This window comes from Chamaea fasciata, unplaced genomic scaffold (assembly GCF_029207755.1).
Source record: "Chamaea fasciata isolate MVZ Bird 193981 ecotype frontalis unplaced genomic scaffold, bChaFas1.0.hap1 SCAF_3, whole genome shotgun sequence".
NCBI classification, from domain to species: Eukaryota; Metazoa; Chordata; class Aves; order Passeriformes; family Sylviidae; genus Chamaea; species Chamaea fasciata.
This window is the reverse complement of record NW_027094088.1, coordinates 42,199,509-42,343,687: the sequence shown is the minus strand read 5'-3', so window position 1 is coordinate 42,343,687 and position 144,179 is coordinate 42,199,509. Positions and strand designations below refer to the sequence as shown.

Sequence of the window (144,179 nt, the reverse complement as noted above, 5' to 3'; positions counted from 1 at the left end):
CTCCTCCTCTAAGGGCACTCCTATGCAAAGTGAGCCAAGGGTCCATGGTCAGCAAATTTCCTGACTTCCTCCATGGTTTTAATTTCTAATTTTAATGCTATGATAGAATAAAAGTTTCACATCTATTGTTGAAGTCTCTGGGTGACTTCTGATCCTACTGGATTAATTCCAACTTTCTTCCCCTTGATAGCTGATTTGGATGTAGTAAATTATGTTCTGTCCATTCTGTCAGCTGCTCAAGTTATCCAGTAATCCTAGATTGCTGCTAGTCATGTCCATCTCTCAAAGAACAAATTAAAACATAGCTCTCTCATACGTCAGTTAAGATGCCCCAGCCTTGATTAACAGGATTTCCCTCCTCCTTTGGTGTGCTCACAAAGCCTACTACGTTTGCAACTCAGTAAATCAAAGTCCTTTAACCTACAGATCAAGCACAGGAAAGAGATCCTGCCCATCCATCTCTTCCCTGGAGAGGGGCAATATATAAAATTAGAACTGGACATTTTCTGTGTCTTGTTTCATCTTCCGCTAAAACAAGATGAAGAACAAATCACTGGCTGTTTCAGGGTCTAAGTGTGACAGAATGAAAATCTGGTCTTAAAAAAATCCAACAAACCAGATTTCAGCAAATTCAGAGAGCAGTTAGGCAGAGTCTCAGGAAGAAATTCTAAGTGAAGAAGTGCAGAAAACTGATGGTTATATTACAAGCAAAGCAGTGCAGACAAGAAATAAAATCTACAGTAAATCCTACTATATAGCTGCATCAGGAGTGTGTCATTACTTGAAATAAAAAAAAAGGAGTCTCGCAAATAGTAAAAACAAGGCAAGAAAACAACAAAACGATTCTCCTAAATGTGTGAGAAGCAGGAGTGAGGCAAAGGGAGTTGTAGCTCCATTGCTTAATGGACACAGAGAACAAATAAAGCATGATGAAGCGGTGTTTAAAGTATTCACTGCTTTTTTTGGGTGAATCTTCATCAGAAAAGAAATTGCCATGAAGCCTCATTGAAGTGGTTGAAAAAATGTACTGACTGGTTTGCAATCGTCTTTTGTCAAAATGAGAAGGCATTTCAAGTTGGATTCTGCAGGGGAATTTTTTTTCCTTGGGACTATTTCTGTTCACTCTCTTCATTATCATGGTGGATGATGGAAGAGACTTCATGTGCAGCAGACACCCAGCTGGGAAGGAGCTATAACGAGATTGGAGGGCGTAATAAGAAAAAGACTGATCTCAATGAGCTGGAGGAACGATCTGCACCCAGTGAGATGGAATTATTTTGAAAAAAGTTGGAAGTATTACACATTGAAATCAAATGCATGAAAACAGATTGCACAATAAATGCTGAGAAAGCAGTACAGAAGAACCAGAGCTGGGGTTTTGGCTTACTGCAAACTGAGCAAGCCAATAATATGTTGATGTTTTGAGAAAGGTGAATATTTGGGTAGGAGGTGTTAGCAGGCAGAGAGTGTGAGAGCTTCTTATGCCACTTCACCCAGTGCTGCTGAGATCCCACCTGGTGCAATGTGGCCAGATTTGGATATCATGTCAGAGACAATCTGGGCAAAGCAGCAAAAAAGGGAAAAGTTTCAGAAGGCACAAGATAAGTGGGTTTGGTTTTGTCTAGAAAGTAGATAACTGAGTGGAATAACAAAGCTTTCAATAAACAGAGAGCTGTTTTTTTACTTTTGTGCTTGTCTCCTACAGACAGCATGAAAAATAATTGGCGTAATATATAGAAACATACCCTAAGATTAGGTGTAATCTCCTGTAATATCCTACAGCCTGTAGGAGAGCTGTAAACCCTGAGCATGGGGAGAAGAAGGATATGGCAGAATTGCCTTCACTGAAAGCCTTCCAGAGCAGGTAGGAGGGTGTATAGAAGGGAGTCAAGCATCTCTCAAGATTGCTCTGATCTTCTCAAACCAGGCTATGGAACTGAGGAGAGATTTTGGGAGATTATATAATCTATTCTGTAGTGCATTCCTCCTCCCCAAAGCACAGTTAACTGCAAAGCATTAATGTGTTTCAGGAAACAGGATAATGGTGCTTAACCCCACAAAATAGGAACTAATACCTTTAATTTCTGTTGTACCACAGCAGAGTCCCAAGCTTGCTCTGACCTGGCAGAGGTGTCAGTGCTGCAGTCCTGTGCTGGGGAGGGGTCTGCCCTCCAGTCTGGGTGGTGGTGTTGCACTTTATGTGCAATATGTTTTACAACTATTAGATGTTCTGTAGGTCATCCTTTTTTCCATATGAACCCACCCTTGAGGAGTTAGACCCGAAGGGCCGGCAGAGGAAGAATCACAATGGGATGAAACTACATCTGAGATGAAGCTGTTTGCAGGGACAAGATGGTGTCTTTCCTGGTGTCCCAGCCACCCTCCCCATAAGGCTGTACATATAGGCTCTGAGTTTGAAGCTGACCTTGGAAAAGAAGAGGATGCAAGTGGCCCATCTACCACAAGAGACAATCCCCCAGTCCAATTGTAACATCAGAGATGGTGATTTACACAGGAAAAGCCCTGGTGCGTTTTGTCAGAGAGGATGGCAAATGCAGAATGCCGGAGTTCACTGGCTGTGAGATGTTAAATGTTGGTTCTTTGGGCTAGGGATGGTTCCCCAATCCCTACAGGCCCTGGTGCATCCAGACCTCTGTGGCTGGAGCAGCCATGACATGGGCACAGGGAGGCTCACTGGGATGGTGTGAACACCTCTCCCCATGCAGAGGATGGGAAACTGGCCCCAGCCCTATGTCTCTGTTGCATCTTTTTCCTCACGGTCTGTGTTTAAAAGAAAAATAGACTTTTTCTGTGCTAAGTTACTGGGATGTTTGTCTCCCCAGAATCCAGTACTCACATAGAACTGGAGCTGCAGAGCTGCTCTCATTGTTTTTTGAGCTCTGTTGGAGAAATGAGTCCCAAGGAAACTTGAGTGTGTTTTTCAATCTTGAAAAAATGAGTTTCTCAGTCCCTCCCCACCTTGCTGGAGTAATTCCCATAAAATAATCATTGCTTTTGAAGCCAGTCCTACTTTTCTCTCATGCTTGAAAAGCTGATCCCTCCAGCTCTGTGTATAGGCACCAACTGGCTCCTCTCCAAGTAATACTCAGTGAAGAAACTCCTGCTCACGTACCTGCTGCAACTATTTACATTTCACTCTCTTTGGCAATAAATTAGTTCCACAGAGGTCTGAGCAACAGTTGTTTTGAGCAGAAAGGGAGTTTGGATTCTGCAACCTCATTTACACAGCAAGCCCTTATCTTCATGAATATAAGAGAGCAGGGAGCTTGTTGATGCAAACTAACACCAAGTGAACTGTGTTTGCCAGCAGAGCAACTTCCCATGTGAAAACCCTGATTTCCTTCTTCTTGATGAGGCCATGGCACAGCCAAGTCAAGGACAGAGCCTCTTTTTTTCCAAACCAACTGTTAATGGAATAAGTAATTCTACAGACCTGTCTTTCACATCTCTCTCACTTTATATGCAGTCTAATTAATTCTGTTGGGGAAAATAATTGGCTCAGATCAGGTCGATCCAACTGAAGTTCTAAATAACTTTGGTTGAGTGGTATTTATATTTCAGCAACTAGTCTTGGGTGAAGCGCTCGCACGCGCAGAATACTAAGGCTGTGCTAACTTGGCACAAAAATAGCGCTCTGGTCCGTCAAGTGGCATTAAGCCCCATCTATAAAAAGCCGTGCAGCTGCCTCTGAAGTGCGGCTATCTCAGCAGAGGGGGAGGGGAGCACTCCAGCCTGTGTCGCTGCTGGACAATGGGCAGCACGGACACACTGCCAGTGGTGGAGTGAAAAGCCTCCCAGCCACAGAGGAGCGACCGGAATGGCGCTGTGGGGACACAGGAGTTCTTGAGGAAAGGTTTCAAGGGTGCAGTCATGCCAGGAAGGTGCAGAGGCAAGGAGCAGTCAGTATTGGAGAGGGTTTAGGGTTTTGGACCAGGCTGGAAGATCTGGAGTATGGAAGGAGTCAGGAGTGGAGAAGATTGGGGCATCACAGGCAAAGAGAAGGCTGGTGTAGCTGTAAGCTGTGACTATCCTCACCTGAGGGATGGGCCCAGAGAAGGAGGATGGGCCTGAGAGCTGCCAGGGAGATGTTCTGACAGCTGGACTGCCATGGTCAGTAAGTGAATACCACCCTCTCACTGTAATGTAGGGTGGGGTGTTCTCATCTGTGTTTTTTTAAGGCACGAACATCTTGACTTAAGGACACAGATGGAAGGCAGGTGTTACTGTGCTGAAGGTCAGAACTACATTTAAAAGTACCTTTAGCTTTCTTCATCCTACAGTTTCTCTGTGAACATTTGGGCCAGCACATCTCTCCCCCTCCACCCAACAAATTTTAGATCTGCAGCCAGATCCTCACTCTCCAACTCAGCCTTCATCTCCGCTTGCAACAGCATCAGCCCACTCTCTTGGATCCTAGAAAAGGAAATTCGTCTTTCCATCTGGTCCTCTTCATCTCCTCGTTCAATAGGTAGCATTTGCCTGAGATAGCTCACCCTGTAGTGGAGAACATGTTTTGTGCTGCTCTGACTGCCACACAAGGTCTTCTTTCCTAAGCAAATTGTGTAAACTGGCTCTCCTACTTCAAGCCTCCTCTACTAGCCTGTGCTAGTTGCTGGTCTCTCTGGTGGAAGCTTGGGTAAATGAACAAGTGTGAACCACAGTGTTGCAGCCTTCTGCACTTCCTTTCTCCCCAGTGCTAAAAATAAGATCTCATTTGTAAATAAGATATCTCCTATTTTTATAGTGCTTTTGAGATGTGCTGGATTAACAAGTCAGCATCCTGACTCCCTCTCCAAACAGAGTTTGTGCCCAGCCTGGGCAGTATCTGTGCTTGCTGTGTCAAATCACAGCATGATGTTGATGTGTTTCCATCCTGCTCTGGTGGCTGCATCCTTGCGAAGGTGAGCGGTTTTCGTTCCAGTTGAGTCTCCAATTTCTCCCCCGGGATTACCAACATGACACACACACTGGCAGTTTCTGATCCTGTAATGAGGACACCGGTCTGTGAGACCTACCCAAGCTCGTTCACAGGTAGTAACTAAAAGGTGCAGAGCACTTAAGTATCACCATCATGCTCACTCCTCTGCTTCGTTTTTAGCCAAAAGCTGCCTGCTGACTGACAGGGTTTGCCAACACCTCAGGATAATTGCTCTTGTTAAAGAGTCTCATCTTCTTTCCCAGCCCTACGAAGGAGGTCACCAAAGTGAATGTTTCTTGCATCTAACTCTTGTGTTGACTCTGATGTTAAATCCCTGCAGAAGTCAATAACCCTGAAATGAACTGGCACACAAAAATATGGGAGTGTTGATGTGCTTACCATCTAGACACCAGACTGCCAGTCTCCAACCCTCCTTCCTGTGTCTGGATGAGGTTGAACTGTGGGACATCATGGAGAAAGACATCATGCTCAGAGCAGAAAATTTTTTCTTCTCATTGCTGACCTAAAAGAACAAAAGGGGTCAAGCTGCTCAGGCTACTGGGCTTCAGTTGCAACCATCACAAGCAGAATGGGTCTAGTCTTGATGCAGCTAATTTGTAAACCACTAGCAATAAAATCACGGCAGCTCAATGCCCAGGAGGCCATCTAAAACTGTGCCTGGAAACTCTGTAGTGCTTACTGCAGGCTGAACCACTGCTATTTCATCCCAAGTTGTATCTGAGCCACGCCTGTCAAACCTAGCCTGAAGGCATGTAAAGACACTGGTAGTTAGGCTGCCTTCAGCTGGGATGGGGTCTCTAATTTTAAGGAAGCAGCAAGGGATTGAAGTTTGTCCAGCTTCATCCCATGGGGTACTCCAAACAGGGCACTCTAAGTCTTCAGTTGGCTCCCAGAGCCTCCAAACCCAAAGAGGATTCTGGCTGTGCTGAATTCACTGCTGATGAACAAATCAAGTAAGAAACCTCTCGTGATGATGCAGAATGGATCCAAGCTGGTGGGGCAGTACAGAAATCTTGTAGCCTACTCCAGGATCCTTCTCATCCCACCATTCAGGACCAGCTGGATGAAATCCTATGACCTATGTTATGAATCAGATAGGCAACCTTCTGCCTATAAATCTGTGAGTCTGGAAAAATAACCCAGCATCAAAAATAATACTCTGCCATAGGAAATTTCTATGAGAGTGTTACCATTTCTCATTTTACCTTGAAGAATTTCCCCTATCCTTCCCTGCCCCCACTTAAAGATTTATTTGGTCTCCTCTCTCTCCAAGCTCAATCCAATTAAACAAAAAAATTACTTTATTCATGTGAGTGTTCGGTGAACTTTACTCAAGAAAAATGCTGAATATACCAAAAGTAAAGAACATTTTTTATGTGACTAGGTTTTTCCTGGGGTTTTTTTATCTTGCTCAGCAAAGCTCTTAAGTAAAGAAATGGCTGAAACCCCACACTTCAATATACAGACAAGTCAAACACCAATGAAATGACAAAAACATGGAATGCTATTTTATCTATTTTATTGGTCACTGAATTTCTTTTCCACATTGGGAGCATTTCCATACAAGAGATTAACAAAATAAGACCTTGATCCTCTGAATGTAAGAGGATTTTAAAACAGCAAAATTAAGCTCTTGGAATATAAGAATGGTTAGACTTAGGATTGTCTGGGCAATATTCATTTGATACCCATTTTCATATGTATTATGATACCATCTTTCATCTTGTACCTACATACTTGCATACTAATTTTTGCCTGGGAACCTCTCCTACATTCACCATCCAAAATAAATTGTGATCTCATGCCATTTCATACTTTTCATCATTTCTCTTCATTATTCAGAGTGCATCTCATGCCTTATTTACAATCCACGATTCAGACTGTGCTGTGGAGGAAATGGACAGCAATTTCCTGATTAACTTTCCTGCCTAACCTCTTGTGGTACTATCCAAGTGCTTTCCAAGTTTTTCTGAATTTGTCTAGACAGCTTCTGTGTGAGGTCTAATAGGCTGCCTGGAGGCAGGGGTGTTAGAAAAAGATCTGGAAAACGGGATCGATAAGAACAAGCATTTGCAAGACAGCCTAATAAGGAGAAGTGAGACACAGATTAGCCATGGTGCTGTGTGCAGAAGGACAACTAGGAGCCTGAGGAAGGGCAGAAGTGTCTGTGGGGGAGCAGGGACACTGGCTCTGGGTGTCCTATGAGGGGCTTGGCTGGCCATGGCAGCAGCTCTGTGAGTCTGTTGATGCCGTCACAGATCTCAGCCGCACCAGGCAGACCTCCTCCCACCTTTCCTATCTCTTCCCTTCTGCTGGAGGGGAACATTTTCAGTGAGTGATCTTCCTTCAAGTCAGACTGCTGCTAGGGGAGGATGTGCTGGACATGATAGGGAAGTTGTGCTGAAAGCCCCAGAGGTACACGCCAACTAATACAATCTGAAAACAGCCACAGCAAGGTTACTGATGGGACATTGCATCAAATTCATCACCAGCTCACCACGCTCCAGCTCACTGGCAGTCCAGGCCAGGAGGCAAGGTCTGTGTCCAACAGAAAAAAATGTTGTCTTCTCAGACATGGAGCATGAAAATGAGGGAGTTCTCACCAGGACTAATCACTGGGGGGAAAATAAAGAGGAGGAGTCACTTGCCAGTGATTCCCAATGAGTGGCTGAAAAGGACAAGTGGAGATTTTCCCCTTGTAGGAGAGCAAAGACATGGGTGCAGGCATCCTGCATCTCTTCTCCTGGAGTGTCCATCCTTTCTCCCTCTGAACCCATCCATTTTTTTCTGATATATTCATAACTGTCTACTCAAGGGCGCCTCAGCTGGGAGGTGCAAGTGTTGTTACACCAGTGTGCTCAAAAACCCAGGGATTAACAGGGATTAAGTAGATCCACATTTACACTACTCATACTGCTAGTGATTGTATTGCATGCTTTGAAATCTCCAGGGAATGTAACTCTGGGTTTGCCATTCCCCAGTGAGACTGTTTCTCAATTAAAAAGCAATCGCATTTTCTTAAGAGGAAGGAAAAATGGCTCTAAGAACTATTACTAGCAGAGCCACACAGGTGGATTATGGATATAAATTGAATGTAATTGAATGTTTTGTAAGGGAGGAAACTTTTGATGTGAATTTATGGGTTAGGAGGTTTTGTTTTCATACTGGGCAAAGGAGGTATGTATATAAATAAATATGTATGTATGTATTTTAGGTGTGGTACAGGTAGTTAATGCTTCGGACAATAACAGGATGGGATTATTCCTGCTTTTCTGATTTTCTGGCTTTATTACTTTACTGCCTTTCTGGACCTGAAGCCTGCAAATACGTTAAAGGCTGAATCTTAGCCAGGAAGCTGTCAAACAACTGTATTTCAGCAAAACTTAGTGTCATGCCTGGATGGCTCTGTCCCGAAGCTATGCTCCACACCACTGAAATAGAATGGCAGAAAATAGCATATTGAACCATGCAAAGGTATGGATCAATGAAATCATTAGCAAAGTGACCTTATGGGTAGGGGAGACAATGCAGAATGGAAGCACAAGAGCCCTCCTTAAGAGCAGGCTGTACAGTAATGACTGGTAATGCAGAGAGCGGCGACATATTAAGGAGGGCTTTTACAGCAACACTCCCCCTATAACTGAATTTCCAGGAACAAAAGAACTTCTCTCTCTCTTTCCTGGCAAGCTTTTTTGGATCTGTCACACTGGCAACCTTAAGAGCCTGGTTCAGCACCCTGTTGCTGTCACCGTGGGTGCTGGTCCCCTTTCATGAGCATGGTTGTCCCCTGCCTCCTGCTAAGCTCAGGGTGGGCACTGGGTAAGGCCCCCTTAGGGGACAGGCAGAAAAAGACAAACAGCAACTTTCCAGAGAGGACCTGGCACAATGGATCTGTGAGACTTTATGATTAAGCTGTAAACTGCCCCCTGTAGCATCCCTTGGCTGGCTAATATCTTGCATAATAAATGGAGTGAGCACAGAAAGATTTACCGATATGAGCATTTCTGTCCCTATTATGAATTCACCAAGTGGAGAGAAGTAGGCACCAAGACTCCACGAGGCAAAGTAAATAAAATAAAATGAAAATCTAATTTTCTCTAGATTCCTACAAGCCTTTAGGAGGACAAGAGAATTGCAATAGATATTTGTTTTCCTGTAGATTTCCACTCATTCTTTTGTTGCCTTGTATCACCTCTGCATACTCAGTGCCTGTTTATTTCTTCCCCATTCCATAAAAAGAGGAAAATAAATTGGGGGAGTCTAATTACTGAAATTTAATTAAAACAATTTAAAAATTACTTCATCAATTTTCTAACAAGAGATCTTTTTGGTAACAGCTGTAGGCAGGCAATTTATTAGTTACTGAAGCCAACCTTGTTTTTTAATATAAACAGACTAATTAATCAGTGGTTAACTCTCATAATGACCAGCTCTAGCATGTAATTATTGCTGCTGTCATGAAGCATAATAGCTTATTTCCCAGGGTTATTATGCAAATTGCCAACATTGACCACTCCGTGTGAAGTTTAAAGTGCTTTCCGTGATTATCTCTCATTTCCACATTCTCAGGACATTTTTGGAACACATGTTTTTCCTGGTGTGAAAAGTTTTATGCAGCTTTTCAGTTCAGTAGCACATATCTGGGCCTGCTGGAGAGAAACATCCCAGTTCTTCCAGGTTTTAATTGCTGGAGGGGAACAGAAGAAGAAAAAAATGTTTATTTCCCACATTAGAGACCTGCTCTATGCACAGCATTTTGTATGGGCCTGTGGAAAGAAAGAACCAAGCTCTCCAGCAGACTGAAGTTGGAGGTATTTATTTTAGCATTTACCTAATGTTGGAGTTGAAGTCCTGTACATCCACTGAGGTGAGGCAGACCCCTGTGGAGGAAAGCCAATAGTTCTCCACAGTTCAGTAGAAGGCAGAAGTCTAAATGTAGGCACACAGGAATAAAAGCTCAATGTAAGACTAGCAGGAGAAGGCACGGAACCTCATGGAGTACCCAGAGCTCACAGACGGTGGACTAAGAGCTGCTTGGGGTTAGAAGAAGGGGAAAAGAAATTATCACAGAGATGACCTAGTCCTGACCTTGGCATTCAAAGGCTTTGGGACAATGACCAAGACAAGGGTAATACAGGGAATAAGGGTAATACATGGAATACTTAAAAGGAGGCATGGGCATTGAGTAAGGCAAAAAAGTCGCTGAGGTGAATATGCATACCGAGAATATGTATTTGTAGACATGGCATGTATGCATGGACAGGTGGGTGGAGAGATGTGTGCCTACAGCCAGCCTGTAAATCACCTCCCAGCCCCTCCTTCTGCTCACCCCATGGTAATTGCCCCCCAGTGCTGAGCAGTGCATGCACAGGGACCCTGGGGCTGCCGCTTCTGCTTCCCCGTTGTTACCCAGCCCTGTGCACATTGCAGAGCTAAAGATTATTTTTAACAGATCTAATAAAGCTGAAATTTCCAGCAACAGATGCCAAATTTTATCATCTCACTGGAGTTGGCAATAAAGAGGTTCACACAAAGACAGCAGGAAGGAGAGCAGAGTGAGCAGAGGGGCTCTTAGAGAGGAGGCAAGTGTGAGACAGTTGCAGGCAGCAGTCAGTAGGGCAGTAAAAGCTAATAAAACCTTGATGTACAAACCACACTAATCAAAGAACAGGTATTGCATTCGTAGCTCCCATTTCCTCGGCCTTCACACAGCAGCTGGTGGGAATAGCGTGCTTGTTTTTGTAGATAAACAGATCCCAAGTGAGCTATATCTGAGCATCTCTGTCAGCCCACTGATGTGCAACAACCCTTCAAAATCCCTAAAATGAAGCCATGAACTTTCATGAATTTTCTTGCTGCCAGCTCTCCCTAGCCTTGTGGTGTAGAAAGGGCTCGGGACTGGCTTTGAAGGTCTGAGTCAGCACCAGGGAAGGAAAGGAAGGAGGAAGGGGGAAAGAGCAAGAGAGGGAGAGGTGGCCTTTTCCAGGGCCCATTTTTGGGCTGTTAGACCATCTGTGTTAACTTCAGGAACGTGAAGGGAGAACTGGAAGGAAGGAGTTGCTGCAGTGGACCTGGACTAGACATGGATCTAAATTTCTGCCTGCCATGGCCACCCCTGTCCAATTCTTTGGATGAAGGCACCCAGTCCCCTTTCCCCATGACAAAAATCCTTTGACATCTGCAGCCTGCTGTGGGGTTGGTTCACAACTGGGAAAAAATGAAACTGTTTCCTTAGAGGCAGCATTACATACCATTGTCTGGGTCATGTCTAGGATTGAACCAATTTTGGGAAATTTAGCACTGTTCCACCATTGGTGAAGGCAGAATAAGCCCTGGACATTATTCTTGTCAAAGAAATAGCTTCTCTGTGGCTCATCATGCAGAGCTGGGGTCAACCCAGCTGCCACTTAACTCAAACACCAAACCCAGAAGGAAGCAGAAGTGCAGATTTGCCTGCTGGGAGCACGCTATGGAGGCAGTTGTTTTTGTCTGGCTGCTCAGACTGAATTAAGTTAAAGTATGACCTGACAGCCTGTGCATTTACTGCCGGTACTGCAAGATTGCATGGGCTGTAAACAGGCTGCAAACGTGCCAGTAAGTGCTCTTCTTGCTAGGGAAGGACGAACAGACCTTCCTTTTGTCAGGGTCTGTGTCTGCCCTCGTGCTGCCACTGGAGACAACAGGAAGGATTTGGTTGGCAAAAAATCAGGAGGTAAAAGCAGCCTCCTTCTGCAAGGACAGACCCAGGTTCCAACAGTGATGGGTCAGACACCTGAATCTTGTATGTCCTAAGCACTAGGGAGTAGCTGAGATATGTGGCCTGTGTGCCACTGTGTCTGGAGAGATGAGAAGGCAGCCTGCCTGACTGCAAGGCAGGACAGCAGGAGGTGTGCTCAGCTGGCTGAACATTGCCCTGCATGTGTATTTTTCACTTATCTCAAAGGTTTTATGACTCAGAAGTTTGTTTTCATGGGTTGCAAAAAGGGAAATAATTGCATTATTTCTTGCTTGTGTATCACAGCGTGTGTCCAGGAGCACAGATGCTCTTCATACCAACAGAGCAGAGATTAGTTTGGTCCAAACCGTCACATTTTTACCAAGCATCAGGGAGTACCACCCCCCCCAGGAGCTGGCAGAAGTGAGCGGTTTGGTAACTGATGTTACATCTCACATCAGAAAGTGCATGGAATTAGGGCAGCCATATATTTCCTCCAATTTGGCATTGAACCGGAGGCATAGAACAAGCGTAATTTCCACATCAGGCTGGAGATGTAATGGGAAAGCCATCTAACAGGTGAAAAATGAAATGGCCCCTGACACGGGCAGTTACTCCCTCCTTGCCTGTCACAGCTTTCCCCACTGCTCCCTGAAGTCTCTGTGCAATATAAACTGTGCTCATTTCACAAGCTCACTGCAGGCTAAACAGCTGTTAATCGCCCTTGACTGCGCTGCTGTAATCATCTGCAGGCATTCGGCTCCTGCGAGGAATATCTCCACACTGCTGCTGGATGGCAGAAGGCAGCACTGAAGTACGTGTTGTACTACCCAGACTGCTGGTGGTCCAGGGTGAGCTGCAAACCCTGATTCTGCAGAAGCACAGACTTCACTGTGGGCTGTCAAAGCTTGCCAGCACACTGGGTACCCCCCTGTGCTTTCCTGGCCACGACCACTTCGGCTGTGTCTGTGCACGACACGGCTGCACCTCCTGCCAGCAGAGAGGGCAAACACTCGGCACTTGGAGGGGGACCAAATTTTTGATTCACATTTTGATGGTCCAGGTTGCTAGAAGGCCCTTGGAATTTGGTGAGGATGGAGCATCCCCCCCCACTGCCACGGCCTGGCCTCACTGCCTGGGAGCTGATGCGGTGGGGTCCTGGCTGCAGGATGAGCCCTGCAGCAGGGTGTGGGCAGGGTGGTGATGGGTGGTGTGTGTGCTGGATGGGGAGGCAGATGGGTGACAAGCGCAGGTTGCCAGAGCTTGGTAGTAAAAGCCTTGTTCAATAGGTGCAGTTTGTTGCATGTTCCCGAAAGAACAGCCACTTTGCTTTTCCAGTGTCTTCCCTTTGGGGTCCAGCATCACAGGCATGACTTGATGGTTCCCCAGTCCTTCCCCTCCTCTTTCTACATTGGACCACTCTCAGATGCACCTCAACAGCACCAGGGGTGTCTTTCCACAGTCCTAAAGTCATTTAAATGGGTTTCATTAGCAAAAGAGTATGTGCTTTGAAAGAGATGTTTTTCTTTAACAGATGTTCCTCTTTGTGGTTACCCTATCTTAACACCCCAGTCTTGGTTTTGTAGTAGGTAACTGAAATCCAAGTTGAGTTTCCCCTCATCTTGTTTTCTCTCCCTGTATGCTATATTTCCTCCCATGAATATCAGCCTGCATTAAGTGAATGCAGTCTCTTTTTTTTTTTTAATACCTGATATTTTCAGTATTTGCTGTTTTGATTACATTAGCCCCTAGCTCACTGTATACCTACTTTATAAGCAAGGGTCCAGGAACTTTGTTAATTTTCAAAACAAAACACATCTCTAGGCCTAGGCGTGTATGACTGATGAGCTACACAGTGTTGTGACTGTGGCTTGATTAGACCTTAACATTTAAAATAATTGAATCTGCTTTAAGTGATGCTTGCACATTTTTTTTCTGCTTACTCCTCAGTCACCATGAGGAGACATGGTGGAGCTTGATTAAAAGAAAAGGATTTCAAAATAATGGTCCTATACATGGGCACCCAAACTGAATTTGAAATGTTTAAATATGCATGCCTTCTTTGCCTTCATGCTAATCTATCACAGAGGTGACCTGGCCCATTTTCTGTTAGCTGACCAATTAGGCAACACAGCTTACGTGCTTTAAGTCAAATATTGGGCAAGATAGCTGTCTGTCACGTTTGAGAAATAGATTTAAGGGTTAATGGTCTGTCTCCAGAAATGTTAAGAGCAAAAAATTTGCCCAAATGTGTAGAATCAATTATTTACTGTGCACAATTCTCACGAGTTTTTCTCATTCAAAACACAAGGTAGTTAAACACATGCCATTATCTCCACTTTTCTAGATTCATAGATCTTAAGGCCAAGGGGTTAATTAAGATCATCTAGGTTGACCTGTAGCTTAATGCAGGCTAAAAACTCTGTTCTAATTATTTCTGCATGGAGACCATAATTTTTGCTTGAGCAACTGCACATCTTTTAAAAAGACAGCTAATTATGGTTTGAAAGCATCATGTGTTACAGAATCTAGTACATCCCTTTAAGCTGTTTGGATAATTACCCTGGTTGCTAACATTTTTTTCTTGTTTCTAGTCTTTTAGCTTTCAGCCATGGAATCTTATTATGCCTTTACATCACCAGATTACAGACCCATCTGCCACCAGAAATCCGTTTTAAAATGGTTTGTAAGTCAGGATCAAGTCACCTTTTGTCTTCCCTTGAATAAGCTAAAAGCTCTAAGCTTTGTTCATCTTTTACTATAAAGCCCGGTTGTCCCATCTTGGATTATTCTTGCAGCTTCCACCTGAGCCTTTTCTGGATTTAGTTTTTATTAGGCAGGCACAAAATTTCCCTAGAATTTCCAAACCCCATAGCTGGAAATTCCCTGTCTGGGGGACTGCATTCAGCCTCATACAGCTCTGAATTAGGCATTAACTCAGACAGAAGGGTGCATTGGGCAAAGAGCTGAAACTTGCTTTGTTCTGGAGTGCAGTGATGGTGGCTTGAGTGTCCCTGTTACATTCATAGTAGCTAAAATCCAAGTCAGTAACATAGAAAACTTCGTAGTTTAAAAAGCCAGTTTCCTAATGTCAAAAATATTTAAAAGCCAAATAATCCTATAGAAAGAACTTGAAATGCAAGACATCACAGTAGTTTTGTTTCCCTGCAGCTCAAAATGAGTAAAGAAGAGGTAGAAAAGTTCAGAGAAGAAGTAGAAAAGTTCAGAGCAGGACAAGAAGAATGATCACAGATATAGTGAAAATACTTTCATTCACAGAGTGATTAAATAGACTAGACTTTGTCAGCTTGGAAAAGAATTAATTGATTGAGGAAGGAAGGTGGCAGACTGCAACTGAAAATGAGGCAGAAAAGGTGAGCGGCAATGACTGAGTGCAATAATGAGGGAGGCATTGAATGAAAAGGCAGAGTGAACAAAAAAGAGACTCTTTATCTGTCCCGTCACACACTTGGATGTTTCCTGTCATAAGGCCTGTGTGGCTGGTAAAATTATCTATGTATATTCCAGAAACAACCAGGCAAAGGAAGAGAAAAAAGATCCGGTAAAGGCCTCCAATGGCAGCTTGGAAGGACATATAGGGCCAGGAGGAGTTGGAGGGGAGGTACAGGGAGGTGAGACCTGTGTTTGCGCTGCTCAGTTGCTTGTACTCCAGGCAAGCTTCTGGAGGCTCACTTTGGAGGGCCTTTGACTGCACTTTTTCCAGCTGTTCTCGTGGTCTTAAAATGGGAAGTGTAATTGGGAATTTTATACAGTTGCTTACTGCCTGCCCTAAAGCCATGCAGCTGCCCAAGAGAAAAAAAGTTGCATTGGTGAGAAGAACCAGACTGGCTGGAAATAGGCAAATGTAGCAGAATACAAATGCACACATACACAGAGGGAAAGGAGATAGTAAAGAGTATAAATTAGAAGGATCGAAAACCAGAAAAAGTCTTAATGAAATGACAGGACACCAAGAAAAAACCTAAGGCAAGAGGGCCACTGGCAATAAAAGAAAGGTTTGAGTGCGTCTGGCAATACCAAAAAATCCTAACAATGATTCTAGTCTATAAAAGCATGTTTTTAATGTAGAAATGTCAAATAGTTTTCAATATATCTTGTTGTTCCAAGTGGTTTTTGAAAAGTCTGCATGAAGAATTCACAGAGGGTGAAGATGAAATCTGTTCCCTTCCAACAGTAACTTGGCATTATGCAGAGCTAATAAGCCGGCTGTTTTTAACCAGTAGGTCTGAATGCAAGAACTTTAAAGAGCTGGATGAGGAGATGTGTGGGCTATTAAAGCTGGTAAATCATGGGAATGCTAGAAAGGCTTGCCTGGAAAAAAGAAGATTCAGATATTGATAATTATAGACATATCAGCCTGACATAGACAGTGAGCTGGAGCAAAATAGTGCAATCTTGTTAACAACAAGGCAAAAAAAGAGAACTGCTCTTAGCAGTGATCAGTTCAGGCTTAAGGGAAACAAATTGTTCAACACCATCATGGTACCACATCTATTTGTTTGGTGGCAGAGTTTTTCATATTTGTCTAAGGTATTTGATATTGTTATGTATTTTTTTAATTGACAAATATTCCAAATAACAAAACATATTAAAATATGGCAACATGCCATATGGTAACATGCCAGGTCTTAAACCTGCCGTTGAGTATAGGGCTATATTCAGTAGGAAATTCTTGGCTTTCTTGACCTGTGCTGTCTAACCCTTGGCTGTATGAATGTCTTTAAAGCAAATCTACAAATATTGAAGGCTGGGGATAGAGGATAATGAAGCCACACCATTGAGCCAAATTACTTCTTACAATGGGAGCCTGCAGATACTGTTTGCTCTAGTACAGCCAAAAGTGAAGTGGTTCTTGTAGGGAGAACATGAGTAGGCTGCACTTCCAGAAAGGAGGATGCTGCTTTGAGTAACAGCAACCCCAGAAGAGACTTGACCACAGCCTTCATTGCGACACCAAGAACAGAAATCTGATCCTGGAGGGCTCCTTATCCTACAAGATCCAACAGTTTGAGCTGCAGCTACAAAGGTCCATTTTGAGCTAAGATCCACTCTTCTGAACACCAGGACTTTCTAACCATCTAACTGCTTCCTAAGATTTCTTGCAGACTCTTTGTTGCCATAGAAGCATATAAAGCTCTTTTATACAGGAGGTCATTCCAGAAAAGCAATTTTCACTTTATTCCGTAAATGGACTTCTAAAAATTTCCATGTGCCCTCTCTTTTTGTGCTCTTTTACAGATCTTCCAGAATTAGCCCATGGACCTCAGGAGACCAACCTGGCCCATCAACCCCTCCTGCACACAAACACATTCCCATGAGACTCTGAAATGGGCATTAGTATTTCTGTGAGAGTTTCACTGGATTTATTCAAAGGATTCCTCTATCTCCTTGGTATTTTCTCATGTCCCCTGCATAACCATACTGTTGCATAGGATGTTAAGCTGCATGCTCAGGCTGATCATCCTCATCCTTTTCAGTGTCCCACTGTCCAGCTTTTATGCATCACTCTGTTCTTTCTTCCTACAGACACGATCTGGCTCCTACGTTATGAACTCCCTGGATTGTTATGTATAAATGAGTTGCCTCCTTCACTACTCCATACTCCCTTCATTTTAGCCTCAGCCAGAACATTATCATTGAGGATTTTAATAATTTATTTCAGATAACAGCATTAAATGCAGCTAGCTTGCAAACTGATGGTAAGCAGAGATCTTCATTGCCCAGCCTAATTCCTCACCACCTACAAAGACTCTTTGACTTTGAAGGGAGATGGATTCAGATTTGACCAAGCAAGTTATGTTAGGATTAGGATGGTAATTTTGTACTTAGCTTGTTTTTCCTGCTTGGATTGCTAGACAACATGTCTGTCTCAGTTATTTCTATAACAGCAATAAGGGACAAAGCCAGGATTCAATTGAATCAAAGAATGAAAGGCAGAAGAAATGTTCTTCAGTGGTGCAGGATTGTTTCTTTCTGCAGAAGCACACAAAGTGCCTGTTTGTTGTGTATGCAATTGCCAAGCTGAGAAGTTATAGACAATATTGATTTGGGCTCCCAGCTCTTTGGAAGCAGGCACTGGGTGGAAGCCAAGAAGGCTGAAGTCTAAATGCGAAGCTGTTTGGGCTCAATGAGCCATTCTTTGAGAGAGGGGACCCTTCTTTTCAGTGTTTGCACCTGTGTGTGTTGTGTGTGTGGGCATAAGGAGCTAACAGGAGGCAGCATTGTCCAGACACCACAGCAGGGAAACCAAGGGAAGGATACTCCCCACTAGTTCATGGTTCCAAACTCTCTTGCAGGGTTGGCAGGCAGTCTGTGTGAACTCTTTCCTAGCCTACATTTAAGTGCTCCGAAAAGGGGATATCATGATGCATAACATGTTGAGGATAGTTGGAGGGGTCTAAATGAAAGCAAAAAATAAACAAGTACTATGTTTCGTTATGAAATTTCACAAATCCTTTTCCTGAGTTTTGATGGATATTAGCTTCTCATATAGTTTCATGGCTGTGTAAACCACAAGCCTTCTTTCATCAGCCATGAGATGACTTAATCCAAATTAATATGGTTTTTATTTTTTCAGGTAAGCCTTACAAGATAACACAATAATTGTTTGATGGTGACTTCACAGAGGTAAGAAGAAATATAACTTTACCAGCCCTTCTGGGGAGAGTGTTTGGACTAGGTGTGGATGGTGAAGTGTCCTTAACTACAGTTTTCTCCCATTTGAAATGTTTCTGTCATGTCCTCTTTCTGATGTGGGCAGCTTGATGACAGAGAAGGCATTTCTCAATCACGAAACTGGTTAGAAAGTGTGAATTTGAATCGTCTTTTCTGCTTTTATAAACAATACCATTTATATGACAACATTTACATGGCTTATGACTCTATCTGGTTTTTATGGCCTGTAAATGTGGAAAACGTGTGCCAAAGGACAAAAGCATTCCCAGAGATCGATATAATACAAACAGCCCTGCACAGCCAGCCTGCAAGAAAAATGTGATGGTTGACAAATTCTTTGCTCCCCGCAGTACTGTGGGCTCTTGGCTAACCTCAAGCATACATCAGTTAAAGTCTATGTGGATGGCAGGATTCTGCTCACATCGGCATTGTCTGACCTCTCTATTTCTGCTGCGTATCTGTGTCACCTCCTGATTGCTCTCTCTGTAAAATAATCCCCCTTAAATTATTTAGATACATATTCTGCCTTCCCCTTGGCTGCTGTTCTAATTCTGGTGAGTGAAATGACCTCAATTAGAAATTCTTGCTAAAACGTACAACATCACTGAGAGGGTTGCAGCTTGTCTTGTCCCTTCTTGCTTTTCTTAAAGGCCCATTTTGTATGTGTTTGCTTGTCTGCAACTCATTAGCTCCTGTCATTACTTTCCCTTAAAACAAAACTAACTAGAAGATAATTATTCAGTTCGCAAAAAGGAATTAAAAAATGCCATAATTAAGGTTACAGTTTTCCTTTTACATCCTTGAGGGGATACTTTGTTCCCTAATTATATAATCATACAAACCCAAGCGCCATACACACATATGTGTATGTTTTATATCAGCGGGGGGTTTTTTATTATTTCATTAGAAATGCTTCCAATTTGTGGCAGCAAAAGCAAGACTGGTGTGATAGCTGTTAATTTGTAACTCGGAGCCTTTTATTGTTGCTCATGTTACTATACTAATTAAGACATACAGTATTGAATGTCTCTTAACAACTCTGTTTTAGTATCACTTCCAAAATGTTTTGCACATTATTCTTATGTCGAAATCAGTAATACCACGGTTCCAAACATAGCTGTTTTTTGACAGAGAGAAGACTTCAATTTATCAATTCTTGCAAAAAAAAAAAAAAATTGTGTTTCATCCCAGCATCCACTTACTTATGAATATTTTTTTTCTTGGAAATTATCTGGAACTTGCTCTGAAATTCAATTCTGTAGCCCACCAAAAATTTTATCACATTTTTACTTTTTAATTCATCCATCTGAAACTTCTGGTTCTTCTTCATTAATTCATTCTTCATTACCCATGAGAAAATCAGGTTTGACAACATTGAACTCTGACCTCTGCATGAGCCAGGGGTCTCCTTCAGGTCAGGCTTTCCAAAGTCAGCCCCTGGCTGTCATGTCCATGTGATTTGAAGTTTACTGATAATTCGCTTAATTTTTTTTTTCCCTCATCTTTCCAAAAGAAAGGTGCATTGTGGAGAAAACCCACATCTGTCTGACACGATTTGCCTTTCAAAAAACTCTCCTGACTCATGATTAATAAATAATTCTCTCAGAATGTACAGTTTATGGCCCAACTGTTTGATCCCTAATCTCCAATATTAGCTGTGGATTAACTCATACTTGCCTGGTAATTTTTATCTGTATCCTACATGAGAAGCTCTTTTGCAGTCTTTCATTAATCTCAGTACTCTCTGGCTTGGACTCAGTATCCACACGTCTCCACAGGCTTGTTGTTAACTAATTCAGAGACTAGGAAAACATTCAGCTGGCTTTTTTTTTTTTTTTTTTCCCCCCAATAGCTCTATTTATTTACCCCTTTTTCTTTTTTCCAGTTTTCATTCCTCCACTATGCTGATGACATTTCTTTTCTTTAATAATGACATTTCCTTTCTATAAATATTTATACACTTTCTTCCTGGTTGCATTTTCCCCCTTTTTCTTGCCATGTTGTAATGTTGCTCATGTTTCTTCCCATAAACTCTGAAAATTTCTGTGCTGGTTTTGGTTTTTTTTTTTTTGGTACCCACAGTTAGAACATAATTTCTTTACTGGAATTCCAGAAGTATGGCCAAATTCCACCCTGATAGCATTTGTTAGATTTGGCAGATGAAAACCAAACAAGCCACATCCGGCAATGGATTCATATGTAGATAGATTGCAAAATCAATCTTATATTTACTTCAAATATTTACTGACGTCAAAAGACACCTTTCCTCTTCCTCCTGTCTTTCCCCCCTCCTTTTACCCCTACATTTTTTCTACCATACATCACCATATGCTGCATCCTGGACAGTGTCATGGGGCAACATCTCCTGGCATCTGATTCCAGTCACTCTCTTGCTCCTAACACCAAGCACTTATGGCACTCATGTTGAAGGCTGCTGGATGAGCAAGAAGGACTTCTCTCTTCCCCTTGAGCCACTGGGTAGGAGCAGGAAAAAGAGAGTAGACTGAGCACAGTGCAATTCTTTTTCTGCATCATCTGGTATCTCAATCAAAATCTTACAATGTATAATTTAATGGGAAAAGAAGGTTGGTTAAAAAAAGTGAGGTAAAATCCAGGTAAATGAAAAGTATTTGAGGAAAAAGGAGAAGAGCTCCACTTCAGACTCAGTCAAGTGAACATGACCTTGCTCTATTTTGTAAAACACTATTTCTGATCTTTCTTAATTTCTATGCAAGGAAGGGTGCTGACAGGAGAAGAGATTTATCATGGCAAATTACAGTCTGTGGCCAAAGTAAGGGTAGCCTTTCTCACTCACTACAACCTTGGAAAGACTTTTGAGATGATATGAACCCAGCTGTCTGCAGCCTGTTGAATACAATAATTGGAGAGGTACCGGGTGGGTTTTTAAATTTGTGCGAATTTATTACGTAGGTAAGTGTAGAGACTCCACACCTGGCTGTATGCACCAGTATCCAGTATTTTGGTGTCCCTGCTGCCAGTTACTATGGCTTGTAAATCTTCTCACTAGCAGCAGCACTATCATTCAGTTTTGACCACCCATGTGAGAGCAGAAGAGGCAAAATAACCAGGCTACTTACACCTACTGCCACTTTTGGCTTATTTATCTTTTTATCACTCTGGTTAGCAATAGTGCTTTGATACTCTCACTGTGGACTGAAGCCCACTGTGCTACATGCTGTGCAAGGACAAAATGAAAAGGAAGTACTTGCCCTGAATGATTTACTTTTCCAAGATAAAAACCCACCCAGACAGCAGAATGAGGCAAAGGAACAATAGTCATCATAGCAATACTGACACACCAGGATTGTAGGTGAGGGATGTGGGTCTCTGCAGCATTATCCCTGCAGAAGGATAATGATTGCTTTAGCCAGGGAAATGTATATTACACCAACAGAGATATGAGATGATGAGGAACAGGGTAAGATTCTTGCTGGGCAATTGCATCATATTATGTAAAATAATGTAAAATACGTGATTCAGAAAGAAAAGACTATGGAACTAAGCGGAGAGCCTTGAAGCCCCAAAACATGAGGGAAGGGCAGAGAAGACTTCCCATCAGAAGGAATAGGAAAGAAATGCAGCAGTTATCTGCACTGAGAGTGATGGACCAGCCAAGATAAAGAATAAGGAGGAAGGTGGAGTCTTGCAGTCTGATTTAGAGCAGTCATTAAGACTTGCCTGTAAATCCCTTGCCAAATCGTGTCCCTAATGATATCTGAACAGCAAAAATATATCATTTCCGTGCCCTCGACTCCTATGTGTAAAGCAGAAAAGGCTATTCACAGGCAGGTAGAATAAGCAGATGTGCAGAGAAAGCAGCATCCCTGACTGAGAGCTGTGACTGCTGAGGAAAGAGGAAAAGGAGGGATTAGAAGCTGCTCACACCTCAGCTGCCCAATTCAGGAAGAAGGGAGCTGCAGGGAGCTCTTGTAGAAGCCAGGAGCAGTCACAGCAATTGAAAAAGGAAGCTTGGGGAGTCCAGGAATGATGCTGAGGTCACCAAAAGCACAAAGAAGAGGAAACATGGGGAAAACAATTGAAATGCCAACAATACAATTGGCAAGAGAGCCGATGATATCCACCAAGACATCAAGAGCACCAGGACAAGGAGGGAGAGGAAAACAAATAAATATCAAGATCATGCCAACATGTTCCTGTGCTGTGTCCGGCAATACTGCTTCACTGTCTTCTCCAAAGAGGCTGGACAGAGAAGATGGTGAACAAAGATGCTCTCCAGAAACCACGGGGCTGGTGTCCAGTGAAAGGATTGGTTCTGCTGTGATCTTCTTCCTCTGCACATCACGCACCTCTGCCCTAAAGCGCACACCTGAAACAAGCCATTTTCTAACCATCAGACTTTTTAAAACTCATCCTACATTTTCTGCTCATGGCTTGTGACACAGTCCTGTTTATGTTTATATTCACTTTGGTTCGTTTCTCTTTTTCTTCATGTTTGGATTTACACCTCTGCTTTGTGGTGTGTGAGATGGGGAGAGCCTTTACATAATATATGGCAGGTGATGTTTATTAAAAAAAAGGAGGGAGAAAACAGAGAAGTGAATGATTTGGTACAGCAACTCAATAAGCTAAAACATATTTTACAAAAAAACCCAGCAGCAATCATGTAGTATAATATCACATGCTGAGCAAAATTCATGGCTATGCATAAGTTAGTGCAGTGCCTTGGCAGATAAAAAGATTAATGAAATCTTCCTTTCCTGCTCACAGAAAAAACAGTTCTCACAGACTCCGTTAAATCACTTGTCATTGCCAAACTCCCATTTTCCTTTTCCATGAACTCAAAAGCCAGGGATGAAAAGGCATAGAGAAATTTTGCCAACATCCAGCTTCTTTTTTTCTGGCAACAACATTTAATTATCTCTGCAGGCATGTGGCAGGCAAGTCTGTTGCCATACATTTTTTATACACAGAGTATGAAATTTTGTGTGGTGACTAGAAGGTGGTACCTGATGTGGGATGAAGAGATTAATTTGCTTTAAAATGATTGTCTGCGTATCAGCAAAATGTGTAGGGCACTTTACATATGAATTTAGAAAATCTGTCTCATGGTGAAAACTAAACATCTCAATCTCCAGCTCTGCACTGATTTACATAGCACCCAGCTTAACCTGCCCATGCTGCTTCAGGGGACTTGGAAACCACTGGACTTGATCCAGTATGTCCCACATGGATGTTTAGAGACAACTGAGGTGCCCTTGGATAATGTGCCCCTGCTGCAGTTGGTGACCTGGAGTGGTCCAGGGTCCCCAGACATCGCTCTACTTGTCCATGTCTTAGGAACTGGAGGACCCCTCTGGCAGCACCAGAGAAAACCTGGTCCCCAGGTGGCTTTGGGAGTCTCTCTGGATGTCATTGAGCTCCTGGTGAGGTCAGAGGTTTGAGTTGCCCAAGGTGTTCAAGGTGCCAGGGCCAGATGATAGCCAGCAGATACTGAGCTAGACAGTAGGGTAAGGATTTTCCCTGGAACTGCTTTCCTTTTCAGGACACTTTGTTAACACCCAGAACAGTGATGGAGAGGACTGAAAAGTGAACTTAACATTCATTGTTTTCCCTCAGATAGGACTCAGCTGCAGCCTGGACAGCTGCTCTGTCTGCATTCTTGCTGGTTATATTTTTCTAAGATGCTCATTATTTTAGGTGCTGAGTTGTTCAAACACTGTCCTCCTTCACAGCTGCCCTTTTAGCAGCTCTATAGATTGCCAATTGATTTTCCTTTACTTTTTACCGTATGTGAGAATAAAAATTGGAGTGTCGAAGAGTTCATTTCCATATTTACAAGACAGATGCATGCTGGCAGAAGGAGTAGCTACACACATTATCCAGTCTTTCTTGTGGACTTTCCACCCCTCTTTCTAGACCCTGCTTATGGTCTCTGCACTATCATGCCTTTCACCTGCTGAAAAGGCTCCTCTTGGGAGGCTTGGTGTGTCTACCCAGATGAGCTGGCTGATGAGTGAGTCTGCTACCAGCACAGAGCAACAAATGTAGTTATTGTGAATGTCACACAGAGACAAATAGTGTACTTTGGCAAAAAAAAAACAAGCCCAGAAAAACAAGAAGGGACTCTTTAGTATTTTTTGTTAGGTTGTGTTTTTAGTTTTGGGTTTTGATTTTTAAAAAATCATTCTGCTTTATTTGAACACCCCTCCACTCCTAGTCTTTTTATTTATTTATTTTCATTCTCCCTTTGGAAGGAGTAAGTGTGAAAGAAAAGATGTAAAAATGTAAAATGATGGATTTTTCCCTCATGGAACAAACTAGAGCTGAATATTTTTAACCAATTTCCCTAACTCACATGGCTCTTTGCATCAGCAGAGTGTAAAAACACTTAACAATCTCTTGCCTAGAAAAATAGAGAGCAGCGAGCCCAAGCTTTCCAGCTTGGTGGGTCATGATGTCATTCCAGTGTCAGGGTGGGCTGGATGTCAGACCCATTTCTCTTCTATCTGACTGGATTTCCTGCCCATGCACCACACAGTCCAGAGCTGTAAATCCCAACCCCTTGTCAGTGCATTGGACAGCACAGGTCATTGGCTGCTTCTTGGGGACAGCGAGCAGTCCCCAACCCTGGCAATCTGCAAGAGCAGATTATACAAGCATCTGTCAGGCGAGCTGCAGGTTTAGTGTATAATGAGGCTTGATGGCTCACAGAGTCCCTCCAACCATATGGTTGTGGATGCTGCCCACGATGGTCTTGTCATTCCTGGGGAGCTCCCAGGAGGTGGCCATCACCAGTGCAATACTGCTGCCTGATCTCCACCACCCTTTTTCTGAGAAATGCCTTCAGAGCAGGCAGACAGAAAGGCACCATCTGCTGTAGCTGCCTAAGGGCTGCTGGGACAACTCCAGCTTGGCCAAGAGAAAAGATACCAGGGGCAGGCTGTGGACCAGGTAAACAGTCCTGGTGGTCTGCATTTGCTCTATATATGAGCTGAGTTTGGTGTTCCAGATGTGGATGCCTCAGGACCTCTCCAGGTGACATACTAAGGTGCAAGTAAGAGCAATGAAGAAAAATATGAGTGGAAAAGACTCACAACAGTGAGACATTTGGAGGAAGACCAAATGGTGGACCTTGAGATTTTCATGCTGTTACCCTAAGGAGCTGAAGAGGGAGTGAGAAAGCTGTTAGAGGCTGGAAGAGACAAGACAGATGGCACCAAATTGCAGTGGGAAGCAGGATCCCAGGGTGCTTCTGGAAAAGCAGCAAGGGAAAGCATTGAGGAGGAGTGGGGCAGAGATACGGGGAAAGGCAGAGCCAATGGGAGCCACAAGGAGCTTTGGGATGTGATACAGGAAAGAAAGAAGGTTGGTGCACAAGGACCAGGCCTAAAGAGAACAAGGAAAGATTAAAAAGCTAGGAAAGGAGTTTATCCATTATACTGGTTTATGCATGTGATGGTTCAGGGAAGGATTATGGTTACCTTGTGAAATGAGGGTGAAGTGACAGTGATAGCCCAGCAAGTGTGTGGCTCAGTATGAAATCACAAGCTGTGTCTGGTCTTTAATCACTGAGACTCATCTGGCTAGGATTAGTATGCTCGTGACCAGAGCAGCTCCACTACTTGTGCCATCAGGGTGGGTGAGACAGTGGGCTGGCAGTGGCTGCAATGCAGGCAGATTCAAGGATAGAGACTAAAATGAGTAACTTGAAGCAGGGTCCTTCCTGAAAACCTCAAAGCAGTTCTTTGGAGGACCTCTCTGCCCTGCATGGACCACAGGGACAGGCCAGGGAGACTCACCTCCTGCCTCCAGCACCCTCTGCCAGCAACAAGTCCCTGGCAGTGGGGAGGGCAGGCAGGTGGGGTGCCCCACACCCCTTGCCATCCCACCTGCCCCAGTCATTGATGACCTTGCCTCATCAGCACAAGTGGCTGAAGTCTTGGTCCCCTCACAGTTTTATTCAGCCACGTGGTTTGCAGAGAAAGGGCAACACAAGTGTCATCAGCGAGTCTGTTGACCTCAGCTTGATCCAAGCAGTATTCAAACTTGCAGGGTGTTTGGTAAGTGCTGTGATAGCTGTTAAATGGTTCCCATGTGCAATTCATGTTCTTATTGTTCTTCTGACAGGTGACACCTTTTTTCCGTTGAAATGGTATCCCCTTGTTGGCAGGCTGTGTGTCAGCAAAGAGGAGACATGGCCTGTTCCAGTTAATTCTGTAATTGCCAGCTAACTGCTGATAGAAAGCTTTTGGGAAGCTTCTTAAGCAGCCTAATGATTTTACATTGTGTACACCTAGAGAAACACTCAGCCTTTCCAGCTCTTTTGGTGTACTAACATGTCATGTAATGAAACCATTCAGCTGAGATTAGAGGCAAGCTGTAGGGGCAGGCAGTGGTGAGTTGGCTGGTCACAACTGTGTCTTCCTCACACTTGTATTGCCAGGGTCACAGAAACGGGGGAAGTGGAGCATGAAATGAGTACATTGCTGAGAGTTTATTAACAAACCAAATTGATATTAAGCTATCTAACAGGGAGAGTATGATTTTGCTCCAAAATCCAGCTGTTGCAATGTCACCCTTCTATTCCTATAAAGCACTTTCCTCCCTCCAAGATCCTGAAGGACATTTTTATCTGAGCTCAATAAATTTCAGTGTAAAGAGATGGCAATTTCTATTCCATGACAGAAGCTCCCCCATGCCTTGTTATTAATTGTTTTTAAATGTTAAGTAAACAAAATTGCAATTGTTCTTTCCCATATCTTCCAGCCAAGGGAGGGAGAATTTATACAGATATTGCTCAGAGTACTTGAGAAAATACTTGTTTGTGGCTTGAAGCAAATTTCCAGCAGAGACCCCCATGGGTTATTTCAGAGTTCTGTGCTTAGGGAACTCAGCTACAGTAGTGAAGGACAGCCTTCTGCAACCCTCCCAAGTGCTGGGTGGCTTATGCTCCTGTCAGTAGCTCCCAGAAGATTCAAAGGACTGCTTTTGCAAGCACAACTAAAATTGCGCATGGGTTTCAGAATTTATTCCGGAAAGCATGCTAGAGAAAACTCATCAGACAGTGGAGTGATTTCTCAGTGCTCCAAACAGAAGAAATTGTATTTTTTTTTTTTTCTGTCATTCCTCCATTTCCTTCCTTCCCTTTCTGCCTTCCTATCCTTCCTGGCTTGCTTTCTCTTCCCTCTCTTTCTTCTCCCTCTTCTCCAACACAGATAATTGAAAAACTCATTCTGGAATTCCTTTGTCCCTGTACAAGGCACTGAATAGTGATTCCAAAATAGTCCAGCCTTTCTTTTAATCCATAATTCATCATCCTAAATTGTTGCTCCTCACTGCAACCCTGAACAAAATGTCAGATGCAGCATAAAGAAATCAAGCAAATGAAAAAGGGACAAGAGGAAATGCAGCAAACCCCGAGGGTATCTGCAAAGAGAAAGAATTTAATCCAAAAAGGCTTCTCAGCTCTCATACAGGAGATCTGACTTGTGCCATGTGTGTCACCCTGTATTAGGGGAAAGCAGGACTGGTCTTGTCTTGAGAGGTGTAGAGTGACTTACTGGGTGGAATAAAGCAGACACATGGAAAGACACCAGAAAACAATTTTATCTACCTCCTGTACTTTCACAACTAGAACTGCAGTGAGTAGGCAGGCTTGGCTCTGTTGAGGCCTTCTCCACCCCATGTCAGACTCCCACCTGACTGTGGTTTGCTCAGCTGACACATAGAGCTGTCACTGACCGAGCCTGACGGCCCTGCCCTGATCCCTGTGGAATATTGTAGCAGCCATGGAAAAGCTGGGAGACCGAGACAGTAAAGTGGGATGGGATCTGCTGGTGGTGGTGGTAGTGTCTTCAGGTCCCTGAGACCTGTACCCAGTGCAAAATTCCTCATGACTCTGACCATGCAGGTTGCCTTGCAATGATACACATGCCAGCCTGATGTCACATTAGTATGGAATTTCTTGAAAATGCCTTTAACCGGAAGGAATCCAAAGAGAGAGTTTTGTGGCTTTGTAACCTATAGTTTCTCTTCATCTCTGGCAGTGGTCACCTGGAAGCAGCTTCCTTCTGTAACCTGTGAAGTGCCACCAGCTTCAGGTCTAGGAGCAGGCAGTCTGGACAAGATTGCAAGAGCAGGCAGGTAGAAAGCCAGGTAGGCAACAAAGGATCAGAGGGCTGGAATAATTGAATTAATATGTACTAGTCTTCCTGCTTCCATTGAGGTCAGCAGGGGCTCTTACTGTGATCTTCATGGGAAAGAGGAGCAGGCTCACTTTTGGGAAGAGAAGATCAAAACTGGGGACAAATGCTTGTACATGTGATTGTCTCATGATTTGAATCTTGTTTGTTTTCCTGTGTTATCCATGCAAGGATGTTGGAGAAATTAGATTAAAAAAGATTTTAAGCTCCTCCTGTCAAGAGAAAAAGAATGGAGAAAGCCATGGGGTTAGTAAATGCAATTATTAGCCATTCATTCCCCTTATCGCCTTAGGCTTGTGGCATTCCCATCAGAGTTGTCCTTTAAACACACTGATTTAAGTTAGTCTTGATGCTCCAAATAATGCCAGGGGAAAAAAAAACCCAAACATATTCAAAGCCTTTTAAGAACTTGGCCTGCTGTGAAAAAGAGAGGTTAAGCTGTTGATCCAGCAAGGTGTTTTAACATATGCCTTTATTTTAAGCATGTGAGTTGTCCCATTGATTTACACTCAAGAATTCTGCGGAAGAGGGGTCTTTGGCCTGTGCTTCAACAATGCAGCTACACACGTGCTTTGCTTTTGGCTCATCCCGTCCTGTGACTTTCATGAGGAAACTCACATGCTTGGCTGGCTCAGGGCTGAGGGAGAGTCTTCAGGAGGTGGACAGCATTGCAGCACAGCCAGGGTTTAGAGGAAAAAATGTCCCAGATCAGTGTCTCTGTCCCAGTCATCACCTCTCTCTCAACTGTTTTACTCTGCTCAACTGTTTGTAGCTTTGGGATAAACCACAGTAGTGAGAGAGTTTCTCAGGAAAAAAACCCAAACTTTTACTCAACATTTTGGCCTTTGCAGTTCTGTCCTTTGCCAGACATGGAAAAGAAAAGATGTAGCCAAAATTTTAGAGTGTGGAAGACGAGGATACTATAAGTTTGGTTTTAATCAGGGAGAGGAGTTCTGGAAGGCAGAGAGGAAACAACAATTTGGGTCTAATTCTGCTCCTTCTGGCAAAATACCTCAACCCTCTGCATGAGATCATTAGTGTGGCTTTTCTCCAAGCTGATAGCAGAAGTGCCTGGCTCGTACGCCTTGCTCACATGCTCAGATAAACCTCTTGCCAATTTTGGGGCTAAAAGGGATTTCTTTCCCAGGTCTGCTGTAGTGACTAAGTTTCCCCCTCCTCTGCAGAGAGAGGCACAGTTTGCTTCCCCAGACCACTTGGGATGGAGTGTCAAACCTCCTCCCAGGGCCTTCTGTGGGAATAGCTTCCTGTGGGAATAGCCTCCTCCAGGAACAACTTTCAGTCTTTTACTACAAGACTTGAACTTATAATGGGATACTGAGAAGTATTGTAGTGTGGAGTACAGCATCCCACCGCCCCAGGTCTCACCCCACATTGCCTCCAGTGCTGAAGTTCGGGCTCAGCAGTCCCAAGATGGTCCCTTCCCACCCCACGCCCTCTAAAACCCAGCTAGCATGTGCACTGTGGGGAGGGGCACCCATTGCAAGCAGCAGCTGCTGGCAAATAAATATTATCACAGCAAGGGAGTGAGGTGGATACACACACAGGGCGTGTTTTGTCAATTCATTTTGAGCCGAAGTATCTTCTGTCTCACTGTCAATGCACAACCTCCCTGCTACTTTCAAAGCAGAGCAAAGCCTTTGTGCCAGGCATGCCCTAAAGCTTTGCTGGAAGCTGAGCAGCCCAGGCAGCTTGAGCGCAGCATGCAGAGAAAGATCTGAGCATACTGGGATGTAGGAATGCTGGGGAAAGGATGATGGAGTTGTCTGGGATTCCAGCTTCTTGGGCCTGACTCAAGGCTTTACACTTTGTTTATACAATAGTAATCCTGAGCACTTCATGTGATAGATCCCTGGTGATGCATTTTGGGGGGGTTTACACTGATTTACACTGCTTGAGGCCTTGGCCTCTATTTTCCAAAGAATTTTCCAAAATTTGCTAATGAAAAATACCAGAGGGGTCGGATCAGTGCAGGGTTAGGTTACCTCAGTGAACAGGCTGGAGAATGGAGGGAGTCCCTCTCCTCAGTCTCCTGCAGGGAAGCCCTGGGTGAAATCTCTTCCAGCCTGCCAAGAGGTGCAGGATGAGGTCTGTAGGCACTCGAACTCCTGGAGTTTATCTGCTGGGGCTCTCACACACTGTGGAAGACTGTAATGCACTCAGCTTCCACTTTCAAAAGCTGTGGGGCACCCCATGGAAGACATAGAATTTAAAACTCTCAACACTGATTAACTCCTTCAGCACCAAAAAGCACCCCAGAAATACCCTTCTCCCACTGCCTCAATTCAGCTTTGCGAGTGGCAAAAATGAGATGACAGTGCAATAGGGCCTGCAAGATCCCATTCCCCAAGTCAGATGAAATAACTGTAGGATCTAGACTTCTTCTACATGTTCCTGCTGCTGTACAGCTCAGAAACAGGCACTGCTTTTGCCAGTACCTGCTGAGGGGAGTCATCTGGCAGGAGGCAAGAAAAAGAGGTCAGGACATCCTCTCTGCTCTGCTGGAGCCTCAGACCCACCTCTGCATATAAAGAGCCCTAGCAGGCCAGCCATAGGATTCAACTTACGCTGGCTCCTGTTTCCAGCAGTGGAACTAGTTGGATGTCACATTTGTGGCCCTCATCACCCTCTGTTTCCTAGTCCAGAGCTTCCCTGCAAGGCACTGTGTTCCTTTGAGTATGGAACAGCATGTAGTAAGGAACAAATGTAGGTAGCTTCTGAGCATTTCTATCCAGGTAGGAGGAATTTGCTTGTGCTGAGTTTATGGATCAGTGGAGAAAGGGTGTAGGAGGAGAAAAGGGATGATGAGAACTAAGTGTGCAATCTAAACCAGAGTGTTTGTCAGGATTTTGAAGCCTGTGTAAACCATATTATTAATATTTAAACAAGGCTTGCTTTTAAATTTTTTTTCTTTCCTTTTTTCCCTCTCTTCTACCTTTCTGTTACAGGATTGCAAAACTCATTTCCAAAGAGGCTTATTTTTTTGCTGTTACTAATGGCAGCAGAAGTGATTTATATGCACATTGGGAGAATAAGTGCATCTGAAAAGAAAAAAAATCCATCCTTTCTTCCACCTGTATCCAAACTTACTCTCTTTTCTTCATCCTTCCCTCAGGGCCCAAACACACAATGAACTCAGTGTGGTTTCTGGAGCTGCAATGGTAACTTGATAGTGTGTCCAGGCCCAAGAAGAGCCCAGCTTTGCCTTGTTGAAAGCAAAAGGTCCCCATTTTACTTTCAGGAGCTGGGAAAGGCTGAGATGTCCAGTTAAGAATATTGTCTGCCCACAGGCAGTGAGGTTTCCTCTGAAATTCACTGCTCTGGTTAGAATTTGCGTTGCAGATTTTCACCTGGAATTAATTTTAATGATTCCATCATGCAAGCTCTGCCAAAGCAAGTTTATAATGGGAGCACTGTCTTCACTTTAATGTGAGCAATGAGAGGGCAATATCAATGCCTGTGAATATTTAAGCTTGTTTGGGCTATTTTTGGTATTGGAAATCTGAAGGTCTTCCTGAGGGGCCCCAGCCCAGCATCAGGCTGAAGCCTGGTGGCAGGGCTCTGGGTAGCACCTGCCCCTGTGACAGAGCTGCTGGAGAGGGAGGCAGAGGCTATGGCCAAACCTGCCCTGTAGTTGGTAGTCTTGTCTGAATGCTTTCCTGTGCAAGCAGTTTGCAACCAGTATAGAAGAGCTCGGCACCAGCACTGTGCTTACACTGTGGGAGAAGGGACAGACCTCACTGAAAAACACGTTTCAGGGTGAAACAAGTGGCTGTGGAAGGGTTTTGTCAGGTTGGAACGCACGAAGCAAAAGTTGACAGCAAATACTGTACCTGATTTTGGTGGGAGGGTTTTCTCTTTGAGGTTGGCAAAGGTATGTTAATGAGTATCATTAGAATTGCATATCAATGTACTTCTATGTAGGGTTGCCTGACACCCTTGCTGTGCTTTCAAGCTGAACATATGTTTTCAATTATTAACATGATTAATGGGAATGAGACGACTTGAATCCCAATGAGCTCTATCTTGCCATCACGTGCAAAACCCTTGGTATGGGTATGTTTATGCAGTGTGGAAGTGCATGATTTCCTTCACCAGGAGTGGTCTTTGGAGGTCTAACTCTAAACAAATTTATCCACAATCAGATCCACAATCAGAACCCCTCACTGTATTCAAGTCCTGGGGGTCCTGCCCCTGTGTCTTCAGGAGTATGGGATATGGAAAATGCTGTGCAGGAGCTAATTCATACTGTGCTGCCCCAGCTGGGCGTGGGTTTTGGTCCTAAGTCTGAGAAGATTTGGGAAACATGAAACCACCTTCTCCCCATCATCACCTGGAACAATCTCCTTGACACACAAATCCCGGATTCAGCTAATTTGTGTGGGCTCTAAACCTCTCTTTCCATTCTTGGTGGGCAAATTTTGCTAAGTTGTGCATAATTTTCACCCTGCTCTATGTTTTTGGGAAGGGAGTAAAGTTGACGATCTAAAACAAGAAAACCAGACATTGAAAATTCTTGTAATGTTTAATTTCTCTCCAGTTGCTAGACCCAGAGATCTTCATTATACTTGGACCTTTCCCCCGCCCTCCCAGACTCAGTAAAGTCCTGGTCTAATTCTTTCTGACGTAAGTATATATCACTCACCCCAAATTTGAAACAATATATCTGCAAATGAGTCATTCAGCACCTTAACAAACAGAGGTCAAAGCAGAACTGTACAGAATGAGTGCATTTGCCAAAGATCCAATATAGAAATGGATAGAGGAACAGCCTCCTTAAGATCAACAGAAACAAAGGAGTGCCACGAGCACTGGGACCAATGAAATCAGATTTCCCATTGTTTTGGGTCTGGTTCTTGAATGAAAGTTCCCATTTAATTTTCCTCAGATTTCTAGACTTTCAGATTTGCTGTCTCTTGCAGATTCTGTAGGTTAAAGTGAGGGTAAGTTCATACCACATCCTTTGCCTCAGTCACAATGCAGATTGAGGCTTTCTCCTGTGTCTCAATGCATATTTTTCTTGATTCTGTAAGAAACTAGCCATTTCCAGGTAAGCTTGGAGCTGCCAGAAAGGTTTGAGATTGCAAGGAGAGCACGCAGGTGGAAGCAGAATGAATTCTTAAACAATTTTTTTATCCTTGGGAAATGTGACTAAAACTGCTATACAGTACAAGCGCAGATGGCTTTCACAGTGCCAGCAGAGTGTGCCCATGTGTGCATGCAGATAGACATACAGCATGAGTTAGCATCAAGGAGCTGTGTGACTAAATCTCCTTTTTAGTTTTGAAATATTCTATATATGTGTAAATATGTGGATGTACACATGGGCAAAAGTGATATCTTCCTGTCTGTCTCTACACATACACTTGTGCATTTTTCTCTCTAAAGATTCCATATATATTTGGAAAGAGTGTACGGCGTTGCTGAATAGGCTGATGTATGATTATTTGTCTTACTGCACTTTAGTAATATACTTATTCTTTTCAGATTTACCAAGTCAAACAAACAGGTTGCATATTTGGGCTCTCAAATTCAGCCACAGAAGAGGGTATGTGTGTGTGGGGGGTGTGGGGTGTGCATGAGTGTGGGGTGTGTGTGTTAGTTCATGTGAGTGTTTGTGTGCAGTAGCTGATGTACATCAACACAAAAGTTGCATTCCCTTAGATGAGAGACAGCTACATATCACAAAAGAGTAAGGCCACCCCAAACAATGCTATCAGATGGTCCCTCGTCACCTGCTCATGCTCCATCTTTCTGAGAGGAATTTTACTGCTAGCAGATGTGAGAATTCATGTCACAGGAATAATCTGCAAATGGTTATGGGTCATATTTCCCTGTGTGAGTCTAATTGGGATCTGTATGATTAAAAACTTGTCTAGTAACAAACTATGAGTTCCCAGACTGTAAAAGCTTACAGTGATCTGCACTCAACTGCCGATTTGTTTGGGTGAGCTACCATTGCAGAGAGGAACATTACCAGTTAACTAATGTCATGCTAGTAGAAATTATGGACTCAGGACAATCACTGCTAGAGGTGTACAATCACACAGAAGTTGCTGTCAAACAGCAACAATTTCTGGTAATTGCCAAGCACAGGGTGAGGCAGCAGTGCTCCATATCCCATTACCCATTCTTCCAGACATCCACTTTTGCTGAGGAAGAGATTCTAGAAACAGAACCTATATTTAAGGTCAATTGAAGTCTGAAGAGATTCCAATTTCTTTTAAAGTTGCCATTATTCAGTGTAATGCATCACTATGAGCATCTGGAAAAGGCAATTCAGGGGAGAAACCTGCTCTTATCCTGAGAGCTTGAACAGGTGTCTGAAAGCAAAGCAGCTGATTTTTGGTTGGGATAAAGCCCAAACTGTGACCTTAAATGAAAGCAAACTGCAGTTTGTGAGAGAGCATGTACCAGACTGCCAGCCACTTTCTTCATGGCACTTCATCTGCATCAGCTGGGCTAAAGAGGTTACTTATCGCAGATGACGAGATTTCAAATGGGAAAGAGAAACTGCTTTAGCAAAGGTGTTGATGCATGCTCATGTAGGGCATGCTCTTATGGCTACCAGACTAGGTCCCAAGAGACCTCTTCACTTCCTGTGTCCCTGGCTGCCTCCACTTGGGAGATAGCCATGTGTGTGCTATAGCAGGACCTGATAAAGAGGACTGACTCCTTCATACTTGTCTTCTTTTTCCATATGCAGTATGAAGCAAATAACACACAACAGCCTGAGTTTTAAGAACAAATGCTCATAATCTGGGCAATGCCTACAATTAAAGATGAGCAGGAGTCCACTGTGCAGCAGTGTTAGCTAGCAGCTAAGCACGTTGCAGGGTTTGTTGCCCTGCTTTGGTACCATTTTTTTGCTGGCAAACTTTCAAAAGTCAGATCTTTGTATTTCATTCTCTGCATCAGATTAATCAGTCAGTTGGGCTCTTACTCTTGGGCCCTGCCAGAACCTCAGCTCTTGAAGTATCTAAAGAGGATAGAGAAAGGGGGATTTCCAAAGATGGGTCTGGGAACTCATCAGCCAGGCCAGGGCCCAGTATGCAGTGGTGTGGGGACTGCTAAGACCCCAAGTCATCCTACTCAGCAACCCTCTATACCAGAGACTTGGACTTCAAGATACAGGGGGGTGAGGAAAGAGTGGAGGCTCGCTTTACCGCACCCCTCCTTTCCCAGCACTTTGGGCGGGCTGGCAGCCCCTGCCAAATGGCTGAGGGAGAGCTGCAGGAGCACAGCAGCAGCTGTGCCCAAGCCTGCCTTCTCTATGCTTCAGTCACAGCCCTAACTCCCTTCCAGAGTGAATTAACATAAACTGAATTAGGGGCTCTCTGTTTCTGAATGAGAGTGTTTAATCCATTGCTGATTATATGTCATCACCTAATCCCCTTCCAAAGATAAATCAGTTTAATTCTTCTAGATGTCCCCATATCAACAAGCCCTGAACATGCCTAAGGTGGCTGGAGAAATAACCACGTTTAAGGACATCTGGAGCAACTGATGACTGGAGGCAGACATGAGGCATGCCAGTAACCCACTTCTTTAAAACACCATGAAGATTCTCCTGTGAAAACCTCTGTGTCCATGTCAGCAGAGGCATTTGGTGGCTTCAGTAGGGGAGTGAGAGCCAGAAGCCTGCGGGTGCTGGTGTTGGCTCATGCTCAACTCCATCACTTCACACGCCCAGAGCACATTCCTGCAGCTGAAGGCAGCACCATGAACAAACCCACATTCTTCTGCCCACATTGTCTCCAGCTGCAGTAAATTTTAAGCAAAATCAGACCTTGTTTAACAAGGAAAGTTTACTTTTTTTGCTTCTTCTTGCAGGTTTCAATTTGTAAATAGTACCTAAACCTCTCTATTAGAGTATTTTACCACTACGACATGGCAGACTGTAGGTACAGTGCAATACTTTGATGAATGCCAGAAGAGAGACAGTGATCTGGAAGCATACCAAGACCTGAAATTCAGTTCTGAAAGTACTGTGCAAATTTGCCTAAAATGTAGATGTATATCGGTACTATTGTAAAACTGAGAATTTTTTTTTTCTTGCGATAGGGTGACACTGAGAATATAGTGTTTGTTACTGCTGTGCTGCAAATAATGGGGCTCCAACCCAGCCAATTCAGCCAGAAGAATCTTCACTGCAGACTGTTAGAAGGCTGGTAAGAACAATGAGTTTTGCTGTTGGGAACTACATCTAGAACACCACAGCAGGGGATCTGAGTAATATTTTAAGTACTTTTGAATTAAATGCTTGCTTGAGAGAGTGATTTGAATGCCACCCCCTGAAAAGTCAGTAACTGCTCATACAGGACAGAACAGAGAACCATTTGGCAACCATCTCTGTAGCCCCCAGTAAGAATGTGTTGTAAGCCTCTATGTGATGCACAGAGGGTAAGAGTAGTTGCATGTATGAAGAAGTACAGCTCTCTGAGGACCAGTACTCATGATTTTGTTTCATTTAGGAAAATCCTGGGAATATTTATTATTATTATTATTATTATTTACACAACATAATTTGAGATGGAAACAAATTATTTTATTTCAAATGAAACAAAATATTTCATGAAAATTAATTGTGGATGGGATGTTATTCATTTCACAAAACCTCTATTTTTTTCCAGTCCATTTTATCTAAACCTGGAGCCGTTTTTCATTTTCTTCCTCTTCAAAATGCACACCACACTGAAAATCCAAGTATCACAAACCCTAGATCCAACTTTCTTTCAGCACTGTGTTTCACCCACACAGTCCTCCTGGACTGGAAGGATGTGTCCATGACACATATCATGTATGCCCTATTTTCCAATCATGTCAAACTCCAGAAAGCGAAGGGCTTACCTCTGAGGAGTGGGTTAGATGAGACACCCTCTCTGCTGGTGCCTGGGTTTTTGGAAAGAAAAAAACCATCACACAGAAGATTCCAGGTTTGTTCCCTCTGCCAGCTGTTGGCTGAGAGGCTGTTTTTAACTGATGATGTGGAGTCTCAATTTTTTGAGACATACGTCATCTGGTCCGGACCTATCAATATATTGTAGTCTGTGACTTTTATGTGAGCAGGATGAACAGGTGAGAAATCACCTGAAGAAAATCAACAGGGGAAAAATGTTCCTCTCTAAGTAGTGATGGAAGACACGACTGGATAATGAGTGATTTTCCATCTCAGCAGATGGCTTTGTGGTTTCTTCTTGCTCTCTGCTATGCCCAGAATAAACTTCAGTAACTCATTCGTAAAAATATCATTTCATCTGCAAATCTCATGTTATTTGCAAAGTACTGTTCAACTGTTTTGAGTAAATGTTTATCAGATGCTGATCACATGATTTCAGTATTTCCTAATTGTATCTTCTAAAGAACATAACTGTGTTACTTGTGCCCAGAACACAAGCATCTTATAATTTCTAATCCTTCTCTTCATTTCTTAATTTCTTCCTTATATGTCTTCTTCTTGCACTTGATGATATGCCTTAAATATGATTTAAATGTATTTGATTTAGAGACTTTTTCCCTTGGTGCTTGCATGACAGCACGACTCTTGTCTAGCTATAGTATTAATAACAATCACACAATATTTTCTTAGCATCACAGCAGGGATGACACGATCCTGTGGTTTCATCCTGCTTCCAACTGAACTCTGTTGGAATTCAGATAATTCCTAATCTATGGCAGAGGCAAGCTTGGGTCCATTACAATTTCAAGTCACCAATATCACCCTTCAAGGTGCATACCAGGGGCTCAGAGATCCTGTTGGTTCAGGGCAGAGCTCATCTGGCTGGGTGGATTTGTGGGGATGTCTTGTGAATGGTGCTGCTCTGGTCACAGCTGGGGATCCAAAGCTGATCTGGAGGGATGGTCAGTTCCTCACCCCAACCAGCAATGTTTCTGGTAGCACTAAGCCAGGCAGTAGATCTTGACTGTTTGCCTGAATTGGAATAGCTGAGATGCCAATTGACAGCAAGTAGCTTCCAATCCAAAACACTGAATTGCAATTTGAGATGCTTTTAATACCAGCTTGGAACAGCTGGTGTTCATCTGCTTGTCCATAGTGCTGAATTATTTACCTGTTGGTCATTGCACAGCATTTTATTGCTGCAGTTTACTCTTTTGTACTCTGCACTCATTCTCAAAATAATAGCACAGACCCACAGAAACACCTTGCATGTCAGTATCCAGCAACTAAAAATCCCCTTTTTCGCTGCAGTTGTTCACTTTTGAACAACATGAGATGAAAGACAATTTCTGAGATAGATGTTGTTCCATCAACACACATTTTTGAGCCTTCTGCACTCATCCAGGCTTTTTATTTCCTTCAGAAATCTCTCACAATAAAAAAAGTGACGTACCATAGACAAGTCTGGCAGGTCATCAAGATGCAAAGGTTGGACTGTACATTAAGAAATTAGATATAGTTAACACTTCAGCCATTGTTCCCAGAGTATCATCCTTTTGGTTTATGGGCCTAAATATAATCTGACTGGTAATTTATATACTATTTGACCTACCACACCCACAGGTTATTGTTTTTATCACACTGCAATAAGTGGTGAAAAGTAACAATTTCTGTACTCTGAGCTTGGAGTGCAAGTTTATTTCCCTGTGCTGAAGGCAATGTGCCATGTCCAAGGGAGTTCCACACACAAGTAATTTCCGGGTATCCTTTTGGTCATGCTGCAGATTTTGCTATCGCTATTTATTTATCGAGCATTGCCAAAGAGCTGGGTTTTGTACACTGTGTGAGAAAAGCACGCAGAGCCTGACTCCCAGCCAAGTTAAACTGGCATGTTGTGCTCTGGCGAGTCTGGCTCTCACTCCCTTATCCTTAGGGCTTACCATCAAAGGCTTTCACACGGGTGCATTAGGTACCAAGCTCATTTCATTTGCTAACTGTACATTCAAACACTGTTGGGGAACCAGCCTCGCTGAGAAACTAGGACTTAAATCAGCTGCAGTGGGAATTCCAGTACCTCATTCCTAAACCACCCCAGTCTGCTTTTCCTTTCATTGTGTTTCTCTTGCTTCTTTTATACCGCTTCTTGCATACAGAAAAAGTATCTTACTGTATCTTACTGGAAGCAAACACCACAAGGCTTCTCTTATTCCTTTGAACACAAAAGCGAAATTCTCCTGGACATGAGTAGCACACAGTCAGAGCATTTGGTGATGTGAGGTGCTTCACAGCCGAAAAGTTAACCTCCATTACCTTCCTCCCTGCTTGGACTCCTAAATGCTGCTCACTGAGGGGCTGCAAAGAGTCCTGCCTGTCTGGGAGAAGGTCATTTCCTTGTGAGGGAAATTTCCTTGTGAGCTCTGCGGGGAGCAGCTGAAAGGCTATATTCTTGGGCATTTGGCAAACTCTGGGCAGAGATGTGCTCAGGTATCATGAGTTGTGAGGAGAGGTACATAAGGAAAGAGGGCACAGTTCTCTCCACTGCCATTTCTAGACAGGACTATGTCTCCTGGAAAAGCCCTGGGAACATCCCCCTTTGCAGCCCAGCAGAGTTTCTGCATTTCTTAGAGCATTCTGTAGCATGCGCTGGGGTAAAGTACAGGTGTCTAAAGGCCGTCATGCCCTGCTCATGGAGGCTGTGATCTCCCTGCTGCACCTCTCACAGCTACTTTGCTATGCAAGAATGGGGTCACACCTCTCTTGGGCCTTGTATTTTTGTCACAGCAATGAGCAGAGTCACAGCTAAGGCTCCATGTATTTACTAAGATCCTGGACAGACTTTGTAGCCCATGCTAAACTCTGCATGGCTATAGTCCTACTGTTTTTCATACTGAGCTATAGTAAAACTAGGTGTTCCTTCAGCTGCAATTGTACTCTGGCTTGTAATGGACTCATAGCTGGAGGGATAGAGAACAGAAACTTACCCCACCTCCAGGGAACATGAGTCAAAACTGGGAGTTGATGGGAAATGTGAAAAATGTGAGGGCTTCTGTAAGGACAATAGCCAAAAGCAATAAATATATAAGTAAATAAATCCATAAATAATTGAGGAAACATGTCCTCAGATGTCATACAGAAAGTAAGTGGAAGATAGGAGAGAATTAGAGAAAGGACTGGAAGAGAAGGAAAGGAGAAGCAATGAGAAAAACAGAGTATTTTACCATGTGTTCATTTTTCTTAGGGGAAGTTGGGAGAGGGAATTGTGGGACAGGAAGAAAGGAAATAGAAACATTAAGATCTGTGAAAGTAAGGAGAAAAGGGAAGATGCTGAAAGATGTAAAAATGTTAAAAATAACATGTTTAAGTTAGCGATAGGAAAATACAGGCTGTGAAATGAAGGAAAAAGCAAGCAGAACCAGACTTTACTGGCATTACACACAACGTCTGCTGCTCAGTGTGATTAAACCAGTGAACTCAGAAGATTGCTCTGCAGAGCAAAGGGCCTGTCTGTGAGAGAGAAGGGAAAAGAATCTGGCAAGATGGTAAGGGAGAATTGGATGGCTGAGAATGTGCAAGAGAAAAAAAAAGAAAAATCAATGTTACTGTGGAAAGGCTGATGCCAGAACATTACGGCAACAAATATTAATTTTTTAGTTTCTGCAGAGCATGACTGCTGAGAGGCAGGAGCACTGGGTAGGTTCAGTGGTGGCTGAATTTTGTGCACACAAGCACACACCCTGCTTTTGGGTGCAAGTGTGAATCTACCTAATCAGAAGTTTTCTTGAGATTTTCTTAGGAGCCACCTAAGTGCATCCATGCAGTGGCCTTTTTCGGTGCACAGTGATGTATCAGAAGCCCAACAAGAGCAAGTTAGAATTCCACCAGGAGCCTTCCTTTATTCTGACTTAAAATCTTTTTTGAAAAGAAAATAGTATTCTGAAAATAAAGGCTCGTCATCAGACTGGAGATCTTCCTTGAATCACCACGCAGTGTTTTCATTATGGTTGGAAAATATCCTCCCCCTGCTCCAACAGACAACCAAATCTGTGTGGAGAGGTAGTAAAGCAAAATGTAGAAGCTTTTATGCAAGTAATTCTCTCTTGGAAAGTGTAAAAAGGTGCGATTGCCTGAGGCTGCCATTCAGTTGATTGCATTGCGGGGGGGGGGGGGGGGTGGGGGGGGTGGGAGCGGCGATTTTGGGCTGTGAACAAATAAGAGCCGCAGTGAAACAAGGCAAGTCAGCTTCTTGTGTGGTGTTCCATCCTCTTGCAGAAAAGCTGCATCTTGAAATTTGAGGTTGTCTCACATTTGTTGATGCCACACCACTGTCAGCAGCACTCAAGAGAGCAGAGAACTAGACAAACATTGCCCACATTGCTCCTCAGCACCAAGATGGGAGCAGTTGATGTGATGGTGGTACTTTCGTCTTCTTGCAGCTTCTTGTACTTTAATCTGCAGGGGGTAAACTGGAACAGTGCTGTGGATTCATCATTTGCTGGGCCCTGCTGGGCAGGGATGCAGGACTCTCAGCAGTTCACACAGCACCTGCACAGCAGCCCATGGTTCAGGTTGGAGGGGTTCCAGCATCCCACAGCTCAAGCTTTGCCTTTAGCAGGGTTGATCCTGGGGTAGAGATCCAGTTCTAAGGGTTTTCACGGACAACTGAAGCCTGAATAAACCTTCTCTGCCTTCAGTTACAGACAGAACAAAGATTCAGGGTGAAAATGTAAAATGGAAAATATTATGGGTAGAGTCCAACATCAGAACAAGATCCAGGAGTGGCTGGAAAGGAGGTATGTGTGACCCCTGGAGTTTACTCATGCCGTGGAGCTGTGAACATATGCAGTTCACCAGGGAGAGAAAAGGGAATGGAAATTCCTCAGGACTTCCACGACTGGAAAATCCGCACGTGAAAGCAGGGAGCAGAGTTGGATGATGACAATGATCCTTGCTTGTCCAAGAAAAGCATGAGAAAGGAAAGGTGTTTGATACTGAATTTGTAACTGCCAAAGTGTTGAAGTGTCTGAAAAACACCTGCAGCTCAGCTTCAACTCTGTGCTGCTGCAACAATAAGGAACTGGATGGATCTTTTGATAAAATAGGATTGAGAATGTTGACAAGCTGTATGAAACCACTGAGAAAATTTCCCTGCTCCAAGTGGGATAAAATATACTGGTAGCACTGTCAGATCTCTTCCTAAACTTTCCTATGAGCAGAGTCCCAAGTGTTCCTAAGAATTATTAGCCAGCTCCGGATTTTCCTTCATCACCTTCTGCCATTCTGCCAGATCCACTGGACTCTTTCCTGAAAACTGAGCAAAGGAAGTAAGTTATTGTTGTCCTTTTTTGGACAGTCTTTCATATACTGGCAAACTATTATCAAATCTCCCTCTGAAGATTCTAGAGTGACCAACCTAATTATACAAGATGTTTCTGTTAGGCCATATTCTCTAAATGTCTTATGTTTTTATTGCTTTTTTATAAAGAGTTACCCAGAGCTAGATCCAATTCACTAGCTGGCTCTTCACCAGTGCATTGAAGAGCTGAAAAATTCCCTGTTGCGTTTGACACTCCTGTAATAATGCATCTAGTATGAGATTTGTCTTTCAGGAGATTTAACTGCTTTGCTCGTATTTGCTTTGAATAATATTCTAGTTCTCACATCCTTTTTTTTTACCAGCCCTTCCAACTCTTTTATGATTACTCATTTTGTATTTGTGCATTTGATCTTTCATTTCTCCATGTAGTGCTTCATATGCATTGTTACTAAATTCTGTCTTGATAGTTTTAGACTATTTCTCCAACATATTGAGATAATTTTGTATTCTGATCCCATCGTCTGAATTACTTCCATCCACTCCCACTTTGGTGTCATCAGCAAATTTTATAAATGCTCTCTCCACTCCATCATCTCTGAGGACGGCAAGAAGATACTAAGCTAGGTAATAAAACAGTATTTTTAAACCTTGCAAAGATAAATAGTGAGCTAAACTCTGATAAAGAACACTTCAGGATGAAAAAGGTGGGAATATATCTTAGCTCTAGGATTTCTAATCCCAGTTTGTGTGACCACTTTGCATGTACTACACACTTCAGTAAAGACTGGGAAAATTTTTGTGAGGGGCTTTTTTCCTCTACCAGCCGAACTGCAAATGAAAAAAAAAAAAAAAAAGCTGGTAAACTAAAGTATAAAAAGAGCCATATTGTAGGCTCTGGTACAAGATAGCACCAGGAAAAAGTTTAGTATTCAGAGAATGTATGGCACTAAAGTACTTGTCAATGTTGCAGTATTTTGACATATAAGTGGGACACGTCTGAAGCCTTATCTTTGCCCTCCATTGCCTAGTGCTAAGACTTGGCACAGTGACAGAATTCATCTTGCTCAGGAGTCAAGATGTTACAAGAGCCATCTCTAGGAAAAAAAAAAAAAAAGAAGAAAGAAATGGCAGCACCTATAGAAGTCTTACACCTCTGGGCTGGCAATTGCAGCATCTATACTCTTGACAAGTTTGGAAGGTTTTGTCTGAACTCAGAATTGCACAATTTGTGAACTTGGTCTCTGAGAAAATGTCAAGAAGCATTGGATGAAGAGGATACTTTCCTTAGCCTTTGGGATGCTGCCAGTTCTCTGAAATTGCTGTCAACCTTGCCACTGCTTGTATGATTTTGCCGTCTGTGTAATCCATTGACAAAATATATCCTTTTGCTTCCAAAAGGTATTCATCCTCCCTTCACTTGAAGTGTTTTGGTTTTTTTTCTCTGTAGGGTTCTTTTCACGCCTGGAGATCTAAATGGAACAATGAACTGAAAGTACAGTAAATTCCAGTTGTATTCATTCACTTTGTTCAGTTGGTTCTAGCAAATTTCATGGTTCTGAATGGTGCTGAGCCAACAGCCTCTGTACCCATGTTGCCTTTCTTTTCCATAGAGCAGGAACAGGATCAGTGCTAGCTTTACTAAGGCTCCTTTACTGGTTTGTATTTCAGCCCAGCAGGGCTAAGAGCAGTGTAGGCTGTGGTTCCACCACACAGGTACCTGTTACCAGTGCAAATATTGATCACAAGCTGTGCTGTGGACTCTGATCCACTCTGAGTGGGCTGAGACCAGGCCATTTCACAGACAGCTATTGAACAGCACTGGCAGGGACTGAGCAGCCACTTCTCTTTGGCAGAGACTGGGAGCTCTGTGTGTGCTCTTCCCAGGCTGCCTGGGGCTGCCAGCTCTCCCAACAGACACATGAAGACCCTGCTTGTGGCAAGACCAATCTGAATGCTTCTGGGCTTTTCTCAAGGAAGCAGAGGAAAACCTTGGCAGAGAGACTTACATGGGAAGGGAGTAACTGATTACACACGGAAAAGATTCCTTGGCTCAGCTGATTTATTTATTCAAACTTTTCTCAGCTCTAAATAATGTCACTTGCCATGGGGCATGCAGGATAAAAGCACTGCTCTAGCAGGGTTTTCTACACTGGAGAGATTCCTCTCTGAAGATGTTATTCTTCTCGGAAAGTGAAACCTCTCCACCTGCTAAATTCAGACTTTTTTCATATTTGCAGGTACATGTCCTTTGGTTCTGCATTTCTTAGAATGTAAGAAGCACACTAACTCCTCTCAGTATGTATCAGCTACTGCCTCAAGTTTCCACCAGGACCCTGCTTCCTTCTCTGTGGGGGTGGGGTGTGGGAACCCTCTCAGGGTCCTCCTGGCTCCTGGAGGCCCTTTCCTTGAAGTCTTTTGTCCTGTGCAGTGACACAGAACAATTTTTTAAGAACTAATAGAATGACATGTGCAGAGGGACCCTGACAGGCACATGAGATCCAAATCTGTTCAGGTCCTTCAAACACAAAGTCCCCATCTTTCCTCTCCCTCTCTCTCTCCGCAAGCGATGATATGAGCTCATGGCTAATCAAATGCAGCCATTGAAGCACCAGTGGGATTATGAACTTGTTTGGTGTCCTATCAAATTCTTTGATATAACTGTATAGCAGCTTAATGTTTTAGTGACTAGGGAAAAAAAAACAAAAAAACAACAAAGCAGCTCTCCTGAGTGTATTGGGCCTGCTGATGCTTTTTTGGCTTTTAGAGCAGAAAATCTAGCTAAAATAATAATCTTATGAACTGCTTCATTTTTCCTATTTGTTATTGTTACTCAAGCACATGGTATGCCTGGAGATAACCTAGCCAAGAAAGCGGCATTGACAGCAAGGAAACATCGTGGAAAGCCAACACAGAGCATCACGATCTAACCCAGAGTACCTCCAGCTGCCAGGTTAACTATTATTTACTTGTATGGCAGAAAATAAGTGATTAATTAAAGCAAATGCACTGCCCTTTATTGTACTTAAAAGAAGTCTGCCTGCCAGGAAGAAAGACAAAATCTGTGAAACTGAAAAACTGAAGTAGGAGCAGGAAAGAGAAAGACAAGCTAACAGTGGTCCTGCAGCAGCTGAGGCTTCCCATTGCATTCAGCCTCTACCAGGGTCCTATCAGAAAGTGGGGAAAACCATGGCACTCAAGCACTGAGGATATTGCTTTTGTTCTGGCTGAAATTCTGTGCCAGTGTTAGGAGAGAGTCCTGGGGAAGTGTGGGAGCACAGAGAGATATTTCTTAAATACTGTGTTTCTCTGTGGTGTGTAGGTGTGTGCCTGGCTAAAGTGTAGTGCCATGGCCTTTTTCCTGACAGGATGCTTGCCTTCAGGAGTGCTGGTGTCTAGCATCGAGCCACCATCCTCCTTGCCCTCTCCTTTGCTCCATCACACGTAACATCCAGGATCCTGAGAGGGCAAATGGCTCAGACAAAAGATGGTTTAGGTGAGGCACTGCCAGGCTTGGCAGGGGTTGTATAGGTTAAAGACAGGATCCTACTGGTGGACAGCTAGGATTTCTGCCTAGGTCAATACAGTGTATGCACATTTGTCTCACCACTGTCACACTATACCTCTGCAGGTACATCTATGTCCCTAGGCAAGTATTTAGTGAGCTCCTCTGTAACAAGGACACACAGAAAATAGCTGGTAAATGTTTTATATGGAGCAGTACACTCAAGGATATTTGTTCCCGTAAGAGTGTCCTGGGACATCCATCTAGAGGGGATGACTCAGTACAAAAAAAAAAAAAAGTATACAGTAGAAGTACTGCTTGCAAAGATATGACACCAGAAACAGCGCTTTTCTTGTTCAGCATCACAGAGTTTTCTATTCCCAGAATCACAGTGGGAAGCATTTCCCAAAATGTGTGAGGTTTCTCTCCTTAAAAAGTGATGTGTGAGAGGCTACAGTGCAAAAGCTTCAGGTCTCTATTGCTGGGCTACCTGACCAAGCAGTATATCCCCATATACCGCCACGTGGAGGGCATATCTTCTCTTTTTCAATTCTCACCTCTTTTCCCTCTTCCTCTCCCTCTCCCACTCCCTTTCCCTCTCCCTCTCTTTCTCCCTCTCCCTCTCTCTTTCCCTCTCCCTCTTTCGATGCCTTCTTTACCCTTGTCACCCCTGCCATACCCCCATCCCTGCACACAAGCCTTTGGAACAGTGGCCCCATGAACATTTTCATGCACAGTTTCCAGTGGTGATACTTTTTAGAAGTGTTTGGTGAGATGTATAGGCTGAAGTGCAGTACTCTGGAAATGCTTTTCTTTTCTCCGCTGTACGTTACTGTTTTTCAGTAAGAGAAGAAGTTCTGTGGGAAACCTAATTCTTTTTTTCAACTTACATCAATTTAACCTGTTGTAATGACTTGGCCTTCTACCGAGTCACTCCCAATTTGCACCAGCGTGTGTGAGATTACAACTGAACAAAGTATTGTTGTCTTGAACTTACAGTGAATTTCTGAGGCAAAAAAAATGTTATTTCCACAGGGAAAGCCTCGTTTACACCCCTGTGTGCTGGAAAATTTTAATTTACAAGTAAAAGCAAACCCATAATTTGACCACCTCTCCCCAAGGTACATGTCTCTTAGTTCAGATATAGTTTTGAAAGCTAGAGAAAACAGTGAACAATATCCTGGTAGAATGTGAAAAGAAAAGGGATATTAACCTCAGTTGACAAAGTCACAGACCTTCAGCTCACAGGACAAGGACAGAAAGTTCTTTTATTTGACGCTTGACTCTTTGGAAGAAAACAGTTGCTGCTCTACTTGAAACTCTTGAAAGAACAAAGGGGATGGAAAATACATGGTCTCTGCAGGGAAATCCCAGTTTCTCTTTCAAATTATTTTGTGTGATAGGCACTGGGGCCAAGGTCATTGTGGTTCAGTTGTAGCATGGAGGGGGTGGATCTGGCTACTTCTGTTAGAAAAGGAAGAGTGTAAAACTAATTTCTCCAGGTTTGTTCTTTTGTGTCCTGTTTTCAGAAACAATGTCTTTCATGATATTAGCGGATGATGATAAAGATTTGAAGCCAAACTGGTCGTGAAGGTTACAAATGGGGTCAATTTCCATCTCTTGTGGTAAGTGAGCCTATTTACTGTCTGTTCCAAAGTACTGAAAGATTAAACTTTGGAGAAATCAATAAATGACTTCTAAAGAGTTTGTGAAATGAAAGAAACATCTCTTTCTCCTCTTATGTGAAATACGTTCTTGAGTGTGATAGAGATGACCTGTGTAATTTGTTACAATGATTGTGGGATCCAAACACAAAATTTTGCAAATTGGCAAATATGCAAAAGGAACATGAGAAACGAATGCATTTATTGATTATATGTTCTGTTTGAAAATACCACTTTTAATTGCACAGAAAAATATTCTTGAGCAATATCTAGGAGTACAATATATAGCGTTGATAAAAATACATCACTGGGCTTTATTTGTTTAGCCACTCTCGTAATGCAAAAAGCAGATGTGGGGCTAAGACAGGTGTGGAGGGAATGGTGTCCTTCACCTTGAGCAGTGGAGTATTTGGGGAGGTACAGCACTGCTAACTGTCAGATTGCACTGTATCCTGTGGGAATAGGTTGCTATGGGCAGCACACCACTTTTGCAGCATAAGCTCCACTATATGCACCTGAGTGGGAGGCAATAGTTTGAAGATGGAAAATTATGCTAAAAAAATTAATCAAAGACATCCAAGCTGTATTCAGCCTGTTCATGATGGCATTTCTGATGTGACTCTCCATTGACAGTGATTAGAATGTTTCTCCAGAGAACTGGAGACGTGTTTGCCATGTCTCTCTCATGCCTCAGACTGAAAGCACATTCTTTAATTCCTGTTTGAGGGAAGTGGGGAAGAAGTAAGAAGATGCTTTCCACTATCCAGCTGAAAGTAAAATATTGTATAGCAAGGAAAGGTTTTCTCCTCTGCCCTTCTGAATGATACACAATTACTGAAGAGAAATATTTACAGCACCGAGACTGAGCACTCACTAAGCATCAGGTTCTCCCTGTCATCTGGGTCTGATATCCTGGGAAACTGGCGATCTGTACCACTTACCAATCTTTTCAATTCAGACACTGTAGATGATGCAGGAGTTTTGGAAGACAGAAGCCTATGTTGCTTCCTTGTACTCTCACCTCCCCTCTTCCCATGCCTCCTTTCAGTCTTCTTTACATTTTTTCTTTTTCCCTTTTTCTATGACATGCCCTGTGGTGAGCTGATGATGGTGCAACTAGCTAAAAAAATCTTTATGTAAAGACATGAGCAAAACCTGCTTCTGGTAGAACATTTTGACTCAGGAAAATCTTTTTCTTGGTCTCCATGAATCTGATTGTAGGGTAACTTAGCTCCATTTTCCATGCTTTGCTGTAGCATTTTCTATGCTTTGCTGTAGCAAACTTTTATCATAGATGGTCTCAAATTTCTTGGCTGTAGCCTTACTGTGCTGGATTATAAAATTGAATGGACAAAGTACCAGCTGAGATTACAGCACCATTGTCTGATGGGTTCACATTTGTCTTGCTGCTCAAAAGTAGACTTTTGTATTATGCATTAACACATAGTGTTTACCCCTAGCCTCAAATGACTTACAGTACTACAGCTGCACTCCACTGCTATGTAGTGTTGCTCGAGAGGAAAGGATGGAATTTCCTGCCTTGTCTCAGACCATAGATCATCAGTCTTTATCACTTCTGGCAGCTATGACCTTCGGAATTTGGATAATTGCAATGAAAGGGTGTCAAGTTACTTCAATCAAAGGTGAGGTTGTTGTTTCAGCAAGTCTCTCTCCACAGCTGATTCTCTCTTTCATCTATCATCATTCTCCTATGAGAGAAACTTCTGAGCCATATCACATTTTGATATCCGATCAGCAGCCTACAGAATGCTGCAAGAGGTTTGTTTTGTTCTGCTGAAGTTCAGTCCAACATGCAAAATGACTCAGGATGAATAGCTGGCAGTGGGACTGCAGTTTGTACTGGCTTCTGCCATCTTTAGCGGGAGGCCGAGCAAAGGCTGAGTTGTTCTTTCTTTGTCTTCACCACCCATAGGAAAAGAATCTGTTTCCTCTCTTTGTAGAACTGAATGACTCCAAGGAATGCTGAACCTTAAACTTTATTTAATAGAGAGGAAAGGCTTCCAGGTTTGGATAATTTGCCTGGGAGGCATGAGGGCTTAAGCTGATACTCCAAACTCATGTGGAAAAGTGCAGTGTTTACAATATCCACATCGCATGATGGAATGTGTTGATCAATCTCTAATGTGGAAACTGCATAAAAGCAGTGTTTTCAGAGGAAGAAGCCATTACTTTATACTTTTAAAGAGAATATACTACCTTCTCAAATTCAGAGTCTAGGATGAGAGAGCTTTCGTTCTGCAACACCCGAACGTATTTGGACCTCGCCTGTGGTCAGGCACAGTGACACAGTTTTTGAGGTAAAATGTGCATGTACAATATTGCTGCTTGGGGTTTCAACAGTTCAAAAAACATTCTTGGAGGGTAACAAGATTTTCTGGAAGTGAGCCACTTTTGAATGCCATTGACAGCACGTCTGCCTACTCTGGGTAGCATCAGAAACTCTGCTGAAAAATTAAACAAACATAGTTCTTGGCATCTAAACAGATGGGGAAGGACATGTTGACTCCCAAGTCTTTAGCTGAGGAAGTAGTCTGTTTCTCATTGTTACCACAGTGCAGTGAGGAATTGCAAAACACCCACATAGATTTTCAGACCTGCTAGCTGCACTTAACCTTTAATCCTGCAAGTACTCAGCCATAAGCATATAATTTTAAATGTCTGAGTAGTCCAGCTGACTCCAATGGGAATACATGCTGGATGAAGTTAAACGTTTGCATAAATGTTTTCAGGATCAGGATCTTTCACTACAAACAGAATTCTAGCACTACAAACTCATACTGGGCTTGGACTGAGTCAAGCTTTCAAGACACTAATAGACCTATATCCTCTACAGATGTATTTTAAATTTCATGTTAATGTGTGATTTCTGAGTTATAAAACACCCTACATTAGGTTAATAAGTAACCTTTCTCATGAGAGAGGAGAAATTATTTGCTTTGTGACATATCTGCATAGGTTTGAGAGAATGTAATATGAACTGGATCACCTACGTTTTAGCTTCCATGTGTCAAAGAGGTTGTGACATCTTGATCAGTTGTATTTTTGCCTTTTAAAGCATTTTAAAGCTATTTTCTGTGGTTTAGACCTGGTCTGAAAATCCCCCTTCCTGTTTTTGCAAGGACAAGATTGCTAGCATGAGTAAGAGATTGACTCACTCCTGAAGGTGAGGACTGCTTTCCATTCACATTGCAGAAGGATTTGTTCACCTTTGACTAGATCATATAACAACATGAGCAACTTTTGTGTTGTCTAAATTAGTCTGCTAACGGTTTTGTACCCTCTCTCATATGGGTTCAGTGATGTTCCCTCTGGTTTACACACTGGCAAACTAGATCTGAATTTTTTCCCTCAAATCTAGGTGTTTGCATTGCAGATCAAAGGCAAAGTTTTGATGATTCCTTCTGCAAATTTCACTCCCATTTGTACTCTCACATGCTTGTTCTCTCTTTTTTTAAAGGGTTGTGCTTGATACAGAAGCATTTATATTCTGTGAATCATTCTAGCAATGTTGCTTTTAAAATATGCTATTTTCATTTGAAATGCGCTGGTAAAATAATTAGAAAATATCTTACATTTTTCTTGAATTCCTTCCTTTAATTGAAGTGCATTTTTTCAGTTTTTCTTTGCTGACTAAACATGTTAGGACTTTTGAGGTAAAGAGATATCTGTATGCAAATGCATTTTAATAGAAAAGGCAGCTTTTCCTTGATGTAACATTTTCCATTCTAAACCTCTGTGTTTTCTGTGGTCTCTGAAATATAAATGATTCAGGATGAAATCTGCCGGATTGGGACTTTGTCCAAATGTGAATATTTTGGAAAGACTTTAACAAAGCTGGTTCAGCCAGTTCAGAATATCAGGAGAGTGGGGGAAAAAAATAAACTCTCGATCTAAATAGACTCTTACAACCTTTTTTTGAGCATTTCTGTAACTTTATCAGCAGAAGGCTGAAAAATGAACTCTGACATGGAAATAGCCTTCCTTGAAGTAGGCATGTATTTGCTTGTTTGAGAAGAAATTAGTTTTGATTTGACTGAGTTATAAACCTTTGAGGACTGTGGTTGAGCATGTGCAGTGGATTATTTCGATAAGCCTGTGAAGTGTGCAGCTATGGAAGAATTTTCTGTACACGCATGGCTGGCTAATTTTGCCGGAAAGGGAAAAATCTATCTAAGCACATTTTTAAAATCAGTGAAAATACCTGCGGCTGCAGGGAGACCTTTGAAGACCATCCCAAGATCTTTAAGACTATGAAAAGGGCAAGAAAAGTTCCTGTAGGCTTTGCAGAGTGTTCTTCAGATTTTGTAAAGTTAAATGGGATTATGGCTTCACTTAGGAAATGAGAGTGTATGAAGTTTTCTGTGGGGACATATGTCATGCAAAGCACCCTTCCTTCAACAGATCTGCCCAGTGAAGGAATCCTCCAGCAGCAGGGAAGCTGCTTCTTCATCTCATTGTAGAGCTCAAGAGGCAGGAGTTTATCAGGATGTTCCCAGGCTTGGGTGGCTGAGTGCTCTGATTTATATAGAAACCCTTGCTAATGGAAATTTTGCTTTGGAGTGAGGTGTGTATATGTGTACGTGTGTGCATGTGTCTTTTTAGATGCAGGCAGTCAGTGATTTTGCAGGAACTGCTCTCACTGGCATCAAACACACTCTGGATAAATCAAAAACTCTCATCTAGAACATCTGTGTGTCTCCTGGCAGCCCATGCTCTCCAGTGTTCGTCACTTCAAATAGATGCTTGCTATTTGATTCCAAAACTAGTATTTTGCCCAAATTGGGTGCCTACCTCCAACTCCTCCAAAACTAAATTCATAACGCTCAGTTTATTGAAAGATTCATTTGCTCTGAAGAAATCGATCTCTTTGTTTTACACTCCCTGAATGGATACTTACTTGGGATTCCTCCCTTTGTCTTTTTACCCGTGCTATCTCTCCAGCAGTGTTCTGGCAGGTGGGAAGGTATGCAGTTATCCCCTGAAATCACTGCATGACATTCAGCTTCTGCCCAATGCCAACACTGACACGATTCACCTTCTTGACACAACTGTCAGTGGAGTGACTGTGCTGGTGAGCAGGTGAGTTTTTGATACCGTTTCTTCTAGCTGCTGGATCTTTTCCTGCTTATGCAACAGAATTTATGCCAGACCCCCTGACCACATCCTGGCCCAGAGTGGTGAGCAGTCTGCTACAGAGGCTCTTTAGCCACTGGTGTGGCTGTACTGGCAGAGGCCTGACATTGGTATGGAGACAAGGAGAAATGTGGGGTATAGTCAGAACATGTGGGAGTAAAAGATTCTATTGATAAAACACAGTGAGAAGACAGGAAAAAACCCCTCAAACCCAGGAATGTTCTCCTTTGAGTGGATATTATGTCTCTGAAATAGAGGTGTGTTTTAATTCTTAGAGAAAGTGTCTCTTGTTAGTTTTGTGTTCTCATTTCTTGATGTCTCACAGTGGGATGAGATAGCAGCAAATGCTGAACAACAGGAAACTCATTGATGCGGAAAAACAGCAGCATGAGCCGTGCACATGCGAGTCAGTGAACAAGCTGCACTGACGTGTCTGTCCTGGGGTGCTCAGGGGTGGAACTGGTTAAGTAGAAAGAAAGATCATTGTACCAGGCAATGACCCCATATTAACAGACCACCCTCTAAGAGCAGACCCTTATGTGGGTCACCCTTCAGGGAAGATCCAGGCAGGATTCCCCAGAGATCCCTTTAGGGCCTGCGTTAGTGGTGTCCATGCTTCCCGACTGGGCACTGCTGTAGTGGTGACTTCAGAAGTGCAAGCAGAGCAGGTACATGACCTCAGTGGGATGATGGGGTGTTAGGTCCTCGATGTGTCCCATAGGGCATGGAAAAATCTCATCAATAATGTCATGCAGAGGGCAGTGGACATGCCCTGACAAGACTTTGCTTTCTGACCTTTCAGGCATAATGAAGACCTGCCTCACTACCTAGCTCAAGTAACTTCAGGAACAACACCTTCATTAAGCACATTTTCCGTTCTCAAAAGAGTCAGAGACACAACTTGTGTTGTGGTCAGTCTGGAATTTCTGGGGGCCTGGGAGCCTCTATGCGATCATCCAATATGAGTGTGGGAGCAAGACAACTCCAAAGAAGTGAGACCCACACACTAGCGCTGTATTACGGCCCTTGGAGGATGCACTGAAGGAGGGCGCAGCCACTACCAAACGCTGTGAGCCCGGAGCACTCCTCATGTCCGAGGTGCCGCTGCGGCACTGCCCGCGGCCCAGCTGCGCAGGGACTCCGCGCACCGCTGCAGGAGCGCGACCACGGACACTTCGGGCTACGACGGCGGGCGGGGGTGCGGGCCGCGGACCGGGGCCACTCTGGAGTTTTTGCGGTACCCAGAGTCTCTGTGCAACCGGCCAGTATGAGCGGGGAGGGAGTGGGACAACTCCGAGGAGGAGAGACCCGCACAGCCGCGCACTGCCCGCGGTGCCCCGCAGCCTCAGGGCGGGGAGCGGCCTGCCCCCCGCCGCCCGCCCGCTCGCTGCCTGCGAGGCGCGGCTCCCGCTCCACGGGCCGGCTCAGGCGGCGCCCGCGGAGGCCCGCGGCCGGGGGGCGGGCCCGGGGGCGCCCGGCGGCGGGAGGGGCGGGCGGCGCCGGTGCGGGCCGTGTCGCCGCCCGCCTGCGGGGGGCGCGCAGCCCCCGGCCCGCGGGCGCGGCGGAGGCGGCGGCCCGGCGTGCTGCAACCATGGCGACGGCGGCGGAGCCGGCCCGCCCCCCGCGGGGCCGGGCGGCGCGGGATTGGTCGGGGGGCGGGCGCTCGCCCTCTGCCCCCTGACCCTGCGCGGCGGCGGCGGCAGCAGGAGCGGAGGCGGCGGCTGCTGGCGGCCGTTTCCTGGTGGCCTGGCGGCGGCGCGGGAGGGAGGATGCGGCGCAGGTCTCGGCTGCTGCTCTGCTTCGCCTTCCTCTGGGTGCTGGGCATCGCCTACTACATGTACTCGGGCGGCAGCGCCGCGCTGGCCGGCGGTGGCGGAGGCGGCAGGAGGAAGGTGAGAGCTCAGCCCGGGGAAGGTGCGCCCGCTCCCTGCCCCGGCGGCGGGGCGGCGCGGGCCGGGCTGGGGGTAGGGGCGGCGCCCGGGGGGATCTCTTCGCCACCGCTGGCTTTCAGGCGGCGTGGAACTGCCCCAGGCTGCTCCTTCCCCCTTCCCGCTCGCCCTTCTCCAGCCCGCTTCCCGGAGGCAGATGGCTTCTTTGTGGACTTCAGACCGATTTGATCCCCGTCGCGTCGCTCCTTATCCAGCTGCGGCCGGCCACGTCCCGGGCCGGGGGAAGTTGGTGTGGGAAGGGAGGGTGGGGAGGGCCAGGACTGCGCTCCGGGGCAGGGGGGCCCGCCTGGCTCCGCTCCGCTCCCCGCACAGAGCGTCTGCCCCTTCCTGCCTCCCCCGCCGGCACCGGGGTCCCTCGGGCTCGTGTTCCCACCTAAAGAACGCGCGAGGATCCCAGCTGCTAATGCGTTTTCCCTTTGGATGCACAGCACTTTCCTTTCTCCTTAGCGCTGTGCCTGAAGGATACCGTTTTCCGACCGGTTTTGCAATATTCCGGGAAATTGCCGGATTTGTCATGTTTTGTGTCTGTGGCGTGGAAGGTCTGTCTCTTCCTTCTTGTAACAGCTCATGTTACAAGTGTTACTAATGTTCAAGAAGTTCCCTGCGGACAATACATGAGTAATTTTTCAGTATTCTGGCCATCAAGTTATTAAATAGATTTTTCAAGGTGGTGTAGTAATTCATCGATCAGGAGCACAGCTGGAAGTGAAGCGCATCACGGTTCCCATTTGTGTCAGTCAGAACGGGGTTTTGTGGCATGCTGTGGGAAGTGGCAACTTTGTCGTCTATCTCTGCTTAGACAAATTAAGTGCTTCTTCTTTTGTGGTGTTTCCCCTGCAATAAAGATTAGCAAAATCAAGAGTTTTTAGAAACTGTTGTTTAAGCCTTCTGTTTTGAAATACGAAAGGTATAAAGCGTCTCGTACTACATAATCTTTTACAAAGAAAACCAGAATAGTGCAAGACAGCAATTGAATGAAGTGCAACACCCTTGAACGGTGTTGTTTGCTAATAAATTGCTGCTTCCTGCTAAATGAAAAGTAGTGTTTTGTAGGTCTAGCTGATATATAAAAAGAGGAATATTTTTATGTTTCTTTGATGCAGTTTGGTTCATCAGTGTATGTATTCCCTGTAAAAAAATGCTGATGATTAGTTCCTGTGTCAGGTTGTGGAAGCAAATACTTGGATTGCTACTTATGTGAGCAAGGGTCTAGAGAATGAGTCACTGCTTGCTGATAATTGCCTCTCTGTCCTGTTTTTTTAATTCTCTCTGTACCTTAGGAATGTGTTCCACAGCAACTTCTGATGTAATATATTAAAGTAAGTATGTATTGCCACATCCAAGCTCCTGGTCCTTCAAAGTAGATACAGTAGCAGAAATAGATCAAGCATGTGATAGAAAGTAAGGCAGTAGCCTAAAGCCTTTCTTGAAGAACCACCGGAGTGTATTTAGAAAGTAAAAGCAATCTTACACAGCTGCTGTATAATGGGATAAAGAAAAGCTATCAAGGCAAATGTATCTGCAGATAGGGAAATATATTTTCAACTCTTATGGTGTGTTACATTTGGAGCTTCCAGACAGATTTGCAATTCTGTTCAATTAATTTTTACTGCTAGGGAAACTGCAGTGTGGGGGTAGTGATTTGCCCAAGGTCACCTAGAAGACTTGGTGAGAATAAAATAGGAAAGAAACCAGTATTTCTGAGTAAGAGCCGGGTATTTAATCTGCTAGAACCTGTTGCTGTTTGTTATTGATATTAGTAGCAGTTTTTTATTATTGTTTTAAGAGATCGATGTACCTGTTACTTGCTTTGGTAGCATAATTTGGTATCTTTCTGCACAAAATTTAGTAAACCTTATTGGCCTGGATATTTGGGGAAGTTTAGTAAGGATAATTTAAAGAAAATGAGACGTTTCGTAGACCTGAGCTGAAGTCCAGTGCCGTGTTTAAAAATACAAAAGTTTAAATTAAGACCGTGGTAAGGAAGAAAGTAGGTACTGTGAGCACAAGAAAGAAGTGGGGAAATTAACTATTATTTGTGGATTGGTGATTTAGGATTCTATTTTCTGTCAGTGAAGCATAAAATTTAATCCCAGGCTTCAGCGTAGGTTAGCAAATATAAGTAGAGGAAGATGTGTGTAGTGTAATAGCTTTTGAATCTCAACAAAAGGTTTATTAACTTAGTGTCAGACACTGGTGTAAAGCAAAAAAACCACAAACTGTCTTAAACTTACGAGCAGAAACCCTGCTGTAGTAAATTTCTTGATATATATGACTTCATATAGTTCTTGTTACTTGCCCACTGTTTCAATATAATGGAAATGGAGTTGCTTGTAGGAGAACACAACTTGTAATAAATTGCAGTCTCTGCTGTTTTCAGTCTATAAAATTACAAAAACCATGAGGGGATAGTTCTTCATTTGTGTAAGTAATTTGCATGTTAATTACAGATCTGGTTGTACAAACAGAATGTGTTTTTCCGTAAGGATTATATTGGGGTTTTTTTTCCACATACACAGATCTAATATGCTATTCAGACATACTGGACTTGTTTGATATGGCACCCAGTCCTGTGATGTGTTGAACAGCACCAATTCTCTTTCTCTTCAGTAGAGTTGAAGGTGTTTGCCTTCTGGCAGGATTGGACCTGAGTAAGAGAAAAGAGTGATTTTTTTTTTCCTAATTTGCTTTTCTTAATAGAGTAGTGTCAGAGTTGATCTAAGCTCCTGCTTATTTTGGTTCTTCATTTACAACCTTTCTAATGAGACCTGTGAAGGTGTTTGGATATTGCAGTGTGTGGTGCAATATCACAGTTTTTGGCCCCTCTCAACAGTGGTGGAATCCAAAGCTCTGTGTGCAGTATATTGGCCTGGTAGGGTCTGAGCAGGCATGAAAGAGTCTAAAGCACACAAAGCACAAGATGCCTCACTGGTAAATGTGTAAACAATCATAACCAAAAAAAAAAAAAAAAAAAAAAAAAAAAAAAAAAAAAGGTGCAATGCTTCTCATTCTAGACCTAGGCATAAAAACTGTACTAGAAAGAAGTGATATATTCCACATCTGGAATTTAGTGTGTGACAACTTTTTTTTTTAAATTATTAATTTTTTAATATCTGATTGGAAAAAAGAAAAGAGTAGAATCAAAGCCTTTCATTCAAAATGTTCTTGAAGGGGACAGAAATATTTTGGGGTTTTTTCCCCTACTTCCCTCTAGTGAATCTTCAGTCAAAATTTTTGTGAATATAGGAGAGTCTTGTTCAGTTGACTCCTTTTCCAGCTGGATCACTGAGTTGTAGATTGGAAAGAGAGAGTCTGATTCACTTGTTAGAGGTTAGAGGAATGGTTCCCATACAGAGGCTGTGACAGAGAAGAGAGCAAGTTGCAAGCCTAACAGTTGTGAGACTGCAAAAAAATGTGGTCTACTTTTGTGTTCACTAAATGTGTTTTATATTAAAAAGCCTTTGGAATGAAGACTGGAGTTTCCCTTCTTTGCATGGATAAATTTCCTAATCCAGAGCAAAAGCAAAGTTTGTGTTCTCTGTCTCAGACTTGAATAAAAATGGAGCAGCTTCTGCAAGATGGTTAGAAAGCCAAAGTCATCCTGATGTGATCCCCTCCTAAGGCTGGTGTGAATTTGTGTATTTGTCACACAGATTTTAAGTTCTTGAACCACTAAGCTCTTGCACAATAGAGTGACTGGATTGAAATCAAAAAGAAATTAAAAAATGCAATACAACAAAACCCCGCACCAAAACCAGCCAAAAACTCCAGCTGATTTCTGAAGAACTTGCTCTCTTAGGCATTAAGAAAGTAGCCCCATGTAACTGAGCCTTTCAGGCTGGACAGAGGAAGGTCTGCATCTTGTTGAAAGTGCCAAATGCTTTGCTGCTGCCAAGAGTGAAATCCTCAGAGGCATCCCCAGAAGGAGATCTGTGGACCGAATGGGGATTTACTGATGAAAGCTAGGGCATCCAGAGAGGCCTGCAGAGTTAAGCCACAGCTAAATCAAGGTTGTAGCCTTTTGGATTTAGATGCCAGAGTGCTGACAAGCTTTTGCATTTGTTGCCACGTAAAGAATCTCAGTTGTTTTTAAGTGGAACCTCTGTCATCTTCCACCCTATCTAGAGAAGGCTAAAAGCAATATTTCGGTAAGGAGTGCTGGATCGCTTTCACAGGTAGTTCCTAGATTTAGAAACATTTTTCTTTTTCATCAGCTTCACCCCCCTGAAAACCAAAACCCCCAAGCTGCCTTGAACTGGAAGGCTCTTCCTCCCATGGCTCACCAGATTTACTGGGTGTAATGGAATGAACTGGAGAAATCTAATTTAGGGCTAGTTGAGCCACAAGGAGGCAGGCTTTTCCTGTGGAACTGTTTATCCTGTACATAGTGCTAGTTTTCCCTTCCCTTTTGTTTGTTTTGATTTTTTTTCTCTGTTTTGGAACAGGCTTTAGGCAGTTGACTGTGCTGGAGCTAGCTGATATGAAATAAAGCTGAAAGTAAAAGGTGAAGCTTCATATTGAGGATGTGACTGATTAAAAATGTCTCAATCACTGGGTCAGGCAGGGGAAAAAGGAGTAAGCCTTGTAAGTTCTAGTTCTTTATGGATAAAGCTTTAAAATAACTCCTTTCAGCATACACAAAGCTTTATTTTCTTTTTCTTTCTTTCTTTTTTTTTTTTTTTGAGCCCCTCTACTATTTCAGTTACTGTTCAAGGAGGCTTTTATTGCCATTGTACAAAATGACACACATAGCATTCCTTCCTCTCTTTCTGCATAAACTACAGATTTAGTGTACCTAAGTGGTTTTTTTGATGGTTTAAGTAAGGAGGAAAGGAAACGTGTGTTAACTCGAGTTCATTAATCTGTTTATGTGCAGCTTGAGTGTTTCTCTTGAGCTGTGTGAAACTAGGGGGTTAAAAGTAACCACTTAAACTCTGTTGGTTTCTTTCTTCACAGGAAAACATCTGCTTTAATTTCTAAATACTGTTTACTTTGCTGCATCATTTTTAATGTAACTTTAGTCCTTTATGTGTTGTGACATTGAATGTGATTTCTGATACCTTGATCTTGAAACAAGTGAAGATACCAGATGTTAAAAAAGTCAAATTGTCATATGTCCTTTTCTATATCATTCACTTCCTAGAAGGTGCAAGGAGATAGAAAATTATCTTCCTCTCTATAACAGGTAACAGTTGCTGCTAATAGATCTTTCTTTTATATGATTCTGTAATACATGGGAAAGAGATTAAATGCCCAGGCACTTCAATAATAAATCTGTCCTCTCGCTAGAATGTGAATGTCATACATGTATATTTTCTTAATCTAACGTATGTCAATCGACAGAATTACTGTCTTGGCAATTCAGGCACTTATTTTTATGGGTTACTTCATAAAACTTAACTTTGAGTGCAATGAAAAGCTGGTCTATTGCAAATTCTGTGCAGTCTCTGTAGGTCTGTAGCTGTATTGGGCTATTCTCTTTTCCTCTCCTTTTTTAAATGCTTCAGTGAGGGAGTTTTTTTGCTTATTGACATTGGGAAATTAGTTCTTTGCTAGAATGATGGTATGTCAGATGAGAGAAGTGGTATTGTCTCCTAGAAAGCTGCTTGCAATAATACTCTGCTACAGAACAGAAGAAACACCTTTGTAGTGGTGCTGGGTGTCCCAACACAGTGAGCCTTGTTGCATGCCTAGAAGCTGTTTAAAAATAATTCTGCCGGGCAGCCTAGAAAATGGGTTTGCTTGGCTTTTGGTAACCACATATATTTTATAAATAATTTAATATGCAGTACTTTTGGTTAAGTAAAATCAGTTTGAAAAGAAAATGTTAGAATACAGTTGGTCCTGTGAAGCTCAGGTGGTAAATGTAAGCTACTCAGATTCAGTCAGTGCAAATGATTTGTTTTAAGTTGATTTGGTCAACTTACTTTTCTTAAATAGCCTACTCTTGACAGTACTTAAACTACAATGGTACAATGCAATATATAGCCAGGTGGTGTACAAACAGTTTTTTACTCCCTGCCCAACAGTAAAATTGTTATTAAATGTGATTCTTATTAGGACTTAGGAGAAGATGTGTATTGCTAATATGTTGGCAATGCCATGTGTTGGCAAATCATTTGAATTCTAAAAATGAGTCTGCAGGAAGCAGTGAGGCATTTGCAATTTTTTCAGGAATATGGGGCTGAATGTCATTGCCCGAATATATCAGGATATTGTGGAAATGGAATATCAGCGTGGGTGTTACAGAAGGAAACGCTCAGCAGGTTGTTAAAATTACATATTGCCATCATGTAATGCAAAGTGGTGGTATCTTAAGCTATATAAATTTTAAAACCTGGGTGCAGTCTTTTATGCTGTTTGTTTTGGAATAAGTAAGGTGCCCTCTTCTCTTTTGCTTTTCTCTTTCATTTAAGCTTTCAAAGGAATAAGGGATGGAATGAGGAGGGAAGATGGGGGGGGGGAAAAAGTGTCCACATCAAAATGTTTGGTTTGTGTGCTTGAGATTTTGTAGATATGGCCTAAGAGTATCTAGCTAACACTAGAAATTGAACCATTTAATGTTCCCTTTAAGTCCATAAAGTTCTTTCATAAGAATCTTTGTATGGTGGAACTTTCCTGATAAGTGGAAGTGAAGATCTGTAAATTTCTGATGTTTTTTCCTTCTCCTCCATTACTTGAAGAATGAAGTTTTTTGCAAACCTGTTTTTTACTGACCTATCCAGAGAATATGTTTACCTGTCATTCTCCTAAGTGTTCACTTGCCATGTATTCTTACCATGAACTAAACAGGCCTGCACTGTTGTGTCACATGAGATCATTAATGATCAAGAAAGTGGAAAAAAAAGTGTTTTCTATATACTGAATTCCATGTTGGAATGTAGCATATTTTAAACTAATATTTGGCTTATAGATAGGATTTTTTTTTATAGTTTGTTTGTGTGCTTTTCTTGGATCTGTCACCTTGAATGTTAAAAGCTGTTCTGCAAAATCAAGGTAACTTGTTATTATGACTGGCTTCCAGTGTAGCCTGCTAAAATTATTATCATGACTTTTTTTTTCCTTCACATTTCACACTTCACAGTTCACATTTCACCTGTCTAAGCTGTTTTATTTTTCCCACTATCTATTTTTAATATACTGGTTCTGTTAATTGCTCACGGTACCTGTATTTTGCTTTAATCAAGTTAAAATATGCTAGTTCAAATAGCTCCATCAACTGACAGGAGCACATTTGTGTAAAGGGACTGTGCGGACAGATGTTAGTTTTGAGCTTTGCTTATGAAATTCAAATGGGAAAAGAATAGGATAGTAAAAGAACAGCAAGTTTGAATTTTAGAGCATTCTATATATCTCTGAAATTGCTATGTAGTGCACATCAAAGGCAATAATTTGGATTTCTCTTCTTTATAACTGTGGTCTCATATGGAAAAAAAATGAGCCTATTGAAAAGGTTGCAAGTTCAGTTGTTAATAACTTTTCTGAAGTTGTAAAATTGTCATAAAACCTGGGCACTTTATTAAGGGAAGCAGAGAATAAGCAGAGATTCTGCTGAGTTCAAGCATTATCAAAGTGCAGTGGGCCGCCTGTACTGAGTAACAGATCTGCTTGAACAAAAGAGCTTTGGCCGAGGAAAGGCTGTGTGAAGAATTGGCACCCAGCTAGTGCTATTGTGTATGAATTCTCAAAGACCTATGACTTGATGAGCAGAAAATGTTTTCTCCTTGTATTAAGTTCCAAATGTTTAGCCACCCTGGAGATAGGAGCACAGCTGAAATTTGTTACTAAAATAAATTTTGTTACTAAAATAAATTTTCTCTATCTGTCCTGTTGGTTTATAGATGGTCAGTAAATACATGAGTGGATATATGCTTTGACATGAAAGTTTTTAGGTTGCTTGGTTTTTCTTTTTTGCTTCTCTTAAGAAGTGGAAAATTCTGTTCACTCAAGTACGCTTTGACTTTCTTGGGACCTTGGTGAGGAAAATGAAAGTTTTCTCCTCATGGAGTGCTTAGTTTGGTAGCAAACTGCTTCCAACTAATGGTGGCCCAGCCTAGATACTTAGAGCCTACATTGTTCCAACATTGGAAAACATCCCTATGGCAAAACCGCTGCTGTGCTAGGTGTGCCTATCAAGAGTGTAGGGGCGATGGAATTGCGGTGTCTCTCCGCTGGAGTGTGTCAGTGTGTCACAAGATTAGGTCTGCATATGTTGTCCAGACAGTGCAATAAGTTGTTGTTATGGGTGGAGGCATGGCTCCTGCTACAGTGGAATGCCAGAGTCCTTCCTGTTATTGTGGCAGACCATCCATCAACTGCAGCCTTGGCATCATTATCTGAGTGGAGCAAACAGGGGTTGCTCTTCAGTTCTCTGACTTGTGCTCTCACAACACAAGGTGTTGAAATGAAGGTGTGCTATGTCGTTTAGCCTCAGCAAACATCAAACTGACTGTTCCACCATGTGCAGTAGTTACAACATACATCCACTATGTTAGTGACTACTTTTTAAAGTCTTAATTAAGGAAGTGTTCTTTTTGTCCCACTGGCACAGTGTATACCTTTCTTTCCCTGTACTCTGAAAGTGCTGTGGATGAACAGTAATTGTAGCAAGTGCTGTAAGGACCTGGTGAGAAAGTTGGAGTTTGATTCCTAAAAGAGAAGAGAATCATTCTTAAAGCCTCTTAAACTGACAGATGTCTATCAAAGACAATGTCCCCACCACAAATACTAAGCTGTGTGCTTTCTGTTAATAAGTACCTCTTAAGAATTACAGGTCTTGACAGTTAAATTAAAAAGCATTTGGAGTCTGAAAGAAGTAGTTAAATGAAAAGCAGTGGGCTAGCAAACATCAACATTTCTTTACATTCTTAGCTTTCATGTTTAATGTTTAAAAAGTAATGGAAAGACTTGACTTTGTATAGCAAAAAGCGTGTCTGAAGGCACCTTTTTTGAGGAAACTTTTTTCTCTATAGAGATATAAATGCAAGTGTTATCATAAGACTTAGAAATATATTAGGGCAAAGTGTCCACTGACCAGAGAATAAAATTTTTGGAAAACTTCTCTGCAATGACTGTCAGGTTTGTGAAAGGCTTGGTAAAAATGCAGTATGTCTTGGTAAGATACAATTTCTCCATTATTCCAAGTACTTTCAGAATATTCTCTAGTAAAAATAAGCAAGAGATTGATTTTGATGTTCACGTTAGCCTAGGCCTAAAATATCTGTCTTTATACAAAGCAAAAGCTATTTGCTTAAAAATCCATTTTGGTTACCTACTGAGATAACTAATGCCTCTTGCATCCTGGGAACAATAGTGAGAAAATCAAGGTGTTAAAATCAGCCTGCAATCATTTAATATTCTCTCTCATGTGCTTGCAATTCTAAGAGCCAGAAACTTGGTCAAAAACTGATTTTATACACATGGATTATCATGGTGTGTGACTTTTAAAATATATAATTTTTTTCATTATTCTCTAATGGTTGCAAATGTTTCGGATTTGGTCATTGTTTTTTCTTCTTTTAGTTAAGCATGTAGAAAATATTTTTGACTGTTTCAGAGTACATTTGCTATGTTGTGTCTGTATAAATAATCCTTTTCTTGATTAACTTGGAAGTTGTAAACAGTGTTCAACTGTATTGGAAAGAGTGGTGAAAAAATACCACCACTTACTCAGGACACTTCTGAATGTTGTTTGTGTTGTAGCACTGTTTAGAGTCCTAGTTCTATTGTGCCAAATATTGAATGGTTTTAATAGGTTATTTCTGCACCATGAACTTAGAAAAGGGCTTATTGCCAGTAGGATTTAAAAACCTGAGTGTGAACATTTCCTGTGGTCATATGGTAGACATGCTCATGTGGGTATCTCTTGCTGTGGTGTTTTGCTCAAAACCAGACTTTTTTTTGTACTCAGCAAACTATGTTAGGTAATTGGCTTTTATGGATTATGTCTCAGTAATTAGATGGACTTCAAGAAATTATAATATCCCAGGTTGTGTGTCATATGGAAAAGATAGCTCAAGCTTTTAAGTCTTCAGCATTGAAGTACAATGGGACCTTGTGCTTCTTGCTGAACTTAGTGAGTATGGATCTGAAGCTGGTGCAGTAGTCAGGCTATGTGGGAACCACATCTAGTGTCTAATCTTAGTGTGGTTGATGCTGACCACTTCTGAAACCCTCAGTTCACACATGTTCAGTTTGGTTTAGAACTGTGATATTGTAATGTTTATTTCCAAGAGCAGCTTACAGCTCAGAGGCAGGCAACAGTTTGGAAATGTCATGGTATTTGTTCAAATTAATTGTGATTGTGGCTGTCAGTTCATGATGTTGTTATCCCAGTTTCTGAGATAAGCTTCCAGTGTAGAAGTATGGAAGAAAATTGATGTAAAAACTGATTGCTTTCTCAGTTGTGCTTTGAAGATTTTTTTTTTTAAGGGAACTTTTACTTGAATGATTCGGTAAAATCTTGTAGAGATTATTAAAACCATGTTAAGAAGTGGTTTTAGTACACCCAGTTTGTGATGAAAGACAGTTTGTAATGTTGAATAAGCAAGGTGTTGGATGCTGGTGGGTGTAGGTACTTGATAGTTTTCTAAGACATTATCTTCTTTTAAAAAAGATGATTGGTAGAGCTTAAAGAGGCTTCCATTGTACTTAAGATGGCAATTTCTTATAAAATATTCCACAGAAACACTGACATCATCTGAGTTTAAGACTCTAAGCACTTGTTTATGTATGCTAAACAAATGTGTGTAGTTGGCTTTGATTATTAATACTTTCTTGTTTGAGTCTTATATACCATCTTATTTTGAGTTTACTGCTAGCTATATATTAGTATAGTTTATCCCCTTAGCTATATGACTCTCTCACTTTCCTCTTGTAGTGTCATAATGCTTTGTCAGAACCTCATGGCGCATGGTATGTATTTTTTTTTAGCACAGTTAGTTAAGACTGTTTTTTAGGTAGAGATTCCATTTTATTATACAAATGAAGATGGATGTAGAACTTATTTTGGCAAAACATATGTGACTTTTGTTCTCAGTGTTTTGGTTTTTATGTTTAAAACTAAAGACAGTGGCCTTCTTGTTGATGCTGATAATTTGTTTGCTGCTGTTTCTCATACAATACTGAGCATATTTCTCATACAGTGCTCTTGCTTGGATGTATGAACTTTGCTGTAATGCAGCTTGATATCTGCAGTTTTAAGTGAGTTGAAGATATTTGTCCGCATTTGTAGTCTGTAGGCAAAAGTAATGCACTCCCTATCCCGGAGGAAGGTGATAGAGGGGGAGCATTAAATGATCAGTCTGGAAAACCTGATTTCACATAAGCATCTTATCAGAGTAATTTAAAAGCTTTTTGTGATCAGCTAGGGCTTGCAAATATCAACTTTCTAGCACTGGATTCTTTTGTCAGCTGGAGGAAGAAGAGTCTCCAATGGGAGAGTTTTTTTGGAATTATGTCAGTTGCTGTTCTGGCAACTGCATGATGTTTTCATTTAGACTGTTCTCATGCTCTTACTGCCAGTAGGCTGTAGCAGCTGGGATGGCAGCATGTTTGCTTTCTTGTGACATGATTTAGGCTTCTTTTTCAGACTTATCAGTTTAAAACAATAATTGTGTAGTAATTTTTTCCCCCTGTATTTGAATGGCTTTTTGCTGTTTCACGAACAGTGAAGAAAATGGCAGTGGTATGATAGGAAGTGCTGGTACTGGCTTCCCTTCTGGTTTTGGAAGTCAGAGCTGTTGCTGCATGCCTGAATGCTAGTATTTGCCCCAGTACAATGATCAAGCACTTGATTCTTTTCTTCCACAGAATCACAGGATATCCTGAGTTGGAAGGGAGAAAACAAAACTTTCCCAGGTCTGCCTGTGAACAGCAGTGCTTTCCAGTTACAGCAATGATATTAGAATGGATAGAACTACTGGTGAGATGGGAGTTGTTCCAATTGTACTCTGAATAGAAGCATAACATGACATGGGCTACATTCCTCCTGTTTCTGTGAGTGCTAGCATGCATAAATGTGTGGTCTTCACTTGTCTGTGTTAACCTGGAGATTAATCCCCGCAATGCTTTAGGCTAGTATAGTCTATCTCACATGAGGCATTGTGTAATTTTTCAACTGCTAACTTAGTTCTGCCTGTTTTTCTGGAAGTTCAGTTCTAGCTCTTATGCCCATTCAAATAAGAGAGGTGATTTTAAAATACCCTGCCCTCTTACTCCCTTGAGGACTAAATATGTACGGCAGAAATTGTATTGGTTCTATTCACCCAGTTTCTGTGCTGTGCTCCTGGGTTTGTATTTGAATCTCTAGCAGCTTTGCTCTTCATATCGTAGTTGAAAATTAAGTACTGTGTAAATAAATTGCTTGTTCTTTTTCTGTGCAAGAATGGAAAGCTACTGATACTGACATGGCATATTTCTGCCATGCAATAAGGAATATAGTTTAAGTAGTATTCTTGGGAAATCTACCATTTAACCAAGTGCTTAAAAAGACAAGAGTTAGAATGGACCCTTGACTATTTGCTATCTAGAACTCTTATGATCTTAGATTTAAGCATTAAGTGGTTGCATACTGGTAGAATATGAAAAGAAAGCTCAATATTTCAGTTAGTAACTTAAACTAGAAACTGGCTGCTTCTATTTTTGATGCCCAAACTCAGTGTTTCCGTGAAGGAAGAAGGGCTGCAGGAATCCAGCAATTTTAGTAGTATCTGGCACACACTGTCTTTTTACTTGTGTTCTGCAACAGAAAAGGGAGAGATAATTATATAGGCTGCTACTTTGTTTTAAAGGCTTAGTAACTGTTGTACATAATTTTCGTCGGTTGCCAACAACGCATCCTGTGTAAGAGAAGGAAGAAATGAGTTGAAGATAAGCTGCAGGTCGTAAAAACCAGAAGGGTATTTTAAAGATGTGTAGCCTTTTACTTCCCTTTTGTCTATCTCATAAAATCATCACAAGCCCTAAGAGAACAAATGTGTTTTTACTAATCTTGCTGTTAGTATAAAACCATGCCTTTTTACCTGCAGTCTGCATGAAAGTCAAATCCAGTTGAACTGAAGAAGATCTGGGGAGAATACTATGCTGCAGAGTTTGGTTTTTTGTTTCCTTGGTTGATGTTGATTTGTACTAATGGCAGCAATATCTAATTCTAATTATTCTGTTGAATTCTCTTAGCTTTGAGTTTTACAAAACAATAAATAGTCTCTGTGCTAAGAATAGTGAAGCGGTTTTGGACTAAGCTGAAACTATATATATATATATATATATATATATATATATATATATATATATATATATATATATATATACGTATGTATCAGTATACCTATTTACCAAATTTGCTTGCAGACAAAATCAATTACTTTTTTATTCAGACCAAACATGACTGGAAAGCTGTTCTCTTCAAGTTTGTTTGGGCTCTTGTATCCCTCTGCTTGACCATTCCTTCACTTCTTGACAACACAACTGATTCATTTCTTTTTCAGTCACGTTTGGATTTTAGTGATGACAATTGGGTTTTCTTAGACTGTCAGCTGCCTTCAGATTTGCATTAGCAGAGAAGGAGGCTTCTCAAAATGGAAACCACGTCTGTCATGGTACTGTGGTGTCTTTTTGTCAGCTCTGAAGCATGGCATGTATAGAGAGAAATTAAATGTGTTGTTTATGGGTGTTCAAATCTAGGCAAAGATACAATAGTCATGGTGTATGATCCTAAGACACCAGAGCATTTTGATTGTACTCATTTTCTATGGATACGTTTTCAAAAAACTTTCAAGTCGTAGTGATCTGTAAAAATCTGAGTTTTGTGTAGCCACAAATCATGTTACAAAGACTGTTGGAAATATTCATCTAGGTGGGAGAACTCACAAGTGAAGTTACAGCTTAAACTGGCAAAACTAAGGTATTGAAAATCTAAGAGAAGGGACAATTTACTCTGTAACCACCACCATGACTCCAGCTATTGAAATACTGGGTTTGAGTTATCTTCAAAGCTAGAATACATGTCCCTTTTTTGCATTGATGGCCTTTAGAGAACTCACAGTGACTTTTGTCTGGCAATGCATCAGATTATGGAGCATGGATAGCCATGGCCTCCACTGCATTCAGTGTCTTTGTGCGGTTCAAACCAGTTGGCACTGAACTTGTTTTTCGGTCTTCCTTTCTGCTTGGGTCATCACTCCTGCTAGTAATAGGCACTGGCTCTAAGAGTGTCAATGCCTGTCTTAATGTTGCATTTCAGCTTATTTCCAAAGAGATCAGAAGGTATTTTGAGGGATGATCTGCAATTATAGAAGGAAAGTTAAATTGACAATGTCGTTTTTTTGCTGGGGTTGGGTACCTACATATTTTAACTTGTTTGCTATTTTTGCAATGTGGTTTTTCAGACTCTACTTCAGTGGTATGCTTGGACTGTTGATTGAGAGAAACTGTTTATTTCACAACAGTGTTCATCTGCCAAGGCTCTATTTTGCAGCTGCCTTTTTAGAGATGCACTAATTCTGAGTGTGTTACATGTTCAGCATCCCTCTCAGTGCACCTTTGTTTCCTAAATAAAAACCTGTTACTGTAGAAGAAATTGGAATGGAGATTTCTACTATTGCAACATGAAATAACAGGCCCCATTTTTCCAAACTATTTTTGCCATTTGATGGAAGCATGCTATTTTACTTTATAAACTGTCTGCTTGAGTGAAAGTGGAAAGTATTATGTCTTATAAATAAAGGCTAATTTAATCTACTTGTGATATTTTTGCCATTGTATTGTTTACAATTTAAGACTTCCTAGATATGCTGGAGCTTGTCTCTTTTTGGCAATAGCAAAATATCTCATTGCTTTTTTTAAATCACCATTTACTCTGGGCTACAGTTTGAAGCAAAAGTGCTGTTGGAGCCTTCAATTCTCTATGTAAGGCTGCAGACCAACACCTTGTTTTCTTCATCTTAGGTTATTAGACAGTTATAGTTGAACATATGTTCCAAACCAGAGAAATGTTGACCTGGAATGTCACAGGGATAAGGACTTTGTAATAATTTCCTCTGTAAAGGACTGAGGAAGTAGAATGAAATCCATGTGTACAGGTGATTTGTGTTTTATTTTTGTCTGTTGGAGGAAATGCACTGTTACTGAACTATCTCATGGCATAATACCATGACCATATGGTCATGATTAATACATAAGTGGCCTTAATTAAAAATGTGACAGTCCTTTCTTTTTTTTTTTTTTTTTTTTTCCCCTTTTTGCTCTTCTCAATGTGCAGTGCTAACTAATAGGAATGAAATCTTAATATACACAATTATTTTCCTTGACAGTTAAAGGAAGTGATAACCTTTGGGAGATCAAGTACCTTCTGGTACCTCTTGATGGATCATGTTGTTCTGTATAACAAAGTCTTTCTTCTGCAGAGCCTGAACAGTGTCTTCCACGTACAGTTGTTACTATAGACAAATTTCAGTGTGTAGCCAAATGCTTGAAATTCAAGTAGAGTTTAGTAGGCTTTCTTTGAATCATTATACAGAAGTCGTACAGAGGCTACCAAACTTAAAATTAATGCTTATTTTCTACATGGTGCTGAAAAACATTCAGTTCTGTGTTTAGATGATTAGTTTGTTCCTGTACCAAAGCTGCATCATCGGCTCTGCTCCAGGAAGGGAGCTTTGATTAGGTTTATAAAGATTGCTGAGTTGGTTTTCCTCCTGTGCTGACTGGCTTTCTTTGCATCAGGTAACTTCTGTTTTCTCCCTTCCTCCTGACATTAGACTGCTGCAACTAAGGGCCTGTGTAGTTCCTGTTGTAGTTCCCTTTCTTGCCTGTTGCTGTTTTTGGCCCCTAAACTAGTGCCCTCTGAGGAGGGAATTATAAAACTTTGTAATAAAACAAGAATAATTTTGATCCCCGCTTGTTTAGAATGAATCCTCAAATCTGTGTGAGAGACAGAAGTTCAGAAACAAGGGAAAATAACATGATTATTTTCCTGCTGGTGAAAAGGTGGGACACAATGCTATGCTGATGGTAACCAGAACCCAAGGAATATAATGGCCTTAAAACCCCTCCAATTATTCTGTGTGAGAATGTGTGTTGGGTGGCAGAAAAGTGGATGGCAATGCTTTGGTTTGCTGCATCAGGCAATTTGATGTTTCAAACTGATCTTGGGTATGAAATTTTTTCAAAGATTTTGAATGGAGGTTAACTTAAAGATGGCTTCACAAGGACATTTTGTGGAAGAGTTTCTGCCAGATCTGGATCTGTTTTCATTGTGAGTTTTCTTTTTCCAAAGAAATCTGCTGCAGTAGCAATCTTGGAGTCTGTGTCTTTGTGTGGTGTGGCGTATCTCCAAAGGCTTGGGGATTTGTTTTCAAAGAGTGGTGATGTAGCTATTTCTTTATTTTAGTTGCATTCAAAATCAACCATCTTTGTTCTGCACATTCTAAGATATTTGTTCCATGAAACAGATATAACCCTCAATATTTTTCTTTGAAAATTCTCTTGCCTTGGTGACACTGTCAGTTGCTTGGCTTGAAGGACTGACTTTCAAACCCATGAGTTTGTATTTACTGAGAGTGATATAAAAATTAACATTTCTGCTTTTCGCATCTGGGATTTGCCCATATTGATGGGTATTGATGACAAGAGAGCAATATATGAGCTTCAGGGAAATATGCCTTATTGGTGCAGATGATCAACTTGTATGTATGGGTAGAAATTACAACAATGCAGAAACCCCCTCAAATTCAGCCTTTAAAGCTGCAGGTCAGCAGCTAGATTGAGAAGCTGAAACATTGTTATAAGTAGTTCAGAGTGGTTTCTGGAATTTAAAATCTGATTTTACCATTTTTAATTGTAAGCTAGACATTGTTGTATTTTGGCAAAGCCAATGTAAGTGTTTTTCTGATGTAAGAAAAAAGCAATCCATTCAGTAGCTTTTTTTATTTTTTAACAGCAACACACAGGGATTCTTGCCTGCCATTTCTCCCTCTGACCATATGACTGCTCTTTAGGGGTTTTTGTTACTCTAACCATGTGACTGCTTGTAAGGTTTTTTTTTTTGTGGTTTGTTGGTTGGTTGGTTGGGTTTTTTTGGTTTTGGTTGGTTTTTTTTTTGGTCAGTTTAGTGTGGTTTTCCAGTGGAAGGGTTATATTTTTTGTGAAATCTTTCTTTCCCTTTGCCATAATAGTAATTGGCATACTCTTGAGTAGCTTATTTTCTGATCAGAAAGCAAGTCTTATGAAGTACTGCACGGGCACTTACCTGTTGAATGGGTGAATAAGTGGTCTCAATTTCTGCAGAAAGCAAGTGAACTGACATAATTATTTTGTTAAGAGACAGATTTCAAATATGCTCGATTCACTGGAATTGCTGATTGGCCAGTTCAGTAATTGGCCACTTCTGTAGATTGCGGCTTCTGGTAGCTTCAGGCTTTTGGTGGAATTGTCCTTGCCTTGAAGTTTTGGGAAATGGAATACTTAATTGTCAAGCTGGCACCAGCTCCAGAAGCAGAAATTGTTTCAAGACCCAAAGGTTTCTAATTCTGCACAAACTTTCACGGAAGTTGTATATAAAGGAGAAAAAGCAAGTTTTCCTTTTTCTGTTTCAGAATTTAATCTCTCAGGAAGAACACGTGTTGAGGGGAATGGAATTCTTGTGTTGAACAGAGGTGCTTCTATATTTAATAAATGAATGGTTTTGATTGCTTTAACTTTTGTTGTTTTTGTTTGTTTTTTTTTTTCTTTTTTTAAGAATGTGCTTAGAAAAGCTGTTTTGATTGAATTGATTTATTTTTAACAGATTTTTAGCTATCAATCTTTGTGGCCCTTCTTGTGGAGAAGGGGGAACATAAGGAGAAGAGTTTGAAGAGGGGTGTTACTGAATTAAAAAGAAAGTCTGGTGTTGGACTCAAGTACTAAGCTTCCCAGTGTGTCTTGCTCAGACAGCTATGCAGGATGGAGTGCATTCATATAAGCAGCTATGAAGATTTCTTCTTTAAGGGGTGAAAGAGGCTGCATGGTTGTATATACCCCTACTAGCACAATACTATTTAAGGGTTTTTTAAAAATATGAGTAGTAAATTTTAAAATTGAAAGGCTGAATCTGTCAACTAGTAGTGAAGGTAATTGGGTATTTCTAAAAGTACAATGACTTCTTTGCTGGGCTATCTAGGCTTCCATCTCTTCCCTCCTTTTGGGGTAGGCAGTGTGATAGATAGCTTCTCATGGTTAATCTGTCTAGTCAGCCTCCAAGGAACAAGCCTAAGGACAAGTTAATAAACACTGTGATTCTGTGTTGCGTTGGAAGCTCCTTTGCTTTGCGTCTAAAAGGCAAGTTGTGGGGAAGAAAGCCTCACAACCAGGCATGCAAATACCCTTCTTTGGTTTTGCTGTATTCTACACTAATAAGTGTAGCCTATAAAAATCATCCTGTTATTTTCTTAGTGCTTACTCTTTGTGAAGATACTTTTTCTTGTAATGTGACAATTCTTGATTCTTGTATCTATGCCAGAATATGGATAGACGCTGAACTCACAGCTACTAACATCCTAGTGAGTGCCATTGAAAAAGGCTGGTGTAGATGGAAGGAAGTCAAAATAATTGCTGTTTGCATGTTGGGCTGTGCTGTCTGTGAGATTTTTTGTCAAAAGGACTGTGGGGTGAGTTCACAACTACAGCAGAGTGCAAGCCCATGGAATTGCTGCGGCAGAAATAGCTAGCACCTTGGAAACACAGCAGTGTGTCAGTGTTGCAATGGCGATTAGACCTGCTCTTCCTGCTTATGAATGACTGTGTATTGTCAGCCTTGGCTCTGAGGTGAGTGAGTAGGACACGCTTTGCTGTTCTCCACCACATTAGGGTGGACTACATTATGGTTTTGTGCATGTGGCTTACACTGTCAGGAAGATTTTGCTCTCTAGCCATGATAAGATTGCATTTGTACAACAGTATTGTATAAAAAATACTTTACCCTGCAGGTTAGAAAGGAGCTTCTGGAAGCACTAAGAATATTTGATGGCTATTCATTTTCAAGTCAAATGTATGACTGTAGCACTTCATTCAGCTGTGCTCAGTGTGGTGGGTTAACTTAACTGGCCACAAGGTGCCTACCAAGCTGCCCTGCCACTCCTCATCTTCATCAGGATGTGTGGAAGCAGAATGAAAAGTTTGTGGGTTGAAATAAGGGTGAGAAGTTCACTGAACTATTGCTATCATGGGAAAAAACAAACTCAACTTAGGGAAATTGATTTATTGCCTAATAACAAATTAGGATAATGAGAACTGAGGACAAAAGCTAAAACCATCTTTCCCCACCCCTCCCTTTTTTTCAGGCTCCACTCTACCCTTGGCTCTTCTACCTTCTCCCTTTTATCATATAACAGTACTCAGTTGTTTTTTAATTTTCTGCTTGTCCAGCTCTTTAAGTGAGTAGAAACTAATGACATTACTTAAAACTGTGGAGAGAGTAAAGCAAGAGAGTAGTCAACAAATCCAGTGCACAGTTCATAGGCACATTTACATTGTAAAAAATGCACCGGCTTGTCTTAAACAGGGGAACTATGACTGGGAAAAAGGAGCTTCTGTATCATTAATAGCATGACCATGGATCTCTAACAACTTGATACTATCTGCAGTAAAAATGTATGAGCACATGTGTTAAAACCTGTAGGTTATCACTGCTGTTTCATTCAGCAATTGGAGGAGCAGTGTGTGTGTGTGTAAAATCTAAACAGAGGTGTACACCCTCACATTTTGAAGAAATTGAAGTGCACAGTGTAGCACCATTGATAAAAACCAGTTACTAGTCTTGGTTGAGGTCCAATAAATGTGTGTGAGGCCTTTCATGTAATAACTGGGTTATTAGACAACATGCAAGAGAAGCGGCCACGTCTTCTCAGACTCACTGTTAAAGTTTGATTGCCTTTTAATATATGTCACTAAGCCTTAGGTGGTTTTCTAAGAGTCTTGAGCCAGTGCCCTTTATTTTGGTCTATAAAGTCTGGTAAGACAGTGCATCATCTGCAAGCAAAGCAGTAGTGATAAGGAAACAATTTTCTGTTTACCTTGTGGATGTCAGTCTAACTTAAAGCAGCCTAGCTCAGGTGTGAGTTTGGGCTTTTGCAGGAGCCCTCTTTTAAGCATTTTATTAGTATTAATTGGTTTATATGATCTCAATTACTGTGTATCAATAGTTAGCAGCAGATAATTTACTGGGCAGTACTGTTGAGTGCTTTGCTGGAGAGTTTGGTCTAGACTCAGCTGTTCTGCAGCCTGGAAAGCAAAGAAGTAGGAAAGCAGAACTGGGAAAGGGAGCAGGAAAGAAGCTAAAAAAAAGCCCCAAAACAAAACAGTAAGTGTTAAAGAAGGGCAGAAGAAGAAAATATGTAAGGATGCATACCAAAGTTTACCAACATAGCACAGTAGGAATAGTTGCTGGGCTTTAGAAGAAAAGAGTTGGCAGAGCACAGGGAGTGGGCACTGTAGACCTGTAGGAGCAGATGGGTCTTCGCAAAGAGGGTAGATCATAGAATGAATTTAAGCATGTTATTTTTGGATCTTGTGCCTTTAAAGTGACAGTGGGTAGACCAAACACCTGTTCTTTATCATCACTTTTTGGGAAATGTAAATAAGCTGAAATGTTAATTCACTTCTAAAACTTCACCTCAGCTTACTTCTAAAATATTTGCGGGTGTGTTTGTTCCCTTTGGCATGCTGAATTACTATTGTAAATGCAGCTGGTGTGAGCCACATCTATTACCTCATTGTTAATGTTTTCAATAAGCTGTAGTCTGCTTACTGAATGCTTGATTTCATATAATCACAGTATTATTTAGGTTGGAAAAGACCTTTAAGATCATCAAGTTGAACCCTTAACACACCGCTGCCAAGTTTGCCACTAAACCATGCCCTGAGCACTGCAACTCCATGTCTTTGAAGTACCTCAATGACTAGCAAATTCCCTCAGTGGAGCCCATGTGTGTTGACTGTGATGTTTTTTCTGCATTTTTATATTTTTTCATCAGCCATCAGGGCATACAGGAGTATAAGCCTAATACATTTACATGGAGAAACCACACGGCCTACTTTCTGAAGACACAAACAAACATGAAATAAAGTCCTAGCTCTAAATTGTAGTGCTAAATTGTATGAAATTACAACCCTGAGATTTCTACAAGGTAGTGCCAGTATTAGCCTGCACAACTGGAAGTTGCAATTTTTCTAATCATTCTTGATTACATCTTCGTTTCTTGCATGCCAGGGATAATTAAATGTTGACTAATTGTGATGCTTTAGATTTTTGCTGACAAAAACCTGCTTTAGAAAGTGCAAATTCCTGTTCTAGTTATAGTTGTCGTCTTCCAGCCTGTATTTTAAGACAGAAGAATATCACTTGGAGGCTGTCTAAGCAAAAGTGAAACCAATCTGAATCACAGTGTGATTGGCCTCCTTGAACTTCAGGAGCTGTAGAATCAGCTGACTTGAAATGGTGGTACTAACTGGGCACATCTTCCTGTGCAGTAGTTCTTATACCTGCCAGCCTCTTCTACGCTTCTTTTGCTGATGTCCAGGATAGCAAAGAATTGTGTTTTTTGCTGGGTCTTTACTAACTGAATTCAGGTAATAGGAAGTTCAGTTACTTTTCACAAAGCACCAGGCAAAGCTCAAATGTGGAGTGTAAATGAGATCTCTAGTTGTGAGTTAGCAAGATAATAACATTGCAGTTTGTTGTAGAGAGCAAATATCTATGGAAATTGCAGGAAACTGAATGATGTCCTAAAACACTAACCATAAATCTTGAAGGGGATGAAATTCTGGTGATGCTCTTTAGCAATTTAGAGTGAGACTTCTTTTTGGTGTGCCAGCTGGCATAACTGGTTGTATATCTGAAAGGAGTCCCCAGAGGAGTAGAGGGTCAAAATGGATACCACTCTTGACAGTATACTTCTGTGATGTTCTGTTTTTCAACTTGCATGGATTTTCAAGAATTAAGATATAATTTGCTGAAGATGCACCTCTAGTTCTCCTAAACTCCAAGAAGGTTTTATAGAGACTTAATCATCAGTATTTTATATGCAGTACAGTGAGTTACCATACTAGAATCTTTTTTATAAGAAGTACAAACTCAATATCCCATAGCATTTCTGTAGCAATTTTTAAAAAAGTATCACGTATAGCCTTGCAGATTTAAAATACCACTTCACTTACTGCAAATATATAGGGTTATAATTTTAGATAAGGCAAAATATTCTTGGCACTTCTTGTGATAATACTTCTTTAGTTGACTCAGAAAATAGAGAGATTATAGTGATTTCATGGCAGAGTGACCACAGAAAAATTATTCTTAGTACTGAAGCAGACCTTGGTTTTGGCTTTTTGGCTTTGCTATAAAGCACACTCACAAGCAATTGTGAAAATAAAACTTTGCGTATCTAGCCTGCCTGGTGTGTTAGGGGAGTATTGATTGTTCTTGAAATTGATTTAGGGATGCAGCTTGCTGTGTGCCTCTGTGATGGCTATATACAATCTGTGGGCCTGTTCTAAATGTGGGAGTTTTTTTAGTGTTTTGTTATAAAGAGCCTCTTGACTGTGCAATTGGCACTGCTGTGTGTGCTGCCCAGGAAACAGGCACTGCCAGTGTGCCTGCTGAAGCTTTGCTGCAACCCTCACACCCCTGTGCAACTTTTAATGGCCCTATGTTACATGTGGAAAGCATCTTGCTGGAAGAATGAATATGTCTAGTGTTCCTTAATGACTTTCTTTTGAAATCATATCAATAACTCTTTTTGTCTAATGCACTAGGCAGATTGGTTTTGCATGAGAGGTTGTATCTTGTTTCTGCAGTTTCAGAACTGCACGTCAGTGAACAATCAGTAAAGCCAGTCATACAAAGATCTGCCACTTTCTCAAAATGGTTTTGATGATTAAAATGTGTTTTGTCAGTGAAGTTAAATGCGTGTTTTCCCCTCCACACTAGTCTCCCTTGAATGATGAATTTTGAAACTTGGCTTTCAATTAAAACAAGAGTTGGAGCCTGATAGTCTGGGTGGAACATGCAGCTGAGGTATTTTGGATGGAACCTCTGAACTTGGTGATTTCTGATGGGAAGGTTACAGTTGGTGCAGTGTATTTCTGTTGGTGCAATTTCTTTACATTATTGTTCCAACCATTTCCATTCGACTTTCTTGTTTTCCATATCTTGCCTCCTTAGCCACTTTATCCATTCACCTCTGTTCTCTAACTGCAGGCAGAAAGTCTCGTAAATAGATACAGAGAGCACTGTTCCCTTGATTGGTAGGTTGTGTTGCATAGCACGCTGGGTGTACAGACATCTGTGTTCAGTCAGTGTCCTGATCACTACCTTCCCAACTCCAGTGAGTTTCACAGTTCTCAATGTTTTTGAAAAGTCTCTTTGTAATCACAATACTAAACAAAGTTTTAGCAGTTCTGATCCTGGTCTGTGGTTCTGGGCAGAAATGGGTTTTATTGTTACCTTCTGCCTGCTGGGGCTACAAAAGGCTTCCCAGGCAGTACAGTTTCTCTAGCCTCTGGGAGCAGGTGTAGCACTCATCTAAGCTTCAAGTCCATCTGAACAGGCGAAGTAAATGTTTTCTTCAGGGATGCTGCAAAAAGGTCACTAATCTAAAACTGTCACTTGTTTTTATTGCCAGATTTTCATAGGTTGTGTAGTTTCTCAGAGAAGTAATAATGATATCCTTCAAATGATGAAGTTCATTTTTCTGTAGTGTTTGGGAAGGTTTTGAAAAAATATTGGGACTGCAACAGGGGTGCTTCACTGTAAATTTGCTTTCTATTAACTCCTGAAAAACTGTCTTTAAGGGGGGTTTAATGTAATGTCTGACAGTCACGAGAGAAGTTGAAAGACATCTTGACTCTGCCTTCATTTGATGTGGTACTCGTGTTACTGGTGGTTTGCTGCTATTTTAGAAAGAGGTTGAGGGGGGATACTATCTGATCTGGACAGTACTCCTGGCTGAAAATTACTCTAAACTAGAGATATACTTATCTGTCTACAGGTGCATTACAACAAATGCATATTGCTAAAGGCTTGTTTTGTACCTTCTAAATTTCCTTGAAGAATAAGGTCTTTAGGAAAGAAATTTCTAGAGTCATCTGAATTTCTTTGATAATAATAATAATGGGGGGGGGAAATGGTCAACAGTGCAAATTAATATGAAAAATCGGCAAAAACGGATTTTTTTTTTCTTTATGTGGGATCATTGTTTTGGCTAAAATTCAAGTTCGTGTGTCATCTTTTTTGTGTCCTTCTTAGTTTGTCTGAGTACTTGAAAGTTGACACAAATTATATGCGAAAAGATTAAATATCAAAATACAAATTCTTGTAACACTTGGTCTTCCTTGTGTTGGTTCCCTATGTTGTTACCTCTTCATACTTTATTTCCCACAAATTATATGCAGGTCTTTGTGATCACAGCTTGGTGTAAATACATTTTCTTTGAACCAGCATGGAAGTCAGTTCCATGATGCTCTAAAGAAGTTAGGGGCGTTTTTAAGGTTGCTAGCTGCAAAATTGTGGTTTTAAAAGTGCAACTGGACGGGCTGAATAATGGAAGATGTGACTTCCAATGAGCATCATATTATCTGGATGGAAAAAGAGCCTTTCAAAGGTAGATTGTGTGAAAACATGAGTGTATTCCTACTGTGTAAGTAGTGTTCCAGGCTAAGCAGACTCTGGATATTCAACACAGAGCTTGACAATTCAGGTTATCAGAGAAAAAGATGCACACAGGCTATCAGTTCAGTGAGGGGAGAAATTACTTCTTCCTTTACAGTTGAGTGAAGAAAAATATTTCCTGTTCCTTAATGTGAAGATGCTCTATTTGTGATAGTTTGGGGTTTTTTCTTTACTTCACCTATGCCTTCTACTAAAGTGTGGCAATTAATAGTTGATGTCCTTTGATAAATCCGAGACTAAAAGAATTTGGTGTTGTACCCTTTGTTCTCTCATTTAAAAACAAAATTTAGGGGAAAACTTTGAGGGCACAGAACAATCTTGCAACCAGTCCCTTTTTTTGGGTTGACTTTTAAAATTTTCAGTCAAGCAAGATTTCACTCGTAAAAAGCGTTGTATCTCATTTCTTGTGGTTCTTCTATTGCAAGTTGTTAGGTTAAGGAGATCTTTTGGAGCTTGTGTCTTCGGAAGCTGTGAAGTCTGCAGTGGTTTGGATTTGTGGTTATAAAAACATTTGTTCAGAGCATGACCGTTCAATTAAGACAAGGCTCCCTTCCTTAGTTTAAACAGGGAAGGAGCATGGTTGCTTTTGAAGACTCAGGGGGCTGAGTATAAAATGTTTCTCTGGGAATTCTAGTTAGCTTCTTGCAAAGATGCTTCTTGAATGCATGTAGAGAGGGAAATTGCCTTTCACTTGCAACTTTATTCGCTTGTGCCTGCAAGAGAAAAAGTGGTAGTATTTCAGGAGCTTACTTTTGATCTGTACTGAAACCTGTGGCAAGGATTCTAGTGTTTCAGCGGCTCTTGAGAGTTTCTTTGTTGAAGCCTGGTAATGATACATTTAAGCTATTTTGTGCCTTTTTAGATGCCGGATGCTTTAAATGTCTTTCCGGAGTTAAAACGGTGTATGAAACTGCTCAGCATTTCTGGGCTGGAGATCTGGGTCTCTCTTCAATATGCATGCTCATAAGTATTCATGGTTAATTTGCACAGTATTTTTACTGAGATTGTGCCTTCCAAGACTCTATGGTATTGTCTGATTTTTTTTTTTCTGTTCCTCATAGTCGTGAGGATTTTGAATTACTCTGAAGGCACCAGAGAGAGATCAGATTTTCCCCAAAGCATCTCTGCAGAACTGGAAGTTATTAGAAATGTCATAGTACTAATCTCCAATATTGCTTTAGCAATTAGGTGGCTCTTAAGTGCTCAAAATCCCTTTACCAATTAATGATGACAGACTTTTAACTACGTGCATCTCTGAAACGAGTTTTATGTGAAAGATCTGCTTTTACATGGTAAATGTAAATCCAATCTGCTTGCAGAGTAGGGTTTGAAATGCCTTTATGTAAAAGTTTTTTCTTAAAACTTATACCAAATAGGCCTAATAGATGGCGTACTTGAGATTTTTCTTTTTTTTTCCTCCCTCTAACTGTCAGGGTATCTTTTCTGGTATTGAAGAAAATTCACTCTTTTTTTTTTTTGTGTGTGTGTGTAATGACAAACCAAAGTTTGGGTTGGTTGCCCCCCCCAATTATTATCAGTACCAGCTTATTGTTTTAAAGTGCAAGAATTGTTATAGCTCTACCTTAATGACTGCCTCCTTCCTGAATGACTTCTCTTCCTCAAGAGGCCTGCTGTAGGACATTTCTTCAGCTATATTACTTGGCGTTTTTATAAAATCACGCTACCTTAATATGTTTTTTTTCTATGATAAAGTAAGCCAGATAGTTAATCTTTTCAGGCTTCACTGAAACTTCTTCACTGAATCTCAGTAAAAAAAGAAATTTGATTAAGGTTCAGTTTTGTACAGATAAACTGTTTGTGGGGAGGGAAGGAAGGTTTGGGGAAGATTGCTTTTGTAAGATAGGATGGAAGTGTCTCAGCTGACTTCTGGTTAACTTTTTGTCTCCACCTGTGTAATATTGAAGAGATTCTTAACTGACTTTTAAATTTTTTTCTTTCTCTTATCTGGGGGCCTGCCTACTTCTATCTTGACTGCATCTGGGTTCTCTCTTTTCTTGAAATTACTGTATTTACAAGAAATGAAATGGCTTTGAAACAAGTTACCTAAAAATGAGGCTAACCCTTTCCACATCCTTAAATCATTAGTTATTGCAGAGAACTAATAATCATGTGAAACAGTGACTTTTGTTTTCTAAAAGTACTGTACAGCTGTTAAAGTTGTAAATGAATTACTGTAATGCAAATTTTGTCTTTCCAGTACCTTGCTCTACATTTGCAGAGTCTTAATTCTGTGAACTGTTGGTCAAAGATTGGCTTCCAACAAGCTGTCCTTAGAGTAACTGGGAAATTCTTTTGTTGTCAGTGTGAACTAATTAGTATCACATTGCTTGGCTTTTAGCACTTGCTAAGTGAAATCAAATTAAATCAAATCACACATGTCTATTTGTTTCCAAAATAAGGATTTTGGATGTTTGACAAATGGGCTTTCTTTTGTTATCACACACTCGGTCTGGGATAGTTTCTCCATTCAAAATGAAAATAAGACTGTCTATGACTCTAACCAGAAGATTAATGAGGTAGCTTTGTATTTAAGTATTTGAAGGAGATAGGGCCTAATTATGTCCTTAGGTGCCTTAGACTCTAGTCATGCAAATTAAGAGAAATCAATGTTTCTTCTTTTACTGTGACACATTTGGTTTGAAGTAAGAACCCATGCTGTACAGTGTGAGATGGATGGCAAAACTGGCTGTTAGTCTCTTCTACTTTTTATGCCATTTAGTTAGATACTCACTTGTGTACTGAAAAGTGAGGCATTCCACAGGCCATGCAGTGTAGGGCATCACCAGGGAAGTGAAGGGTTGCCTGGTTTTCAGGCGTATTTGTCAGTTTCATTTATTGCAGTTAGGATGTGTATTTTATGACAAATCATCTATTGCTGATGGGCTGATCAGAGATGAGGCTCAAGTTGTATTTGCCATGAATGGCCCCACTACAAGGGGACTGGATGCACAGCAAGCACAAGTGGGGCAAGCATGTCCAGGCAATTTGTTTTTTTAACAGTTGAATGTCATCAAAGCTGCACATAATTGATTTGAGCCTGCTAAGTGTAGCAGTGAAGCAAAACCCAATGCTTTTTGTGACTGCAGTACATTAATGGTGGAAAATTATGTCTGGAGAATAGTGATCAAGTCTAGTGTGCTTGATGCTCTTAAAGTTGTTTTTAAGGAATAATTGATTATCAGTTGCTCTTCCCCCCAGACTTTTCTGAATCCACAGAATAATGGCTTTCTGGCAGAGCACACGGCTCAGCTGGCAGCTCTGAGCAGGCGGGTGGTGCCAACTTCTGCCTGGTGCAGGGGATGGCCCAGGGCCAAGCAGTGAGCCAGGAACTCTGGGTGTAGTTCTTCTGCAGGTCATTGTGAAGGCACTGAAGTGAATTCTGCCCTTAACACAGCCTTTTGAATTAACAGGAAAACTTCCATTTACTCAGGTTCTTATTTGTGCAGGCAGATTGGCTGAACAATTTAATTCAGTTCTCTCTCTTCAGTTAATGCTTAAGAAAGGTATGAATCATGTTGCAGCACATGGCTGTTGTGCCTTCATTCTGAAGGCTTAAAATTCTCTTACAAACAAATTATGTTAGGAGTAGCTGTTCTTCATTTAAAAGAGAATCAGGGAGCACTCTGAATATAATACTAAAGTGTGTATGCTTGGACTTCAATGTTGGAAAAATTTCATAAAGAGAAGCTTAAATTCTTGATTTAAGCAGGGCTGAGAAAGAGAATGGGCCAGAATATGTTAACTGCATGAAAAAGCTAGCTGTAGCTGCTGCTGAATATTTGACTGTTCTGTAATGTTCTATTAACTTTATCTTTTAGACAGTTGGAGTAATGTCTGCAGTATACATTCCTCAAAGGATTTAAAAACAGAAGTTGAAAATCCTTTTCTTTGCAGTCATCTTCTCAAGATGGGAAAGGAATGTTACTAGGTAATATTTTAATGTACTAAATTATAGTATTCTGACATATTTGCCAGGTTATTTTTCAGTCATCTGAAAGCAGAGTTGTCTTAGCAAACAATACCTTAATTGGTAGACCAAGACACATATCTAGTGTACTCTTAATAAATATTATTATTCTTAATACTTAAGTATTACTCAGAGCGGGTCTGTTATCAACCCACAGATAAGCATTCACACAGGGACTTTATGGTTAGTATGGGGTTTTTTTTTGCATTTTCCCTATCTGATTTTGATAAAGCCCTTTTTCTTCTTGTTTGCTTCTATATAAATCTTATCAGTGGTAATTTCATTAAAAACTATTTAAAAGATGACAATTTGTTTGCTTGTATGTGAGTCATTGGAAGACTAATGCAAGAACTTGATAAGATCATGAGTAGGAGGAAGAGAAAGCCACACTAGGTTTTCTTGCACTGCAATGAAATTTGGCAGCCTGAGGGTTCAAGAATTTAATTTCTTTATTAATACATTTTTCAAGATGGATGACATGCAGTATGTTTTTCTAGGATAAGAGTAGTATTGACTGCCAGAACAGCTATTCCGTTTTCTGTTCTCTCTCTTGTAGCTCTCCTCCCTCTGAAAGGAATATGTTTCTGTATAGTTTGCTGGTTGTGCAACAAAAAATCTGTTGTGTTTTTTTTTTTTTTTTTTTTTTTTTTTTTTTTTTTTTTTGGCTGGGGACATTTTTATGCTTCTGCTATGGTATTTGATTGTATTCAAAGTACCACGAGAGACCAGTGGAAAAGGAGAAATACTATTTTTGTCATATTGGCCCATGTTGCTCTGTAAGGTGCTGTAAAACAATTAAGAATGATTTCCCATAGGCTGTGTTAGCTTCTGGAAAGGTAGGCTTCTGAGGTGAAATCTGCTTTTACTTTTACACGATGATCATACGATGGAAATCTAGTCTGTTGCTAACAGATTCTTGTTTTGTTACAAAAGTTCACATCTTACATCTCTTGCAGATAAGAAAGACCTGTTTGTAACTTTACCTGTAAGAATCGTGTTGTCATAGAATAGATTGAGTTGGAAGGGTCCTTAAAGATCATCTAGTTCCAACTCCCCTGCCATGGGCAGGGACACCTTCCTACTAGACCAGGTTGCTCAAAGCAGCTGTTGTACTTGGTCAGGAACAATTCCAGAGATGGGGCATCCACAGCTTTTCTGGGCAAACTGAGCCACCGCCTCATCTCCCTCACAGGAAAGAATGTCTTCTTAGTTTTGCTTCTAAACCTACCTTTTCCAGTTGTTCGGGGTTAGGTTTGTTCCTTCTTTCTCTAAAGAATTTTTTCCCCATAAGTTACCAAGGAGACCAAGTGTTGGATACTTGAGAGTACTTAACCGAAACAAAGAGGTGGACAAAGGTGGAAGGGAGAGATAATGCAGGTAGAAGACAAAGCTTGAGGCAGCTGCGGGCTCTTCTTTTTCCGGCGTTGGGGGAGAGAGAGAACGGCTGTTGCTGGCTGGAAGAGTTTCACTGTGGCCAAAGGGATCCAGCCCTGGGAAATCTACTCTCACCGGTTCGGCCTGAATCCGGAGTTTTCTCTGCCACCCGCGGGGAGCTGGGGCGGCTCTGCCTCGCCTTCGGCTTCTTCGTCGCTGCTCCTCCTGCTGCAGCGTGACCCTGCACCCCCTGCCTGCCGGGACATCCTGCCCCTGCCTGCCGGGACACCCTGCCATCCCAGCTACCAGCCCGGGACTTTTCCACTGTTCCAGCTTGGTGCTCTGAGGATCCTGCAGGGACACCGAAACCAAACTGCCCTGGGTTTTGTGAAACAAAGCCCTCAAGGTTCTTGGTACTGTTTTCGTTTGTTATTAATGCTGTAGTTGTTTGGTGGGTTTTTTGTGTTTGTTTGCTTTGTAATACATACTAGTAAAAGAACTGCTATTCCTATTTCCCAAATCTTTGCCTAAGAGCCTCTGGTTGTAAATTTATAATTGAAAAAGAAAAAAAGGGGTGTGGGGGGGTGGGGGGTTTACACTCTCCATTCCAAAGGAAATCCAGGTGTTTTTGGGTTTTTTTTTAAATACCTGGCAGATACCTGTCTTCCCAAACCAAGACACCAGTTTTAAAACATTCCCCTTTCATATCACTACATGCCCTTAAGCATTAGGCACCTGGAAAATGAATAGAAAAAATGGCATGTTTTAAAGTTTTGTACCTTTTGTAAGTGTTAAATATTTATTGTGGTTTGGGTTTGCTCATCCTTTCAGCTTCTCTTTTTCTTGTGTGTGTGAAAAGTTTCAGGAAAGGTGTGGGGTTTTTTTTCTTTTTGTTTTGGTGGGTGTTTTTTAATTTTGTTAAATTATGTAAGTTATATTCAGGGCAATTTTGGTGTAGAAGTTACCATTGTTGAGAAAATACATCCTTTCTTTGGGGTCAGCAGGGATCACAAAAATGCAAGTGAATCTACTACCAGAAAATTGAGTTTACTTATGTACTTTTTAAAATGCCTTGTACTTTGTTTTCAGGTCAGCCTGGTAGATCAGATTTAGTAGATCTTCTAACATCTGGAAAGAAAAAGAGCAAAACCTTGCAGGGAGCAAAATGCTTTAATTCTAAGGTCTCTGATCAGTCAATGTGGCTATTCTGATGACCAGACTCTCCTTTTGATGGCTCAACCCGGTTTGGTACTTTGGCTGGACCATACCCTACCAGCACATTATCCAGATATTTTTGCTGTGGTGTGCCCTCAACTTTGCTAGCTCTGAAGAGGATGAAGAGGATTAGTGTAATTGGTCTAGCAAGAACACCTTTTGTTGAACATCTGGGTTCACATGTCAGTGCTTGCATGCTCTTGAGCCCGGGTCATAGCTAACATAGCTGCACACCTTGGATTCCAAACTCTAATGTAGTGGTTGCTTGGAAATCCTTGAAAGTGTCTTCAGTGGAAAATGAAACCAAAAGCTGAAAAGCGGCGCTCTGTTGGCACTGAGTAAGAGATTAATAGATATCTTGATGGAAGGATGAGAAGCTTATCTTCAAAGTATTCTCTAATAGTTTTGAGTCAGTACTAGAAAAGCTGAACTCTGTCAAAGCAGTGTTCTCCTTTGTTCTCTGTTCTCTAGATCCCTGATGAAGAGCGCCTGAGCAGACATGATCTTTGTCCACCAGCTCTGCTCCTTAGCCTTTATCCTGTGTGTCTGTATTTCTTGCAGGCTGAATTGATTGCTATTGGAAAAGGCTGATCTTCTGGTGGCATTGTGCATGTGACAAAACTGGGTTTATTTTTCTGTGTATTCAGAATTAGATATAAAAAACTCATTAGAAATAAGCTTTAGGGGTTTTGGAACAGTTTTTCAGCTGTAACTAAACATAATGTCAATGTGCATGTGCAAGAATGTCCTTCTGTGTGCTGAACTGGTGCAGAAAGTGGATTAAGAATGCAAAGTGCAAAAAGTCTGGTATGGGAGGAGGGAAAATTAATTTTATTCTAGTCCTTTATTGAGAAGCAGACATGTCTAGTTTATCGATAGCATGGAGGAGCAAGATGGTATTTTTCTTCCAGCAAATCTCTCATTTACGTTCCCTGAGCCATCCTACATACACTGCATTTCATTTCCTGCTTCATACACTGTATTTTTTTACCCTAGCTACAGTAATTAATACTAGTGTTTAGCTGGCAGTAAGGCCACCTTATCGTCAGAAGGGTACAAAATTTCAGTACAGTTTTTAAAAAGCTGGGGGCTCTTAAGGTTATACTGAACTTTGCCAAGAAAATGCGTTGTCATGAGGGATGCAATTCCACTTTTAAGGGGATGAAAATGTGAGAACTAAGCTAAATAAAAATAGCCCATCTTTTATTTCATCTCAAAAGGAATGATTTTCTTAAGAGAACTAATATTTACTTTCTTTCATCTGGACTATGTATTATTCATAGTTATATAGCTTGTAGATATTCATAATTCAGATTCATTTTGGACTTCAGAGCTGATTTTTTTTTCTTGATCCTGCTGGTGCAAAACTCTAGGTTTCTTTTCAGTTTGGACAACCATTCCTTATAATCTCTGCTGCCTCCCAGGAAGTTATGGTAGAAGTAATCCCAAGATGCTTTTCTTTTCCGTGATTTAAACCTGAGTACATGCCATTTTTTTTCTTTTTTTTTTTCTTTTTTTTTCTTTTTTTTTTTCTTTTTTTTTTCTTTTTTTTTTCTTTTTTTTTTCTTTTTTTCTTCCTTTTATTTTCTTTTTTCTTTTTTTTTTTCTTTTTTTCTTTTTCTTTTCTTTCTTTTTTTTTTTCTTTTTTTCCTCTTTTCTTTCTTTTTGTTCTTTTCTCCTTAGATGCATGTGTTTGGGTTTTGTGAGTAAAGAGTATATTATATTCTTTTCCCCATCCCTTGAGAGTTCCAGACGAGCCCCTTTCTTCTGAGAAGTCTCTTGACTCTGCTTTTGTTAGTTGTGCTTGTTCTGCATTTTTTTCCTCAAATGCCTTTATCTTTGCCCTCACTATGAAGTTTCCTGTAATTTAACCTGGGTGAATCTAAGTAGATACAAAGGATTAATTGGATGAAAAGGAGAAGCACTAGATTTTGTTCAGAAGATAGTCCTTTTGATATGACATCTGAGGACTGATGGCCTATATTCTCCAGATGACCTTTTGTATTGATTCCCTTGCCCCATATATTCCCCCTTCTTGATATGGTTGAGATCCTATTGGTTGTGGAGGTAGGTGCTCCCCAGAATTATTCCTAAGAATTGCAATCAAATATGTAAACTGCTTGAGAAGTTCTGTGTATTTTTTATTGGGAAGGTGGGCAAAGAAGAAACAGCATATATAGTGAAATAAGATGAAATAAGAACTACGGTCAGGACAATCTTCTGAACACTTTTAAATCATTCTGAATAGAGAAGTGGATTTAAAAAAAATCAATAAAGTGTTTTAATCCAGACACCCAGTAAAATGCAACATGATAGCAAAAATCTATTAATGTGCAGGAAAACTGGACTAAGAAATATAAATTAAACAGGATAGGAAAAATGTACAACTCAAACATTTTCAAGCTGAAAGTGAGAAGATGCAGGCACAGGTTCATCTCTGTATAAAGGGACACTAAGAAATAAAAGATGCTGCTTGCAATCCACAAAGCTGAAAGTGTGGTTACCGGTATACTATTTCCAAATACTATGTTCAATAGATAAGTCTTGAATAATAGTTGATAAAATTTGTATCCTAGGCTTAAAAAGTCCACTCTGCTTTTTACTTACAGTGGTATCAAGGGTATCTCATTATTCCATAAATCAAATTTTATTATTAGTTAAAATACTTCTGAAAAGCAATGTGAAAGAATATCTAAAAATCTGAAACTTGAATTGTATTATTTCTCTTCAGTGAGGTTAGCAGCAGTGGTTTGTAGCCATTGGAATGAACTGATGGTTAAGACAGAAACAATATTTTCCATTCAAGTGTGGTGTAAACTTCAGTGCATGAGTTTCTCTGTAATTTTATCTTTGCCTCAAGCAGGTTGATTTCATAAATGTGAGATTTTCCTGTGTCCAAAAATAATCAATAAACCTGTCTGTGTGCACTGCTTTAGGCTTACTTTAGCCAAGGATTGAACCGAGATCATTCTCCAAGTTGTTGTTTGTAGCTGTGCATTTATTAAGATGTTCCTATTAATGTATCTGAAGAGAATTTAAACCAATAGCCTGATTAACAAGCAATTTACTTAAAATGGTTTTCTTTAAAAGAAAACCTTTGGCTCTCATTTTAGATTGTGGATTTTAACAAATATTCAATTTAATATTGATTTTTCAGCTACTTAAATATGATTCTAAAATTATGAGCTCCTGCTTATGACTGACAATTCACCTCTTCCATCTTTAGCAATGGGCCAGTTGTTTTCACTAACTCAGCCAGAAAAGAGAATTCTCTTGGTAGTAATGAAAGCAGCTGATACAAAAATAAACACAATTTTGTGCTGCAAGTGTTCCAAACCAATTTATTATATTTGTTTGCCTATGAAGGGAAACATTTGGCCATTTACTTTAATCAGGGCCATTTTTATGTGTGTAAGAAAGCTTAGACTCTACCTCTATATAATCTCAGCATTATTTATAAATATGTCCCATTGCAACAAATGGTTAGCACTGGATATATAGCTGATAATGGGTTTTTGAGTGTCTTGCCCTAAGCACTGATGGTAAAGGGGTCACAATTATGAGAGATTGTAAAATCAGTAATTTCTCTGCGTGTGGCTCTGAAGCAGTAGCAGAAAAATAGGCAAACAGTGTTTAATAGTGTTTTAGAACCAAATTTAACCATCTGGGATTATAATGTATAGATTTTTCAGCCAATGCTCATGGTAAGCAACTCCTTTTTACAATGCCAGCAGTTTAAAATGTTTCAAGAAGGGACAGGATTGGAACAGGTTGTGATGTTAGGCTGAGGAAAATGGAGCTAGTGACTTTCAAAAGCAGTATCAGAAACAATCACTGTAACCTACTCCTGTTGATGTTGCATCTTGATTCAATGGCATCTGATCAGTTTCAGCATCAAGGAATTCTACTCTGGTTTTAAGGACTGATTAATCCTTTTAGAGGGAAGGAGTGTGAGTGCATGAGTGGAAAGGAAAAAAAGGAAGAAGGCTGTAGACATCAAGCAAAATGGGGGGGCTGACAAAAAGGTACCAGATACCTGGCTTTTGGAAAATAGCATTCAGTGACTGGAGAAGTTAATGTGTGTTTCCCCCTTCTTAAACTGTTTTTAAATGTTCCATTATGTGCTTGTGTAAATTTAGGGGATTTTCTTTTTCGAGATTTTTTTAGCACTTCCTTTTTTCAGCTTTAATCTCAACATGTGGATAATATCTATTAAGAGAATAACACACACTGGGAGCAGGTGATCTAATCTATGTCTCTGTCTTTATCTGTGATTTCCTGCAAGTGAAAAATAAATGAGTTTTCAAGGGGTCTATATGTTTAATAATAAACCTTTTAAAGCTGCTGTTATCTGAAACATATGAATCCAGTAATGAGAATTAAGTGTCAAAGAAAGACTGACTTTGAATTGTTACTTTGTAAGAACTTCTTCATTTTCTCCCCGAAATTTGGGGGTGTTTCCTGGTTTTGTATGTGTGTGTCAGGCTTGTTTTTTAGGCCTTCTTCCTGACCCAGAAAATTCTTTTGATGGACTATCCTGTTCTTTTCTTTTCTTTCTTATTAGTCCTCTTTGTTCTGTTTTTGAATCTGTTGCTCAATTCAAAATAGACTTCAATGTGTCATCTTTGACAAGCTGTTTGAAAGAAACTAGACAGTGTAGCAGATAAGGGCAGATCAGATTATGACTTCCCTGAAGGAAAGGCTGTATTGTGAATTTAAATATTTGTAGCTCCTTGTGGGTTAAGGTTAGAAAGCCTAATTTCTCATGGCCTTAGTTTATAAATTCTTCTGCTTGTGTAGTTCTGTTACCTGTTGTAGTCTTAATTGAAATATTAAGTTGTGGTAAAGGTGCATCTAGGCTGCAGTTCAAGTATTAATCTGGGCATGTGAGTCAAAATATAAGGAATTTTGACAGATATTTACTCATTAGTCTAGAAATAGCTTTTGAGTTATTAGTCTGTGTGAGAAATGTGCTACACACTACTTCTCTGAAGCTCAGCTTGTGAAGCTCAACTTGTGTGCAATGGCTCAATATTTTGGTACTTTTTTCCCCCAAATAGAAGCAAAATGGGGTAAGGTATTAGAGCAATATGTGGGGTTCTGAAACCTGATGGCTCTAATTTTTTTTGACAGCGTGACCGGTCTAAAAAGTCAAGCCAGTTGACTGTACCCACTTTATTTATCCACACTATTCAAAGCAAGTTATTGAAAAGAAAGGACGTTCTGACTCATGAAATTTGAATTCCTCCAAGTTTGATGAACAACTTATTTTTTACTCTCTAAATATTTTAGGATTTCTCTTGGGCTTAAGGACTTTTCTAATCCCTGTGACTATTTATTTTACCAGCTAAAATTAAGAATGCTGCTGTGGCTTGGGTTCAAAATGGTTATTGCTATTGTTTTTCTTAAGTTTTTGAGTTATTGTTGTTCCTTAGGTTTTGTTTTGCTTGTTTGTCTTTTCTTCTTTGTGGTAATGTATCTCTTCCTTTTGTTATTTGCTCTTGTCCTGTGATTGCAATTTCAACTCTTCTCTCACTTGCCAGAGACCAATTAATTCTATTTTTTTTTTTCATTCTATCATCTAGTGGAAGTTTACTTGTTAGGATTTTGTTGTACTTTAGAAAGTGTTCTTGGTCTCTTGCCCTGTACCTCCCGCCAATTTTCTAGTACAAAGTCAGTCTATGATTAACTCTCTGTATATGTATGTGTGGATGTTTTTGTGTGTGCATGTATATGTATATATGCATGCATGCACATCATGCACATGGGTACAAGGAGTCTTTCTCCTCAAATCCTTTTATTTTTTCGCCTACTTTGGGATGACTTAAATGTCAGTATATGGTCATATATAGTGAGAAGAGGCGGAGAGCTCAGTGTTAAAAATAGTGGGGTAGTTGTGAAAACACTAGATGATAGGAGTGACATTTTGCTCTTGTCTGTTATATACCATTCATGACTTCCAAACTGGATGATGGCTTTGACCTCATCTTTTGACATTTTTTGACCTTAAGGTTGATATTCCATGTATTCAAAGGTATTCTAGAGAATGGTAGCTCATAAAATTCTTCAGAATGGTTTAAATTTTGACTAGGAAGTTTCTAATAGCTTGAGTTAGCCTGAAAGTGGAGTCTGGGCTGGAGTAATTTTTCCTGTTGGAGTCTTTTGAGTTGTTAAATTTCAAAATTTTCCCTTACTTTAGTAGGTTTGAGAGCAGCACAAAAGCTTTCTGCACTGCACTTGGCTTAGCTGTCATGCTTGGATCAGGCTTTAATTCTGGCTCTCCCCGTCTTACGTCAGTTTCTATGATAAGGGCTCTTTGTGGAGGTTGTGTGAGATCATCACCAAGGGTGCGCAGTTGGTGGCCTCTCCTCTGAGATACTGCAGATGAATAGGCTATAGCTTCAGCAGACTTGAGCCCCCAGCCTTTTCTTGTTAGGCCTTAGCATCTAGGAGAAGGTTTTCCATCTCTCTTTGGAATAAGATTAACTCCAATGGGCCTGCGTAGTGTAAAATCGCCTTTCTGCTTGCAAGTGTGCAGAATTCCTTGAGTGCCTCATTAAATTGCCCAGTCTTTTCTAAACGTTTTTTCCCTCGGTTTTTTTAATTAATAAGTTTGTGTACTGTTAACTTTATTTGCTCCCAGGTCTGATAGTTATGTCAGATACACAGTGGGAATATTGAATGTTTTGCACAAAGGACCTAAATTGTATCTAAAGGGCTCAATTTATACTCTTGGTATAAAATTTGCCTAAAATTACTGCTCCCCTCTGTGTCTTACAATCTGCCTTTTCTCAGGGCTGAACTAACAGTGTACCAGCTTGAAGGACTACTTTTTCTGAGAGTTCAGACAAACTAATTAAGCCCAGATTGGAGGAAAGGCAGTGCTGTGTGTGAGGAGCAGCAAGGCAAAATGCCTGATTTCCTGCCTTGAAGCTCTGGGCCTGTGTGTGGTCGAAATTTTACTAATAGAGTGCTCTAACATTGGCTTCCCGTAATAGCATTAGTTTGCGTGTTAACCTCTGTAGACAAAAAAACTCCAATCTTTTTACTTTTCCAGTTGGTGCCTTATTGCAGAATGGTGTCTTTTAAACAAATAGTGTTACGCAGTTTTGTTTTGTGTTGGACAAAGATACAAAGATCCGCATTGCCTACGTCAAGTAGAAATGCTAGTACTGAAGTTTGGCAAAAAATATTTGAAGTATAGACGTCCCTTATCTTAGCAGTGATTAGTATTTCTTCTTTCTGATGTAGGGGTCTGTCTTCCACACATCTTGTCATGTTTGTGGAAGGCATTTGTTTCATTATGGGATTGAGTTTTGATTTAGTAGTCCAGACTATTGCAGATGAATAGCAGAATGCTGTCTGGGTCTGGCAAAAATCAAAGGCGTTATTGGCAATCATCTGTGTGAATTTTGTAGTATGGAGCTTTTAATGTTTAATGCATTAATCAATATAATTTTCTGTCAGAAAAAACTTTACACTAGCTGTGGACAAGATTTATTTTTATTTTTAGTAAAAGTCTGCAGTTAAACACAGATCCTGAGAAGCGTTACTATGTGCTGTGTCACATGCTCAGAGCTGCAGAGACCTGATCTTAAATCCTAGTGTTGGGATAGAGGGAAAATATGCAGAGAGTTATTGAAGGCAGAAGTCATCTGTCAAGCGTGAGCTTTCTCTGAAGGTTATTTAATTAGAGGAGTTACTAAGTCATTTTTCAGTCTCCTGGGACTTATTCCATCTCTTTGTGTTCAAAGATGACCTCCTTGAAAGAGGTATAAGGAAATGCTTTCTTTGTTTTCCAGTGCCTTGATTTCTGAATCTGAAGATTAACCTTTTGCCATTAAAAAAAGTCAAGATTTTAAAATCAATCAATCTTCTTTTTTTTTTTTTTTTTTCTATTGTTTTCTTAGAGACCAACAGAATGCTCTTGCATTCTACAGAAAAGTTCCAAGACACAGCAACTTTAATTCCTTTGTCTCAGTCTACACTTTGTTTATGTCTTTGGTAACCCTCCATTATGGCTGAGAAAATGTGGTGTGATGTTTTGTTGCTTTATTGCACTGTAGCCCTTCAGATCTCATCCAGCAAAACATTGAACTTGCTAACTGCTTCTTGGTTTGGGTTGTGTTTTTTTCTTTTTTTATCCTTAATGCAAGATAGTTTTCTTAGTTCAACAATTTCTGTGTTTTGGTATAGTAGTCACCCTTCCCCATTGGTAACGTGGCTGCCACAGCAGTTTTTGCTTTAGATGAAATTGCATTTCTGATATCCTTTTGATCTCGGTTACATTTGCAGGTTTAAATATTTGTAAAATAAAATTCAGTGAAAAGGGTTTAATTCCAATTGCTTTCTGTTTCTGCACTCTGTGCTTCAAGATGTGTGTACAACTTAATGGGGATTTTTTTTCTTCCATTCTTCATTTCTGCTGCATCTGGTTCTTGTATTGCTGGGTGAGCAATTTCTTATTTTTTCATTCAGATGTATATAGGTGGAGACTTGCAAATGCCTGTGTTATTGGAATGCTTCAGTATACTTTAGTTTTTGGATGCATTTATGTTGAGTTCTGCCTATTTATTCAGTACTTTACTTTTATTTCAATTAGTTAACTTCAGTTCCCTGGACTTCCAGAAAACATGTCACTTTCTTATATAAGTAAATATTAAAACAAAATTTTGCTTTCTGTGCTTTCCCCTTTCTTCCTGTGCAAAAGCTTTTTTTTTTTTTTTTTTTTTTTTTTTTTTTTTTTTTTTTCTTTAGAGTCATTCTTTAGAGAGCTAAGAGCAAGCAGTGATGAGTTTGAATTCAAAGAGGATTAGGGGCAGGACTTTGAAATACAGACTAATTCATCAGACACTTCTGATATTGTAGAATTAACAGGAGATTGCATTAAATCATGCCTGAGCATTTGTTGAGTAATTGCCTCCTTTCAAGAAGGAGAATTTGGAGTGGTTTTGAGTGATGGGTGGTTTAACGTTGTAACTAAACTTGTAATCCTTTACTTGTGATGAGAACACCCCTTTCAGCACTTTTTTCCCGGCTACCCTAGCAGGGAGTGCTTCCCTTGCATTCAGTACCTCAGATAATTTAGTGGTTGGTCTTGTGGTTTAAAAACTCCCACCCAGTGAAATGATACATCCATACCCCTGCCCAGCTCACTGTGAAATCAGCCAAATGCGTGCCACCCCAGTGTCTGTAAGGGGAGCTGTGGGGCCAGTCCAGCAGTTCAGGGTGGAGATGTGATGAGGTGTGAACAGCCCGTCAGCTGCAGCTGGCCTGTACAGCAGCTGCCATGTCAAAGTAAGCAGCACCAGCTCCACACTTGCTTTGCAAAGCATTGCAGCAGTTTAGGATGATGTTGTCCTTCTGCTTTCTTCCCCTTGCTGGACTAGCTGTTCCATGGGATCTTTCATCTGCCCTAAGTAGAATCAACTGGGATTGTTAAACAGGAGTTCGGTCTAATCTCATTAATTTTTTGAATGACATGGCTTCTGTATCCCTTGGATCTGAATTGGGGCCTGTGTACTTGTGTTAAGCTACTTGAATGTTCAGGTTTCACATCTTGGAGAGCGCTCAAGTGAGAAAATGAATATGCACGGTAATTCTCAAACAAGAGCTATGGACTTTGAAAGAAACACAGCAGGCAGATACTATTTGTGTATCAAGCCATGTCCTGTTTGGAAGCTGTTGCCACTTTTTCTTCCTTTCCCGTTCCAGAAACTGATCAATTGAAACAAAAACCCCAAAAAAACAACAACAGAGAAATATTACTTGCAAACATTAGAAGTTATGGGATAGGCTTGCTAAAATTATTGCTGCTGCCTAAGTATGTACTTCAAAACACTTTTTAACATCAGACATGATGACAAAATGTTCCTCGGAGGTGAATATACCAGTAAGATGTTTTTAACAAGTTGCAAATAGTAAAGTTTTGTATCTAACCCCCCCCCCCCACCCCCCCTCTTTTTTTTTTTCGTTGGAGTTTTAGGGGTTTTTTTGCTTTCATATCTCTAACAGATCAATCACCTCCTTTTAATTGATGATGATACATGATTAATATATTCTTGGATTTTTTTTCCCAATCTAGTACAACTAAAAGAGCAACCTAAACACTATTGCTGCTGAGTGTGCATTTACTGTATAAATCACATAACTGTGTCTGCACTGACAAATACTTTTGGAATAGAAGGCTGTTTTCAACATTATAAAAAAATCCCCATGAATTAACTTTTCAAAGAGATGTCTTGTCACCATCAATCTTTCCTTTTGGAAACTAAAATTGAGTGACAATAGCTTTTGATGCTATCATTAATTTAAATAATCACTGCAAATGTTTTGTGATGTTTTATCTTCATAGTTTGTGGCAGGTACTGCAGACAAGTGAGGTTTTTTTGAGACATGATAAATTTATCAGGAAATACTGGATCCTGTTTGTGACCCTCTGGCATTCATAGGCATGCTTATTCCTTGGTTTCAAAGCTGCTGGTGCACTTGAGATTATGCCCTTCTATCAGTCCCAGTACCCTTATATGTTTCTCCTACTCTTCTTCCCTCCCCTCTCTTCGTGTCATCTATCCTTGTACATTTATGCAGCTTCATGAATCATGAGGATTGAGTGATCTTAGAAAAAAAGAGGAAAGCCTTTTCATGGCTGCTCTGTGGTGTTTTTGTCCATTTGTGTTCTGTCTGGTGTATGAGACCTTCCCCTCACTTCTGCTGCTTCTGTGGAGCGGTGACAATCAAGCCAGAGAGAGTTCCATTTTACTTTCTCCTGTTTGGGCATTTCACAGGAGGTGCTGATTCTGCTTCTGTCTGTGGTGGTGGCCTCTGTGGAGGTCTCTGGTTGGCAGGGCTTCTTTTGGCATGGAAGGCTTTGACAGAAGTAGCCTCTAGCAAGAAGATGTGTTCCTACCTACACTTTATCTGTGTAGGGGTGTGTGTGCTTGCGTTGTCTCTACTGTAAGCCTGACAATCGCTAGCTCTAACAGTGTTTTTTCACTGTAGAGCTGAAGGAAATGAAAGAGGTGTTGTAGTTTTGGGTGGTTTTGTTTCCTCTTTCTGGTGGTATATTAGATTGCTTGGCTTACAAAAATGCCAGTGTTTAATTCTCTGCTTTTCTGGTAGATGAGAAGGTTGTCCCACTTAGTTTTGACATTTATCGTTAGAGTGGATAAAGTCTCTAGGCAAAAGGGAGCATGATTTACTAGAGATCACCTGGAGCTGGGTACCTGAATTCTCACCAAGCTATAAAAGTGTTGCAGGTTTGGGGTTTTCTTTATTTATTGACAGGTACTAACAGGAAAAAAAAATTTTGTAAAATGCTGGAATACATTTCAGCACATGTATAGCATTTGTGGGCTAATCAGTTAATCCAATGTATGTTATACCAATGTGGGTATTTGGGAGATAAGTCATGCTATTATTTTTAGGGAACTAATGAAAACTTGAAAATAATCTAAAATATACTGGTGTGCAAACCTTCATATTTAATAACTTATTTGTACTTCTTGAATAGCCTGACCTACCATACCTGGGGTTTGCTGTTGCTCCTTGGCTTTTGTCAGTTGAGTGGGTCTGTTGTGCCCAGAAATTAAGTTGAACCAGAACTTTGAGTTGATCTCAATTGCTGTACAAATAAGTTTTCACCCGCAAAGTTGGATCAGACCTTCCTCAGAGAATATGTATACTTGTTTTCCAGAAACCTCAGATAAAGAATTATTTTTGTTTAATCCATTCTAGGTTTAGAAAATGTCATGCTTTATAGTTGTTTTAGGGCTTCGGGTAGTGCCTGAAAGCTACAAAATATGTACTTTGCACTAAGTAAAGGTAACATTTACAGAGATGGTAGGGCACTAAGGCATTTAATTTTGTCTAGAGAGTACAGCTTATAGTAATTGCCATTTTCAAAATGTTTTGAGTGTATTCACTGAGAGTATATCTAAACACATTTCCTATATATGGAACCATCAAGGTATTACCTTGATGCTTTTCTCTGGTGGTTTGTTGGGGGTTTTTTTGAGAATATAAAATGCCTTCTTGTGAGGGCTGTGTGTGTTCCTCCTGCTGGAAGCTTCTATATTTGTTCTGAGTACTCAAATATATGAAAGGAATGTGCCTTTGACAGCAATTTACTTACACTGAGTAAAGGAATAAGAATGAATATTAAATCATCTTTGCTGTAATAATTTTGGACACTAACAGTGATAACTAAATATTGCAAAGTATATAGTTTTTCAGTGTTTTTTCTATTTATCTATGCTTCACTTCTTGGTGTGCTTGGAAATGTCTGCTTTAGCGTGCTAAGCAGGTCAGCAGTCAGAGGAACTTAGCATTTGTTTATGGGATATTTCTTGCTTGTCTTTTCTGTAACAAGCAGCATTCCAGGCGTTTTCAGAGGATACTTTATCTCTGCTTTGTACAAAACACTTTTGCTGAGAAGGGAAGTGGGTGCCCCGTAACGTAATTACATTAAATTGCTCGAGTGCTGGCCTGGCACACAGGAAGGCTGGATTCATTTACTGCAGCAAGAGAGACTGGAGTTGTGTTTCTGGAGACTCTTTGGGAGGCAGAATGAGTGCTGGGTCAGAAAGCAAGCTGAGCTGGACACTGGACTCTGCTGGGGGTCCTCCTGCGCTGGAAGGAAGTGGTGCTTCAGAGCTTACTTAGCTAATGTGATAGCTAATTAAGAGATTGTAAACTGAATTGGAGTGGGGGAAGGGGCACATATTAAATACAGAGGGAGATACTAAGCACCAGCAAAGACACTTGGGCTTAGGCTTTGCCAGTGTCTTAGTCAGCTGTCTGATTCTCCTTGGCTTAAAGTACTTTTCTTAGGAGGACCCTTTATGCTTGGCTTAGGGATGTAAACTTCAGCAGCCCTTCATTGCAACTTCATTGTTGCAATGCCAAGTGCTGCTCCACAAGACATGGAGGTGCCTCTGTGTGTTTGGTCCCAAGTACATGGCCAGAAGAGAAGTGCATGAAGTCCTGAGAGAAGTCATCTTGCAGTGAGAGCACCCTTTCCAAAATCATCAATTGGTTTGACTGATCTGGACTGCTGGATGCAGCACAGCCTTGTATTAGGCCAGCTGGATCAAATGATTCCCTTTGAAGGTGCTGCCAGTATTCACTTTCCTCTTAGAAAATCACCAGAAGAAAATCTGCAGCAGCCCTCACCTAAAAACAAGAGGAACAGATATTACTATAGGTATGGAACAGATATTAAGCCTTAACATGTATTTTGTCCAACAAAGGTATGTTTCTCAGTTGTTTTCTCTGGGTGTCTACCTACCCAGGTAGCACATAACTCCCAGCCATCTCTTGTGCCCAAATGTTGCATGCTGTTCAGCATCTAGGTTGCCTGTGAGAGGAATGGCTGGTATTGGGAGCACAGTCAGCTCCCACTTGAGATATTTCCAACCTCAAGAGCTTTTCAGAGATCTGTGTTGAGTTGCTACTTGTAAGGTCTGTGTGATATCTTAATGCATCTAAGGATGTTTCATGTTGTTAAGCTGTTCTCTTGCTAGGAAGCCACTGTGGGGTTGAAATCTCTGCTATAATGAGATCTAGTTCATTGCAGTTAAATGTCAAATCCGTGATACTTGAAACTATAATTAAAAGGGGGAAAAAAGTATTGTGAGACAAAAATAAGAAAAACAGTAGTAGTTTTAAGTGTGGTTTCAATTTTTTTTTATATGGAAGCAATACCTAGAGGCTTGGAACAGTTTAAAATTGGTTTTGGTGCCAAATGAAATAACAACTGACAAAAAATTTCTTTGCAATGCTTGTAAGGAATATAATATTCAATGCTTACAAATATACCAAAACTAAAGGGAAGAAGTCTGGAAGATTTAAACAATGGTAATGAAACTATCCACTAATGTTCATCTGTGTATAATTGCAGCTTTCTAAACTCAAATTGAGTACTCTTAAATTTCTCATGGAATATGGTCGTGTCTTGTGTAGAAATACTATAAAAAATGTTTGAATCCTGCTTTGAATTTGAACTACCTCATCCTTTCCCTGCAGCAGAGCAGCTGCAAGTGTGTAATGAATAATTTCCTGAAACAGTTTTTTTGAGTCTAGTTCTCAAAAGTGGAGCTTGATGTCGCATCTTCAATATACCTCAAATTCAGTCTTCCAGCTAGTCTTAATGGAGTGAGTTGAGCAGGAAAAAGTGAGCAGTACTAGCAAGATTTGTCAGTAGATGTGGGCTTTCCGAGGCATGGAAAGCCTTCAGTATCCTGAAAGAAAAAGTTGCTGCAACTCAGTGATTAATCAGCCTAAAAAAACATCCACCCCACCTTCAGTTTAGTCAATTTACCATAACAAATTGTGCAAGGTTACTGCTGCAAGGATTGTTTTTACAAAATGCTAAGTAAATGTACATCCCTTAGTTTCAGAGCTTTGGGAATAATAGAGGTATTTAGAGAATTGAATTATAAAATTACATTTAATGTGCATTTATTTGTTACGTTAAAAATATTATTGTAGTATCATTGTAATATTTCCCACTTGGGAATGGACTTGTAAAGTTGCCGTTTTCTTTCTTTGTGCGTTTTGTAGTACTGAATCAGAAATCAGTGGGAAGCAGTGACATGATGTGTAAAATTAAAATATACCAAATCCCTGCAACACTTGCTTTTTAGCTGGTGTGCACTTATTTTCTTGTGGATATGTATCCTGGCCTAAGAAAATAACTGCATGAACAATGACCACAAAGGTTTTATTCTAGTGGTGTTCTTTTTACATCTACTGTGTGGTTAATATCTGTGCTAGTTGGCAGCTACCTTTTTACTTTTTCAATAACTTTAAAATGGTTGTCCATGTGCATTTACATACTAAGTAGTAGCCTGAAATTGCCGGGTTTTTTTTAAAAAGTCAGGAAAATATTACTTTAAAGTATTAGTATTTAAATGTAGAAAAATACAGTAGTCTTTTCTTTTAAATTTTTATTCATTAAATCTCCTTCTTGTGCTCTCATGATTAAAGAGCTGTGCCTCTTCTTAAGCAGTTCAAGTTGCTTTCAATCTTCCCTTAGGCTTAGGTTTCTGTATGAATGAGTTTTGTCAGTGCCAGCATTGTTGTCTTCTACCAAGAAGATTACTCCTCAAAAGCAAGTGGCTTTTTAAGATCACATTAGAAGTTGGGATTTTGTTTCGCTCAAGGCAAGCTGAAAAAGTGACTCTTGTCTGTGGTGATGGCAACATGGTAATGCCATTTGACCATATGGTTGTTTCCTATATAGAACCAAGTTTCCATGCTGAAGTAATTTGCAATCAAAGATATAAAGAAACTGGTTGTGTTTATGCCTATGGTTTCAATAACTGCTTTTATCTCTTTTTGTGCTCTCAAATTCTCACTAAAGGATATAGTATATTGGTTGCACCTAAAAGGTACGGGTTTCCCACATGTACCATCCAAATTCTTAATTGGATGAAAGTTACTGCTTACAAAAGAGTATCAGTTTTAGCTAAGTTGCTGATTTTAGAGCCACAAAGTCCTAATCAAGGGCACAAAGTTCAAGGTTAATATCCCTTAATGCCCCATACTGTCCCATCACAATAGTGTTTTATAAAACGTCCTGGGAGGCAAGCTGAACATCAGGCAATATGCAGTGACAACTTCCATCCTGGCAGCTTGGCTCACCTCAAAATGTCTGAAGACTGTACAGAGTAGTTTCCTGAAAGGATCAAATTTATAGTAATTCAAAATGGCATTTAACCCTAAGATTCTGAATCTAACTTCGTCTTTGGTAGTTTACGTTTATTTTATAAAAAACAAAGCACGACAGCAACAAAATCTGAAGTGGAAGAACTTGATAAATAATTATTCTCAATGACACATGCACCTCAGCTAGAAGGATTAATGGGAAGGCAGAGTTTTACCCCAAAGACTTAAAGGGAGGGGGCAATGAGGAAGCACTCAATAGTTTTTGTTTTGTTTAATTGCAGGAGAAACCCTTGCATTATTATTTTGATTGTTTAGCACATGTTTTGCATTTATTTTTCATCTTACGTGTTTTTTTAGACTCATTACAGTCATCTGTAATGAATAGTGAAGAACTTCACTGAATTTTGCAGCTACAGTTTTTACTTGGACTTCAGTGTTTCTGTAGTGTCTTTAAAATGGTGTATGAAGCCAAATAATGAGTGAAATGCAACTTTCTCAAAACACAGAAAGTATCTGTTTCACTGTGCTGGTGGAACTCAGTGCACAGTGACATGTAATTTCCCTCATCAGCGTGAGTCATAAACATTTTCATGAAATGTGTTGTGTGGCTTTGGTAGTGTGTTTTTTGTGTTGATGTGGGTTTTCTTTGTTATTTTTATTGTTGTTGTCTTAAATCTTTCTTTAAGCAGAGGTATCAATTGACCTCCACAAGGCCCAGTAGCCCAAAGCATGTATCAACATGGTGATATGTGAGATAGGAGCTTGTTAAAATTCTTCCTTTCTGGAATCCCTGATGCATGATGCTATGAAAAGCATGCATTAGTAGTACTCAATTTTTAACTTATTTAGCTGTTTTTCTCAGGAAAAAAAAAGCATCTGTATCTAGTTTTTAATTTCAGTATTTTAGAAATCTGTTCCCTTTTTTTCAACATATTTCTAAACATTAAGGCCAACTTAGCACTTAGACACTTAGGCTGAATTTACATTGGAAAGTTCTGGGATGCCTAGGGACAAGAAGAAATGGTATCATTTGTGGTTGAAATGTTCCCCAGCATAAGTTTGGCCTCTTCCAGCTACTTACTATCCTGTCAAAGAATTCCCAGATGTGGCTTAGGAGCTGGGACAGCAGAGGCATTTTCCAGTATGCGCTTCATACACCCCCACCCTGCTTTGGAGACTCTGGCAGATTCCTATGAGAACTGTTGTGCACTGCTTGGCTTCAGTGCACTCAGTGATTAGTATAGACACAGTGTTGTATTTTCTTGCATGTTGTGGTAAAGGTCTTGTCTTTGGCAGGATAGTGCCAATACAACTGGTTTTATAGGTGGGACTCCTTCGGTGCAGATTTAGTAAAAGAAATGGAATTTCTTCGGACGAGTGTGCAAGATCAACAGAAGCTGATGGCACTTAAATCAGTTGGCTGAGTGTAGTGTGCAAATTGGCATACAGTCCATGCAGTTGCTAGGTTTCTTTTTTAGTCTCTTCTGCACTTCTTCCAAATGCATAATGGGGTAATTCCAGCTTCATATTTTGTATTTTTGTGGTAATAAGAATGCGAAAGTGTGGTGGTTGGGGCTTTTTCTTTCCCTATTGAAATGAATAAGAGATTTACATGTTCAGAATAAATGCTGGAATTTGGAAGATGGCATTGATGAAACTATTTCCCCCTCCCCGCTGCCCCCCCCCCCCCCCATCTAAATCATCAATATCTCTGCAATCGCAAATCCCGCAGAGTTGCCTGTGAAGCCCAGAATAAACTCCAATGAAATTAACGCATGAAAATATTTTGGAAGTATTTTTCCAATAGTAAGGCTGTCATTCTAGATAGAATTGCTAAATAACCTGATTTCGCTTTTCAAATAACTTTCTATTTAGGCTGTTCCTTGTTAGAGCAGGGCTTTCTTCAAGTCTTGCTTAACCTTTTTGCCTCTGTAGCTCCTTGGATTAAAAAAAGAATTCAATTTTTCCTAATAAATTTCCTTCTTTTTTTTTTCCCAAAGAAGAATTTTTGCATAAATTAACTGCATAAGTCTGACTCAATTTTAGTTCTATTTTTCAAGTAATGGAGAAAATAGTCATTGTTTCTCTTTAAATCCTTGTTTTCTTGGACCACTCTAAGTGTAAAATCTGGAAGACCTCGTTTACTTTGAAGACAGAAAACTAGATGAGGATAATTTTAAAGATTATGTATTTTTCTTCAGGAGGACCCGAATGATATTGACCCCAAAAGGAAAGAAGTGCGTGGCAATGATGGGGAGGACAAGGCACAAAGTGTGGAGACACTACCTCCAGGTATTGCAGTAAAATTTGTTATGAAAATCCATAGCCATAAAACATTTATCATTGAAAGCCATAAAACACTGCAGTTGTTCTGATTCTAATAGTTTTTTGTAGTTTGAAAGTGCTAGATTATTTTAGCAACATGTACTTCTCTGTTCTTATAGCTTCAGCATCTTTAAATCTTACCTGCTTCACTGCTCCTTTGAGTTTAAAACAATAGGGAGTGTGGTTCTTTGCTGGTATGTTTGTGTTGTCCTTCAATGGATTTGAGATACTGTAAAAGCCTCTGGTACAAAAGTAGTCCATTTGTCTTGGTGGATGCTGGCAGGCAACAAACAAGTCACCTTGGGACTGTTATTTTGACTGAAGATTCAGCCAAGGTTCATACTTTTAAAATTTTTTTTCCTAGCTTTTGATTTGGCAGATTTTCCTAGCTATGCTGCTGGTGTACTTTATTTTTTCCTCATGCTTGCTCAGTATTTGTCACATGCTGGAGAATAACAGAGCAACGTGATTTTTATTTTGTTTGAGCGAAATCCTCATGCCTTGAGGATGAGTTAGGAAAATTAAGTGTTAAGGAATCTTCATTTCATGTGAATGCTTCCATAAACTTCTTTTGCTGCTTAACTGTTTCACATCAATGAGATTTCATATATCACTACAATTGACATTCTAAAGCATACGGAAAAATGAAAATGGAATTTGAAAATTTTACACAATTGAAAAAATTTAACTTGTGACAGGGACGACTACTGATCAGATAACATCACAGGTTTTGCTTCTCTTCTATTAATCCTCATGTTTTGCTTACAAATGTCTTGAAATACTATGAATTCTTGCAGAAAGAGCTAACCAAGGCAAGCTTTCTTTTAAGCAGCTGGGAACTTCTATCCCCAGGAACATGTGAGGTATGTTTTTTCTTTTACAGTCATAGGCACTCCGGGTACAGTATAAGCTCTTTGCTACTGATGCCTTTTTTCTGTATCCTTTGGCCTACCTTATTTTAGCTGCTGTTTGGAGAAGGGAAATAAGACTGGTTATCTATGTATACCGTTTTGGAAAAGCCTTTACTTTGTGTACGTATTGAGAAATACATCCCCAAAAGTTGAAGAGCCTGGCTTATTTAACTTGTTTTCTTGTAGACTTTTTCAGGTATTTGTTCTGCTTAACAGATCTATCTACAAATTTTGTTTCTGGTGTTAGATCAGCCAATTTCACACCTTCCAGCTGTTCTTATTTCCCTTTTTCTGAATGTTTATGTATTCTGGACCAAGCTTTATACTTTCCCAGTGGCCTGAAGTAGCCTGTTTGAGTATTAACGGGAGTGGGAAGTGTCAGAGGTTGAAAGGGAGAACTATCAGAGGCAGGAAAGGTTGCAACTAGAACTAAGATTAAGTGTAAAGTAGAGCAGGTCATGGCTTTTTTAATTTCAGATGTTGATTAGTAGTCTCTCATGGCCCAATGTAACAGACAGGAGAATTGCTGTTTACTGCAAAGTAATATCAGAGTCTGGAATCAAACATCGAAAGTGTCGCAGACAGAACTATACACCCTTAAATCACTATTTTGTTTATTTCCAGTTAATATAGCCAAACTTCTGAATCCTTATGGCAGTGAAGCTTGATATTCATATTTCTGCCGATTCTTTGCATTGTTTTAAAAATTTGATAGTAATTTGCAGGATAGTCTAGGGAAATTTAACATACAAAAGTGAGTTTTGATATTACACAGTTAACAGTACTGTTGAAGTTTAATTACTGAATTAAATATTTCATCAGTTCTGTTTGGATTACTGAATGTTGTTCCTTAAATCATGGATATTGAACTGGATATTTTCCTGTTTTTCTGCTGTAGGAAAAGTTCGGTGGCAAGACTTTGATCAAGACGCTTATGTTGGTGCTACCGTGGTGCGATCCGGCCAGGATCCATATGCACGGAATAAATTCAATCAGGTGGAAAGTGACAAACTGCGAATGGACCGAAGCATTCCTGACACTAGGCATGATCAGTAAGTGTCAAACTGAGCCATGTCAGGTTGGATCAGCCTTGCTGTATTTATTGCTTTTGAGCTGCTTTATCTGAAGCAGGAGTTCTCCAGCTTTAGAAAGGACGGAAACAGTAAACTCCCTGATCCTTGGACAGTGGGTTAAAGAACAAAAAATCTTACTCAAGTTCTTCAGTTTCCATGACTTCCATCAGTGTGTATGATATATCCAAACTGGTGCTGCATTTCTGTCTCTCTTTGTTCCTGTTTATCTGGTGGCATTTCTTGGTTTCTACATTTGTAAGTCTCTTTCACAGTGAGGGTGATCAAACAGTGGAGCAGGTTGTCTAGAGAGGGTGTGAAGTCTCCAGGCTTAAGGATATTCAAAGCCCAATGCAGAGCCTGCTGTAGCAGGTACTGCTTTGAGGGAGTTTGGGCTCAGAGATCTCCAGGGCCACTTTGGATCTCAGTCACTCTGTGATTCTGTTTGTATGTGATGATTGCCAACTCTAAACCTAAAGGAATCAATTTATTCACACCCTTGTAAACGTAGGACAGAATGGGACTTCAGGCTGCTTGTGCAGTTTCAGGAGAGAGTGCCCTTCACAGAAAGGAAAGATATTTGTTACTGGTTAGAGAATTTAATTTCTTCATTTTAAAATCCTTCATGAATGAATCCTTCATTTTATAAAGGATTTAATAACTTGCATGAGCCTTGCTTAGAAAAAAGTTGCTCATTAGGACATTGTAACTTAAAAATACAAAACCAGGTTTCGTTTGGTTTTAAAAACTAGGCAAGCCAATCTTGAAACATAAAATTAGCCAACCATATGTAGTTAATTTGCCTAACTAATTCTGCAGTTAGGATGAATGTACGTTCACAGATGCATAAGTAGAAGAAGCTGAAAAAGACACCAGAAGAGGAGAGAGAAAAGGAAAGTTCTTCTTTTTCTCCTATAAAGCTCTTTAATCAGGAATAGCCTAGTGAAGAAAATTTGAGTTTCTCTCAGTCATTTTTGAAATCCCTTGTATAATAGCGTGGGTTTAGGTTTCTTTACGCAAAGTATTTGTAGATGGAGTAAAGCAAGTAATTTGTTGTTAATTGAATGTCAAAGTAGGAAGAACCTGATTTTTCTTTTGTTGCCAAGAAAGCAGTGAAAAGCACAATGCCCGTGGTGTTGTACTGAGGAGTTTAAAATCACTTTTGAGTTTTCTTCATAGCATATACTTTTTTTCCCCCACAAGAAATATATTCTATCTTTTTAGATGAGGTATTGTTTTCCATGAGATCAAACTCAACTACCAACTTTTAAAAGTTTCTGTGATTCAGATATGCTAAATTTGGAATTTTTTAGATACCAAATAACCTTGGGGAGGGAGGGGGCATGTATCTAACAGACAAAGGCTGTCCTTTGAGAATAACTTAAATAAGAGAGATGTCGGGAGATAAATTATATTGCAATGGCCATGTTTCTTTTAACTGTTAGTCTTGTGATTATGTGCTGCCTTGTTTAAGTGTTTCTACTAAACAGAGCTAGAAATGAACCCAGAGAGAGATGTTACTGGGGAAAGGCTGTGTCTGAGCTGGGAATATTACTTAGACTTTTCCATGGAGCAGATTTAAGTGCCCATCAGTCTGTGTATATCATCTTTTAGAGAAAAAAGAACCAAACAGAAAAACAAACTGAAGCAATCATTCTTACAAGCTGTCCTTAATGAGTTCCCTGCCATGTTGCATTTAATTTTCCTTCTATTTTGGGAAGAACTTTCACTGCAATATCTGAAAAAGCTGCATGAAATAGTTGTTTGAGAACTGTGCATGGAAAGAGCAAAAGCAATAGCCATAGGAAGAATATCTGAGCCTGTGACACTTTGAAGCATGTTAGTTTCTAATAAAATTGAAGGCAACTGAGTTGAGATTAAGATCTCTTGTGGAGCTGTTGCAGTCTTCTTTAAGGAAAGAAGCCTGGGTGAGGAAGTACTTTGTTTCTTCTTAAGTAATAACTTGTTATTAATTGTATTGATGTGTCCAAGAGGGTCTTTGACTTTAAAAAAAATCCATAGCAGTATTTTTTAATTGCTGAAATTCTCTAGACTGTTCAGAAGCAATTTATCAGGATTCTGCATTAGATATGTAGATGTGAGTGTAACTATGCATCTCTTATTACTGCATTGCTAAGTCTTTTTTACATCATGCAAACTTTTACTAGCAGGAAGACAAAATATTTCCTCATGCTTTTTGTGAAAGCCTGCCAGTACCGGAAGACACTTTTGGTTTGCTCATTTTAGCTGCTTGCCTTTGTTTTAAGCAAAAGGAAGAAGGGAGAAACAGGCAGATGCAACATGAGAAAGGAAGTGAAGAGAACTCTGATCAGGAACATGGATTCTGACTCCAGCTGATGCTCACAACTACTACTTTCAACAACTCTAAGAGACCTCTGGGTTTCTGTTTGTTTCGTGGTAGGTTTTGGAGATCCAGAAAGTGACAAGCGGGTGTCGCAGTTTTAATGGGAAGCTGGTAGAGCTGTCCTCCTGTCAGTGTAAAATAGTTTCCCAAGTGAGATGAAGCATGAAATACTCCATTTTTTTTTATGGGCCAGTGTTCCCCATGTATGCTTTGGACTAGTGATTTCTGATCACATCTTCTAACTGATGTGTTGTGATGATTTTTGGGAATTACTGTCAAGTACTATAGCTACACTAAGCTGTGTTTTCTTTGTCATTTGGCACCTATTAGAACTTTCCTGTGTCTCTAGTACCAGTGGAAGTGAATGTTCTCCTTGCACTGGCTAAATTGTATATTTCTGTCAAAAAATGATTTCAAAGGAATCACAGAAGTTTTGGGGAAAATTGTCCATTAAATGAATGAGTCCAGATCTCTGGGGGAAAGAAGGTACTTTTCATGTTTTAACTGGTTTACTGACCTGTGCTAAACACTGAAGGTCCTGATTGAAGTTTTCAATTCAAGTTTTATCTTAATTAAATGTATTTTCTCTTTCTGCCTGTAAAATTGAAGTGCTGCAGCTTGAGGAGGCAAAGGTTAATCTTCATGCCAAAAATAATGACATTGTTTTTTTGGTTTAAATTTTAATTGTGGCCCTGTTGACACAGCAGAATAGGAGAAAGGCTGATACTGAGTCAGTTAAAGCAGGGATTTATGAAGAGCTGAAAACAGTGATACTTAGTTAAACATTGCTCCAGTTTTATTTGGAAGTCTAGAAGTCTTATTTCTCCCCCAGAAATACACAGTAGTGCTCTTCTCTTGAGTTTTCTTAAAATTGAGAAGCTTCATTGCCTTGAGTAATTCCCCCTAATATGTGATCTGGCTCAAGTGCTCTCTTCTGTGAAGAGATCAATATAAGTTTAATGTGACTTTTTAATTATTCTAATGCAAGTGCTTCATGTGATAACTGCGTGCATGGTAGCCTTGTCCGCTGTGGGTAATTTGAAAGTTAGCAGGATAAAGAACATCTTCTTTGGCACTGCAGAATTTGGAGTAGAATAATTGCACATCTTTTAGCTGTCCAGATTTGCCAGATGCTCACACTAGAGGAGCTGCTCTTTATTTTTCAGGAACACATAGGCATTTGAGATTTATTTGTTTCACGCTGGGCACTAGTGACAAAGCCATCTTGTGTGCCCACCACAAAGCCAGAGACAGCCCTGCTAATCTGACACAGCAGTTGTGGGCTTGGCATTGACTCTGTTTTTGTTCAGAGCCAAGCGAGTTCACTGCAGCATAATAATGTTTTGTTTCATGCAGGCACTAATATGTGTGAGACTATGGTTGTGTTGTATCAAAAATACCATAGGTTTTTGGGTTTTTGTAGGGTGGGCCAGGGCAAGGAACACATTGCTGATTGCTTTCTGATTCCAAGAAGTTGGAGGTTGCATTGTTTATGGTGCATGTTGCAGATGTTTAATCAGGTGTGGAGTGAGCTTTTATACAGGCAGAAGCCTAGTTTTACGAGTGTGGGCGGCAAACTTCTGTTAACTGGTCTGATTAATACTGCACACAGTACAGAAATTGAATTGCTGAAATAAGTACTGAAATCAATTGCTGAATTTGCTACAGGTATATGCTAGTTGGATTTATTCCTTCTGAAGATAACTAGGCCTGTTAAAACTCTACCCTTAATTAAAGGATATGGAAGAAATACATCACTGGTGTGTGTCACTGCACAAATGGAAATCAGAATCATGACTTGTCACCTTGTAACGCTTTTGGCATAAACTCAATATACGTTGTTTTATAGTACTGTTAGTTTCTAACACAATGAGCTCAGTATTTTTTTTTTTTTAGGTTTATTTTATTGGATTGAATAGCTTAACTGTATGTAGTCCTGAAGGAAGCATTTTAGGATTTGCTTATTTTTGCTTATTATATTAATTTCAGGCTTCTAGAGGTGATGAAAATTGAGTTGACAATAGATGGAATATTTCATTATCCTTATGGTTTGGAAGGATATGCTTCTGTGTTTAGTTGGCTCAGCATTGTCACAGTTAGCTCTGTTTTTCAAATTCTGAATGTTTTGATCCTTACAAGTTCTCATTAGAACAGAAAACTAGTTTTATCTATAAGCTAGGCCAGGATGTTACGGGAGCTTTAAAAATAAAGGCAGAAGTGGGCACATGACATTCTAAAGAATAAAAATGTGGTAGCCTGTGAACATGTGCATTTTCGTTGAAAATGTGCATATTTCCTTAGATGTACTGAATGCTTTTAGTATAGAAGAAGGGCTCTGGTTTCATACTCAGCTGCACAAAAGACATTTGACATAGTGCAATGATGATGGTCTGGTGACTTTTCTGAACCTGCCCATATCTGCCACTGACTTTTTGGTTTTTTGTGTACTGAAACAGCTACCAAAAATGTCAAAAGACAGGTTGATTATAATCTCACTTGAAAACAAGCCATTTCGTTCTTCTTAGGCAGCGTGTCTATGAGTTTAATAGATAAATACTTTGCAATGAGGGCTCTCTGCCAAGCCTGGGATGTAAAAATTAGATTGAAATGACGAGGTATTATTTCTTTCAGGTGTCAACGGAAACAATGGCGGATAGACTTGCCAGCCACTAGTGTGGTGATCACCTTTCACAACGAGGCAAGATCTGCTTTGCTTCGAACTGTTGTCAGGTATGCATAAGAAAGCCTAATTATTCTTTAAGGCCATCCATTTCTGTCAGTTTCTGATAAGAAAGGGAAGTAACAACCCCATTATGTTGTTCTGAACTGCTTGCAGAGGAAAAGATAAGTCTTGATTTTATTGAGATCTTGAGTTCTTACATCCTGGAATAGTGATGTTAAACAAAATTGCTCTCCTTAACTAAAAGGCATGAAAGTTTGGGACCGATTACTAGATGGTGTTTGGAGGCTGGCTGTTTCAAGAAAAAGTCAGAGTAGATGGATTCCCAGGTGACAGTTGACTCAGATATCCACAAAAGTTCCATGTTGGACGTTGTCGAAAGTACTGATTGCTGGAGGCTGTAATGGTGGGAGTGGTAGGAGGCAGGCAGGAGAGAGCACACAAAAATTAAACATGTGCCTCTTTTCTTGCTTTCTGCAAGAACAGGCCAACAGCTGTTGTTGAAAGTAACATCCTGGGCTAGGTTCTACAGCAGCTTAACAAAGTAACTGCTTTTATGACATTATTATGGAAAATTAACACTGCTGCAATGCTTTTTTGTTCTGGTCTGTTTCAGTGTCCTTAAAAAAAGTCCATCACATCTTATTAAGGAAATCATACTGGTGGATGACTACAGTAATGATCGTAAGTACTTTTATAGGGTCCTACCTTTTCTGAGCTTATTCTGGTAAGATTTCCTGTAGATGCTGACAGGTGACTTGGCTGAGAATAGGACACATAAGTAGGAGTTTGCAGAGACTTGGCCAAAACCAGGTCTTAACTCTTCCTTATCTGTCATTGTGGAAATGTGAAGTTTCTATAAGTATTTCCAGTATATCTTATTATTTCCTGTTAGCTGAAGGACAAGAGTGTATCTTTAAAAAGAGCCTTTTCATAGTATGTTATCTTAAGCAAAAATAAAACCCATGGGGCTTGCAACGAGTATTTTTGTAGTGCTGTTTTAAATGAGTCAGTCTCTTAGAAAAAAAATCTTACTGAATCTAAAAAAAGTCAATGTCTTGTAGGTACTAGGGTATCATGACAGAAGTTTAAACTATTGAAATGGACCTCGGCGTAATATTTCTTAGAAGGTGATGTTTATATTTGCATTAATACTTTTACTAGTACTAGCTTAGATCAGGTTTGTCTTAATGTTTGTTAGGAAGTGAGCTTTCTTATAGGCAATAAACAATAAAAAGTTTATTTAATCCTATGGAAGTTTTTTCTCTCTATGCAGTGTAGAAACTGTCTGAAGCAGGCAAAGAGAAAATAGTTAAATAAAATTATTTCAAGACTGTAATATTAAGCTAGCTTTAAATAACATAATGAAGGTAGTAATTTCTTGCCTGGTAATTTTTCTTTATTTCTTGTGCAATGAGGAACTAATTATGACCACAAACATTTTCAAAACTTACAAAGGTTTTGTTTTTCTTTTCAGATGGCCCCTCTTCTAGTGTACAGTGTTGTATGTCAAACTGGTTCTCATAACTTGATTTTTTTTTTTCCTTTTATTAATTTTTAAATTTGTCACTGTTTCATTTTTTCAAGCTGATGATGGTGCTCTCTTGGGAAAAATTGAAAAGGTACGGGTTCTTCGAAATGATCGCCGAGAAGGTAGGCTTAATTTTAAGGAAGTAAGATACAAATTCCACTGTGCTGCCTTATCTGTTAGTTTTCATCAAGTCTTTTAAAGGAACATTCTGCTTTACATTCCTTATTGGAACAGAGATCTTCACTTTATAAATCTACTAGTAGAAGGAATAAAAAAATCTTTTTGTGCAGGTAAAAACAGTGATTGTGATTGTTTCCATATTGTTCTGTGCACAATTGCCTATTGTTGGCCTTTACAGTGAGAGCTTCCTTCAGAAATTGCATTTAATCTTCAACCTTTCTCTTACTGCACTGAATCAATCCTTAGTTAAGCTGCTTCCATTGTACACGAGGTCTCACTGTAAAATGTATCTGTGTTTGAAATGATGCAACTTAAAAATCGCCCTCTTTTTTTACTGGTTCCTTTATTAGATATCATTTTATGGATTTAGTTGATAGATAGCTGGACAAACAATTTGCTTTTACTTAAGAGGGTTTGAGCAGTCAGGAGGGCTGGGACCAAGTGTGCTGGTTTTGCTATAGCCATGTGCCCTGTAACAAATTTGTCTTACGTTTGTGTTTTCTTCTGTGTTGCTTTGTAAATTGTGGTCTCACATCACTGAGCCCTTCAGTCAGCGGGTCACTGACAGTGGAGTTTGAAGTATTAAATACAGGCAACTGTTTTTCTACAGCTGTTTGAAACAGTAGCTGAGATTTGGCAGTTGAAATAGCTGACTGAATTAGCAGATATGTGCTTGCTAACTTTTATAAGCTGTATCTTCTAGACTGCCAGCCTGGCCTATGGAAGAGCTAGAATCATTAGATTGTCAGGAACTAGAAATGACATGCACAAAACCTGTGTTGTCCCATAATTAAAGATACTGCAATAACTGATGGTTTCTTAAGTGTTTAAATATTCTGTTTGGAATATACTTGTGAACAAAGGCTTATTAGGAAAGCAGGTCTTTTATGACTTGCCATGGTTGCCAGGTTCTGAGTAAGTTAATGTCATTTTTCAGTGTATCATTTGAAGATGAAGATTACAGTAAGGGAAAAAACAGAATAAAGTAACACATTTTTGATGTTTGTTTCTTTTAGTAATTTTAAATATTAATTTGCAATGCATTTACACATATCCATTATGCACATATATGCACATGCTTAGGAATGTGCATCAGTATATCTGAAAATTAAATATAATTTGACAAGTCTATTATGTCAGGAAAAAACAACTGTTTGTAGATAGAAGACAGTATTAGTTTACTTAGTATCTTTGTGAGATTAAGATTAAATATTATATGTACAAATTAAAATTTAAGAATTGGTGAAATTAACTAATATGTAGAATGGTAAGAGTAGTTCAGTAGTATGAACAACAGAGGAAAACAGTGTGTTTTAAAACAAAAGTTGAAGCAAACAGATGGGTGTCAGTGGAGGGGATGACATTTACTGACTTTCTTTCAGAAATAAATGTTAGTAGCTTTTAGTCTCATCTGTAGTACCAGAGTTTGTTGTGGGAACAGGTGTGTTTGAGGGTGTGGTACCCTACAGAAAAAATGTTCAGTGGAACCTTTTCAATTCTATTCATAGTAAGCCTGAATGTGATAGTGGAGGACTCAGTGACTAAAGTGCTCACCTCCTTTTTTTTGCCACTGAAATTAGAAACACTATTGTGTGTTTTCTACAGAATTAAGAGTAAGACAGTAGGTTCTACAGCAATGTTATTTAGAAATAATATGCTCTGGGGGGAGGAATTGAAAATTTAAAAAAAAAAAAAAGTATAGCCATAGTGCTTGAGGAATGATTTGATGTGGAAAAACTAAACAGGGCAGGTCCAATGGCTGAAATTAAGGCAACAGCATGAAGTCAGTGAGGTACAGTTAGATGTCAGTGTGCCACAGATAAAATGTAAAATGTTGGAGAGCCATAGCACAGTGAGTATCTGGAGCTGTACTCACACTTGAAATAAGAAATAGGAAAAGGATCTTGGTGGGGCTGTTATTGAATGTTGGTCAGAGCAAACGAGCTTTTCCTCTTAAGCATCTTGTATTCTGTTGCCATAGTCATATTTTGCATGTTTATTTTGTAAAGGGAGCAGTAAGGAACAGGCTTGACTCTTCTAAAAGTATTTCAGTTGGGTGGGAAAAATGTCCAGACATACCAGAACAGATTTAAAGGGAAACAATGAAGAAAAAAAGGAAAAAGCCCCAACTTAGACTTGGCTTTGGTCTCACATGACATAAAGAAATCAATGAAGTTTTGAATAGTAGTAGAAAGATGTAGGGAGAAAATTTGCAAAGGAATGGGAGGAAGCTTGCAATGAGTGTATATATTGCAAGTGACTTTAAGGAATGGTGAAGTCATCACAAATAGTGAAAGGGAAGGAAGGAAAGGAGCAGGGTAAAACAGTGAGGATATCTGTGTAATCAAAACCTAGAGAAAAACCTTTTGGTTTTGCCAGAGGTTTCTGCCTAAAGATATGTATTCAAAACAGACAAACCCCAAACAAACTGCAAACCAAGAGAATTGCTGTAATCACAGAGGAAAGACAAACAGGTTGGGGTAAGGCTCTCAGATGGGAATTAATGAAGCTTGGTTATTTCTGGAAGAGGTTCATAGAATAATATACAGACTGGTAAGGACTAAGTTGGGGGGTGGCAAAAAGATGGGGAGCTTAAGTTAATAATGGTGCTTTCCCCAGTTGCATAGTAGAACTCTAGGACACATTTGTTTTCAGGTCCAGTCTTAAGTAAGATTTATCAGTGTGAATACCACTTAAAGTGATGCAGGCCCATCTATACTTGTGTATCACCTGTTTCAAAAAGGGACTTTGCTTCTTCTTCTTAAATCAGATGAAACCTGTAGAGTGCAGTAGGTTGGGCACTTGCAGGTTGTTTGGTGTGAAGTAATTTCACTGAATTCTTAACTAGCATCTGATTTTGATAATGGAGTTTGTGTATTTGCCCTGATAAAGGAGCTTGTGTATTTGCCCTGTCTAAGTAGTTTAACTAATTACTAATTTGGAATACAATAGTTTCTCACCACTGTTGATTGTTTTCCCCAGGAAGTACTTAAAACTTTTTATCTTTATTTCTCAGGCCTGATGCGCTCCCGTGTCAGAGGGGCAGATGCAGCACAAGCCAAAGTGTTGACCTTCCTTGATAGTCACTGTGAGTGTAATGAACACTGGCTGGAACCGCTTTTGGAAAGAGTAGCTGAGGTTAGTAAAGAGTTGTAAAGCAATTTCCTGAAGAAGCAGCTTTTAAATTTTAAAGCCATCTGGTTTATACGAGATTAATTTTATTCATTATCCTAAGGAAGCTTTTTCCCTGATTTAAGATGATGGAGATGATTAGAGTGTTCTGTGATTAAAACATATTTTTCTTCATTTAATCTGTGAACACAGGAACATAAAATCTGAATATTTATTATTATCTTTGCAAGTAATTCAAATATATGCTTCCTTGGTTCTTCGGGGACCGCCTCAGCAAGCTGAAAATATTTAGAGCAGAGTACGATTCTCCTCTACCAATATCATCTTGGTGTGATTCAGTTTACCTGAATCTTTATGCCTCATTAGGATTCAGTGTGATAATAGGAGAGAGGATGACTTGTGAAGCCAAAATTCTCATGGAAACCAGCAGCTCTCAGCATGTATGAAAATGATGCTTAGTCTGTGTCCTGGAAAAGCAATTGAGAGGAGTGAGAGTGAAACTGTACTGTTTTCTCCAGAGGCTGGGTATACTTGTTAACTTGCTCTGGAAGAACTCAGTTGAAGTGGAAATTGAATGAAGTGTGATTCCAAAAATGTACTGAGGAACACTCAAAACAACAGGGGTTTTATTTTGCTTAATTGCATTCCCTTTCTGGAAAGCTAGTCTTCCAGGAAAGGTTTGGTTCCAAAATGGTTCTGATCAAAATGGTTTTGCTAAGCTACTCAGTTTGGTTAATGTCCAGTTCTTCACTTATCCACCTTATGCTTTCCTTTGCATTCCCCCAAAAACAGAAAGGGAGAAGAGAGAAGGAAGTAAACCTCATATATTCAGTATGCCAATGAAGAAGCTATCAATTGATGACTGATTTTCTTTATTCTGTTTCATTCAGTGATGCTTTTAGAATAATAAAATCGTATAGGTTGGAGATGACATTTAAAATCAAGTCCAACTGTTACCCAAGCACCTGCCAAACCCATTAAACTATGTCCCTGAAGTGCCATATCTATGCATCTCTTAAATACCTCCAGGGATGGTGACACCTCCACTTCCCTGAGCAGTCTGTTCCAATGCTTGACCACTCTTTCAGTGAAGAAATTTTTCCTAGTACCCAGTACAAACCTCCTGATGTAACTTGAGGCTATTTCCTCTTTCCCATGCTTGTTATTTGTAAGAAGAGTCTGATCCCCACCTCGCTAGAACTTTCTGTGAGGTATCTGTACAGTGTCATAAGCTCTCCCTTGAGCCTCCTTTCTCCAGGCTGAACACCCTCAGCTCCTTCCCAAAAGGCTGATGTTCCAGACTGTTCATAGCTCCCCATTACTCTTCTCCGGACACACTCCAGCCCCTCAATGTCTTTCTTGGGATCAGGAGCCCAGGACTGGACACAGGATTCAGGTTGTGGTCCCAGTGGTGCTGAATACAAAGGGATGATTACTGCGCTGGTCCTGCTGGCCACACTGTTGCTGATCCAGGCCAGGATGCCATTGACCTTCTTGGCCACCTGGGCACATGCTGCATCATGTTCAGCTCCTGTCAATCAGCATTCCCAAACCTGTAGCATCGCATGAAATTCTGACCTGAGTGCAGAACCTGGCACTTTGCCTTGTAGAACCTCATGCAATTGGCCATAGCCTGTTATATTTCCTGGGTATTCCAGAAATACTACCAGTTGCCCAAGACACTTCAGCAGTTGAAATGCTTCTGGAGTAGAAATAACAAATCAGGTCAAACCTGGACACTGTTTACCTAGAGCCTATAAAGCCCTTGAGCATGAGTACCACAGCACTTCCTCCTGTTTTTGTACCCTTTTAAAGTGTTGCAGCCTCAGAAGAGTTGGGGGGATTTCTCTGTAATTATTAACTAGAAAAATAAACTTGAGGGCATGAAATATATCTCTAAAAGAATTGGAGATTGCTTGCAGCTAAAGCACAAATGAATTCTAGGACATGGGAACTGCTTTCAGGCCTTTTGTGTAACCTGTTTGAGGAATCAATTTATTCAAGAAATAAGAAGTGGTAGTTTTGGTCAGCAAAGTCCTGCATTTGGTAAGACAGTTGCAAAGTCGTTTCCCTGTTTCTCTTCTGTATGACTTTTTTGCAGGGCATACTCATTTATCTTTCTGAAACTGATATGGAATTTGAAAAAGTGTTACCTTTTCATTGAAACAGAATGTAAAACCTCTTATTAAATTGCTTGCAATTTTTTGAAGATCCAGCATTGTATGGGCTGTATTACATTGGAGAAGCTGGTGCATATTGTGCTTTTTGCATCAGCTACTTTTTAGCAGCATGTGAATTATTAGATCCTTCAAAACTTGCTCCTTCCAATTGTCACCATAGTACACACTAATTGTGTGCCACTGAATAGTTTTCAACTGTATGGATATATTTTTCTATTTTTAAAAGATTGATGTACTGTTAAATAAATAATGAATATAGAATTCCATTTAACTATCATCTGCAAAGATTCCCAGCCAACAGGTATGGGGGTTGAAAAAGCAGCTTTTGAGCTTTCTGGTTGTTGAAATAATTAAGGCTGGGTTAATGTTTATGTATCGTATATGATAGCTCTTTGTTATTTTAAATGGATTTATTCTCCTCACAGAGCAGACAGTATATGTTAGTTGATGTTAATTGGCAGCATTTTTTTATCTCAGTGACAAGAAGCTGAATAGACTGGAACTCTTTTCTGCTCTGGCCTCTTGTAACTATTTTCAGGTCAGGCCTTCTGTTCATTAATACTGGTTTTCTTATATGCTGCTGCATCTATTATATATCTGGTGGAAAGTGTGTTTTGTTCTTCTTTTTTTTTTTTTTTTTTTTTTTTTTTTTGCTTTTTGTTTCAGAATTGCCCACTTGGCATTTATTTCTGTTGGAGTTTTGGGAGAGTAGTTGTGTGTGTTTCAGTATAAGAATTTACAGATTCCAAGTAACAGTCTCAATCAAGTCAGTTCTGCATTAGTCTATCTGGTGTGCTCTAACCACTTTACAAAGCTGTGCCTGTGACACCTGAGATATCAAGCTTTACTCCTGAATTGAAGCATGATCCATCCCACAGTTTTCTTCTATTAAGATGGTTTCCTGGTTAGAATATCCTCCTTTTTTCAGGAACCATGTTTGCTTAGCATTTCTGGAGGGGGTCTGACTCTGCTAGGGATTTTTCTACAGCAGTTTGAGCAAGAGCTTAATGCAGAAGCAACAAACGCACAAGATGACTGCTTTAGAGTTCAGAATGCGTACAGATACTGGTGTAACCAGGAGCTGGTGTATCTTCTTTGCTCCTTCCTGGAGAGTGGTTTTCTGCTTGATTCTTAAGGCTACTTTGTATACTTTCTAGATTTTTTCTTGTGTATATGTGATTAAATGAGGAGACAGTGGAGGCTAACCCTTTGATTCCTCAAAAATGTCAGCGTAATAATAAATATTCACAATCCTGAAAACATCTATAACTACTAGTGTCTCGTCTACTTGGCTTTTTCCATCTCAAGTTTCTAAACACTTGGACATTCTGTTCTTAGAACTCAGCAATTGTATGAGAAAAATAAGTTGAAAGGTTCTGGTGCAGAACTGAACTAACCTGTTTTCATAGCGTAGCAGTAAATCCTCTATCACATTTAGGAGGGTATTTTTAAAGAAAAGATCATAAAAGGAAGAAATAACTAAGATTAAGAAGTGAGATGGGGTTTTCTTTTTCATGTCTGTCTCAGATTTTTTGACTTTGAGTGAATCAACTTTGAACTGACACTATGCTAAAAAGAAAATATATTTTCTCTTGAGAGTGTTGTGAAATTTGATCTTTGAAGTGTCCTGAGACTTTTAGAAGGAGGAAGCGGTAAATGCAGAATCTCGAGGATAATTTCTTATGGTTTATGAGAACAATATATAAAGTCTAACACTCTGGAGTATTTATGACTTCTTTATAAATTGTCAAGATTAAATAGTTTGGTACAAATTTTCAGGTGCTAGAGACTTGTAGTGTTCACAGGCTATTTCTTTTCATTATCTTCACCAACAAGTACAGTTGCGCCTTTCATTAAAAGGCAAAAGCTTTTCTATGTTAAATTGTCCTAAAGCAAGGAACTTATTTATCCATGGTGTGATTAAAGGGAGCTTTTTAGCCTTTTAAATGAGTGAACTCAGCAATTTGGAGACCCACAAGCTCTTTCTTAGCAGTCTCTGCATTAACAACTTTCTAATGCTCTGCAAAGCATCACCTTAAGAATGTACAAAGCTTTTTTCTGTTTTGCTACTGAGCAAATCCTGTAATTTCAAGTCACAGAAGGATAGCACATTTCCAGGCCAACAATGTGGGGGTTATACATTGGACTGAATGCATACGGCTTGGGTATTTGGCTGTCAGAGAAACAACTGGGAGTTGTTTAAATATCTTAGGTGTAGCAAGTGGTGTTAGTTTGGTGTTGCACTGATATTGATAGAAATAATCAGACCAGCAGTAAAAGCCTGAGGAAATCACAGATGTATGGAGGCAACATGCTACCTGCTTATGCAGCATGGTGGAGACAAGCTGAAGCCTAAATGAAGCTCTGCCTAATGTCACACCTGATAACTTGGGCAACTTTAACACCAGGTTCAACCTGGCCAAGTAGAACCATTGAAAAAACCAAATCTTCAAAAATGCTTTTAGAGAGGGGCATAGATGTATAAGCTGTCTCAATTTCAGCTAAGGAATAAATGAGGGAGAAAGGAAGGCTATTTTCATTTTTGTATTTTATGCTCATCGGTATACTGTGAATAACTGGAAAGGCTTGGTGTCTTCTGTCTCATCAGTCATTATTTAAGGGAGTTTCCTAATTCTGTCACTATATATGGAATGCCTAAAATAAGGGCATGGGTACATCTAAAGCATTTCAGTGATGTAGGAAGGTGTACACACACACACAGAGGACTTTGCAGTGAAGGTGCAGTAAATTGTAACTGCCTCCCAAGTACAACACAGGTAGGGAAACTGTGCCTTGCTTGCCATTGCAAACATGGGCTTGAGGCTACCACCAGCAGAAACAGGAGCTAAAGATGTGATTGATGGGGGAATATGGCATGTTGGCCTTTTTTTGTTTGTATTTCTAGTTTGCTTTAGACCAATTAATTAAATTAATTAATTCTTAGTAGCAGACCAGATTAGATATTATATTAAACATCTCTCATAAAAGAAGATTTTTGGCTTGGGTGGCATAGCTGCAGTGATAGTAAAGGGAATATGAAAAGCAATGTGTCTTCAGCTTTTCACTTAGTCTTCAGCTTGAATTCTCTTGGGTTTCCTTGAATTCTTCTTTTGGATGACATAGAAATTCATGACCTTTTGCTCACTCAGGCAGAATGGCCTAGTAAATGCCATTTATGTAATTAGGGCTTATTAAAAATCAGCAGAGATTGAATAGTTAAGGTTCAATAAAAGAAAATGGGTGTTAAAGGTTCTTATTGGACCAAGCAAAGCATTTGTCTAAGTTGCTTTTAAGTCTCATCTTATGAGCTCAAGCTCTTCTCATATGAATTCGGTTCCAATGTGTTCTGTAGAATACTGATTAACAAGGGGGACACATTGCTTGAACCACTGATTAGAATATATGTGGTGTTGTTTCAAGACATACTTATAAAATAAATTCCTGAAATGGAGATGTTTAGGTTGTATTTTTTTAACCATGAGAACAGTTTCTCTATAATAGGAGTTACCAAAATATCTCCTGTTTGTTCAAAACACTTTTTTTTTATATTCACAGATTTGATGATGTGCTGTTCTGAAGTTATCTGTTCTCTGAATGATGTTAAATTGTGCAGCTCAAAACTTGTATTTTGAATTCAAACTATAAGTCATGGAGACAAACTGGCTTAACCATGATACTGCATTTCTAACATTAGATGATTCTTATTTTAGAACATTGAGGCCTTGTGATTCTTCTGGATGATGCACGTGGAGCTATTGGAAAGATTTTTGTTCTTAAAGTATTTTGGCAAAAACATCAGCTAGAATAATTAACATTGCTCAGAATAGTATACGAGACCATGGTTGGACAGAAGACTGTGGTTATCCGTACCACTGGAATCTTGGCTGCTGGAGATTAATAGCATTCATGAGTTTGAGGTGCTTTTTAGGTTCTCTTTCCTATCTGAGTATCTGTTATTGATGTGTGATTCTTCTAGAGTGAAATGGATTGGCATTAACCTAAGACTTTTTTGATTGCGGAGAGGCCTAAGTGTCCCTTAAAGGTTGAAATAATAAGACTGTAGTCCACTGCATGGCTGAAGACTTGCTGTGGAAAATATGAATTGCCTGGTTGCTTTTCTTTGCATTGGGTTTAAAAGTAAGAGTGGAAGGGCTGTTTGCTTGACTGCCTTTAGAACCACAAGTTTGCTGCCTTCTTCAAGAGCCAGTCAGAAGAGAGGGATTACAGAATAAAAGTAGCCTAGAATAGAAAGAGGATTTCCAGTCATATCCTATGGTTTCTGCTCTCTGAAGCAGTGCTGAGCGGTGCTGTTCACAGCACGGGCTCTTGAGAGCCATAAGTGGAAGTAGGGGGAGAGCTGGGGAGACATGCTAATGAAATCCTGCTGAACTGTTCAACATCACATCCTGCCTGAATCTTTATATATTGATTTCATTATTTCAATATTACTTTCTAACATTTATTTTAGGACAAGACCAGAGTTGTGTCTCCTATTATTGATGTAATTAATATGGACAACTTCCAGTACGTGGGGGCGTCAGCTGATTTAAAAGGCGGTATGTACCTGTACTGGAATACAGACTTTAAAAAAACCCATCAAGAATCAAAGCTCATAATCACTGCAGTTGTGGAATGGGCAATTAACATACTGTTCTTCCCTTTCATTGATCTAGTTTCAAGTTCTGTAGGTCACTCGCTTCTTGGCTTGGATTTTAATTGGCCTTATCATTCTTTGCTTTAAAAGTTCATCTTTATTATACTAATTCTTAAAAGTTTATGCTGTCTTTTACCAGTATGCAAGACTTGCTCCAAGGTTTTAGGGTTGTGTAAATGTGTCAGAAAAAGCTATTAGCCAGTCCTTATGGTTCTCTTTTTAGATAACACAGGCTTTAATTGCTCACTAGTTTAGAAGCCCATCAACAATGCAGTGTCTATGAGGTTTTTTTCAAGATGCTGGTTTGCTTAAAAAAATTAAACTCTTCTGAATAATCAGAAGGCTTTGGAATGTGTTTAAAAAAATAAATGTTTGTTAGCTATGATTTGTAATTGTGAAAACACTCACATGTGACCATGAAAATTTGTAGCGTTTATACCTTTGTCATTAAAAAAATCCCCTGTTAAATTGAGAAACTACAATTTCAATATGTCTAGGTAGGGTAAAGTATTGACAGCAAATAGCAAAAAGACTTTTGAAGCCCTAAATAAGAATAAATAAAAAAATTCTTCTCATCTTCTTTCTCAAAGAGGGAGAGGGCAACTACATGCTATAGACTCCTTACTTACTACAGATTTTTAAAACTTCTTTCAGTGCTAACAAGAATCTAATATTTAAAATAGCTGCTCTCTACCCCCTTACTCCCTTTTTTAACTGTTATTTGTAAATAATTGCTCCCACAACCCTGGAAACCAAACTGTCTGCATAAAAGGTTTAAGATGAGCTATGATGTAAAAATTAGAGTGCTGTTCTCACAGTGTCCCATCTTTTTCTGAATAGACTTTGTTGAGTGAGGAAAGAAAAACTTCCCAATCTATTATTTTAAGTTCTAGTCTCTGACTGGTCACCTAGGTTGTTGCAGTGAACTAAAATAAATGCAATATTTGCATAATGTTACATATGCTGCTAGTTCACCAGGGATCTGGAGGTGTCAAGTTCTATATCCTTTTAATTAATGTTTTGAAATGACACCTACGGTGCATATATTTGCAGTGTGCTAATGTATAGTTCTGTGCTAATGTGTTCCAGCATTATTAAACATTAAGGTCTTTACCCAATCTATTCATTTAATATTAACTACAGAAATCCCTATACCATTATGTGGCTTATATTGTTGTCTGCAGGAGGAGGAACTCTTTTTTTGAAACCTTAGATTGGTCGCTGCTGGGTTCATGCTAAATTCTTCCCAAGTGAAGTGGGAGAGGATTGAGAGATTGTTTCACTTGCTACTGCCCTTCATGCTTTATCTTTGAATCTACATTTCCGAATTCATTCATTTATCTATTACTTTTTAGTACTCATTTTTTCCTTTTGTACACAGTGAGACATTGGGTTTTTCATTTTTTTAAGGTGCATGATGCCTACATACTTTTGACTGAAGAGTGAGAAACTGTCTTTTTTTAACTTTAGCAGAAATTTTGCCCATACAAGTGTGCCAAACTATTTGAGGGGCAGTTGAAATATAAATAATATATTTCTTGTCAGTTCCCAAAAGACAGATTTCCATGTTAGAGGCACTTCTGCATTTGGCACCACAGGACACTTTCACTGGGGCCAAGTCTAAATATGGAAAACCGAACTATGCTTTCAACCTTGGGTACAGTGTGTGGCTGCAGCATGGAGAGTTGAAACAACTGGGACAGCATTTGTGCCTGGTCTGTCTTGAGAGGACTTAATCACCCAAGACAAGCAACCTAGCAAATGGTGCACACTTTTTTTCTAAGTGGACACTTCTGAAGTAGTTCTGAAATCTGGCCAAAACTAAATCCATACACTTCACGTTACGAGGTTGTGTTGTTGTTGTTTGTTGTTTTTGTTTGTTTGGTTTTGTTCTAGTTTTTTTTGAAGGTGGGTTTCTAAAAGTGTTGATGCCACCCTGAGAAACACTATAATTTCTGGAACAAACTGTAGTTAACAGAGAGCTAATAATTTAGAGTATGCCTGTGATGCAGTTTACACTGCATAGAGTTTCATGCTGGATATACACCGTGTTTAAAAATACTCCTTTTACAGAGTTACTGATACTATCTCATTGAGTCCAGATTTTTCCCAGAGTCTGTGAAAATGGAGATGGAAAACCAGTTTTGAATGGGTAGAGACTTTATACACTTGTTCGGTTTGTGAGAATGCTGTGTTCCAAAAGAGACCCCTTGTGTTCACTGGAGTACATAGTAACTGTCTCTCTCGCTGCTGCAGCTGCTGTAGAACAGTGGGTTTTTCAGCTTCTCCCAGATGCAAGTAATTTTGCTGGCTATCTAGGATGAAATGCAGCTTTTTAACTGCATGGAAATATTGGAATTCATTTTACTCTTCATGCTGGAGGCTTTGCAGTGCTGTGGGTTGTAGCCATTTTTCAGTTTTGCTACTTGGAGTTTTGGAGTAGTTTGACAGTCTTTCATTTTTACAGTGCAATGCTTCATGAAATACTCAAATGTGGAGAGGAGCTGCCATGCATGCTGTAAAGACTGTTCAGGGTAATTTCTGTATTGTGTGTGATAAGTATCTGTGAGTTAAAATGAAAAGTGCGGGGTTTAAAACTTCCTACATCAGTCATTGCTATGCACCTTTACAGATGCAGACAGGCAGTTTGTAGGACTGTTATTGTTTTCTGTTTACATTAGGTTTTTTCTCCACTTCCCCACAAAGTAGTTGCTTTATCTTTATTCTGGAGAATGAAAACTATTGACATCTGCGTACCAGAAGTCTGGAAATCATTCATTACATGACTTCATAGGATCTAAATGTGTTTGGCAGCCAGCAGAGTGTACAAGGCTTATTTGCTAGGTGTACTGGGAGAGGGCTATGGGTCTTGTGCAGTTTTTTAATAGATGCTCATGATTATGAGCATAACCCAGAACAAAAACTGTTATGAAAGTGTTTCCTATAGGAAGTATGTCCTATACCAGCTCTGTATCGTTGCCTGAAAGAGGTAATTTAATGACTCTAATGTAGAAAGCTGCCATAGGTGACCTATTGATCTTGTCTGTTACAGTGATCTTTGTGCTTCTGTGCTTTATTCACAACAGGCCCAGACCAGTTGTTACTGTGCGTTCACACTTACATGTGTATGCATAAGGAATGTAAGATTTTGGTGCTCTAACATTTGCCACAGGTTTAAACAATGATGCACTTAAAAACACAGTGGGAAGGTGTGAAGTTATATGAATGTTGAGAAGATAAGTGGAGCCTGCATAAGTTTTTGTGACCTTCACAGTAGAGAGCTCTTGCTGCTGGAGTACCTCCAAGACTACTGCATAAAGCCTGTGTAAATGTAAATATGAGATCACTGCTAAAGAGTGGAAATGAAGTTATTCAGTAAAGATTGTTGGGAACTTTAGTAATGGCTGGAAGATCATCATATGATCTTTTCTATTTGATGTAAGGATGCCGCTTGGGTTTCCTACTCTGTGAAATAGATGAAGACAAGAGATCCAAAGTTATTTGGTGGCTGAGATTTACTCTTTTTTCTTTACCTTTCATCTGGTTTCCTTCTTACTTGTTTTTAACCAGAATTTTGCAGAAGTTTGAATTTTTAATTTTAATTACAGTTCCTAGTGTTTTCAGTGAACATTATGGTACTACGAGTTGAATGATAACCACAGTAATTTTAACATCTACTTTTCTTCTTGAAGGCTTTGACTGGAACCTTGTATTCAAGTGGGATTACATGACACCAGAGCAAAGAAGAGCACGACAAGGAAATCCAGTTGCTCCCATAAAGTATGTCTGTACCACCACTTGTCAAATAGATTGTAGTTGGCAACTACGCAAAGTTAATAATCATCTTCTCTGAGTCTGAAAGAATATCTTCACTATGTCTTACATCAGTATTGAAATTTCATTTATGTATGTGGAGCATTATGAGACTCTCAGAAATAAGTGGTATTTAAAAAAAGTTTAAAACACACTAGTAAATTATTTACTGTTAAGAAAAAGTAGATGACACTCTGTTTAAAGCTGGTATGTTTTGAGGGCTGAAAATACAGCATTTCAGTTTTAATGTTTTATTGCATAAAATTGGCACCCTTTAAATAAGCAACTTACGAGCCAAATGGAGATTTGGAAGCTGCCTCAGAAGGTGGTTATGGCCATAGAAATGTGCCATAGAAATGTGTGGAAACAATGTTTGAAGTGATAGGTGGAAAAGAAGTTGCATTCAAAAACATTGCCAATTTTTTCAAGGAGGTATTAGTTTGTGATGTGCAAATAATAGTTACCCCCATGTTCATGGTTCTGCAAGTATTTAATTTAATTCTTGTTTGTTTAGGACACCCATGATAGCTGGTGGATTATTTGTGATGGACAAATCCTATTTTGAAGAACTGGGGAAGTATGACATGATGATGGATGTTTGGGGTGGAGAAAATCTAGGTATGTGTATTATTTACTTTCTGATCAGCCTTGAAAGAAAGCAGGTGTCATCATTTCCTTTACTGTCAAAGAGTCGTGGTTTTCCTGATTTTATGCAAAGAGGGTTAAAACCAGCATTTAAACTTCATACACATATTGGCAAAATCCAAAATGTTTATTTCAATGAAAGAATTATAACAAATTAAAAATTTTGTGGTAAATATGAGGGAATAAATATGTTAGCTTATTAAGCAGTGACTTTTTTTGTAATGGAAGTTGGTTGGTAAAAAAATTGGAGGCTGTAGATAGGCAATTAAATATAATGTTTAAATGCTGACAGTTGAAGGCATCTTTTTAAAATGTCGCTTAATTTAATCATTTCAAAGAGAATGAATTCAATGTCGTTACATTGAAAATGAATCAATTAACTTAGCTGACTGAAGAATTATCTGTTTCTTAACTTTGCCAGTAGTATGCTGCCTGGCATCTAAACTTAGTGAATTTTCTAGTTTTATACCCCTTCTTTATACCCCTACGAGATATTAATGGTTAAGAAGGCTTTTTTCTGTAAGTCCTTATTTTCAGAGGTTGACATGAGTGAGACTTAGGCAAGAGGGAGGAGGGGCTGAGAGAACTTGTGCTTTAGCCATTCTCCTTTGACCTGGTGGTTAAATCTGGCATTAGTGGTTTTTTTGGCTATTTGTATTAGAGTGTTATACAAAGGTTTTCCTCCAGTTAAAACCAGTATACTTGTGTTAAAACAAAAAATATTTGAATGGAACAGAATTCTACATCTCCTCAAGAATTCCAGTTTGTCATTAGTTTAGTTTTTTGGGGTAGAGATGCATCTCAGACATTCCAAGTAGTGTGTTTTAGGAACACTTCCAAGCACAGAAGCTTCTCTACTGCACATGCTAGCTGCAAAATCCTGAAATACCTTGAACTTGTAAAAACCCAGGAGTATTTTGAGTTACTGAAATCTGCATATGCATTAGGCATATGCTTGGCCTACAAGGAAATGTCTGCTGTATGGAGACATGGTAACCAAACGTTTGATGCTGCTGTAATGCACTGAGAAGTGGAAGTGGTGTCCCTACAGTCCTGCCTGACCATCCTGTGCAGTACTCAAAGCCCACGGGCATTTTGAGCAGCTGCATTCCATGTTTCTATTGTCTTGCTAGTTTGGCTGTATACTGCTAAATTGTGTTAATCTAAACATAGTAATTTTTCAATTTTTAAGTGTCCTGGAAAGTCATTAGATAAATTTAATGCAGCAATACTCTTATTTCACTCTGAAAACCACTTTTGCCACTCGACACTTAAATATTTGATTAGTTAGAAGTGTGTTCTTGAGCAACTGAATTTTTTCTCAACACTTAGCAACTACTTTTATGCTTTGATAATTGAGGCCATGATAGCAGGAAGGGGCACAGGCAACAGCTCCTTTCTCAAGGATGCCAAGAGATGTTATGTTGCTCCTGCTGCATTCAGTTCCTTCCCCTTCATGGGAAGATGGAGATTCAGGAGTGCCTGAAAAGCCAGCAGAAGGCAGCTAATGGTTTCTTCCTAGCTGTCAGACTAATTGAAGACAAGTAAAAATCACATGGTATATGATTTAATTGGCAATAAATGACACATGCACCAGATAACTGGAAATCTGTGATGTGCAGTTTAAAATTGAATGTACACACTTGTCAGGCCTCTTTACTCTCAAGCATTGCTCTACGTCAGGGGCTTGGTGTTACATGCAAATAACTTGCTAAATAGACTAGCAAAATAATTCTGCACATCATATTCATTTATAAAAGCTAGCATTTTTCCTTCAAGCATGTACAGAGCAGCTGTTATATGAGGTTTTGTTCACATGTCAGTATCAATTTGACAAATTTTAAGATGAGCCTGCAGTACTTTCTTTAAATTGCCCAAATTACCATGAAGATAGGTACATTCTTAGACTGTTGCTAAATGTAACTGATAATGCGTGTGTGTGCTGTAGAAAAAGTGAATGAAGGTCTGTTCAGTCTCTTCTCCAACTCAGAAACTCCAATTCTCAGTATGTTTATGATGCTTTTTGATAAGCTTAGGAGAATCATAGTATACCAGAGAACTGGGTGGACCACGGGGAGGTTTGGGTCTAATTTGAAAACCTAGGCTTTTCTTACTAGTTTTCCTAAAATCAAGGAATGAGTAAGACATTCCTTGTCTTCTCTATTGATGACACACTCTAATAAAAAGAACAAATATGTTACAGAGATGTAACTTGATCTCATAAAGAATTTTTGACATGTTGCTTATGCCTTTTCATTTAAAACTATGTCCATTGATCTTGCTCTGGTAGTAACATTTCTTTTCCTTCTGTTTGAGGAATGAGAGGTCTTAAGGGAGTTTGTGGGGTTGTTTTGAGTTTCAGTTGCCGTATATTGTTTTTTCTTTTCCGTTGCAGGCTTTAGAAGCCATGTTGCTGCAAATAAGAATTAGTTTGCTTCTCCCTATATTCTAGTCCTTTGCTCTCTTTTCAGCTGAGCTATTTTACATAGCATTCACTTTTTTGAGATTGTTCACAATCTAAGGTGCTGGAAGGTGTACAAAAATTAAAAATTAGTTTTGCCTGTTGTCCCATGTGAATTCAACTGGATAAATTGCTGTCAAAGACAATGTTGTCATTCATATTTTTGGAGTATGATCTATCTATAGCTTGAACTATGTTGACTGTCTAGGATTCATGATTATGGCCATCAAGAAGAAAGGCAGTTAATTTGCACTGTCAGCAGTTGAATTCACAGCTTCTCTTTTTATTTACTTTTAAATTTTTTAAAATTTTCCCTGGACATGCAGTTAAGATGACATGTTTTCTAACTTCTGGTTGTGGGGTTTTATGGTTTTTTCTGGTTTTTTTTCAAATTTAGTTTTTGAAGTATTATTATTACTTCTGTGTATGTGGAGGAGGGCTTCTGAGGGAAAAAGTCATGCCACTTTGTTTATCATAAAAAGTAGACACTGACTTTAATTTAGAGCTTTTTTTTCCCTTTTTTTTTAAACCTATGGAAAAACACTGGTTATGAAGAGGCTTGAAACTAAGGCTATCTGGTGGCAGCTGTTGGACTAAAGGGGGAATCAGCAAAATTGAAACAGTGCTGCTGGAAGCACCCTTCTTGCTGCACTGACTTGGAATGAATGTGGAAAAGTTGTCTCTCTAGGTGACTTCTGCTGTCAGAGGTGAAAGTTGAGAAAAGTCTGAACGTTTCTAGACCTGCTTGTCATCACTAGTTGGCTCAGATCATTTGTTTGGCTTAGAAGTGTACCATCCATAACCTTCAATTTTCAGAAGTTATGTTTTTATTTGGTCTATCTTCAAGTGAACATTGACTTGATTAATTCCTTCCACTCTTTGGGAGTGTTTATCTGCTGTAATAAGTTAGCAGCTCAAATCTATTGATTATTTTAGTTTGCCTTGATTTCCCTGTGTTATTCCATCTTTATGGTGATGCTCCAACACTTCAGCTGAAAAAAAGTTATTATAAACTAGGTCGTTAATTTATTTGTTAAATGTACCTACTATTGTTTGTGATTCAGATACTGCATATAACTCACTGGCAAATTGCAGCAGGATTTATGGATTTGGGCAACACTGGTAACTTCATATAAGAGAAGATACACATTATGCTTCCAAGATAGTATGTTTATTTCTGCTGAGCTTGCAGAATCATAAATACTTCGATATATGCCTTTGTTTATCGTAGAACTTATTAAAAAACTTGTTTGATCTTTTCAGCAACAATCGCTAAAGGCCTTCTCTGTAAACATAATACAAAATAACAGTATTTTCTGATGTTGGTCTTTCATTCCTGTTCTTATTTCAGAGATCTCATTTAGAGTTTGGCAATGTGGTGGGAGCCTAGAAATCATCCCTTGTAGCAGAGTGGGTCATGTATTCCGCAAGCAGCATCCTTACACGTTTCCCGGTGGGAGTGGTACTGTGTTTGCGAGGTAAGTGCTAAATAGCAATGGTTTGGATTTCCTCAGATGATCAGCAGGTGGCAGTAATTTCATTTCAGGGATCTTTTCTCTAGAAATATTTGCAGTATTATCTATCATGATAAAATATTAATTAAAAAGAAACTAATGACTGAGTCTGCTATGTAGGTTAAGAGAAGAACTTGATTTCTGAAAGAGGGAAACTTCTGGTGGACACATACTGACAATCTGGAAAATAAGGAAATGCTTGGCTTGGCATTTCATTAATATTTTGCTTATTTGATTTTAAAGGCAGCTTTCTTTTTAAAACTGTCATAAAGCTTCATTTTGTAGAAACAGTTTCATTGTTCACTAAAAGTCAGAATATACTAAGTTATGAATATGCTTTGCTTGCTTTTCGTTAATACATGATCAGCATGTGAGATGCAAATGATTACGGAGACTGCTTTCAGTATTGGTGCCAGTCTGTTGGCAACTTGGTTCTCTATAATATTTGCCTTTCCTGTGCTAGGTTTAAAAATGCATTTTCTATAGACCTAAGAAACTGCAGTTTTAGAGGCTTAGATTAATATGTGTGTTAATTTTGCTGTTGATACCCATGCATAGCAGTAGCTGAAATACTGAGCTGTCTCCTCCGTTTCTCTTCTGTAAAGTAAGAACAGCAGGGTTGATTCATGTTCTTTGTGGTTTTGACTTGGTATGGATGAAAGTATAGCATGAATGTACCAAGGGCATTTTGACCAAGGCTGTATCATTTGTAGCTGAAGAATCACTGTAGATTTTGGTTTAGAGACTTGGACTTGATGCTCAGGGGCCTGAAAACGTACAAGTCTCAGCTAAAGGTTCTGTGGACTAAGAACTGGAATTAAAATTGTTTATTTACCCTTGAAGGGATGTGGAACAAAAACTCTGTTTAACATGAAGCAACAGAGAGAGTGCAGATGTACTTCATAAGAATGTTCTAAGTTGCTGATGTTTTTGGACTCACTTTAGTGAAAGTGATTCACTTTAGACTGAGGAATCTCCTTAGGAGTGTAGTTTTTCCCTTTCATGCTGGTTATACCACCAAGGTGACTTTAATTAATTTAATATCCGCTGAAATAAAGTCACTGTCCTGTTTCTTTCAGTAGTTATAGTAGGCACTGTAGTACTTTTCTTCTTTTTTCCCATTTTGAGATGTATATTTTATGCTGCGGTGGAAAATGAATAATAGTGCTTAGGTGAAAACAAAAGCTAGCAATGAAATGTCCTCAGTACATCACGTTTCTGTTCCAACATTTATAGTGTGCATCAGAAGGGTAGAAAGCTTTACCTTTTAAAGTGCATTATGTAAGCTTAGGATGCAACTGGTTTAGTTTAATGAGGTTTTGAAATGACAGTGTCATAACAAGGAACATGGTTAATAAAAGTGAATATAAGTATTAATAACTGTGCAATTTTCCCACTCCTGCAGCTTTTCCATCTTTGGGGTGTTGCCAAGATACTGCTTTTCTTGGGCTGTAAATAGCTTTCTTGGATGTCAAACAAATACAATGGGATGCCTTAAAATCAATTTTAGCAATGAGAGAATGAGAAACCTTAGGCAGTAGGATATCCCTGTAATACAGGTGTTATAATACAGATGTGTGTGGGGCCATGGTGCCAGGAAACTTGGTGCATGGGATCTGTGCTGGTGGTGCAGTTGGGATGCATTGGCTTATGCCATCGTCTGTCTCTTGGCTGTAGGCAGCTTGTTCTGGACTCCTCTGTTTTTAGCTGGCTAGTCATATGCACTGCCTTTTGGCAGCCCAAACAGGTTGGTAATTTTGAGTGAGAGTCTGGGAGTCCTGTTTCATGAGAGGGGAGACCACATCAGCACATCCTGGCTGTGTGATGTGGGCAGGTACAGCTTGTGTCCGGCAGGATTTGTGTGACCATTAGGCGCTGCCTTAACACAGCACTCCACACGGGCCAATGAGCCCTGCAGGCCCCAAGCAAAGCTGCCTCTGATCTCTCAGTGCTCTGTTTCCTTAACTGACTCAACATTAAGTGCACCCTGAGTTCTTTGGGGTCTTGCTAGTTCAGGCAGTTCTCAGCATCTACACAGTGCCTGTATTTGTGTCACACGAAGCCTGAGCTGTTCTTCATCCCTGAGTATGGGGCAGTGGGATACAGGCAGGCATTCTGGCCTTCAAAGTGCCTTTGGAGTCTTTAAGCCCTGGCAAACCAAGTAGTTCCTCTCTCACCACCAAAATCTGTTTGGCCTGTGGGCAGCCAAGCTGGTTGCTGAGCAGACAGGAGGGGCTGTGTGACTGGCACTCACACAGGCCTGAGAGACTGCAAGTGAAGGTATGCTCGCATTGCTTCTAATCTGAATGAGTAGGATTTTGCTTACAAAAAATTAAAGGAATCTTTGCAAGAAAAAAATCAGTCCTCAAGCAAAAAAATTATTCAGGTCTGTCTTGTGAAATTTTTATTTCCCACATCCTTTTTGTTCAGCAACTTGCAAGCCTCCTCACTTAATCCTGACTGTGTTTTGTTTTTCAAATTGGAAAATTGAATTAAAGAAGTCATTGGCTGACTGAGTTCACTCCAGTTGCTTTAGATTAACTTCCTGCCAAATGTAAAATAAGCTTCAGAGCATGGCAGTTGCAAGTGAAATCAGACTTAATTTTCAAAGCATAAAATTATGAACAATAGAAGTAAATGAGTTTTACGTGGGAGCCAGGGGAGGGAAAAAGCCATTGGACACTGCTGCAGTCCAAAAGGAAATTTAGACACCAATTACATAAATACAGGAATTTTAGTTAGAGATGTGTTTAATTAGAAGTAAAACATTTGGGTTTGGGTTTTTTTTCACATTTATTACAACAATCAATCTCTCTCAATTTTTAAAACATTTCCTCTTACCTCAGCTACAGAAGACTTGTTTGTTTCATAGCCTTAAGTATTGTGACAACTTGTGTCATTTTGGAACTTTGAGTGCTGTACTGGTAGGAATAGCCTGAAGAGTGAAAATATCTTGCCTGTGTTAGCATATTTATTTTCAAAGATGTGAAAGACATTTTTAAATATTGCCAGTTGTTGAGATTTTTGTTTCCAATTAGCTTGCTTTATCCAGGTGAACACTCACTGAATTTGTCTTCTGTCAAGTTACTCTTACAAAAAGATCAATGAAGCATCAACCTAATAAATTCCATGAAGCTTGCTGAAAGAACTGAAAGATATGTGTTAGATTCTGGATGAAAACCTGAAGCAGTGATGAGTGTGAAAGAGACATAAATTTCATTATAAATGCTTTGATTTCAGTTGTATTACTCTAATGGTTTTCTATGACTTGGGTCTTTTATAGGGAGTCTTCTGCCTGACTTGAGGCAGCTGGCTGTGTAGTACTAGAAAGGGTTAAAATCAACCTGAGGAAAAATTGCATGGTTTAATTGCACCTAGAGAAAATATAACCCATGTGTTTCATATGATTGTCCCTAGAAATACACGCAGGGCAGCAGAAGTCTGGATGGATGAATATAAAAATTTCTATTACGCAGCAGTGCCTTCAGCCAGGAATGTACCTTATGGCAAGTAAGTCACAAGTGCTTCTTTGCCCTGTTTGTTTATTCTTTGTGGCATTGCACCTTCTGAGGTGAAAGCAGTGCTAAATCTGATGTTGTCTCTTTAAGGTATATTTCTGTAGTTCTAGTGTTCTTGAGTTTTCTATGTCTTCCCTAAAATATATGAAGACAACAGCCTGACTTTGAAAACTCCTTTTTTTTTTTTTTTTCTCCTCTAGTATTCAAAGCCGAATGGAGCTCAGAAGGAGACTTAACTGCAAACCCTTTAAGTGGTATCTTGAAAATGTTTATCCTGAGTTACGGTGAGTTTTGGCTGAAACTGAGTTTGTGTGGAGTTTTCCTTTTTGCCCTCCCCGGGAATCATTAGTTTCTCTTTCTCCATCCTTGGATGTAAAGGATGTGTTTTACTTTATCTGTGAATGCAATGCCTCATGCAGGTTTTTTGCTTTTTTAATTAGTTCTATTCCTAAAGAGTAATTTTTCCCTGGTTAGCTGCTTTTTCTACTTATGGCAACTACAGATGCAATGTTTTAGAGAACGGTGTCCAAAGGACTGAACTTACCTGAGCTTGAAGTTAGTCTCCTACACAAGCCATTTGCTCAACAGCACATATTCTGTATCCTATTGTCATCCCTTTAAAGCTCTTCCCTATGCCTAAGCACATGCCTAGTTAAGTGAGGAGACTGAATCTCATTGTGGTACAAATGGTGACAGTCAGCAGACAAGTAGGCCTTGTGTGTTTGGCAGACAAGGGCAGATGCCTAAGACTCTGAGAAGCTGAGGCTCCTGCTCCTTCTTGTCTCCTTTTCTCTTGTCATTGAATAATCACTGACTTTTGGGAAGGGCTGAGAAGGGGGAAGTGAGCGATGACACTGCTAAGTTTTTGTAACATGAACACATCCTAACTAATAAAAAAATCCTTGAAGAGAAATACTTTTTGAAAGGATAAAAATATTTTGGTTAAATAACCCATTAAGAAGTATGTTGGTCAGATCTGAGCCCACTAACTAGTCTGACTAGTCTGTCAACCTAATATTGGTAGTGTAGTGATGTGAGATATTCTATCTTGTAAGAATACTTGAGGTTTTTTTCCTGGAGCCGCTTTGCCAGTGGTGCCAGGTAACTGCTAGTCACGTCGAGGCTTGAGATGCAAAAGCAGCGCCAGCTATTACAGCCCCAGTGCAACATGTGCAAAACCATACACACTAATGAGTCCCATAAACCAGGATGATCCTGAGGAAGTAAGTTTTCCTTTTCCTCCTAAGTGCCAGAGGATATTTGGTTTAGTTTAATCTGCGAGAAAAGATGTCTCTCCTGGTAAATGTGCTACCATAAGCATTGCTTACATGTAATGTTGTCTTGTTCTGTCATCCCTCGTGTGCTCATTCTGCTGTGTTGAATTATTACACTCATCTTACTGTCTGAAGTTTTTAAAGACTCTGAAATGCCCTTGTTTTACTGTTTGACATGAACTCATAGGCTCTACCCACAGCTTTACTTTGCTGAATGGACTTGTCTAGATGTTTCCATGCTAGGAGTGTACTTTATGTGCAACCATTAGAAAATAGATATCAGAAAAGCTTTGATTTTTTTTTTTCAAATTCCTAACCCCTTTTTTAACATTTCACTAAAAACAGTTGGAGAAACACGTAGAGTGTCATATTTCTGCCACAAGCTATGTTGCCTGAAATGACAAAAGGACTTGATGAGTTAACTGATAACATTAAGCTTTGAGTCACTTTAAATGATAAGTCATCTTTAATTTGATTTTTGTGCCAAGTTTGTATATTCATGCTCCTTCTCTGGTACAAGTCTTCTGGTACTGTGTGTGTGGTAAGCTTGCAAGTTTACTCATGCTTGATCAATTGATGATTAGATAATAAGCCTCCCCTCAAAAGATGATTGAGATTTCCAGATGATAGTAATCACTCATCCTTAACCTTTCATCTTAACAAGACTGAGTATTTTTACGAACAAAAAGTTTTAAAAAACCTATGAAAAACCTCCGAAACAAACCCTGAACTGAATCAAGCAGATATTTCTGGTTTTGTTTTAGGGTACCTGATCATCAAGATATAGCCTTTGGGGCTTTGCAGCAGGGTACCAATTGCCTTGACACTTTGGGCCATTTTGCAGATGGTGTTGTTGGAGTTTATGAATGTCATAATGCCGGGGGAAACCAGGTCTGTATGCCAATTAATTTTGTTTTCTACAGTAAGTCTTAAAAGAAAGAAAGTGAAGCTAAGCTTTTTAACTCAAGTAGTTAGTTACTCTGTGCTAGAGAAAGGTGAGAGAAAGATGAATACAAACCAGCACATCAGTTGTTGTAACAGATTGGCTAAAAAAGCTTCTCTCTCAAGTATAATTTTGTGTTTTCAGGATTAGAATCTGAGCCCAGAGATTCATTAATTCATTATCCCCTTCCTTTGTCACTATTAATATTTGCTTTTTCACTAGAGGCCATAGCTTCCTTCCCAGGGGTTTTGTACTTGCACAGGAAGCTTTTTTCCAATGAAATGGTGTGTTTGATTTTTTGGGGGCGATTTTTACTTAAGAAAAATATTTGGGTTGCATTAAGCATATGGCCTAATGTCAGCCAAATAAAAGCATGCATTGTTGTGCTGCACTATTAGTAATTTACAGTTTGCAGTAGCGGAGTATAAAAAAAAATCTCTCATAAAGCCCATTTGGCTCTTTTAGAAAACAGAGGTGCCTAAATGTTCACTCCCAATAAGGGGAGTATTTTAACAATCCTTTCTAATCCTACTCCTAAACTAATCGCAAATGTGTCAGATCTGCAAATGAGAGCATTAATTATTTCAAAGAATCTCTTTATGCAGTTGTGACTTAGTTATCATTCATGAAATACACACAGAGGTTCTCGCTGCTTTGTGTGCTGCTTTGTCACTAAATCTTTGTCAGATTAAACCTGACTTTAAATCAAGTATAATATTAGTGTGTCAAGTACAGCTGTTAAAATAGAAGGCTGACCAATTAAAAACTACTCTTGGATGAGTGTCAGAAGCTTGCTCTAAATTAAATTAGAAGGGGAAAAGCCTAAAATAAGATGAAGCCTAAAATAAAGTAATTTCCTGGAAGATGTATGATGACAATTCATTCAAATCAGCATGTGAGAAATGCCTCCTTTCCCTGTCATTAAAGAGAATTTATCTGTGGAGGCTTTTTCAATTACCTTTATGAAAATACCCTCATCTTTTCAGAAACCAGAGTGGTTTTTTTGAGAGAAAGGGTAGACATGTCACAAATGCCTTGCAGCAGGAACCTTGGGATTTTCTGCTGATGTTGTGTGTTCTTCGTAGATACGCAAAGTTATCTTCCTCTTTCAAACTCCCCTCCCCTGAATCTGACCCTCCTCTTTCTGTGTTTTTTTTTCCTGTGGCACTGACTTTGACAAATCACTGTGCACTTGCTCTGAACAAATACCTTTGAGAGGACATTCAGACAGGTTGAGGCAGAATGGGTCAAAACCAGGTTTTATGTCCAAGCAGAACTCACATTGGGTTGAAAAAAATAACAGTATGGGAGGAGAGGGGTAGGGAACAAACTATGATCTTTAGATCTGTACTTTGTGTTTTGCACCTTATTCTTATCAAGAGGTTTTTTGAGGAGTTAAGGGCACTCAGATATTATAGGCTGTGGCAATCTTCTCCTATAACTTGAAGAGTGTACTCTGTCTTATGTTCAACACAACTTAAAATGCAAAACCTAAGTAAAAATGGGGTTTCTGCCTCCCTTTTCCCCTGCTCTCCCCTCCCCCAGGTTGGTAGAACTCAGTGGTAGTTATGCACTTCCAGAGGGCTGAATAGCTTGTGGTGTGCCTGACAATATGCAAATATGCAGGGTTGTGATAAGGAGCTAAAGGTAAAACCAAATGCACTTAGGTTCAAGGGGAAGGTTTCAGGTTAGTTGTATCTAGTAACTTTTTATTTCTGATTTGACACAGATTTTCTCAGATATTCCGATTTTTGCATAAAGCTATCCAATTTCCAGCCTGTGCCCTGAGCATATACACTGTTTGCAATTTTTTTTTTCCTCTTCTGGTGTAGTGGAACTTGTTCTATCTTATCTCTATTATAGTCATAGTTAGTGGTCAGTGGAGGAAAGTATCTATACACTGTGTCTCAAAACATGAAGGGCCATCATGTAGATGTTTCCAACAACAGAGCTTGGAGTTTTATGAAGCAGCTATACTTTGGTTTTTAAATGTGCTACCTTCTTTCATAATTTCTATTGTGGCTGGGACTTCTACAGCCTTTTGATGGAAGGCTGAAGATGTATAAAGGCAATAATTTCAAGGCTCTAACTCTGACTGCAGGGTTCTTAGACACAAGTTTTACTACATCCCTGGTAGTATTTTCAACTGTCATTTTTCACTATAAATCTTACCAGAGAAGAGTTTGGGGCCATTTGTAATTCCTGATAAGCTCTGAAAATAACTTGCTTAATTCCTTTAGTTGTGGCTAAAAAAGTGGCTATTAATATTTTTATATATATTAATGGTTCTTGCTGACATCTTCCAAACTGGATAGAACTGAGAAGGCAAGTAATTTTGCTGTCATCTGAGTTTAACACACTGAGAGTAAAAGGGGAAGTCATCAGCTTAGGAGTTTGAAGACAAAGGGATACACAGATCTGTCCTGGCTTTGCTTTGTTTTCCACAGTTGTCATCATTCTGGTACTTGCAGAATACAGTACCCATCCAGTGGTTTGGGACCTGTATGATTGTGATTACTTGTAATCTCTTGGGTTGCAAGTTTTGACAGTGTTCTGAGCATCTCTTCCCAAAGAGATTCAAAATTGTTAAATCTGCTGAGTTTCAAAGTAATTATACATTTATTTTATTTCTGAAACACTGATAATGTGCAAACATTTGAATGTTATTTAACATACAGGCTTGGCCCTGTCTGTCTAAAGTTTTGTATTATACAACTCTAAATCCTCTTTAGTTGCCCAAGAGAAGCTAATCATGCCATTTTGAGTAGTTTATAAGCATGATTTGGCTAATTAGCCTGGCTTTAATCAAGTGGCTTCTTTCCTCAAAGGATAGTTAGACAAACGGAGACAAGTGCGGACCCTGGAGACCAAACTTGAAAGGAGAGAGGCATATGGAGAAGAGTCTAAACATCACTGCAAGACCAGGCTCTGTGTGAAAAGATGCTGAGATCAAACAAGCTGGGCAGCAGTACATACAGAACGGCTTTTCTTTGCTCTCTATTTAAGAGTTGCATACTTAAATACATTTAATAGAGATTCTGTTGTACATCGTGCCTTGGATGGGAGGGAACATTCTCTCTGCCCCTTTTGTGTATTGTTTTCTGGTGGTCTTTATTGTATTAAGAGCTGCAGTTCCCTCACTGTGGTCCATGTGCTTTGTTCAGTGTGTGGGCAGAGTGGCCAGTACCAAGCTTTTAGGGGTTTTATATATATAATTCTATATCTATACGTATGTTTACAAATGTAGAAATCCTTCCTCGTGGAAGACAGGGGAAAGGTGTAATACACACACACACACACACAGATATAAAAATAAGCATCTAACTAAACAAGCATTTGGAGGAATATCTTCCCCAAGGCCCTGTGTGATTGCTCGCAGCAGCTGTGTAGAGCCAGCAGAGGGAGCAAACTCATTAGCTCTGCCCTGAGCTAATGTGGGGACACTGAAGCAATTGGAATTCCTGTGTTTGAAAAGGACTTTTCATCTCCTGCCCTATGGGAAGCAACAGTGTTCTAATGCTGTTTGCAAAATTTTAACCTGTGCTGTATATGCAGAGGTAGCATGTGTTAACATACACAATTTTGTACATTTTTTGTTTCTTCCTTTTTGTAGGAATGGGCCTTAACAAAGGACAAGTCAGTCAAACACATGGATTTGTGCCTTACTGTTGTGGACAGAGCTCCTGGTTCACTAATAAAACTTCAGGGCTGTAGGGAAAACGACAGCAGACAGGTTAGTATGTCATGACTGCACTCTGTAAACAGTGGGGAAAACAAGGATGGTGAATGAACAATGCACTGGTGATCATATCTTCTATAGGCTCTAGTTTTACTGTTGTTTGTGTGTGTGAAGCTAGGATTCATGATGTCATAAAGGCAGAATAAACTTTATCCCAACAGGGGCCGTATGTAAAGGTTTCACCCATTGATGTGTTTAACTACCACATGTGTCTTCTGAAAGAGTTTATATATTCCACAATGTCTTTTTGAAAGGTCTCACTCAGTGAAGTTTGAATAGTATGTATTCTCTGTCACAGAAAAATGTGGTTTGGCTCTTCTTCTTTTCAGCTGTGGCCTGTATATATCACCACTAGACTGCTTAAATTCATTTTTATCAATGCTGCCTTGTAACTTCATCTATTTCCCATGCCTGAGGAAAATCACATTTGCAGAGTCATACCATCTTTTTGATCTAGTCACAAAACAATTCATCTCTTTCTGCTCAGTCATCAGTTCTGTTCATATGCCAGCTTTCTTGCTTCTATATCTCTGTTTTTGCAGACAGGTAACTGAAACACTGTTGATGAAGGAAGGAATATCCTTGCCACTCTTCAGAGAATGAAACTAAGAAAGCAAGATTTTCTTGATAAGCTTTACAGGCATAATAGGGTAGACATATAAGAGAAACAACCCCCCTTTTATTTAAATCCTGTATTTGGGATTTATTCTGTCCTTGACATCATCTTGGACAAAGAACTTTTGACAGCACAGATTGCTTGTCATCTGTAGAATTGAAAGGTGTCTGACTAATTTCTGGGTTTCTGTAAGGTTGTCTATAGTGAATGTGCCTCATGCTTCTCTGTACTTAATATTGTAGTGGTACTTGGATGGATTTTGATTCTCATTTTTTCATTCAGACCAAAGGTGTCATGCAGATAACAGTGTGGAACAGTGTATTTGAGAAATTCTGAACTAGAGGGAAACGTGTTGGTGTATTTTGTGTCTTGCAGAATGTTTGCAGAAAGAATAGCTCTTTTGGCAAGGCTTGCCAGAACTTACATACTCATACTCAAGAGTCATCTACACTGCTCGTATTATTGCAGTTTGTACAGCTTTCCAGGCACAAGTCAGGGAAGCTTATGGAACTTCAAAGGATGTAGAATTCTTCCTTTTCCTGCTTTTTCAGATCAATAACTGTATTTTCTCTTCCAGAAATGGGAACAAATTGAAAGCAACTCCAAACTGAGGCACGTTGGCAGCAATCTCTGTCTAGACAGCCGAAATGCCAAAAATGGTGGTCTCACTGTAGAGATCTGCAATCCTTCTTTGTCACAGCAGTGGAAATTCACACTTAATCTGCAGCAGTAGAAGGACTTATAAGCAAAATGCTGTTTCAACTGAAAAACATTGGGCAAAGTTTTGATTGAATTACTGATGTATTTCTTAAAACTTTCCACGGAACTTATATACCTCAGTATTCCACCTTTATCTGAAAGTAGAGTGCTGAAGCAGACACCAGGGATCCAGGGGACTCGGAGCACTGCAAAGATGTCGCTGAGCATTACTTCACAGGAAGAAGGAATTGTGCTGCAGACTTCAACTGTTCCTTTCTGTCTTCAGCTACTACTTGCACAGCAGATAATTAACTCTAGGAACAACTGACGTATTATAAACAAAAGGATCTGAAGAAACATCTGTGGGGAACAGTTGTGGGGGGAGGGTGGGAAAAATTGCTAGGAGAAGGTCATTTGAAAACTCCATTGGAATAGAAGTCATGGTTTGTCATTTCCAGAACCAGAAGTGTCATTTTGAAGTTTTTTTTTTTTTTCTCCTGTGTGTACTTGGTAATTTGAATATGAACTTTTCTATGATGGACTCTAAATATAAATATATGAAAGTATATATATTGTCAGCTCCCAATGATTTGTATCAGTTTTCAGCATCCTATAATTTTCAACAAAGTGATTGACATGCATATAACCAGAAATTGGATTGGAGTGCTAGGAGAGAGAAACTCTGAGGGTACGGATTTTGTGCTGCTGGGTATGATGTCCGTGCTAACACTGGATGCTTTTGCTTTGCAAACTGGATCTACTTCTTAACACTTCACCCTCAATGGAGGTCATGAAGCTCAGGAGGAGAAAGAAAATAGCAGAGGAAGCCAATGTATCTGCCCAGATGATTGCTTGGATTGTTTATTCCAGCTCGGGAATTCATCACCTGTGCTCTGGAGAATGTTAAACCTGTACTTGGTATTTGTGTTGATCATTTCTATAGTACTTTGTCTTTAAAATATTTCCTCCTTTGTTACAAAATTATAGAAACCGCACAGAGCTTTTGTGCAGCCGTGTTGGTTCAGCAGAGTTTTATTCTGGGCCCTAATGAGGAAAAAATTGTCTTAAACTCCCCTTTTGAGTTACAGAAATAAGTTAGAATTGTAACACCACTGACAACAGCACAAGATCTGAATTTTAATTTGCAAGGATGAGCAGCTATGTAATATCTCTGAATTGCACTTGCTTAATTTATAGACCTACTACTGGGGAATTTTCTTCCATTTTGTTTCTTTAAATGTAGCTTTTGAATGCATTCAGGCTTGACTCTGGGAATCAGCCTGGATACCTGCATAGCCTATGTGTTTTTAACCATAGAACTTGTGCATTTTGCAGCTTCAGTCCAGCTGATACCATTTTTATAAAACAATGCTGTCAAAGGTAACCCCAACTTTGACCTGTCCTTTCTTATGTTTGCATAGACTATGTACTTTTTTACTAAAAGCAAATGCTTCAATGAACTTTTAAAATGAGAAGGAAAGTAAATAAATATTAACAAGTAAGACAGCATTGACAAAAATTAGTGCAGACATGGAGTGCCAGGAAGTGGTTTTGGATAGATGGTTCTTGGAAAAATATAAGGGTTGATCATAAGGAGATGAAAAACATCTGCTGTACTGTAGTATGCTGGTACAGTCCCCCTCTTTCCTTGTCCTGGAAGTAGAGTAGTTCCTGATTTTTCATTTTTCCTTGGCTGTACCTATGCATCAGGTTTAGAGATGGTACTCTCATGGGCAAGGTGGCTTCACTGTGCCAGTCAGTGTGCCCATAAAAACCTTGTGTGTCTGAAGCTATGACTGACCTGCAGGTACCTGCTTATCTTTTGGATGGGGCCCTTAAATCCAGTTTTACTCATCCATCATCATCTGACTTTTTTTAATGAATAATTAATACTTTTTCTTTGCTTCTCCACAATCCATTTTCTCCAA

At 40.0% G+C, this 144,179-nt stretch overlaps 1 protein-coding gene and 1 long non-coding RNA gene across 2 annotated transcripts; both read left to right on the top strand.

Annotated features, from left to right (window-relative positions):
* Positions 1-28,403: 28,403 nt before the first annotated feature.
* LOC136287690 (uncharacterized) lies at positions 28,404-54,272 on the top strand. The gene is made up of 7 exons (XR_010720262.1): positions 28,404-28,508; positions 33,114-33,199; positions 36,638-36,744; positions 47,818-47,913; positions 49,413-49,595; positions 52,915-53,052; positions 53,909-54,272. It is a non-coding gene; the product is annotated as an uncharacterized lncRNA (long non-coding RNA).
* A 547-nt stretch (positions 54,273-54,819) lies between these two features.
* Positions 54,820-142,819, top strand: GALNT2 (polypeptide N-acetylgalactosaminyltransferase 2). The gene is made up of 16 exons (XM_066178755.1): positions 54,820-54,998; positions 104,203-104,293; positions 106,136-106,289; positions 111,304-111,402; positions 111,969-112,036; positions 112,940-113,005; positions 116,080-116,201; positions 122,844-122,931; positions 126,722-126,809; positions 127,357-127,460; positions 131,300-131,426; positions 134,880-134,972; positions 135,181-135,264; positions 137,019-137,145; positions 140,811-140,930; positions 142,130-142,819. Exons 1-16 carry the CDS (start codon positions 54,876-54,878, stop codon positions 142,283-142,285), a joined length of 1,710 nt encoding a protein of 569 aa, XP_066034852.1. The 5' UTR covers positions 54,820-54,875; the 3' UTR covers positions 142,286-142,819.
* The last annotated feature ends 1,360 nt before the right edge of the window (positions 142,820-144,179 follow it).

Excerpts from the sequence above, each read along its gene's own strand:
- GALNT2 (XM_066178755.1), top strand. The coding sequence starts at position 54,876 with ATGCGGCGCAGGTCTCGGCTGCTGCTCTGCTTCGCCTTCCTCTGGGTG. Across the intron at positions 104,294-106,135 it reads TGTGGAGACACTACCTCCAG|GAAAAGTTCGGTGGCAAGAC; the intron begins GTATTGCAGTAA and ends TTTCTGCTGTAG. Across the intron at positions 122,932-126,721 it reads GTCAGCTGATTTAAAAGGCG|GCTTTGACTGGAACCTTGTA; the intron begins GTATGTACCTGT and ends TTCTTCTTGAAG.